The sequence below is a fragment of the Zalophus californianus genome, chromosome 6 (assembly GCF_009762305.2).
Source record: "Zalophus californianus isolate mZalCal1 chromosome 6, mZalCal1.pri.v2, whole genome shotgun sequence".
Classification (NCBI taxonomy): Eukaryota; Metazoa; Chordata; class Mammalia; order Carnivora; family Otariidae; genus Zalophus; species Zalophus californianus.
Genome location: NC_045600.1, coordinates 43,391,724 through 43,535,902, shown reverse-complemented (window position 1 = coordinate 43,535,902; position 144,179 = coordinate 43,391,724). Strand labels below are relative to the sequence as shown.

At 37.1% G+C, this 144,179-nt stretch overlaps 3 protein-coding genes across 11 annotated transcripts; 1 reads left to right on the top strand and 2 right to left on the bottom strand.

Annotated features, from left to right (window-relative positions):
* Nucleotides 1-7,382: 7,382 nt before the first annotated feature.
* LOC113908765 (ferritin light chain-like) lies at nt 7,383-7,754 on the bottom strand. Its single transcript, XM_035727888.1, has one exon. It carries the CDS (start codon nt 7,752-7,754, stop codon nt 7,383-7,385), a length of 372 nt encoding a protein of 123 aa, XP_035583781.1.
* An 18,735-nt stretch (nt 7,755-26,489) lies between these two features.
* KTN1 (kinectin 1) lies at nt 26,490-142,833 on the top strand. Of its 9 annotated transcripts, XM_027569164.2 has the most exons (45): nt 26,490-26,642; nt 63,209-63,761; nt 67,248-67,385; nt 68,800-68,970; nt 70,396-70,526; nt 76,108-76,224; nt 78,345-78,485; nt 89,569-89,675; nt 90,466-90,598; nt 91,943-92,030; nt 94,558-94,724; nt 95,149-95,217; nt 96,669-96,706; nt 97,389-97,479; nt 97,851-97,919; nt 98,434-98,471; nt 98,623-98,704; nt 99,516-99,584; nt 105,001-105,035; nt 105,439-105,529; nt 106,188-106,256; nt 106,873-106,910; nt 107,791-107,881; nt 108,049-108,117; nt 109,224-109,261; nt 110,047-110,137; nt 110,214-110,282; nt 110,747-110,784; nt 113,253-113,343; nt 115,508-115,576; nt 116,650-116,687; nt 118,742-118,832; nt 120,861-120,947; nt 124,263-124,352; nt 128,725-128,805; nt 129,594-129,683; nt 129,813-129,905; nt 130,879-130,950; nt 131,185-131,268; nt 131,428-131,511; nt 133,942-134,025; nt 135,697-135,789; nt 136,635-136,755; nt 137,183-137,257; nt 142,355-142,833. In XM_027569164.2, exons 2-44 carry the CDS (start codon nt 63,239-63,241, stop codon nt 137,218-137,220), a joined length of 4,107 nt encoding a protein of 1,368 aa, XP_027424965.1. In that variant the 5' UTR covers nt 26,490-26,642; nt 63,209-63,238; the 3' UTR covers nt 137,221-137,257; nt 142,355-142,833. The 9 variants fall into 9 exon arrangements, with proteins under 9 accessions (XP_027424965.1, XP_027424967.1, XP_027424969.1 ...); XM_027569166.2 differs by lacking the exon at nt 108,049-108,117; XM_027569168.2 differs by lacking the exon at nt 120,861-120,947.
* On the bottom strand, nt 37,495-38,462 carry LOC113908764 (ras-related protein Rab-13-like). The gene has a single exon (XM_027569173.2). It carries the CDS (start codon nt 38,292-38,294, stop codon nt 37,914-37,916), a length of 381 nt encoding a protein of 126 aa, XP_027424974.2. The 5' UTR covers nt 38,295-38,462; the 3' UTR covers nt 37,495-37,913.
* Nucleotides 142,834-144,179: the final 1,346 nt, after the last annotated feature.

Sequence of the window (144,179 nt, the reverse complement as noted above, 5' to 3'; positions counted from 1 at the left end):
TATGTGGGAGGCTGAATAACGACATGCCTGAGGATATCCGTGTCCTAAAACCTGGAACCTCTGAATGTTACCTCATACACAAAAAGAGACCTGCAGATATGATTAAGTGCCTTGAGATGGGGGGATTCACATGTGTCCTCACAAGAGAAAGGCAAAGGGAGATTCAACTCCAGATCAACACAAGAGGAAGCACTGCAACCCTAAAGCTGGAGACTGGAGTGATGTGGCCATAGACCAAGCTTTGCTGGCAGCCACCTGGGGCTGGAAGAGGCCAGGAAAGGCTTCTCCCCTGAAGCTTCCAAAGGCCCTGTCACCCCTTTGATTTAGGCCCAGTGATACTGATTTTAGGCTACTGGCCTCCAGAGCTATGAGAGAGTACATTGTTTCAAGCCACCAAGTCTGTGGTAATTTGTTATAGCAGCCAAAGGAAACTAATACCCCACACAATGGAATACTACTTAGTGATAACAAGGAATGAACTATTAATATACACAACAACGTGAATAAGTTTCAAATGCATTATGCTCAGGGGAAGAAACCACTCAGAAGGCTATATGATGTCATTTATATAACGTTTTCAAAAAGGCAACACTATAGGGACTGAGCAAAGCTCAGTAGTTGTCAGGGGTGGGGAGGGGTTGGTTGTAAAGGGGCAGCATAAAGGAGTTTTTTGGGATTATGGAACTGCTCTGAATCTTGACTGTGGTGGTTTGTCAAAACTCATAGAATTGTACACTAAAGAGAGTAAATTTTACTGTGCATGAATTCTAAAATAAAATTTGAAAAAGAATTCAAGCTTTAGCAGCTGGGAAAAATGTCAAAGTGCTAATTTTAAAGATCACATAACACAAGTCCCTGCCCTAAGAGGCACTGGTTTTCAGTTCAGACCTCAATCAGAAAATTTCTCTTTCCACTAAAGGAGACGTTAACCCTTTAGTAGCTGGCAGTCTGAGAACACAGAAGAGCAAAACTGAGATCATCTTCTTCAGGTGACTGACGAGAGAATGCAGGGAATTCATTCTAGAGGGAGGAGAAAGCTCCTCACCTGGAGAATAGAGGGAAGCAGCATTCCTAGGTAATAGAGGTCTGCATTTGTATGGCGTATTGGAGGGAACAAACTTCTTCAAGAGCTGTCCTTAAGGTGAATTTTAAAGAACCACATAAAAGAAAGACTGAGTCTTTCTGCAAAAGGCCCAAGATATGAGAAAGTGACACCATATTGGTGACCTGAGTGGGTCAAGACAGAAGAGGCACAGTAGAACTGGGGCACCTGGCGGGTGCAGTCAGTTAAGTGTCTGCCTTCAGCTCAGGTCATGATGCCAGGGTCCTGGGATCGAGTCCCACATCAAGCTCCTTCCCCATCAGAGAGTCTGCTTCTCCCTCTGCCTCTGCTGCTCCCCCTGCTCGTGCTCTCTCTCTTTCTCTCTCTCTCTCTCTGACAAATAAGTAAAATCTTAAAAAAAAATAAATGAATTTGAAGCTCCCTTTTAGGTATTGTTACCATACAGAGTTATTAATGAGAAGCAAGAAAATGTGGAAAGATGTTTACTAAAAATAATATGAGTTTTGAAACATTGTAAATTCTCCCTCTCTGTGGGGTCCAAAAACTTAAGCTATATAAAATGCAGAATTTTGTTATTCAGTCAATGAAATGACTGTGGGCAAGCAATGCAGACAGAACAGGGCAGCGGAGAGGTCTAGGAGCACAACTGTGCCATTTCATTCTAACCTAGTTCCTGCTGAAGCTTGATATCACCTGGTGGCAGTTTATTGACATTGCTGGAAATAATTCTGGGGCCTGTGGCTGCTGAGTCTTCTGGGACAGCAGCAAAGATTCTGGGAATCTCTGTTAGTTGGCAGTTATCTTCATGGCCTGCTCTAGAGAGACAGAGCCAAGAATATACTGTACACCCAGGGACTCACTTTCAACCTCTGTATTTCTTAAGGCTGGAATTGTCTGCCATTTCCCTGTCTGACCTAGTCCTCATTTCCATATTTCTCTGCAGAAGATAAGAATTTTAACTGGCCCCAGTTTGAGAAACAAGGTTTGAGGGATTGTGGAAGCCAATTGACAATTGCATTATGTTTGAATTCATCTCATTGCAGGATGTGTTATCACTGTTCTGTTTTGTTTTGTTTTACAGTAAATGGGATTAATTCATTATATTTGACAGCAACTAGAAAGCTGGCCAATTATCTGTTAAGCCAGTCCTAGTTGGTGAAGAAAAAAATGTTGTTATCTTAAAATGTGGTGAACTAAGCCCGCTTGCTTGCTTTCAGATCTGCTCCTCATACTTTTGCTCTACAGGCCTATGTCCTACGCCCTTGTATCAACTAGAGTCTAGCTAAGTTTGGCCAGTGGGAGGCAGAATAATGATCCTCCAAAGATGTCCATTCCTTAATCCCCAGAACCTGTGAAAATTTTAAAATGTGACATGGCAAAAGTGGCTTTGTAGATTTGATTAAGGTTATGGATCTGAGATAGGGAGATTGTCCTGGATTACCCAAGTGGACTCACTCTAATCATATGAGCCCTCAAAAAGAGAACCTTTGCTTACTGGGGATGGGAGAAATGAGTCAGAAGGGAAAGCCTGAGAGATTGAAGCATGAGAAAGACCTGATCTGCCATTGCTGGCTTCGAAGATAGAGGGAGAGGGCCATGACAAGGAATGTAGGCAGCCTCTAGAGGTTAAGAATCACCCCCGTTTGACACCCAGCAAGGAAACAGGGACATTAATCCTACACCCGCATGGAGTTGAATTCTGCCAAAAACATGAATGAGCATGGAAACAGATTCCTCTTCAGAACCTCCACAATCAACTGCACCTCTGCGGACCCCTTGACTTCAGCCTTGTGAGACTAAACAGAAGACCCAGCTGAGACACACTTCTTTGGACTTCTGACCTACAGAACTGGGGCTCCTGGGTTCTGTAATATCAGTTCAATATTACAGAACAAATGAAAAATATCAAACTAATGAAAAATATCAAAACTAATGAAAAATATCAAAGAAGAACTAAATAAAAGGAGATATTTCATGTTTGTGGATAGGAAAACTCAATATTGTCAAGAGGTTAATTCTTCCCAACTTGATCCATAGATTCAATGCAATTCCAATAAAAATCCCAGCAAGTTATTCATGGATATAGACAAGCTAATTGTAAAGTTTATATGCAGAGACAAAAGGCCCAGAATAGACAACACAATATTGGAAGAGAACAAAGATGAAGGACTGAAACTGCCCAACTTTAAGATTTATGATAAAGCTATAGTAATCAAGAGAGTATGTTGGTAAAAGAATAGACAAATAGGTGAATGGAACAGAAGAGAGAGCCCAGTAATAGGATCACGTAAATATAATCAATTGATCTTTGTCAAAGGAACAAAGGCAATACAATGGAGCAAAGATAGTCTTTTCAACAAATGATGCTAGTACAGCTAGACATATACATGCAAAATAAAAAAAAAGATTCTAGACACAGACCTTATATCCTTTACAAAAATTAACACAAAATGGATCAGACCTATATGTAAAATGCAAAGCTCTGAAATTCCTGCAAGATAACATAGGAGGAAAGCTAGATGACCTTAGGTCATGATACTTTTTAGATACAACACCAAAGGCATGATCCATGAAGGAAATAACTGATAAGCTGGACTTCATTAAAATTAAAAACTGTTCAGTGAAAGACACTGTCAAGAGAATGAGAAAACAAGCCACAAACTAGGAGAAAATATTTTCCCAAAAGATACATCGACAAAGGACTGTTATTCGCAATATACGAAGAACTCTTAAAACTCAACAAGAATACAAGCAATCCGATTTAAAAATGGACAAAAGGTCTTAACAGACATCTCACTAAAGAAGATAGGCAGTTGGTAACTAAGCACAAGAAAAGATGTTCAACATTGTATGTCATTAGAGAATTGGAAATTGAAATGAAATATGAATACATACCTATGACAATGGCCCAAATTCAAAACACTGACAACACTAAATGCTGGTGAGGATGTGGAGCAAAGGGAATTCCCATCCATTACTGGTAGGAATGCAAAATAATATAGACACTTTGGGAGACAGGTTGGCAGTTTCTTACAAAACTAAACATACTCTTTTACAATCCAACAATCGCACTCCTTGGTATTCACCCAAATGAATCGAACACTTATGTCTACACAAAAACTTGCACATGGGTGTTTATAGCAGTTTTATTCCTAATTGCTCAAACTTGGAAGCCACCAAGGTAGACAAATAAACTGGTACATACAGACAACTGGATATTATTCAGTGTTGAAAAGAAATGAGTTGTCAAGCCATGAAGAGTGATGGAGGAAAATTAAATGCATATTACTAAGTGAAAGAAGACACTCTGAAAAGGCTACATAATGTGTGATTCCAACTACATGACATTCTGGAGAAGACAAAACTATGGAGACAGTAAAATGATTAATGGTCACCAGGGATTAGGGGAGAGGGTCGGATAAATAGACCAAGCACAGAGGATTTTTAGGGCAGTGAAACTATTCTGTATGATATCACAATGGTAGATACACATCATCATACATTTGTCAAAAGCCATAAAATGCACAACATCAAGAGTGAATGTAATGTAAACTATAAACTTTGAGTGAAAATAATGTGTCAGTGTAGGTTTATCATTTGTAAAAAATGTACCACTGTGGTGAGGGTTTTTGAGAATGGGGGAGTTTGTGCATATGTGGAGGGGGCAGGAGGTTTATGGGAATTCTCTGTACTTTTGCTCAATTTTGTTGTGAACCTAAATAAAACTGCTCTAAAAAATAAAGTTTATTAATTTAAAAGATCCTCTATGCTATTTTAGTGAAGAGCCAGAGTAGGTGCTATCTTTGACAATTAGCTTTCTTTGCCAGTCTACCTGACACTCAGAGAAATTCATTCTGGAACCACAGTGGTGTTTGACCTTATTTGACTGGATACCAGATCAAATGTCTTAAGTGGCATCTTTTTCATGCATTCTTGAGAAACACATAAACTGAAAAATGGTTTGTTTTTTTTTTTTTGCCAAATCAAAGAGATAATGTACCCAACACGTACCCTTATCAATTTAACACAGGACTATTAATCCAACAATTCAACTTTCATTTAAAGAAATTCAACATAGGGCAACCCTCTTGGGTCCCCTCCCTCCTCGGGAGCTTTGTACTATCACTTTGATATTGCTCAATAAACCTTGCTTTGCTACCCACCACTCTGGTCTATCTCTTCATTCTTCAAAGCGGGGTGACCAAGAAATGTGGGCACCGACATAGAGAAAATTCTGTAACACCCATGCTTTAATAAGACTACCATTTTGCACCTAAATAAATAAATAATAAAGAAGTCCAACAGAGCATTGTTTAGAATAGTAAAAATAAAATACAATTTAAATGTTTACCAGCAGGCAATCAGTTATAAAAAACAAAGTGCATATATACTATCTAATAATGAAAAATGTTGATGCAGATCTATATTTATTGACAGGGAAAGATGCCCACAGCATTTATTGCAAGAAAATAGCAGGTTATAAAACCATATGCATATATGTGTGTGTTCCCACACAGTACCCCTAAGTGGTAGGTTTTGGAGTATATCAATTTATTGCTTATCAATTTATTGCTTTTTAGCTTCAAATTCATACTTCATTCCCCATTCTGCAAAAATGGAGATGGGCCCCTATATATTTTTCCTTTGCCAGCTGATACATATGTTAAACTTTACCAGTACAGGGAGCTTTCATTGTAGAAGGAAGGGAGTTTCCTCCCTCTGTCCAGTGTACTGCTTTGGCAGGTTCCTGCCTCCAGAAACTTCCCCGAACAGACATACCGAACCTCTCCAGTGGTTTTGCAATAGAATGCTTCCGGGGAGACACTTCCCTGTGATTAGCTCTCCCTAGAAAGCAGATTTTGAGCAAGTTTGGACCACACAGCAACACAGTAACTTCCCTGCTGTTCCCTGCTGACCCATGGCCATACCCTGCCCAACAAACCCTCTCCTCAGCTCTTGGTGGGGAGGGTCCTTGGACCCTCTATCTCAGACCTCGAGGTTGTGGTTGCCCCTCATACCTGCTCTTCTTATATTCTTTAGAGCTCTCTTTGTTTCCTACCAGCTGACTTCTTGTTACTCCAATCCCCCGCCATAGTTAGTAATTCTTTATATTAAACTTATCCTGCTCAAAAAACAAAACACAAAAAGCAAACCCTAGATAAAATTACTTATAACCATTTTCTTTCCGTGATAACTACCATTTACACCTTGATGTATATACTCTAAACCTTTTCTCTTGTATGAATGTGTATGCATGTATTATATGTGTATGTATATACATATAAAATACATATCTGTGTCCATATATAGTTTTTAAAACAAAAGATAAAGCACATTATACAGGTTATTTTGTTATTTTCTGTGTCAGTATTGACAATGGTTCCACTGGGGCATATATATATATATATATATATACACCTTAAATTGTTAATATTTCCCCCTCATCTGGGACATTTAGGCTCCTTTCCATCTTAAATTATTATGAACAGTGCTGCAATGAACATCCTTGTGTCAGATATCTCTTGTTTATTCTACCAGATCCACTTTCTACTCTTCTCCATCCTTTTCTCAGCTCTGCTCTCCTTTAGGGAGAACATTAACTGGTTCCTCTGCCCTCTGGTTTCCGGTGACGTCCTGCCAGCCATGCCAACCTCCTGCAGCAGATTGGAGACAAGGACAAGAGTGAGATCAGGGTATTAGTTCCTTGCTCCCTACTTGTGAGGTCTCCTAGAGCTGGCTGAAGGTCACTGTTGTCAAGGTGGCCAATCCTCTCTTCCCAGTTCGCAGAACCAGTCCTTCCCTTGTCCTTTTTCCTCTGGGCCTAGGGGTGGTGATGGCTCTGTGCCTCCACAAGCCCTTGGTACCTGCACCATCCCCTGTGGTTTTCCTACAACTCCTCCATTTCTTTGTAAATGAACCCCACGTGAATTATCCCAGTTTGAGTGTGCCAGTTGTTCTCTTACTAATACAACCTTTAAACCTAAATCTTTGTGTATATCTTTAATTATATTCCTCAAGTAAATTTCTAGATGGAGAATTTGCTAGGACATTGAGTGTGCCTGTTTGGTTTTTGTTTTGTTTTGTTTTCTGCGAAAAGCTTTATCATTTCCATTTGGTGCATGGCTTGGGAGAGGGCTCCAGGGTGGTTAAAAAGCTGCCTAGTGGCTGCAGGGAGAGACTCAGACAGAAGCCCTGGTGCCAGGGGTTGCCAGAGGGGCCCCTCAAAGGCTGCTGGGTTTCAGGGTTGTGCTTGAGGGTGAATCTTTGGATGAGATCCTCACCCAGTCCAGCCTGGGGGCAGCTAGGCTGCAGAGGTGAGTCAAGTGGTCCCCATCTTCTTGATGCACTTTACCGCCTCATCTAGGAAGTGGTTCTCCAGGAAGTCGCAGAGATGGGGGACTGCGAGGGCAGAACCCAGGGCATGCAGATCCAGAAGGGTCAGGTTCCGGTTCTTCTCCAGAACCAGGATGGCTTCTATGGCATCCAGGGCTTTACCCCACTCATCTTGGGAAGGTTTTGGGACAAGGACGAGGCTGCCGCACTGATTTGGCATCTTCAAGAGATGTTCAGCACCCTCAAGCTTCTCCTCAGCCAGCTCGAGGAAGAAGGAGCCCATGTCCTCCAGAGCCACCTCTTCACTGTCAAAATAGGAGCCCAGAGAGAGGTAGGGGTAGGAGGCCCGCAGATGCATATTGACCAGGTGGTTGACGGCAGCCTCCACCTGGGTGGAATCATTCTGATGAATCTGGGAGCTCGTGGCTGATCCATAATAAGGAGCTAAGCTCAAAATAGGGTGTTGGCTGGTCCCAGAGGCAGAGGTTGGCCAAGAAGATGGCTCCCAAGGTTGTGACTGGAGGAAAGGTCGGAGGTTGGTCAGAGGTTGGTAGAGGAGGCATCCCTGGGTTGTTCCATCCAAATACTGTTGAAGCAAAAGACAGATCGATGGGACCTCCCAGCACACTGCCTGAGTAAACCTGTTTTTAAGATGTGTGAAACATGTTTTAGTGTTCAGTTTAGATGGAAGGTTTCTAATCGTGGTGACGTAGGGGGTCACTCTCTAAAAAATATGTAATCTTAACTCTGGGTCCAACCAGATGAGAATATACATAAAGATTTAATAAGGATAAAGAAGTTGGTAAGGAATACAGCCTACCATTTAACCTGGTCCCTGAGAAGTTCTAGAGACCCCAAATCTTCCTGAGCTTTTTAATAAGCCCATTTTGTGAAGGAGTATTACTAGGATCCAGCTAGAAAGTGAACTAAAGAAAGAAATCCAATCAGTTGATATTGGTTTATTGAGTAGAATAAATAAGCTTTCCACATGTCAGTTGTTATCTGGGCTTCTGAGAGCTCATTCATCAAATTTCTAACATGGGTGACCAAAATTTGTCTTCATGTTTCATTGTGAGGCCCAATTCTCATGATAATGATTTCTTATACCTGAGCTTTTCTAAGATAATTTAAAACAGATGTGGCAGATATGACTTTTATAAACTCAGGAAGCACAAGAAATGTTGCACCTTTTCCAGGGTGAACCATATGAAACTGATGTTTCGTAAGTTAAAAATTGTCAAATATCAGCAATTTCAAATGCTTTACCGTAGTACTTTTCTCTAAATCCATTTAATTCTATTTTGCACCTTCATCTTGCCATATTGGCTAGAAAGATAACCTTAGCTGTTCGTAGGACTCCTCTACACCTACTCTTCATCTACCCCTGTCCTCTCTCCAACCTCCTCCCCTGCTTGAGAATATGTCAGAGTTTCTGGGTGAATAGGGAGTTGGGGGGGGAGGGGGAAAGCATCTGTTCAAGTCAATGCTGCGTCTTCCATGTTCTCTGTCTGCCTCTGTTCTTCCTAGGCTATTCTGGGAGCATGGGAATCGAGAAGCTGCCTGGGGATCTGTCTGCCGAGGCAAACCAGTCAGCAGTTTTTCTCTGAGGTCTTATTGTTCCCACAGATGCACAGCTGTGCGTGCAAAGGGGTTTCCAGATGATCACGCTGAGGCTTACCACAAAGGAAATGGATCACTGTCCACAGTACCTGGAACATCATAGGTACTCAGTAAATATTGACTGAAGGAATAAATAAATGATCTGAAGTTGTCAACCTAAGCAGACTAAGCAGAGTGAGCAGAAAAATAGCAATAGCAAACACTTACAGGATTCTTAATGTGACAGGCATTGTTCTAATCACTTTACGTAATTTAACTCTGTTCTTGCAATGACCCCAAGAACTAAGACTAAGTTCTACCGAGCAGAACTAAAGGACCTGCTCCAGGTTGTGGCCCACCTCCGTAGTGTGACTCAAAAGCCTATCTGCTTAAGTTCTAGTCCATGCTGCAGCCCATTCTAACTTTGGAGAGAAGGAGGTAGGCCTTTGATGTCCTCGGGTGTTTCGTTTGCTTCAACACAGATTTTGCTGGGGAGATTTCTCTCTGATACTTAAGATCACTAACAAATCCCAGGCAACATCCGGCTGGCAGCAGCCCACTGGCATCCCCATCTGGCCCACTCCGCAGGACTGGTCATGTGAGAGTGTCAACTAACAGCAACAACTGCTGGGTGATGAATGGCTAGAAGTAGGGCAGCTAGAAGCGTGACGGGGACGAAGAATGCAATCAGGAAATGCTGACCTGGAACTTGGAGAGGGGTAAGTCGCGCCGTGATGGATGGAGGGCGGCAACTGCACGTACAGCTTGCTGGCACACGTCATCCGAGAAGCGCTGCTTAATTTGAATTGAAACAGGCAGCTTGAGAGGCAAGCAGTGACAGAAGCCACAAACCAAAATACAAACCTCTCATTAATCTTTCCAACCACACTCACACTTTTGGGTAGTATTGTTGTTCAGCATCATTCTTCAATATGATAACAACAACAACAACAACAAAAACCATGACGCAGGGCGATGCACCCAGGGCCATGCACTATGAGACTTCTGAGGCAGAAACAGGCAGAAGAGCCTTCGAGCTGAGATCTAAAGGGCACATCTAAGCCGATCTCCAAACAAAGACTTCTGTTTAATTTTTGGCATGACAGTTCTAGAATGCACTGAGGTGCTTGTGCACAAGAGCAAAGTATGGTCGGTTCCCTTTATTTCACGCCTCAAAGTCAAGGGCTCCCTCTGTTATTTTTCCCCTTCCCCATTGTGGTCCTACCTCTTGCATCTCAGCCCAGGTCAGAGATCTGGGTGCCCCAGGTAGTGGGAGACTCCACCCAGCAGGAACATGATCACCCTGAGCAGTCAGTGTAATGTTGGGTCCATGCTGTGTGGGCTCCATGTTGTTCTGGAGGCACTTGCACCACTTACAAGAAGACACTTCATGTGTCTGTGACTTTTCATTAAGTCCTCAAATGAGACTTAAAATGGATGTTTAAAAATTAACCCCCTTTTGGGGCACCTGGGTGGCTCAGTCAGTTAAGCATCTGCCTTCAGCTCAGGTCATGATCCCGGGGTCTTGGGATCGAGCTCTGCATCGGGCTCCCTGCTCAGCAGGAAGTCTGCTTTTCCCTCTGCCTGCCACTCCTCCATGCTCGTGCTCTCTCTTTCTCTCACACTCTCTCTTTAAAATAAATAAAATCTTAAAAAAAATAATCCCCTTTCAGATACATGGTTTGCAAATATATTCTCCCATTCTGTAGGTTGCCTTTTCAGTCTATTGACTGCTTCCTTCGCTGTGCTGAACCTTTTCAGTTTGATGTAGTCCCACTTGTCTATTTCTGCTTTTGTTGCCTATGCTTTTGGTATGATATCCAAGAAGTTATTACCAAGACCAATGTCAAGGAGCTTTTCCCCTATACTTTTTTCTAGAAGTTTTCTAGTCTTAAATTTAAGTCTTTAACCCCCTCCCTCTTTTGGGGGGAGAGTCTGTGGGGGTGGGGAAGAAGGGCAGAGGGAAAGGGAGAGAGAATCTCAAGCAGAATCCTTGTCCAGTGTGGAGCCCAACATGGAGCTTGATCTCATGACCCTGAGATCATGACCTGAGCCAAAATCAAGAGTTGGACACTTAACTGACTGAGACACCCAGGCGTCCCAAGTCTTTAACCCATTTTGAGTTGATTTTTTTGTATGCTGTAAAGTAGGGATCCGATTTCATTTTTTTTTGCATGTGGATGTCCAATTTTCTCAGAACCGTTTATTGAAAAGATTGTCTTTTCTCTCTTGTGTATTCTCAGCATTCTTGTCAAAGATCATCTGATCATATGTGTGTGGGTTTGTTTTTGGGCTTTCTATTCCATTCCATTGGTCTATATGTCTGTCTTTATGCCATTACTATACTGTTTTAATTACTGTAGCCTTGTAATATGTTTTGAAATCAGGAGGATTTTTTTTAAGATTTTATTTATTTGAGAGACAGAGAGAGAGACCGCGCACAAGCAGGGGGAGGAGCAAAGAGAGAGGGATAAGCTCCCTGCTGAGCAGGGAACCTGACGAGGGGCTCCATCCCAGGACCCTTGAGATTATGATCTGAGCTGAAGATAGCTGCTTAATTGACTGAGCCACCCAGGCACCCTGAAATCAGGAAGTATTAATAACTTCATCTTTGTTCTTCTTTCTCAAGATTGCTTTGGCTATTTTGGGTCTTTTGTGGTTCCCTATGAATTTTAGGATAATTTTCTCTATTTCAGTAAAAAATGTCATTGAATTTTGATTGGGATAGCATTGACTCTGTAGATCTCTTAGGGTAGTACAAACTTTTTTTTTTTTTAGTACAAACGTGTTTAAAATATTAAGGCTTCTGACCATAGAACTCAACAGTAAAAAAACATGAATAAACTACATTAAAAATGGACAAAGACCTTAAATAGACATTTCTCCAAAGAAGATATCCAAATGGCCAACAGGTATATAAAAAGGTGCCCAGGGCTCCTGGCTGGCTCAGTGGGTAAAGTATGCAACTCTTGATTTCAGGGTCATGAGTTCAAACCCCAAGTTGGGTGTAGAGCTTACTTAAAAAAAAAAAAAGATGCTTAACATCAGTAATTATTAGGGAAGTACAAATCAAAACTACAAGGAAATACCACTTCACATCCATCAACAACTACAATAAAATAGATGTTTGTCTTTTTCTCTTAGAGTTGTAGGAATTCTTTACCTATTCCAGATACCAGTACTTTGTTGCATATATGTATTGCAAATTTTTCTCCCAGTTCTACCCTGCATTTCATTCTTTTAATGGTGTTTTTTTGACTAAGAGAAGGTCTTAATTTTAATTAAGCATAATTTTTATTATTTTGTTTTGTACTTTTACTTTTTTCTCTTATATTTTATACCTCAAGTTTATGAAGATATTCTACGTTTTCCTCTAAAAGCATTATTTTAGGGCGCCTGGGTGGCTCAGTTGGTTAAGCAACTGCCTTCGGCTCAGGTCATGATCCTGGAGTCCCAGGATCGAGTCCCACATCAGGCTCCCTGCTCAGCAGGGAGTCTGCTTCTCCCTCTGACCCTCCCCCCTCTCATGTGCTCTCTCTCTCTCTCTCATTCTCGCTCTCTCAGATAAATAAATAAAATCTTTAAAAAAAATAAAAAAAATAAAAGCATTATTTTACTTTTCATATTTAGGGCTATAATCCATTTCAAATTAATTTTTGGGTGTCTAATGTGAAAGAGGCATCACATTCTCCTTGTCCAATTGATCCACTACTATTTACTGAAAGGACAGAATGCACAAAATTTAAACTATGGATATTATGTGAGGAATGGAAGGCAGCAGTGTTCCTACACGAGAGAATGGAAGGCAGTGCTACAAGGAACAATATATTTAGGAATGAGTAAATAGGTCTGTTTGAGGTGGATAGCGAACTTTAACATCCATAGTATTACCTATTAAAAATACTGATTCCCGGATATGCAAACTGCCCCCCCCCCCCCCGCATTCAGATCAGGTCTGATGTGGATCACAAGTAATTTGTGGACTATGCTTTGAAATATGCTGGTAAAAGCATGCAGGTGCTGTATGTCTGTTTTTTTCAGATCATGCTGGTATAATTTAAAAACTTTGTGGAGTTCCTGAGTGTCAATTTATAATCCATTCCATCATATAGACGTCAGACTCACAATTCTCTTTGAAATAAGCTTTCCTCTGTCTCTGACTCCCTGTAAAACTGCTGTGGGATAATGGCCTTATATTCTTCTTAGAAGCCCCGTTGCTGAAACAGAGAAAGTCTGCCAGACATACTCTTAAAATCCTTAGAAGCCTTTCTGTCTGTCTGCAGGATCTATGAGGCACTGCCTTAAGTCTTCCTGACTTCTAAATAAAGGATCTTACAACTCTATCCTAGATTTGGTCTCTGCTCTGGAGCCCTTTGAGAATTGTTTGCCACGCACAGTACACTCCTACAGCTTGATGAGACCAGATTAACTACAGGGTTTATGAGAAGAAACCGGGAAAGAGTTGACAGATCATTCAAACCAGAAGCTGTTGTGTAAGGCTTCAGCTGCTGATTTGAACTCCTTTTAATCAAAACTTTCTTTTCTTTTTTTTAAAGATATTATTTATTTAATTAAGAGAGAGAAAGTGAGTGAGTGAGAGAGAGAGCGTGCACACGAGTGGGGAGAGGGGCAGAGGGAGAAGCAGACTCCCCCCTGAGCAGAGAGCCCGATGCGGGACTCAATCCCAGGACCCTAGGATCATGACCCGAGCGGAAGGCAGATGCTTAACCCACCGAGCCACCCAAGCACCTAAAATGTTTTTTTTCTTTCAGACATATCCATGATTTCTCTTTTCCCAATATTAAATAACTTTGACAAAAGTATTTATAGAACTCCTTAGTGGGGCATTCTTAATGCTTTGATCTGGGCTTTTTACTAATCTTGACATTGTATCCTCTACTGTCAGGCTAGGAGCTGAAAGGAGTTTGGTGTTGTTGACCCTCCTACTCTTGTCATCTTGGTTTTTTTCAATTTCCCGCACCAGCGGGAATTCACGTCTCCCATAACAGTCCCAAAGTGAGGAAATAAAGTAATAAAATAATGAATTTTAAAGTCAAAGAAGGAAAAACATGGTTTAAACAAATCCCTTTCTGTGGCTTTTAGCTGACAGTAGGAATGTCCTTTCTGGGTAATTTCATAGCAAGTGGACTCTGATAAACCCTTGCATGAATTTCTAAGCATGATGAATATTTCTTGGTCATTGTTTAAATTCAGTTTGTTGTTCCTGCAAATTCTGCTCTTCTTTATTGTTGTCACTGGAATATTAGAACTGATTCATAAGAACATAACACAAAACTAATGATCTATTTACCCCATTTTTTGGTGGAGAGTAGCACCAATGGAGTTTTTGTGGGAGGGTTTTGTTTTACCTTAGTTATTGCGGACCTGAATGAAATCCATCTTAATCTTGAGTTCTACTCTGTGATTGGTGCTATAAGCCAAGTCCATCTGCAAACAGATCTTTTGACAATCACTGATGTCATTACCCAGACACAATAGAAAATGACACTAATGTGCAATCCTTAGAAGACCAGGGTCCCTTGTCAACAAATCCCCATTGAGTAGTGATTTTTGATGAGATGCTAAAGAACACTGAGCTTTTTCTAGGTTTTGAAAGTCAGAGCTCACAAACATTTTACATGCAAAAAAATAAATTACTTACTGGATTAAATGTACAAGTATGATTTTTGGTCACTTAAGGAAATGAATGCTTTGTGAACATGACAAATCATAAACTGAAACAAAAAGAAAGAAGTTTAAATGACAGCGTTGTAAATGAACATGAAATGCTGGGTTTGGATGAGATGATTTCTATGGTTTTTCCAGATCTAACATAAATTTTCCCTAGTGCTGAAAAAATTAGATTTATGAGAATTCACCAAAAAAGATAATATCCATGCCCTAGAAAATATGGGAAAATATGAGTGAAGAGTGTAACTGAGCTGAAGCGTGTGACTTCCAAGGCTTTCTCTTCAACTTGCCAAGAAAGCATAACTCTGTCCTCAAAGGCATGTAAGCCACTGAAGATAACTGTGAGAAGTGAGCGAAAGAAGGGGCAAGCCAATGTTACCATCAAACATTTCTCCCTAGGATGCAAAATAAGTTTGGGTGTCATTAAAGATATATTTTGGGGGCACCTGGGTGACTCACTTAAGTGTCCAACTCTTGATCTCAGCTCAGGTCTTGATCTCAGGGCCATGAGTTCAAGCCCCACATTGGGCTCCATGCTGGGTACAGAGCCTATTTAAAAAAAAAAAAAAAACTATTTTGGGAGCGTAGTGATTGATTTAGCCTGATATAAACAAGATCCACCCTAAAGCAATTTTACTGAATGCCTTCAATGTCTCAAGGAAGTTATTTGGGTAACGAACTGCCCCAGTTTGTCTAGGACTGTGGAGTTTTCTGGAATGGGAGACTTTGATAAAGTTGGGAAAACCTCAGGCTATTTTGTACAAGCTGGTCACTGTAGTCGTAAGAGAACTAAGCAGAGGCCAGATACCCTTGGTACAGATCCATCACACAGTCAGTAGAGTATATCCCTCCTCTTGTTCAGTGGCTTGAGAAAACACAAAATGGCCTGACGGAAACCTCAATTTTCAGTTCAAACTGAACCATGTTATGTCTGCTGGGAGAAACCTTCCCCCTTTGGGAACTAAGACCTCTAAACCTGACGAGAGCAGAAGCAAAACTTTGTAAGTAGATGATGAGTTCTAATAACAAGAAAGGCTACTCTCCTGTCTTTCCCTTGGTTTCTGCACCTATATAATCTGTGGGGTAAAAAAAAAAAAGGAGCCATACATCTTGGTAGCTGATTTGGAGCATATACTGCGCTTTGTAGACGAGTACCCTCATGTTGCAAGGCATTGTCTTTGTCTCTCATTTGTCACCAAAACAGGGTCTTTGATAGCCATTCCAACCATTCTATAATGTCAGCCACTTCTAGCAAATCCCTTGGGTCTTAGCCCATTGCCTCACTCTTTTTGCTGTGAAATGAGTTCTTTTGTCAGAACAATATTGTGTGGGATTCTGTGACAGTGAATAAGCATTCAGTAAGTACACAGATGGTGGTGATGGCAGAAGCATTGCCTGCAGGGGAGGTAAATCCCCATCTAGAATGAGTGTCTATTCCAGTGAGGGCCAATCACTGCTCCCTTCATGATGGAAGGTGTTTAATAAAAATCAACCTGCTATCTGACGGCTGCTGTTCCACCCATGGTATGGTGCTGTGTACCAGGGTTCAGTGTAGTTTTCTGCTGGGTGGTAGGCTGGGCACTTAGCAGTGGTGGTAGCTAGATTAGTCTTGGTGAGAAGTCCACATGCTTGAACCCTTGCATAACCTCCATCCCTGCTTACTATGGCCATTTTATTCACGAGCTCATTTAATAAATTGCAGGGTGACCGAGGAAAGAGGTTGGCATAACCATACTGGCTCTTCTTGCTCCCCTGATTATAGAGAATGGCAATCTTATACCCTAGATGAGCATTCACATGGAAAAGAAATGTCCTTACATTCTATGTCAATTATTAAGTGGACATATCCACATGCTTCTTTCCCAAAACTCCTTGTTATCAGTTCTTCAATCTTGCCCTTCTAGGTCACTAACCTCCAGCCCATGAATCTGTGTAGACCTAAATATATAAGCATCTCTCCTTTCAGGCAAAGTGCACACCAAATGGATGGCTTGACTTTCTGCCCACTGGGAAGATTTATCCTCCCTATTGTCCTTCAGGGCCACCCTTGAATGGGATTATGATTCTGCAGCAGTTGACTTTCAGCTGGTGCCCACATATTGTGTAGTTGCATCTCTAAACCAGGCTCAAGTTTTTGCTTCCTTGATCAAGTGGAATTTTGTATGAGACCATAGGTGTGAGTGAAGGAGGAGTGGCTCTTGTGTAGATAGCACGTTTGTGTAACTCATTTGTGCTTTCAGAACCTGCTCAAGCTAGATCTTACATAAGCCATATCTTTTTGATGATGAACATCCTTTCCCACACCCAAAATGGGTTGATGGGTTGGATTACATCATTTATAATGGGCAGCTCAGGTCACCTGGTCACTTGGTGTCGTTTCATGGCTGGGTACTTGAACTCAATTAAGGCATAGTGGCATTCAGTATATCCCAAAACCTAGATGTTTGCACTCTGATTCTTCTATTGAGATTTGCTGGATGCCATATACAGTTTTCTCATCTCCTGTAGATACTTCCAGCATTACTGAATCTGCTGAGTCATAAGTTTCAAATGATGATAGGACACAAAAGCCCTGGACAGAGTTCTTTCTTGTTCTGGGCCCCACTCGAAGTTAGCAAACTAAATCACTCAGTAAATTAGTTAGAGTAGCAGACCCAAATGTGGTATCTATTGCCTCAGAGTCCAAAGATACCCATGATGGTTACTTTTGGGTATCAACTTGACTAAGCCACAGTATCCAAATATTTGGTCAAATATTATTCTAGATGATTCTATGAAAATAGTTTTTAGATGGAATTAACATACAAATCAGGAGATTTGGGGTAAAGCTGATTATCCTTCCCAGTGCGGTGAGCCTCACCTAATCAGTTGAAGGTCTTACTAGAGAAAGCCTGACCTCCCTGGAAGAAAAGAAATTCTGCCAGTAGACTACCTTGGGACTTGAACTGCAACATTGGCTCTTCTCTGAGTCTCCATCCTGCCTGCCCACCCGTAAGATTTTGGACTTGCCTGTTTCCAGAATCACATGAGTTAAGCAATCACCAATTCCTTAAAATAAATCTCTCTCTCTCTCTTTCTCTCTCTCAATATATATTATAACCTATTAGTTCTATTTCTCTGGAGAATGTGGACTAATACAGTTGCCTTTTCCTTAGTGGTAGGGGTTGCAAAAATGGACCAACTTGGCCCTTGCTTGGGAACACAGATTATAATATAAGACAAGGGAGGAACTGCAAAGTGAGAGAATAAAGGGACAAGGCTGGAACCCTGAGGGACAGCAACACAAAAGTGACAGAGAAGAGAAACTCAAGAGGAGATTGAGAAGGAGCTTCACACTACAGAGAAGGACAAGAGAAGACAGAAGAGCCATGTAGTTATGGTCCCTCTAGTCAAGGAAAGAGAAGCATTTCCAGAAGTAATCAGTGGTGTCAAGTGACAAAGAGGGGTTAGCAGTGGAGAGATCATTGATGACAAGTGTTTCAGAATCCAGCTGTGGTTGCCGGAGGAGGTTACGGTAGTATGAGGAATAAGTGAATGGGTAGTGAGTATACAGTCAAGTAAGTTGTCTCTTAACAAGCAATCAACCGGGCGCCTGGGTGGCTCAGATGGTTAAGCGTCTGCCTTCGGCTCAGGTCATGATCCCAGGGTCCTGGGATCGAGTCCCACATCGGGCTCCCTGCTCCTTGGGAGCCTGCTTCTCCCTCTGCTTCTCTCTCTCTCTCCTCCTCTGTCTCTCATGAATAAATAACTAAAATCTTAAAAAAAAAAAAAAAAAAACAAGCAATCAACCAACCAATCAAAAACCTGGCTTTGCAGGGGATGGGGTAGATGGGGTGGTCTAGAATTTGAAGGAACTCCTCCTCTCCCTCCATTTGAGTGGAGAGAGCCCTGAATGCATGAATGGCTGACAGAGAGGGAAAGAGTGAAGATACAGACAGAAAGCGTATTGCTGATTAAGTGAGGTCCCTGAGGAGGCCAGGAGGGCTGACATCCAGAGTTCTGTGTTATGAGAGTAGGCATCCAGAGGAATTATTCTATAGCCATCACAGAATGATGATTTGTTAATGGAGCTTACAATATGTTTTCTTTGTCTTGTAAATACAAAATTTCCAAAACAAGGGTGCCTGAGTGGCTCAGTCGGTTAAGCATCTGCCTTCAACTCAGGTCATGATCCTGGGGTCCTGGGATTGAGTCCCGCATTGTGCTTCTTGCTCAGTGAGGAGTCTGCTTCCCCCTTTCCCTCTGCCTCTCCCCCCTGAGCACTGCACACTTGGACACTTAACCACTGTGACAACCAGGTGCCCCTGGAGGACACAATTTTTTAGATGCACATTTTATATTTAAAAATCTAATGTGATGCTGTGCATGTTGCAAATATTGCTGATTTGGTTTGATTTGATCTGCCCTCCCCAGGTCACACTCTTAAGAATTATTTGGGCAGTAGTGGTGATGGTTTATGCTGAAATATTCATGTTCTCTTGCCTGACTTCTTAGGCCATGGTTCATCCCTGCAGCATGGCTGGTTAGGATGAAGCTTGTAGGCAATAGTGTGAAAGAGAGTTTTGTTTTGTTTTGTTTTTATGTGAGAGTAAGCAGCCTGCATATTGACCACATTTTTTTCTTTCGGCCTTATTGGATAACTAATACTAATGAACAGATCTAACCTACTAAACAAATAACACCCGTCCTGTGAAGACTCAAGAATGAAGAATTCATCTTCTTCGACCCTGAGCATTATTTAGGTGTCGGATTAATAAAGGTGCAGCATCCGCTATTAAAGAGTGCCATGAAAATGTTAAGAGAGGACCCCAAAAATGAGGCAAGAACTGGAAAGTAAGACAGGGTAGTAACTGGATTAGAGAAAGGAGAACATTGTGAGGGTGATTTTCCTAAACTCCTCAAGTACTTATAAAGAAATGAGACTATCACAGAAGGTGCAAGAAAAGGTTTAAAACCACACTGATTTTTGTCCTTACATTTTTCTGTTTTCTGCAAATTTTCTGTAACAACCATATGTTTCTTTTGGATTTTTTTCTTCAGCATTTTATTGTGGAAAACTTTCAAACACACAGAAAAGTTGAAAAACAGTGTAATGTACACCTGCATGCCTACCTCTTAGACTCAACAGTTGTTGACATTTTCTCATATTTCCTTTATCCATATATAGTTTTGGAGAATCATTTGAAAGTATGTTATAGACATCATGATTTTTCACCTAAATACTTCAACAGGTGTTTCTGGAAAGGGATCAGACATAGTTACTTATTGCAACCACATATATTGTTACACATGAGAAAATTAACAATAGTCCTCTAATATTATCCAATACTCAGTCCATATTCAGATAACCCCAAATTGTACCCCAAATGTCTTTCAATAATATTTTTTGTATGATGATCTGATCAAGGATAACTTATCACATTTCTTTGTTCTGTCTCTTTAATATATAGCAGTCCTGCCAACTTCCTGAGTTAAAGTCAGAAAAAATAGATGATAAACAGGACATTACCTAAAATTTTTGCATATGTTACTTCATTTGGCATTTACAATCATACTTATGATAAAAATGTGCACAGATTTTTAAAAACGGAAGAAATTTAAAAATGTTACCTCTTGAGGTAGGTCTATAGGTAATAAATTTTTTTACTTCTATTTATTTATTTTTCTTTGCCAAGTGTATTTTAACAACGAACGTGTAATTAAAAAGGTGTCCAAGATGGAGGTTAGACTAACAGAAGGATTACACAGTGCGGGGGGCGGGGGTGTGTGTGCAGGGGACACTAAACATTTTAACACTGAAGTGGCTGTTTGAGGAGCGATGTTGAATTATATGTAATGTTTTTAGAGATAAGAACGATTTCTACCTATCTGGGAGGGGTAGGAGTGGTTTGGCCTGAGGTGACAGGAGAGATGTCAGCTCTCTTTTTTTTGTGCTGTACAAGCAATTTATCCACTATCCTGTTGGCATGTCAAGGGTAGAGTGGAAAAAGCTTGGATTTGGGAGTTTCAGATTTAGCTTTGCCACTAACTAGCCATTTGGCCTAGGCAGGGTAGTTGACTTTCTGAGCCTACTTTCTCAACCATAAAATGGGCTTAATTACATCTCACTCAACTGTTGTTAGAAATAGCAATTATAAGCAGTATATAAAAAGTAGCTGATATTATAGTTATAATTCAGATATAATTTAAACAATACCTTATTTAATATTTATATTGAGTAAGAATCTGTCATAAGGTGGTTAGTCTATAATAACAGTTATATTATTATTGTGTTTCAAAATATTTAAAAATACATGATCTCAGTGCACTTGGCTGGCTTGGTCAGTAGAACATGTAACTCTTGATCTTGGGGTTGTGAGTTCAAGACCCAAGTTGGGTGTAGAGATTACTTAAAAAAAAAAAAACAAAACCCACATGATCTCATTTAATTCTCACACTAACTCTTAGAGCAAAGTACTCTTATCCTCTGTAATCAGTGAGGAAACGAAAACTCTGAGAGGTGAAGTGACTTGTCCTAAGTCACACAGCTAGAGAGCAAAATCAGGTTCTGTGACTGCAAATTCAATATTTAACAAAAATTCTTATAAGAAAGTATATAAAATCATGGAATCAACAATTAAAGAGGTTGGAGCGCCTGGGTGGCTCAGTCGTTAAGCGTCTGCCTTAGGCTCAGGTCAGGATCCCAGGGTCCTGGGATCGAGCCCCACATTGGGCTCCCTGCTCAGCGGGAAGCCTGCTTCTCCCTCTCCCACTCCCCCTACTCGTGTTCCCTCTCTCTTGCTGTGTCTCTCTCTGTCAAATAAATAAATAAAATCCTAAAAAAAATAATTAAAGAGGCTTTAAATTTAAAGGTTGTTTCTTCCAGTTACTATGTATACTTGGACAAAGTGTACATTTTTCAATACTGAATTCTTTTTTTACAATTTAAATTCAATTAGCCAACACATGGTACATCACTGGTTTCAGATGTAGTGTTCAACAATTCATCAGTTGTGTATAACATCCAGTGCTCATCATATCATGTGTTCTCCTTAATGCCCATTACCCAGTTACCCCATTTCCCCACCCAACTCCTCTTCAGCAACCCTCAGTTTGTTTCCAATAGTTAAGAGTCTCTCATGGTTTGTCTCCCTCTCTGATTTCTTCCCATTCAGTTTTCCCTCCCTTTCCTTATGGTCCTCTGCACTGTTTCTTATATTCCACATATGAGTGAAACCATATGATAATTGTCTTTCTCCAATTGACTTATTTTGCTTAGCATAATACCCTCCAGTTCTACCCACGTCGATGTAAATGTTAAATAGTCATCTTTTCTGATGGCTGAGTAATATTCCATTGTATATATATACCACATCTTCTTTATCCATTCTTCTGTCCATGGACATATCATCTCCTTCCATAGTTTGCCTATTGTGGACACTGCTGTTATATACATTGGGGTGCAGGTGCCCCTTTGTTTCACTACATCTGTATTTTTGGGGTAAATACCCAGTAGTGCAATTGCTAGGTTGTGGGGTAGCCCTATTTTTAACTTCTTGAGGAAACTCCATACTGTTTTCCAGAGTGGCTGCACCAGCTTGCATTCCCACTAACAGTGTAGGAGGGCTCCCCTTTCATCACATCCTTGCCAACATTTGTTGTTTCCTGTCTTGTTAATTTTAGCCATTCTGACTGGTGTGAAGTGGTATCTCATTGTGGTTTTGATTTGTATTTCCCTGATGACAAGTGATGTTGAGCATTTTTCATGTGTCTGCTGGCCATTTGTATGTCTTCTTTGGAGAAATGTCTGTGTCTTCTGCCCATTTTTTGACTGGATTATTTGTTTTTTGGGTGTTGAGTTGGATAAGTTCTTTGTAGATCTTGAATACTAGCCCTTTACCTGATATGTCATTTGCAAATATCTTCTCCCATTCTGTAGGTTGCCTTTTAGTTTTGTTGACTATTTCTTTTGCTGTGCAGAAGATTTTATCTTGATGAAGTCCCAATAGTTCATTTTTGCTTTTGTTTCCTTTGCCTTTGGAGACGTGTCTAGCAAGAAGTTGCTGTGGCTGAGGCCGAAGAGGTTGCTGCCTGTGTTCACCTCTAAGATTTTGATGGATTCCTGTCTCACATTTAGGTCTTTGATCCATTTTGAGTTTATCTTTGTGTATGGTGTAAGAGAATGGTCCAGTTTCATTTTTCTGCATGTGACTGTCCAATTTTCCCAGCACGATTTATTGAAGAGACTTTTCTTTTTCCATTTCAATACTCAATTCTGTTAGAGTTTATAGGACGGTGGCTGGTAGCCATTTTCATATTGCTGATTTAGTTGAATGTTGTATGTGTGCTCATTATTTATGCTAATGACAGAAAAGATATCATGAGTAAGTGAAACCTATATATAAATGAAAACTTATGTTTTAAATGTTTGTGTATCTAAGGGTTTATACCTTGGGAGTTAATATAGTGCAGTGGGACATGCATGAGAATTGGAGTCTGGGTTTAGGTGCTGGTTTTTGAGTTCTGTGTCCTTGAGCTAGTTACTCAGTGTAAGCCTCATACTATATTATAGGGTGGTTTTGGTAATTGTGTGAACTCGTGTACATTAAGTACCTTCACAGTGCATAGGCACAATCAATACTGGTTCGTCTTTCCTCATTTAATCCACCAGTTTTCAATCACTGGACAAGCCTTTGAAGATGCGAGACATGAAAGTGGCTTTAACATTAAATTATGCTACAAAGTAGTTTTACGTCACTACCCATTCCTGCCCAAGTTTCCCTTGAAAATCCCAGTGAAGTCTTGCGGTTGTATGGGTAAAGTCGGAACTCCCTTCTGCTTATATGAGACTCTAATATTTCTTGCAGCTACTTAGAAGTGGAAGAAAGATTGTTCTGCTTATCTATTATTGATTAACAAACCACTTAAAAATCATAAAAATTATATGGGGTCAGAAATTCAATTGGGCCTTGGCTGGGTGGATTCTTCCCCTTCATGTGGTATTAAGTAGGGCCACTGGTGCTATCTGGGGTTCTAGAAGACTTCATTCATATATCTGGCACAGTGGTAGGTACAGTTAGAAAGCTAGGCCCAGGTGGGTCTCTCTTCCTTCCCATGTAGTCTCAGGACCTCCCCACATGGTCTCTCCAGCAAGCTAGTTGGACTTCTCACATAGTAGCTCAAGGCTCTAAGATCAATGGTTCTAAGGGACAGGAAGTGGAGCTGCCTGTCTCTTAGAGCCTGGGCCCAGAACTTGGGATATTTACTTCTAACATATCCTATTGTTCACAGCAGTCACAGATCCTGCCCAGGTTCAAGAGTGGGGGACACAGACCCTACCTCTCCATGCAGAGTGGCAATAATTTGTCATGAGAGCACTTGAATACCATATGCCTGAAGCGACTACCTGTCAAAGAGGTACAATGCAGATTTCGAATAAGCACTGTTATATGCCAGATACTTCGTTGGAGTAGTTGATTACTTGTAGATCTGCAGCTGCAGATGTTCCTACGTACTTACACTTTTCATTACTTGGGAGGAGAAGGTATACCTGGAATCTGCCCTTTAGTTTTAGTTCTGTGAATCACTTCATTATACTTTCATCTCTGCCATCCCTGATCTGGTGGAGTAGGAGATGTAATCTGTTATTCACATATTACTCAGATCTCTACATAACTCACCACTTCTGGGAAATCTTCCCTAGCCAAAACAGGAATAGCCAGCTTTCTCTCTCTCCACTAGAGAGATGTGTACTGTCTTTAAAACTTTTCCAAAATTCAGAACAGAGAGAATTATTATCGGAAGGCACGCTCCAGTAAGTTGCACTTTGTTAAATTAAAAAAAAAGATGAGTACTCTTTAAGTAATAGTGTTACACTTAACAATTTTCAATCAAATTTAATTTCTTAGTTGTTACAGTTAAAGATACCTCAGATGCTAATCCTTTTTAGCAGGTTAGTTGCTGTCTCAGTAACTTTGGAAGGTAGTAAGCAGCAACCAAGATTAATTATATTTTAGGTTAATTATATGCGTTATAGGTAATTATACCATACTATATTTCAAAACTTAGAGGATAGGTCTTAATTCCTAATAGGGCTTACCATGCATAACAATTCTAGTTAGTCTTTTCGTTAAGATGTGAATAAATAGGAAGTTTATAAAAATGAAGCAACTAATCACTTTCCTTTTAAAAAGTCAAAGTTCAATCACCCAGAAAAAACAAAATAGCTGATACATTTATGCTTCTTTGTTTCAAACTGTGGAACACAAAAATAAGTGTGCTCTGACTGTAAAACTTAGTATATTCAGGGTAAACATGTCCCCAAACTCCACTTATTGTCTTATGTACAAATGTACTTAAATATTACTCTCTCTACAATGACACTGAGGTTTTACTGAAGTCAGGAAAATTACAGAAATTTTTATTCTAGCCTAAAACGTGCTTTAGTACTAACCAGAGGAAATTAGGTGGCTATTTGTAACCTAATCAAGAGTCCTTAAACTCCATTATACAAATGATGCACTTCCCCCTTTGTATTGGGTCTAATGGCTTCACTCTTCAATAAAGCTGGATCCTTTGGCACACACTCAGGACACAGCCAGTGGTTTAGAGATAGATTGCTTTGGGGGCATTGGAGCAGCTGAGAGACTGAGTTACCCTACTGAGAAAGGAAAAAGAGGACACTTCTGGAGTTAAAATAAGACAGAATGCATCTTTGGAAGATATAGTGGCTGGAGACTGGCAGAATTCTCAACATCTCAGGCTAACATGTACTTGTTCATTTTTCATTTGTATTTTGGAGGTGCTCAAGAAAGCTTAGGCAAAAATAATTAGAATTCAAATGTATAGTGCGTTTTTTAGCCAGCCCATATACAGGAAATTCTCTGTTGGTGTAGGAACTGTTCTGATGTTCATTCTTTAAAGATTGCTCCTATTCCCTCTTGGTCAGGATGTAGGGGGAGGAGTTAGTGAAGAGTCCCTAATTTTATTTATCTCGGTCCACACTCTAAAAGCGTTTAAATCATTTTGAGTTCCCACAACGTTTGAAGAGAGCTTGGGGTGTTTTGTGTATGTTCTGGGCAGTGCCTGGCATTTTGCAAGAGACTGATGAGCAGTAAGTAATGATAATCAGCACATCTCCTTTGCCAGTAGACCAGGAAGATCGCTGCTATCCTCTCAGCAAAGAGCAAACTAATAAGCAGGGATTCGGGCCAACCTCTCCTTTCCGCTGCAGCTTCTTGTTATTTACTCCGGCTTAATGAAAGGCCACCAGCTGTCAGACACAACAGCTTCATAATATTTGCATACAATTTGTTTGGGTCGGTTTTTAATTTCTCTCCCCGCTTGAAGCTGGGGTTACCCGAAGGAGAATTCAGAGAAACTCTGGAGACAGAGGAGCGGAAGATTTCGTTTTCCAGTGTTTTCTGGGAAGAAATTTGGGACGAACAGGGTGAAATCGGGTACCATTTGGTTAAGGTTTAAAAAAAAATCATCCAGTGTGGGGGGCCAGGTGGTTCTTCAGTGGGAGGGCCACGCAAGACGAAACCAGCTTTGGGAAAAGAAGGGAGAGAGAACGAGAGCAGGGCTAATGAATGAAGGGAATTCCGCTGAGCCGCCAAACCCTGTGCTCCCACCTCCCATCTAGCTTCGGGACGTTGCCTCGGGAGGAAAGCCCCGGAATCCCGAGCCAGCCCCACACTGGGGCTTACGGGAGCCCGCGGACGGGCGCGCGGGGGGCCGAGGCGGCGGGCGCCTGTCCCTTTAAGGGGCCGGTCCCCGGGCACCGCCGGCCCAGACGCCGGGACGTGCCGGGGGCCGCCCCGCCCCGAAGCCGCCCGTTTCCTGCCGGGCGGCGCGACGGCACCTGAGCAACTGCGGCGGCGGCGGCGGCGGCGGCGCCTCGGAGCGGGCGGCCCGGGCTGTAGTGCCCGTGCCGCCGCGTCCTCCCGGTCTCCTTCCCCGGCTGTGCAGGATAAGGGTGAGCAGGCTGCGCCGGGCCGGCCGCGGGGACCGCGGTGGGGGAGGACTGTGCCAGTCGCGGTGTCCCAGGGCGGGCGGGAGGGCCGCGCCGGACGGGGGGCGCGGCCCTGGGGCCCGGACATCGTCCGCTGGTTGTCGCCGCCCGCCGGCTAGGCCTCGGGCGCCGGGTCGCCACGGCGGGGCCCCCGCCTGAGCCGGGCCGCCGCGGCGGGCGGGCTCCTAGGGGCCGCTTGGCCTCGCCGCGCCGCCCAGGGCCCGACCCGGGCTTCGCCGCGACGCCTGCGAGCGCGTCCGGGGAGTTCCCTGGGGACGTCTCCCGGTGCGAGGTTGGCCGAAGAGGGCCCTGGGGTGACCGAGGCGCCTATTTTTAGCTGGGCCTGAAGGTCCCCAGGAGGAAGGCGGATTACCGCCTCCTCGGCCGATGGACAGAGGGAGCCCGTCTCCGGCGGCGTCCCTGGGCCGGAGCTGGGCCATGCTTACGCCATGCTGGAATTTCAGTTCTCGCTGTCCCTCCGGATACTTAGGGAACCGGCGCTGGCCCCCTTCCCAGTGCCCCCTCCCACCGCCGTGTGCGTGTCCCCGGGTCGCGGTGGGGGGCGGTTGGGGCTGGGAAAGCGGCGTGAGGGGAGTTTGGAAAAATGTGTGGACCGCCCTCGAGACGGGGGAAGTTATCCCTTCCTCTCCCCGAGGGGTGTGTCTTCCTTAGTGAGTCCCCCTCCCCCCTTCGGTTCCCAACAATGAGATTTTTGGCTTTGGGGAGCTCGGCCGAAAACCAAACCCGTAGACTAGAAAAGTCGTTCGGTAATCAGACACCTGGTGTGGGATGTGCAGCCCCGCACGTTTGTCGTGAAGGAGCATGTGTGCACCGGAGACGGGCAGCTCCCCACGCGGGGAGCGGTATCCTAACCTCGTACAGCTGCAGCTTGATGAGGTTAAAGAGCGGGCTGTTTAATTTTAGCCATTCCTTCTCCCGGAGGAAGGAGGAATCGAAATTCGTATTTGGGCCTGTATCAGAGAAGGATTCCTTAGCAGACATGTGAATATGCACTGCCCAAAGAGCTACCTATTTAAAGTTGTGGGGTTTTTTGAGATGCTTTGTGGAAAGTCCTGAAAATTTTAGACCCCCGTACCCTGCTATAGATAAATACCTTGGTGTGTACGAAACACTTTGAATTGCCGTAGGAATTGATTAAAAGTTCGAGTTCTTGCTAAATTAGGTTGCACTTGTTCTCTCTACCTCACCTAGCCGGCAACTGGCAACACTGTCTCCAGCTTGGCTAAAAGGGTTGTTAACAAGACTGGGATGATCTTCCCAAGAATAACGTTGAGTACTCTGGAGTTGATTTGTATTTGGGGTGGACGGGCATTGTTATATAGACTTTCATATTTACTGTGTTCTTATAAACAAGCTGCCCCCCTCTACCTTCAGCTTACGACTAACAAGAAATAGCTGGGCTTATTGTTTGTAGGTTCTAAGAAAGATTCATTCCCCTCTGTAACACTGAATTAGAAATGACTTTTCTAATTTTGCAGCTTGAGCAGTCATAACAGTTATCTGTCAGGTATGCTTGGAGAATGAGGTGTTCTGTTTACCTTTCTGAGACTCATACTGAAACTTAAAATATAAGAAAGCCTAATGAAAAATTTTCTTAAATGTATTAAGCACTTTAAAGTTATAAAGGATATTGAGTATTAACCTTTTGATGACTCAGGGTCAACATTTTTTTTGTGGAGAACCATGAATTTATGGTTTTGTTCCCAATTTAGTTTTTTCTGTATCATTCCTTAGCATCAGTGTCTCTTCTGCTTGATGATGTGTTTTCTTGGGTCTCACCCCAAGTCTCCTTCCAGTTTGTAGGCCTTAATCTACTTTCAGTAGGGAAAACATTTTAATAATTAGATGTTAAATAACAGTCAATATGGCTTTTCTAAAGGGCCAAAGAAGTGAAGGCTTTTTTGAGGCTTAACTTCTAAATGACTCATGTTAGATTGTTACTGTTATTGAAGTAAAAATTGAATTTTACTTGAAAAGATATGGAAGATGTATTTTTAATTGAATGGTTATTATAATTTTTGTATAGCAAAGAAAGTTTTAATCTAAAAGATCTCATAATACTTTGTAAAAATTTAAGTTGTTAGTAAACAATGTTTCCAGGGAAGGTTTTGGTTTTTTTTAGGGATCTGACCTCTAATATGTAATAAGAAATGTAGAGAGATCATGCTTTGCAGGAACATTCAAATATTTGAGGATAACATCTTATAAGCTGCTTGTTCTTGTACTGTTTATGTTTTTATTATTTTGAAGGTAATTCCAGAGTATACTTAGAGGTTAGAAGCAAGTAACTGGTTCTTTATAAATAACATTGATTACTCTTATGCATAAGTAGAGTTGGGTTTTATTGCTTTCTCTTTCAGTTTTTGTGAACATGATTTTGGATGTTCTGATCTTAAAAATGTAGTTTATATGCAAATCAAAGGGAAAACATTGGTTTAGATAAGAGTATAAGCTACTTTTTCTATAAACAGAATTAAATGGGAAAAATTTTAGGTACTATGATCTGAGGAGTTTGATTAACTTAACCTGCTGTATCTGAGCTCTAGAAAAAGAAAAGTAATGACAATTTATAATTGCATGCTGGGCTGTTCACTTGCTGTTTAAATATTTTTTGGTGTTTGAAAGAAAGAGCAGTGCAAACCATTTAGGTTCCCCCCCCCCGTAGTTTAGGCTTTAATGTTCGAAAGATAAAATAGGCAAAATGTACTTTTAGTACTAAGACTAGTTTTAGTAGAGACTCCGGTAGGAGATAGAGTATTCCTAGGAATTTAAGAACTGTTCCACTCCTTTTGAAAAAGTTGTGATTTAATATTTTACGTATCACATAACTACTACAAGTGGATTAAGAACTTTTAACTTAAATCTGGTTTCAGCAAAGTGATTTGTATACTAAGTAGAATTTAAATTAATTTGTTTATACTCCCCCCTCCTTCCAGGACATTGCTCTTTGGGTTTCACCCCTCACTAATTGCTTTGCTCTTTCTGCCTTGTGATTCATCCTCTACTCTTGAAGTAGAAGTGCTCAGTTCTTGCTTCACTTTTCTTTTTATACTCCCCTGGTGATCTCATCCAATGTCATAAATACCTATATGCTCATGGCTTCCATATTTATATATCCAGCCCAGGCTTTCCTTCTGTACTCTATACAACCTGTTCTGCATTTCCACTTGTAGGTGAAGTAGTCAAAGTGAACTTCCATTTTTCTCTTTAAAACTGCCTCAGGTGCAGTCTACTCCATCTCATTTGATGGCAGCTCCATCCAACATTCAGGCAAAAGAAAAGTTGGAGTCAGTCCTGACTTCTCTCTTTTATCTTTTACACTTGGCATTCTTGGCTCTATCTTATCTTGGAAATATATCCAGAATCAAGTCACTTCTTACCACCTCTATTGCTCGCTAGGTGGGCCCAAGCCATCTTATCTTTAGCATAGATTTTTGCGATTAGCCTCCTGGCTGGCCTTCCTGCTTCTTCACTAGCTCCCTGTGGTCTTTTTCAACTCAGCAAACAGATCCTATCACTTCTCAAAACACTGCAGTGACTTCTCTTGTGCAGAGTAAAGGCCAAAGTCCCTATGGCCTGCAGTACCTTACAGAATCTACTCTTCCCATTCTCTTTTAACTCACAAGTTAGCTACTACTCTGCTCCCTGCTTATTTCTCTCCAGCCCCACTTGCTGTCTGAAGGCCTTTAAATGACTGCTGTCCCTCCTTGGATCACGTTTTCCCTGAGATATCAGCATGGCCAACTCTCTAGTCTCCTTCAAATCTTTGTCCTTCAAATGTTTTTCAAAAGGTCTGTCTTACCGCTTTACTTAAAGCTGCACTCCCTTGGGGTGCCTGGGTGGCTCAGTCGGTTAAGAGTTCAACTCTTGGGGCACCTGGGTGGCTCAGTCCCTTAGGCGGCTGTCTACGGCTCAGGTCATGATCCTGGGTCCTGGGATCAAGCCCCGCATCGGGCTCCCAGCTCAGCGGAGAGCCTGCTTCTCCCATTCCCTCTGCCTGCTGCTTGGCCTACTTGTGCTCTCTATCTCTCTGTCAAATAAATAAAATCTTTAAAAAAAAGTTCAACTCTTGGTTTTGGCTCAGGTCCTCATCTCAGGGTGGTGATGCAGCCCCTAGTAGGCTCCAAACTCAGCTGGGGAGTCTGCTCGAGATTCTCTCTCCCTCTCTCCCGCTCCCTTTCTCTCTCAAATAAATAAATAAATGAATTTTAAGAAAAACATAAAGCTGCACTGCCCTACTTAATGAGTCTTGTATCCTGCTCTGTTTTCTCCACGGCATTTGCCACCTTCCAACATACTATATAATTTCCTTGTTGATTGTGTTCATTGTCTCTCCTCTCTGCCGCCAACACACACTATAATGTAACCTCTTTGTAGGCAGGACTTTTTGTCTGTTTTGTTTATTGATGGATCCTAAGGGTCTCAGGCAGGTATTCAATAAAGATTTATTAAATATCTGTTCATTATAAGTGAATTAAATCCTTATCCTGCAGTTTCTTACTGTGATGGATACCTCATTCTTGAACATACGGAGTTTTCAGTTTGCTCCTTTCCTAGGAACAGAGAACAGAAGAAAAGTTGCAGGAGGCCTTTGGGAACCCCTTTTTGGGAGGTAGTGATGTTAGAGTGTTGTGGAGATCATCTGGACCTTTCCTGTGCGATTAGGACCATTGGTTGGGTAACTTAAAAAGTTGGTTAAAACAAGAACTCAAATATCTGTGTACCTTAAGTGTTTTGTTTTAACTTAAAACATTTATTATTGTCTGTCTTTTTATTTGGATCAATCTCTTGTCTTTGAGTAGGGGTTACTGATCTCTTTTCTATAAATTATACCCTACAAGCATTGCCTGTGGTTTCTAGTATTGGTTTCTTTAAAACAGAATGAAAATGTAGGCACTGGGAAACTTTCCAAGTTAAAAATCATTCTAGATTTTCCATTCATTCATTAAGACCTTCCAAAGGATGTAACTTAGTTTTTATAGAAATAATAGCTTCTGTTTTTATTCTCCTGTTTAATGAATTTATAGAAATAAGTGAGTATATAGGAGAGTAGACTGCTCGCCAGAAATATTTAGCTTTCTGTAGACACTAGCCCATGTATTTTTACCAAGGGGAGAAATGTCATTTACTCCAGTGAGAGAGGTCCTTTAAGATAGCTTCCATATTGAATAGGTTTCATGGGGGCCATAGTATCCTAGCTGCCTACCATTACTGGAGGAAAACGTCCTTTATCCACATTTCTTTATTTTGATTGGTTAGTAACAGTTATGATTAGTTATCAGAACTTACATGATTCTCAGTAATTGTCTATCAAGAGACCTGATGTTATGCTACATTCTCACTGGAAAATGTGGGACAGTTATTACTTATTTTTGCACCTGAGTCATTTAAGTTGCCAGGGAAACAGTCTGGCCTGGTGTAATAAGCTGGAAGTCAGTGCTTAGGAGACCTACAGGTTTTGAACTTTAATAACTCCAAGATTTTATGCAAGTTTCTTTTTTCTCAGTACTTTATATAATGTATAGTGTAATAGAAAAAGCATGGTAGGGACTCTGAAGAGCTTAAGTTTGGTCTTGCTAGTTAGTACCACTTACTGTATGTGTGAACTTAACTATCTTACTTAACCTTAACCTGCCTAAGGCTCATTTGCCTTGCTTGTATTATCTTACTAGTTGCTACATAAGTGATAGCTACTTATTAGAGTGCTTATTTGCTGTAAGTCTCTGTAAACACTTTATGTACAGTACCATATATAATCCTTTCAAACAGTTTTATGAGAGGTACTATTTGGTGGAAACTAGGGAGACAGGTTAAATAATTTGTCAAAGAGCAGCAAGTAAGAGGAGGAACCTGAATGTGAACTGAGGTATTCTGACTCTAGAGTCCATCCTCACTCATTGAGCTGTTTAAGTATGTTTTCTATAAGCAAATAAAGGGGTGCCTGGCTGGCTCAGATGGTAGAGTGTGCCACTTTTGATCTTGGGGACGTGAGTTCAAGCCTCATGTTGGGTATAGAGATTACTTAAAAAAAATAAAAATAAGGCACTGTCCATGTGCAATTATCTATTTAGGTGTTAGAAAGCTACATTAATGTTATACAGATTTTTTTCTCCCAGTTAGAGGATTGACTCTTAACGTTAGTGACTTAAATTTGAGAACTTGCAATTTTTTGAGTGGAGAAAATAGTAAAAGCAACTTAAAATCAAATGCTATAAAATGTTTTATGTAGAAAATAGGTAGACTATGATCTTTCTAGATTTTAAGAAGTTTTTTCAGTTTCAATTCCTGTGAATGTATTATGAGTTACTGCCATGTGATCTTGTAGGCATTGCTTACTGGCTATATCAGAAAGGCCAACCTTTATCACCCTGCCTTTTTACTCTATTCTTTGTCCCTAGCCTTATTTTTCTTCATTGGTCAGTTACTACTACCTATCATTATAGTATATGCTTTTTTATATTGTTTGATAGCTGTCTCACCTATAAGAATATAAGCACTATGAAGTGGCAACTTTGTCTTGTTTACCACTGAACTATATCTCTGGTAGGTGGTCATTTCAATGAATGAATGAGTTGCTTAACTGAACATGATTAGGACTCAACTGAGCCTTCTGCTTATCATTTGTGCCAGTCTTCTCTGTTAGCAAGGCTAGTTGCTTTACATGAAATGCCATGCAAAATGAGACTTCCAGAATAAGGGTTTCAGGGTTACTCTTGGGAGCAGAATGGAAAGCTATTTAATACACGAATTTCGGAATTTGTGTATTAAATACACAAAAATTTATCTGTGCATAGTACCAGTTAACTTTGTTCATCAGTAATGTAAGTGTACTGAGTAAAATGTGTACATAATTTAGTGATTACATGTGTTTAGATCTAGTCTTTGAAGTAAACTTGAACAAGCTGAACTGTACATTGAAAGCTCCCAAGTGTTCTGAATGCTATGTTGCTGAACATTTAAAATGTTTCCTTACATTTTTAATATCCACACACAGGTTCAATTCATTTATGTTGCTTCTGACCCATACTTACTTAGTTTATTGGGAAGTAATGTTTATTTGAAATTTGCTCTGTAATTCTTTTACAGTTTTCATAACCTGAATGTCTGAGGTTGACTGACGGTTATGATTTCTGTGATGTGAATTTCTCAAGCTTGTCATATCATTTGGTACTCTTCATTTCTGGGTACAGTTTCAGATATAATACTTGTGGTTGGTACACTGTTCTGATGAATGGGAGTAATTTCTTAAGTCATTTTAAGTTTGACCTAGATGTTAACTGTAATTTTAAGTTTAAATTGGATCCTTTGTAAAAGTGACTTAGTTCTTTTGTTCCTTTGGTGGTTGGGGGTAGGGGAGGGCCCAAAAATTGCATTTAGTTTTAACCTGAACAAAATCTTTCTGAACTTGAAATTTTTGGAGCACTTTTCAAGTAAAATACACATTTAAGATTAGCCTTGGAATTATGTAAAATATAACCCATGCATTTACCTTGTCTGATAGGGGTAGGGGAGAAAAGAAATACTTTATAAATATAAAATAAATGTAAAATGAGCAAGGCTGAATTCTTGTCTGCTTGTCTAGCATTATTTATCTGGCATAAGTTGAATAATTATATTCCATATTCTTTCAGTTTTATTTAAGCAAAACGTCCCAGTAGCATTTAAAATAACATACTACTTTTTAAAAAGATTTTATTTATTTATTTATTTGTTTGTTTGTTTAGTAATCTCCACACCCAACGTGGGGCTTGAACTCACAACCCCAAGATTAAAGAGTCAATCACTTCACCAACTGAGCCAGCCAGGTGCCCCTAAAATAACACACTATTTTTGTGGAAGGAGTTTTAGTTATTACTTTTGAGTTACTTTACCTGATTTCTTAAGGTAGCTTTCTGCTAGGTCAAGAAAATCCTGGGTATTTTTGGTAAAGATTTTAGAAATTTCTTATTTTATATTTTGAAGTATTTGCTTTTATTTTTGGGGGGCAGAATTTGTTTCAAAGTATAACTTTCTAGAGGTATTCAGCACTGTCATAATTATATTGTATAAATTTAAGAAGCGGGGAAGTATATGCCTGTTTGCTTGTTAGTTTTAAATTTACGTTTACCTCTTTGTACTTGTCATCTTTTTATTTTATTGAAAATTGAAACAAATATTGAGGGGCTCCTGGGTGGCTCAGTCAGTTGAGTGTCTGCCTTTAGCTCAGGTCATGATCCCAGCATTCTGGTTTTGAGCCCCGTATCTGGCTCCCTGCTCAGCAAGGAGTCCGCTTCTTTCCACCCCCCTTCCCTACCGCTCCTCCTACTTGTGCGGGCTCTCTCTCTCTCAGATAAAACAAATACTGAATGATTCATGTGTACAAGAGAATATAGAATGTGTCTGTACAATTTAAAGATTAAATGTAAAAGAAATACCCTTCTACCAAGTACCTGTGTACCTTTCATTCAACTTTATTTAAAATTTTTTTCTTTTAAAATTAACTACATAAAAATAGTGTATAAGATACATGTAAGATAAAGAGTAAGGATATAGTGAACAGCCTTGTACCTAATCCCCAGTTCAAGAACATTATCCTAACTTTTAATTTTAATTTCTTTATGTGCTCTTCCCCCCCACAGAAGTAACCATTATATTTGCTTTTTTTGTAGTTTTGCCACATATATTTATATACCTAAAATATTTTTTTCTGTTTGTTTTTGAACTTTTTGTATTTTTTTTGAACTTTATAAATGAGATCCTTCTGTATGAGTTTATTTGCAACTTTTTACCCTCAGCTTTATGGTCCTGATATTCTTTCACCATGTTATATATAGCTCAAATTCATTCACTTTCACTGCTGCATGGAATTTCGTTGTATGAATATTTTTCACTTTATTACCTGTTCATGGGCATTTAGGTTGTTTCCACTTTTCTTTTGCTATTATAAAAAATGATGCTGTGAGCACCCTGCATAGGTCTATGGGTACACTTGCATACATAAGTGTCTCCAGGATAGTGTTTTAAAAAACATTTGTTACTACTTACTGTAATAAGTTTTACATTATGAGACTCAGTACATTATCAGATGTGCCACATCTATAACAAAAAAAATTTGTTAAATACCTATGTGGTGCTAGTCCATTTCATTAAAAATAAGAATAGTGATTAAGACCCACTAAGTTGATTTTTGCTACCCACTAATGAGCTGAGATTTGCAGTTTGAGCATATTGTTTTGGAGCTCCTGTTCACACTAGGAGTGGGATTGCTGAATTGTAGGAGGGGTGCATTTTCAGCTTTATTAGGTAGTACCAAAACGTTTTCCAGTGTAGTTGTATCAGTTTATTCCCCTCACTAATATATACATGTGATGGCTCACATTCTTGCCTATACTTGATAATTGGCAAATACTAAAGTAAGATACCCTAATGAAATGATACCTTGTAGGTTTGCATTTCTGCTTTCTGAGAGGAAATATCTTTTCTAATGGTTGCTGGCCATTTTTTCCCCTTTTTTCTGGAATGATTGTTTATTTTTGTGTTGGGTTGTTTTTCTTTTTGATTAAGAGGAGTTCTGTATATGTTCTGAATATTCTTTGCTGATTAGTATCACAAATGTCTTCTCCCATCTTGTGGCTTCTTTTTTTGTGTGTGTTTGTCTTCTTATATATTGTCTTAGTAAAAGTTAAAAATTTTAATTTAATTGAATTTATCCCTGTTTTCCTTTTACGATTTATACTTTGTGTCTTCAGGAATCCTTCCCTACTTCAAGGTTCTAAAGATACTCTTACATGTTCTTTTATGTTGCCTTTCAAATTCTTTGCCTGGAATTGACTTTTGTTTTTTCTCTTTTATGCTACTGTTTTCTTTTCCCTAAAATTTTACTGCTTAGTATTTGCTTGTTTTTTTAAGGCTAAAATGTGTGAATTTACTAGATGCTTTGAAATAAGTCTTTGAGTTACTAGTTTTTTTTTTAAAGATTTGATTTATTTGACAGAGAGAGAGCACGAGAGAGGGAACACAAGCAGGGGGAGTAGGAGAGGGAGAAGCAGGCTTCCCACTGAGCAGGGAGCCCGTTGCGGGGCTCGATCCCAGGACTCTGGGATCATGACCTGAGCCCAAGGCAGATGCTTAACGACTGAGCCACCCAGGCGCCCAAGTTACTAGTTTTTATGCACTGTCCACAGCTTGCTTTTATAGAGTTGTAAGAAAATAATTATGTAAGAATGTTAAAGTATGGATAAAGTTTAAGGTGTAGCCAGCTTTGAAGTCTCCATTCATCCCATGTGACTTTTTAAGAGATTTGTAAACATTTTAGTGATGCCAGTGTTTGCATGTGGTTTCCTTAAGTTATGGACATTTGTTGTGAAGCAGTCTGGTTAATTACTTCCTTAAGTAGCAGCTCTTTGTGCTTGATGTTTTGCAATTTCACCACAGTGCATTGTGTGGGCAAACTTCTGTATATCCGACTAGTACTAAGAGAATACATACACTGTGAGGAATCTGATCTTTCTTCAAGTTAGGAAAATTCTCAGCTCTTTAAATATGACTTCTATTATTTTCATTTTTCTTTTGAAAGACCTAAGTTGGGGTCTTTGTATCTTAATTGTTCTTTCAGTTTTTTTCTCTTTATTTTTCTATGCCTCATACTAGATTTCAGTACTGTGTAGCAGTTTACCAATACTACTCTACTCAGACTTTATTTTGTCTGTAGTTTTCATTTCTGAGATTTGGGAGTTGCTTTTTCATATAGACCTGTCTATTTCATTTCTTTCTGTTTTTGTTCTGTAATCTTTTTGCTACTTTTTTTTCCCCAATAACAACGAATCAACTGTTTATTTACATTTATGTCTGCCCTAAAAGCCCAGGGAAGGTCTGACACCCAGGGCCCGTTCTTTCCTTCTCCCGTCTTTTCCTGCCCCCTCATCTCCTTTCATTCCCTCGCCTCTCTCTCCTCTTTGCCTCTCCTTCCCTCTCTAGTCTACCTACTTTCCTTCTCTTGCCTTCCCATGTTCTTCTCCATTTGCTCCCTACTCTTCCACCATCTACCTACCTCTAGCCCCTCCAAGTCCCACCTGCTGTTTCTCCCCTGCCCACCCACAGCCCTGCCTCCCTCAGGTTCAGCCTCCAGGCCTAGGGTCCTCAGCCGAGGGAGCACTTGCTGGTGTTGTTCTTGTCACAAGCTTTCAGGTCAGTGCCAGGGGGCTTGTGGCTGTTTCCCGGTCTCCGGCCTCCTGACTAGAGCAAGATGTCCTGGGCCAGGGAACTGAAAGCCTCATCCACATTTGTGCTGGATTTGGCACTTGTCTCAAAGAATCGGATCCCATGCTCCCGAGCCAGCTTGACAGCCTGCTCCTTCTGCACCTTCCTCTTAGCCTCCACGTCGCACTTGTTCCCCAGCAGCAGGCGTTCTACCCCAGCAGAGGCGTTCTCTTTGATGCTTTTCATCCAGTTCTGAATATTCTCGAAGGATTTCTCATCTGTGATGTCATATACTAGGATAATGCCCATGGCTCCACGGTAATAGGCAGTAGTTACCGTCTTGAATCGCTTTTGGCCGGCTGTATCCCAGACCTGCAATTTGATCTTCTTCCCCTCTACATCCACAGTGCGGATCATGAAGTCAATTCCAATGGTGGAGATGTAGGTGTTGTTGAAGCTGTCCTCTGCAAAGCGAATGATCAGACAAGTCTTGCCCACCCCCGAGTCCCCGATGAGCAGCAACTTGAAGAGGTGGTCGTAGGCTTTGGCTATGGCGGACACTGGGGAGCCAGGGAAGGCGTCGGTGGGCGGGACCGCAGGGCTGGCAGACGGAGCGGCCCGGAGCCCAGGCCAGGAAGTTTTCCTCCCTCTCCGCCCAGGCTCCGGGAAAGAGGGGAGGTGGCCTTGCCGTGGGCCCCACCCCCTGGCCGCCCGCCCCTGCCCCCGGGACGGCTGGGCACCTCCCGCTCGCTCGCAATCCGCGACAGGGTGGCTGTGGAGAAGGGGGAGCCGCTGCCAGCCACACGGCCCACCGACGGGGGCGCCTCAGAATCTGGGGGATGCAGGCTGAAGGCGGGGCTGGCACTGGGGGCTCACCACAACGGGGGCTCTGAGCCAAGGGACACCAGGTCCACTCAAGGGTGGACGCCTTTGGGGCATTTCTGGGCTCCGGGGTTCCCAGCCCTCAGATCCGGCCCAGCTCCCTGGGAACGCGGCCGGACCTCTTTTTGCTACTTTAAAAAAGGAGTCTCTTACCTCTCTGACATCTTCAACATATTCAAATTTAAAAATCTTTGTGAAGACTATTTTGTAAAACTAATATCATTTGGTGTTAATTTTTTTATTAGTTCCCCCCATCATTTCTTCCATTTTTGGTTTGTTAGGCTGAGTGGAGATTTTTTAAAACTTTTTTTCCATCACTGCTAACCCCTTGTGCCCCTCGTTCAAGTTACTTAGTTTCTACCAGGCCCACTGTGCCTCTAGACACGGTAAAAAAAAAAAAACAAAGTGGATAGATGTTTTTAATATGCAATCGTGCTAAGAAGGAGATGATTATATATATTGCTCTTTTTTTTAATTTTTAAATTTTTTTAAAGATTTTATTTATTTGACAGAGACACAGAGAGGGAGGGAACACAAGCAGGGGGAGTGGGAGAGGGAGAAGCAGGCTTCCCGCTGAGTGAAGCTTGATCCCAGGACCCTGGGATCATGACCTGAGCCAAAGGCAGACGCTTAACAACTGAGCCACCCAGGCACCCCTATATATTGCTCTTATTAAAAGTAGAATGAAGTCTGAAAAATGATGGCTCCTTATGGGGGAGAGAAGCATAGTGTAGAAAAGCACACGGGTATAATCTATGCTTTGAATTTTCCTTTTTCTGAAGACTTTAGAGCCATTTAAATATTTTACATAATTATTAAACAAAAATTTAAAAATCCCTAAGAATCAAAAGTAAAATGAAACCACTGAATCTTACTTGTATTCACTTGGTGGACACCAGAGTGACCTATGCCACGTGATTTTAAAACATGGTAACTTGACTGTATATCCCAATTAGAATATACCCTAGGAAGAGAGCGGAGGAGGGATGGCAAAAAAGGAAAACAAATCTTCAACTATTATAATCATAAGTTTGGTAGTAATGTGTACATTGTTTTTTTTTTTCCCAAAGATTTTTATTTATTTATTGAGAGAGAATGGTAGAGAGCATGAGAGGGAAGAAGGTCAGAGGGAGAAGCAGACTCCCCGCTGAGCAGGGAGCCCGATGGGGGACTCGATCCTGGGACTCCAGGATCATGACCTGAGCCGAAGGCAGTCTCTTAACCAACTGAGCCACCCAGGCACCCAATGTGTACATTGTTATTCCAGTACTGAGTAATGTGTGCATTGTGGGCCAAATGAAATGAGTGATTACGTTGGTATTATTGAAAACTGAGATTTTTAGCATTGTTGAAAACATGTAGTGTTAAGGTCAGTGAAATTAAGTAAAAATCCCATAGTACTAAATTTGTATGAGTCATGCCATAATTTAGCTTATTTAAAATGTATGTGAAAATTTTCTGGCGCAAAAGACCTAGAAACAATGATCAACCCAGTAGCAGAAAAACACTCCTGGTTCCTATATTGTGGTCTTTAAATACCTTTCACAGTAAAAGTAAACTAGTGCTTAGAATGAGCATTTTCTAAGACAGGAATTGTATGAGACAAACCTACAAATTAATGATTAATTTCTGTGTTACGATATTACTACAAGGTTAGAAACAACACACATTTAAAACAACACACATTTATTATACTATTGTTTCTGTGGGTCAGGAGTTTGCTTAACTGGGTCCTCTGCTTAACTGGGTTTACAGTGTTTAACAGAGCTGCTATTACCGTGTTGACCAAGGCTGGGGCCCCATCTGAAGCTTAGCTGGGGGAAAGAGCTGCTTCCAAGTTCATGTGGTTGTTGGTAGCTTTCGGATCCTTGAAGGTTGCTCAAGTGAAAGCCTCAGTTTCTTGCTGGTTGTTGTCTAGGACGCCGTTCTTACCTCCTTGCCATATGGCCCTCTCCATATGCAGCTTACAACATGGCAGCTTGCTTTTTCAAAGCCATTAAGGGAGAGAAAGCATGTCCTAGTAACATGGGTTACATTCTTAGGTAATGTAACCATGTATATGTAATCACTTAGATCCTGTCACCTGTGCCCTACTTTATTGATTAGAAGCAAGTCACAGGTCTCACTCACACTTAATAGGAGGAGATTGCACAAGGGTGAGAACACCATGAGGCAGGGGCCAGGGGACCACTCTAGAATCTGTTTGCCACAGCCTAGAACGTTTCTGAAGTACTAGGCCCAAAACTATGAGGGTAGTGTCAAAACAACCCAGGAGCCATCCTGAATAATATCCCATTGGCCAAAATGGGGAGAATTTGAACATCAATAGATAGTAATTAATGAATTGAGACTAATCAAATGTTTAACGTGTGAATTCAAGATACTAAAACATTAAAAAAAAAACCCTTTAATTAGTTGCTATTGGACCAGTTTATTATTTTGACAACTGGTGAATAAAGAAAAATAAACATTTGTCCTACTCGTATAATTTGTGTCTCAGGGTAACCAAGTAGGTCAGGAGAGAAATTTCTATAGATGTATTCTACCTAATCAAGAAAGAATAATAGTGGGGCGCCTGGGTGGCTCAGTCGTTAAGCATCTGCCTTCAGCTCAGGTCGTGATCCCAGGGTCCTGGGATCGAGTCCCACATCGGGCTCCCTGCTCAGCAGGAAGCCTGCTTCTCCCTCTCCCACTCCCCCTGCTTGTGTTCCCTCTCTCACTCTCTCTCTGTCAAATAAATAAATAAAATCTTTAAAAAAAAAAAGAAAGAATAATAGAATACCGCCATTTTGTATTTCTTAATAATGTCTAGGCAAAGATCACCAGTAACTGCTATTGTCACTACAAAGGGGGAGACATCTGGACAGTAGATACATACATTTAGGAGTATGCTGTGCTACCTGTGCCATAGTCATAATCCTGAATCTGATGTAGCCTTTATTTTTTTTAAAGATCTGTTTATTTGAGATAGAGCAGAGAAGAGAAGGAGCAGAGAGAGAGAGAAAATCAGACTCGTACGCTGAGCACAGAGCCTGATGCGGGGCTCGAGCTCATGACCCTGAGATCAGGGCTTGAGCTGAAGCCAAGAGTCTGTTGCTTAACCAAGTGCGCCACCCAAGTGCCCCCTGATGTAGCCTTTAAATTTACAAATTTATAGGAAATGAAAGGACAAAAAACTTGTTAAATACTTTGAAGATGCCATCAACAGAATTCATACTGGGAATCCCTACAGGACCAACTGGTTTTTCCAACCCCAAATTCTAAGAATGATAAACTGAATAATAAAAAGAAACCAAGATGATAAATGAATCAGTCAACAAAGAATAACTGAAAAGATATTTACAAAGCAGTTGGATTGATGTGAATACTGGCTTCATACTTGATACTAAGGAGTTGTTAATTTAAAATTTGCTGTAAGACTAGATGTTTTGTCCTTTTTCCTCTCCAGGTTCAGAGCTTTTATAAAGCTGTAACTCTAGGTAATAGGTTTGCAGCCTGATTATTTTTCATCTCCTTTCTCTTCCTCTCCTCTCCTCCCCACTTTCTCCTCCTCCTCCCTGTCCCCACAACCTGTGGAAATCCTATTCCCATTCCTACCCCTTGGTGCCAAGTAGTGAATCTGGTTCAGTTCTGTTACTGTTATCTGTAGGAGCTGAATTTCTGACCTTTTGCCTACTGTAGAGCCAGTATCTGGTCGTCATCTCCATTCTTTCTTTCCTACACTGCATTTAGGTATTGGTTACTGTTTTGAATTTTTACTGTTTCTGACTCAGGTAGAGGTTATTTTAGTTTTGAGTTCAGCCATATCTTTGTTAATCTCTTTTTATGTTTTATCTATCATTTTAAATGTTTGGAATAGAACCATCCTTATTGGAAATCTTCATCTTCATTTTTACCTATTATGATCCTAATTTTTTTGATGCTCAGTTCACAGTATCCTGACTGCTCTAGTTCTGTTATCTGTTCTCTTCCTTTGTGCAACTCTGCCTTTTTTTAATCTTGTTGGGTGTTTTTCAACTCTATAGAACAAATCTGATTTTAGTATCACACTAATTTGTTATGATTGCAATCAGTTAAAATCCATAAGCCTTGAAGTGTGTGATTCTTGTTCCTGCTAGTTGATACCACTCGTCCTGTGCTGCTTTAGTCTATTTTGGAGTGTAGGTATCCTTTGCTAGTCTAACTGAGGCTCTATAATTTTTTCTTTTTCAAGGTAGAACTGGTATCCCTTGCTGTCTAAACTCTTGTTTGTTGCCTCAAACTCAGAATCAAATGTATGTATCCTTTAATGTCTTGAATTCATTCTTGAAAACCCTGCTGTTAATAAGTGAAAAGCCATTACATGAAAACATATTTCCATTAATTAAAAAAAAAATTTTTTTAAAGATTTTATTTGAGAGAGAGAGCACAAGTGGTGGGCAGAGGCAGAGCCAGAGAGGGGTGTTGGGGAGAGGGAGAGCTGGGGAGAGTAGGAGTGGGAGAGGGAGGGACAGCAGAGAGCCTATTGCAGGACTTGATCCCAGGACCCAGGATCATGACCTGAGCTGAAGGTAGACACTTAACCGACTGAGCCACCTAGGCGCCTCTCCGTTAATTTTAATGGGAAATTATGCTGTTTTCTGTTGCAACTGACCAACTTCACACATAAGAAAATATTAATTTAGCAGTGAAGATGAGTGTATGTAAATGTAAACAAATTGAAAATAAATATACTTTGAATGTGAAGTGTAATTGATAAAAGTATATTGTACTTGCCAAAAGTGGAAGAGAAAACTTGGTGGTGGTGGTTGGTGGGGTGTTTACTCTTTGGAAAGTTTATTCGTTTTGTACCATTTTCTTCACTTATGTCAGCCTTTTTGATGCTCAAGATTATCTTGCATTTTTTTTTAAGATTTTATTTATTTATTTGACAGAGACAGCGAGAGAGGGAACACAAGCAGCAGGCAGAGGGAGAGGGAGAAGCAGGCTTCCTGCTGAGCAGGGAGCCCTGTGCTGGGCTCGATCTCAGGACCCTGAGATCATGACCTGAGCCTAAGGCAGATGCTTAACAAGGGTTATCTTGCATTTTATCTGCACTTAAAAGTCAAATTATGGCACAGATAAGCACCTTTGGGGGAAGAAAGGCCAAACAGAAGTCCTTTAAACTGTGGAAATAGAACACAGGCAGAAAAGACTGAAGAATTGTAGATGATAGCTCTGCATTCCTCTTGATATGTATACAAAGCAAAATGTTCTGGGTTCATCCAATTGTGTGTAGTACATGGATACCTATATATAACTGGAAATCATTATGTTGCATAAGTTTTTGAGTGTGTCTTTAGCTGAAATCATAATGTTAAAATATCATTATAAAATGTGTGTGTTTTAGGTGAACAATCACTAATACCAAAAAAAAAAAAAAAAAGAAAAACCATTGTTAGAAAAGGAACTGAAAGTGTTTGGTGGCAAAGGATAAAAAGTCTTTTTTTTTTTTAATTAAGATTTATTTATTTTAGAGAGCAAGTGAGCAGGGGGTGGGGGTGCAGAGGGGGAGAGAGAGAGAGAATCTCAAGCAGGCTTCCTGCTGAGCATGGAGCCTGATGCCAGCTGGACCAACCTCACCACGATGAGGTCATGACCTGAGCAGAAATCAAGAGTTGGATGCTTAACCAGCTGAGCCACCTAGGCATCCCTAAAAATCTTTTATGAAATATTATTTAGTTGGTTTATCCTTTGTTTTCCTCTTTTGAGATATTCTTATGTTCACATCATTATAAACTGGCAAGTCTTATTATCCAAGAAATTGATTATAATGTTAGTAAGTTCACACAAAGAACGGACTCTTTTGATACCTGATTAAGACACTTTCTAAACCATTAATTGGCAACTTTGGGATATGATCATTTAACCTTTTAACATTTAACTGATTTATACTACTATTCAGCCATGTTCAGTATTTATCTATTTTGTCTCCAAGGGTAGCTTGTCTACTTTATCAACTGTTCTGCTAAAATCAGACATCTATAATGTGTATTGGGTTTTCCTGATTTAATAAGCATTTTGTGTATATAAAAAAAGGGGCATTGGAATGACTTGTTTATAGTGAATGACTTTTTATACATGTAAATTTTTTAGTGATACTGTCTGGATTTATCCACAATGAATTTACCAATTTTAGTTTCACTACTTCCTGCTATTTTCAGTACAAGACAGCTTTTACTTTTTTTTTTTAACTCTTCAGGTATCTTCTAATAAAACAAATCTTTCATGGATCTTGAAATGTAGGATTGTGGCAGCTGTGTACTGTCTTTTGAAGGCAGTATCTACCTTTGCATGGTTGTTGTGTAAACATGGTTTCTAAGCACAGTCTACAGAACAGGATAGCCATAGGATAGGAGTCTCTTCTTGTGGCTAGATTTTGTTTATTTTTTCCAGCATTATGGAGATGTAATTGACATCATGTTATGTAAATTTAAGGTGTACAGTGTAATGATTGGATATATATATATTTTGTCAAATGGTTACCACAATAAGGTTAGTAAACATATACATCACCTCATATAGTTTTTTTGTGTGTGTGTGGTGAGAACTTTTAAGATTTACTGTGTTAGCAACTTTCAAGTATGTAATAGAGTATTGTTAACTCTAGTCACCATGTTGTATATTAGATCTCCAACTTGGAAGCTTCTATGCTTTGACCATCTTCACCAGTTCTCCCGCCCTCTCTTTGTAAACACCAATCTACTTTCTGTGTCTTCGAGTTTGGATTTTTTTTTTTTTAGATTCCACATATAGGTGAGATGTTAATAGTATTTGTCTTTCTTTGTCTCCCTTATTTCACTTAGCGTAATGCCCTCAAGGTCCATCCATGTTGTTGCAAATGGTAGGATTTCCTTATGTTTTGTGGCTGAATAATATTCCTCTTTGTGTGTGTTTGTGTGTGTGTGTGTGTGTGTGTGTGTGTACATTTTCTCTATCCATTCATCTGTCAACAGACATTTAGGTTGTTTCCATATCTTGGCTATTGTAAATAATGCAGCAATGAACATGGCAGTGTAGATATCTCTTTGAGGTGGTGATTTCATTTCCATTGGATATACACCCAGAAGTGTTCGAGGAACTTCTTTATTTTCCACACTGGCTGTACCAGTTTACATTCCCACCAACAGTGCATGAAGTATTCTTTTCATGTCCTCGCCAGCACTTGTTATCTGGTCTTTTTGATAATAGCCATCCTGACAGGTGTAAGGTGATACACCATTGTGGTTTTGATTTTCATTTTCCTAATGAGTAGTGATATTGAGCACCTTTTCATGTGTCTGTTGGCCATTTGTATCTTCTTTGGAAAAATGTCCATTCAGATCCTTTGCCCATTTTTTAAATCATTTTTTTTGGTCATTGTTTTTTTTTTTGTTTGTTTTTTTGCGCTACTGAGTTGTTATAAAGTATGGATATTAACCCCTTACCTGATATATAGTTTACAAATATTTTTGTCCCATTCTGTAGGTGGCTTTTTCATTTTGCTGATGGTTTCTTTTTGCTGTGCAGAAGTTTTTTAGTTTGATGTAGTCATTGCGTTGGTTGCTTGTGCTTTTGGTGTCCTGTCCAAATATCACTGTCAACACCAATGTCAAGGAGCTTTGTCCTTATGTTTTTTTCTATGAGTTTTACATTTAAATCTTTAATTCATTAATTTTTGTGAGTGTTGTAATATCGGGGTTCAGTTTCATTCTTTTACATGTGAATATCCAGTTTTCTCTGCCCTATTTATTGAAGAGACCATCTTTTCCTGATTGAATATTCTTAGCGCCCTTGTCAAATACTAGGTGACCAGATATGTGTGAGCTCATATCTGGTGTCTTGATTCTGTGTCTGTTTTGCTTCATGTGTCTGTTTTTATTCTACTACCACACTGTTTTGATTACTGTAGATTTGGAGTATAGTTTGAATTCAGGAAGTATGATGCCTCCAGCTTTGTTCTTTCTCAAGATTGCTTTGGCTATTTAGAGTCTTTTGTGGTTCCATATGAAATTTAGGATTGTTTTTTTTTTCTATTTTATAAGATGTGCCATTAGAATTTTGATAGAGGTTACATTTAGTCTATAGCTGTAAGGCTTAGGGCAGTATGGACATTTTTTTTAAATTTTTTAAAAGATTTTATTTAACCGACCGAGCGAGCGCACACGTGCGCACAAGCAGGGAGAGCAGCAGGCAAAGGGAGAGGGAGAAGCAGCCTCCCTGCTGAGCAAGGAGCCCTATGCAGCTTGATCCCAGGACCTTAGGATCATGCCTGAGCTGAAGGCAGACGCTTAACTAACCAACTGAGCCACCCAGGCGCCCCCAGTATGGGCATTTTAATAATAGATATCTTTGCGTTTATCTGTATCTTTTTCAATTCTTTCGTTGTCTTACACCTTTCAGTGTACATATCTTTCAATTCCTGGTTATGTTTATTCAGTAGTGTTTCCGGTGCTATTATGAATGGGATTGTTTTCTTGTGGCTATATTTTAGATTTCTGATATCATCTTTGAAGTTCTTAAATATTTCTCTTGTCTGGAAGGAAGTCTTGGTAATCACAATTTTGAAGGTTCACTGTATTCAAAGCTTCGATTATGTTAACTAGATAACTTGTAAAGCAACTTTGAGTGTGGCAGTTCAGTTGGTGAAATCTCAGAGACTTGACTTTTTCTTGGAAATTGTTCTTAGTAAGGTAACTTTTCTCACTGTTTTTTGTGTAGGTTACTTATTGGGAGTCAAAAGAATAGCATCAACAGCAAAACAAAACAACAACAAAAAACCCCCCAAAAACAAAACTTGGGTTTTCTTTGGCTGTTGTAGGTTTAAATATGTGTTAAAATGTAAAAGTTGCACTTCCAGTTTATGGTAGTTTTAGCTGGACTTTTTAATTTTTAACTTTCTGTTATATATTCCTTTGCAGCTTCAAGAACATTATAATGAAGTCCATATTATAAAAGGTCCTTGATTTTTGTTTTTCAGAGTACTGTCCTGAACACAGGATTAATGTGTATTATATTTATGAAGGTTTATTTTGAAAGAAAATCCAAAGGGAGGGACTCATAAGGACTACCTGTATAAAGTTATTTATGTTTTGAAATTATTTGTGTCATGAAGTAAACCTTTTCTTTCCAGATTTATGCTGGTTGCCTTTTAGTCATTTACTGTTTGACAGGGCTATGCGTTGAGCACCATGTTGGGCTTACAAACACTAGGTGGGAGAGAACGCACAGATCAGTAGGAATGTCACTCATTTGGTGTGTTAAACTTTCAAAAATATAAAGTAAACCTTGTAGTGAGTAAGTAAAAATCTTAAGTGAATGTTTTTTTAAACTGTAGTTCTCAAGGTACAGTTTTAGAGAAAGGTGCCTATATAAGATTGTGAATGTAAAAGCAAATGCTGCTTCAGTTCAGTGAATTGGAATGGGAAAATATTCTTAATTTTTTAAAGATTGTTTAACTTCAGTGTAGGTTAATAATTATGTAAGTGATGTTCCAAAAAATATGAAAATGAAAACATATAAGTAGTTGCCTTGCCCTTTCTTAGTTCCATCAATTTATATGTGTTTGCAGTTTGGATATGTGTAAGATTTTGCTATTCACAGTTTTGCTGTTTGTGTAGACTTTATATCTTTACTTTCTCTTAAGCGGAAGAGGTAGGAATTTGTGGAGTGACATTAAAAAATTGAAATACAGACTGTGGAAGTATAGAAATTGAAATATAGACTGAAGAATAGATTATATTGTCTTAGAAAAAATAATCAGGCTTTTACTGTTTGGTGCACTTGGTTGTAAAATACTGTAAAGTTTTGTTCTAATTTTATATGGTTTTGTATTTGGAAGCTCTGAACACTTTAACTGAGGGGCCAGAAAGAGAAAGTTGTTTGCTAGCACTTTCTCCCTGGCTTCCTGAGAAGTCCCTGATTAATGTAATCCCTAATGTAATGAAAGAGTTTTGTAATATTCTCAATCATATTCTGATAGGAAGTATTGATCATTTTAAAAACTACCTTTTGGATTATTAAATTTCACATCAGGTATTTTTAATTGTTTGCTAACATTGCAGTCAGTTTTGTTTGTACACATAGTTGACAGTTTTTTCTGCTTCTGAAAAGTAGATACTCCATTGTTTAGCTGGATCTGGAATTCTGTGTTAATGGTAATTTTTTCTATGAAGATTTTAATCCATTATTCTTTGGCTTCTGTTGCCGAGTAATATGTAAGTATAATTTAATCTCTTTATAGATTTAAGACCATTGCATCTTTTGTTATATTGTTTTCCTATGTCTATATTTAAATATATTTATTCTTTTAGATTTTATTGCCCTTCTAGAATTGGAAGGTTCTTATCTTTCAATAGTTTTTGAAAATTCTCAGTTATTATCTCATCAGATACTACCTTTCTTGGTTCTTTTCTCTCCTTGAATTCCCATTTGACCTTCTGAACCTTTTCTCATTCTTTCCTTCATGTCTGTTAGTTTTTCTTTCGTGTTTTCTCTAATGTATTCTTTTGTGCTGCATTGTCAGTTTTGATCAGATCTTTCTGTTTTATAATTCTTTAGTTATCATTATCAGTCTATTTAGTTTTAAAAGTCTGTGTGTCTGTATGTGTATGTTTGTAAGGATGCTCACACACAATTTCTTCAATTCTTTCTAATCTCTCTGGTCTTTGTTAGGAGTTTTTAATTCTTTTTCTTGTATGTGATTTCTTTTATGCTTCTACCAAATGAAAGTTTTTTTTTTTATACTTACATTATTCTATTTGGAATTCTTGGAGATATAATCCCTGTTTGTAAGTTCTCCTTCAGCAGGATGTGTAAATACTGTACTGTGCAGACTTGACTGGGTAGAAGGAATTTTTTTCCAGAGGATTTCAGGACGTTGGCACCATTTTTGTGTTATTTTTGATTGTGAAGGGGTGGGAGTGTGCTGGGCTGGCAGAGACTGTGGATCCAAATCTCAGAACCCATGGTTATAAAATCTTTATGAACTTTGTTCGCTTTTGAATGGTAGGAAAAGTGGGACAAGCTTTCTCTTTTCCTTGTGTAAATATGGGAATTTCTTCCTCTTAATTTAGCCTTTGCTGACTGTGGAACCCTTGAAAGTCTCAGTTTTAATACCTATCTCACTTCCACTTCCCCAACTGCAGCTCAGTGTTTTCTGTCTTTGCCTCAAATGTCCATTAACACTTTCATTTCCTATTTGGTTTTCCCCCTTCCTTAAGATTTCCCTTAAGTACCAGAAGACTTGCCTGTTTTAGAGCAAAACAATTTTTTGTTATATTTAATTGGAAGAGTTTTCACTCATAATGCTAGACATGGATTCCTCAGTTTGGTTTTTAAGTCATAATTTAACTCATAATTTAAAAAACAATTAAATTATGTTATAAAAGTAATGTGTGCATGATGGGAAAATGTAAACATTCTGGAGGATAAAAAGCGAAAAGTTAACAAGAAAAGTACCCACAAATTACCATAGAGTTAATGGTTTCTGATGTGTCCTAGGAGTTTTCTGAGCATGTATGAGCATGACTCTGTCAGGTAAAAGGTAATTTTCTCTCTATACCACTCTGCAACTTACTCTTGTGTGTTTGATTTATGTACAATATTTGTACATAATTAATGTCTTACCATATTACATGTGAAACTTTACAGGCTTATTTAGTCATTTCCCTAATGCTGGACATACAGTTCTTTTTAGTTTTTACAGAGTTACATTGCTAAGTGAACACTCTTGGGTATATTTTCATACTTGTGTGATTGTATCTATAGAATATGGATATCTAGTAGTTTTTCTAGAGAAGGAATTTTCTCTGTCAAAGAGTATTCTCTATTTTTATACTGTATGATTTTTCCAAATTTCTCTCTAAGGAGATTGCACTATTTATAATCAAATTAACACTAAATGAGAATACTGGTTTTCATACTTCCTGGCCCATGCCTAATTTTTTTAGGCAGCTTTATCAAGGTATAACTCACACACAATAAACTGCAAATATTTAAAGTGTACAATATGATAAATTTTGACATGTACATTCCTGAAACCACCACAGTCATGATAATGAACATATATGCATCACCTCCAAAATTTCCTTGTACCGCTTTGTGATTCCTCATTTTCACATTTTCCTGCCCTGCCAACTTAGGTAGAAATTTGCATTTCCTTACTGTGACTGAGGTTGCATTTTTATTTTTATATTTATTTATTTTTAAAGATTTTATTTATTTATTGGACAGAGACACAGCGAGAGAGGGAACGCAAGCAGGGGGAGTGGGAGAGGGAGAAGCAGGCTTCCTGCGGAGCAGGGAGCCCGATGCGGGGCTGGATCCCAGAACCCTGGGATTATGACCTGAGCTGAAGGCAGATGCCCAATGACTGAGCCACCCAGGTGCCCCGAGGTTGCATTTTTAAAAAATACATTTATTGTATATCTTTTTTTCCCTTGAGAACCTTCTAAACATGTCCTTTGGGTTTATCTTTTTCTCACATTTTAAGTGGTATTTGTAAGTGAAGGCAGTCAGACCTTGGTCATTTTTTGGGATTTAGTCACTTTTCTTTTGCTGTAAAAGTCTTTAATGTTTTCTAGTCCGATTTCTCAGTCTCCTCCTTTATGGTGCTTGGTTTTACTTGAGACAAAGAAAAGCCTTTTTCAAAACAGGATTATTTAATTTATTTGTGTATTTATGTATTTATAAAGATTTTATTTATTTGACAGAGAGAGAGACAGTGAGAGAGGGAACACAAGCAAGGGTGGGAGTGGGAGAGGGAGAAACAGGCTTCCCGTGGAGCAGGGAGCCCGATGTGGGGCTCGATCACAGGACCCTGGGATCATGACCAGAACAGAAGGCAGACGCTTAATGACCGAGCCACCCAGGTGCCCCCAAACAGGATTATTTTAAAATGCAAAGATACACACTTGTGTCTTCTAGTTCTTCATGGTTTAACTTTTTATCCTTTAAAACTTTGATCCATATATTATTGAGGTGTAGGGGTTTAGTTTCCCCTGAAAATGGCTGTCAGATTTGTCAGTATTGCTTATTAAATAACCTATATTTTCTGTGTATTGATTTGAAATGGCCCGTCGATTATATACTAAAGTTTTCATATGTATTTGGTCTGTTTCTTCTGTGTTTATTTGGCTGTTCTTGGGTAAGTTTTAAAAGTTCTTGTTTCCTAAGTGAAGCTTTTTCAATAGTTTCCTCAGTCTTTTTGGATAGTGGATAGTATTTGACATTCTTGTCTCATCATTTGCATTTCATGTTTGGTTTGTGAAATGATGTTTTTTAGTATTATGTCTTTCCTGGGAATAGGCAAGAATAAATATAACATTTTACCATTTTAGTATTTTCATTGTTGAGTGACCTAAAGTGGTGAACAAAACAGGCTGATAAAATAACTCTTAGGTGCAACTTTAACACTCTAGTCAGGCTTTCCTAAGGGATGACATGTTTTGAAGTAGGTTTTCTGTTTAGTGGTAAATTGAATTGATACCAGACATCAGTTATTAGAACTACTTTTTGGTAGTGGGATTGGATAACCTATATGGTGAGGTTAGGCAGGAGTAGGACCATGGGAAGACGTTATAGGGAGATAAGATTTTGGATCAAAACTAGGAAAAATGTTTTAGCAGCTTTCTAAAGCCATAAAAGGGGCTTATGGAAAGTGCTTATCCCAGGTTTTCAGAGACTCACTGACCATTCAGCTGGGTCCAATCTGAATGGCTAACTAGATGGCTTTTTCTAACCCCAAAATCTTGTGAAAAAGTGAAGGTAGGTCTAGACTGTAGATGGTAGGGGAAGGAAGTCTTCTGTATATGGTATAGCTGTTTTACAGTTACATTATTGATATGAATTTTATGTCCTAATGTTAATTTTTGAGCAGTTTTGATGATTTATGTTCTTGTCTTTGGAAACTGTATTGATTTTAAATACTGAGTATTTAGGGGCACCTGGGTGGCTCAGTTGGTTGAGTGTCTGACTCTTGATCTCAGCTCAAGTCTTGATCTTGGGGTTGTGAGTTCAATCCCTGCATTGGGTTCCATGCTGGGCGTGGAGCCTACTTGAAATACTGTGTATTTAAAGTGTGCTTTTGGTATTAAAATTTTTGGTTTATTTATCAAAAGTTAGATTTCTTTACAGAATAAACTTTTAACCAGATTACCACCTATGGAGGTGTTATGCAATGTTGTTTCCTAAGAAAAAGAAGGACTAGTTTGGGCTTGATGGTTAAGCAGAAGTCTGAAAGATACTGGCTTAACGTTCAGCACCTACCAGCTATGCAGATCCTTTTTATTTTCTTGAAGAAGCTGTTCAGACTGATTTATCTATTCTTGTATTAAAGAAAAAGAAGGAAGTTTGGCTAAATAAAATACAGAAGTTTCATCATATATTGTGACATGATACCTAATGGAGAAATTAACTGTTATTACTCATCTCTGGCATTAGTTGGATTTGTTTCAGATTGGAGTAGCAGTACTTTAGAATGGGAATTGCTTGAAATAAGAGGTATGTTAATAAGGTCTGAGTCACAGAAATAACTGTGTGTTGCAGTTTAAAAGGAGAAATTGCACCACAGCTTTGAGATTTCAGTGTAGTCTATAAAGTTAATTTTAGAAAAGCTGTTGTAAATGGAATTCCCATGTCAGGCAACTCAGTGTTTCATTTATTAGATTATCTTTTAGTTACTTTGAATTTTTTTCCTCTTATTTTAAAAGATAAATTTATAGTTTTACTGTGGACTCTGGGGCCATTATGCTTTTGGTGTAGCAACTGACTAGAGAATGGAAATTTAGATGAGTTTTTATATTTTGATGGCCGTTTCAGGAAGTGGCTAATGGCTTCGGTTTTTCTCATTGGTGTCTTTTTCTTATTGATGTGTAGAATCAAGTTTTTAAAAATTCTTACTGCAGATGTAATACACTTGTAAACTTTAAACCATGTACAACTCTACAAAATAAGGTCTTTTTTTCTTAGTACTTTATACATTTTCTTAATGTTTAAAACTTTAATCTGATGTCTTCATTTGTTGTAAATGATCGAGCCTTTCCTTTATTGACTTGAAATAACATACAGTGAACTAAATATTTATCTGTTTGGTTCTGTTTTAGATTTTGAGTTCTGTTATTGTCCTTTTATCTATATCACACTGCAGTATATTGCTGCCTCCCTTTAATTGTTAGACTGTCTCTTATGTCATAGAATTCTGTGACTGTGTACATGGAGAGTTAGGAGAAGGGGGACTAGCTGTAGGAATGGTACTTGAGCTGGAAGAGTAGAACCACATGGAGACTCGGGTTTGGTTTTTATGCTCTGATTTATTGATACTCTGTGCTTAACTTCCTCAGCAAGATCATGAATTCATTTAAAGTCAGCAAATCAATTTGTGCAACACTGCTAAAGCATCCTGCATTCTCCATTCACATTTTAAAATTTAACTGGACAATTTATAAAGAATAAAAAATTAACAATATAATTATAGTGTGTTCAATAGGACCTCCAATACCATCATTTTTACCCTTACTCTGGACTAATAATTGTTTACCATTAAGAAAATGGTAGCATTGAGGAAGAGAGTTTTCACAAACTTCTATATCATACCTACCCCCTTGCTTGTGTCGGTGCCTATATACTCTTCCTTCTGTTTTTACAGAAGTCTGTGCTTCCACCTAAGGCCACTCTCTCTACTTGTACACCAAATCCTGTTCTTGCCCTTTGAAAACATTGCCCTTCATTCTCCTGCATCATCTATCTTTCCCTTTCTACTGCATCATCTTTGTCAGCATATTAACATGCTGTAATTTCTTCTATTTTTAAAAATCAAACCCTCAAGCTCATATTTCCTTCTAGCTTCCATTTCATTTTTCTCATCTCTTCATAGAAACTCCTCCGAAGAGTTGTTCACACTTGCTGGCATCCTTCTCACTTTTGGGTTCATTTCAGTCAGGTTTTGATCACTACTCTACTGCTTTAGCCAAAATCACCACTGATGTCTGTGTTGCTAAATCCAACAGTCACTTTCTAGTTTTCATGGTACTTTATTACCAACGCCATGTGATAAATTTGATCCATTTCTCCTTCTTCATACACTGTACATTTAGCCACCAGGGTAGCATGCTCTTCTTGATTTTCGTTAATTGGCTTTAGGTATAATTCATGTGCTGAATACTCCGAAATTCGTGTCTCCAGCTTGCATGTCTCACCTGTCACTCTTTTGTTTAACTGTCTCCTGGACATCTCCACCTATTTAAAACCTATCTCCTGTTCTCCAACTCCAATCATGTCCTTTCCACATTTCCCTCATCTCAGTAAAGGGCAATTCTGTTGTTTTTGGCGCAGTCTGAAATCTTTGGAGTTGACTTTATCTTTGCTTGTTCTCTCACACCCCACATTTTAGTCCTCAGCAGATCATCTTGTTTCTACCTTCAAAATGTATATAATTTGACAACTTCTTAATACCCCCCCCACCATGCCACCAACTTGCTCTAATCAGTCATCTCTTGCTTTGGTTATTTCATTCGTCTCTTAACAGTTTCCCCTGTTTTTAGCTTCCCCTACATCTTTTTCTACTCAGAACCTTCCACAAGTTTCCTATATTACTCGGAGTCCAAGCCATAGTCCTTACAGTTGCCTTTAAGAAACTACATGATCTGTTCAGTGCCCCTGCCACCTTCAAATGATCTCTTTAACTTCCATCTTCTACTTTTATCTTGTTTATTATACTTGAATTACACTGTCCTTACTGTTCTTGCTCGAATATGCCATGTACTTTCCTGTCTCCTTCACTGTAAATTAATTGCTGGCCTGTCTTCCCTTTAGTATAATTAGATGGCCATAAAAGGGCAGGAATTGTGGCTTTTTTTTATTCAGAAAACCCTAGAAAACAGTGCTGACATATAATTGGTGCTGAGTAACTGTATGAATGAATGACAGCCTATTGTGGAAGACTGTAGTTAAAAAGATATTTTCATAGGTATGATTTGAACTGGGATTTGAAGGATAAGTGAAGATTTCATACAAAGGACAAGGCGAAGTTTTTTAGATTTGATAGTAGGGAGGAGGTGAGATAGAAATTTTTTTGAAAAATGACGTTTTGGTTTCTTGATTTAGAACCTGTGGTAGCTTCTTAACTGCTGATTTTGTCTCAATTGACTGCTGATCTTCTCTAGCTGGTTGTGCTTTATAAATTCTTCAAAATCATATCTAAAACTCCGAGACATGAATCTCGATCTTGGCAAGTGATTTTATCATTTATGGACTCTTCCAAGCTAGAAATGAAGAGTATGTTAGTCTCCTCCCTCACTTTCACTGTGCTTTAAGAGTTGCCTTGTCCCTGTTAGTTGTTCCACCCAAGTGTCCCTGTCTGCATTGACTTAATTTGGCTTAGTGAAATAGTAATTTTAATTGACTTCCTTGTATTTATGTTTTATGTATCTATTGGATTTAAAACTTTAATTATATTTTTATTTGTAGATGTTCTAGTTGATTCATATCTACCCAGTTACTTTTGATAGTTTCAGTTCTTTGCTTATTTTCCCAATTCCCTCTTATTTATGTGTATATGTTGTAATCTATTGGTTCCAGTATCTTACATTTTTAGGGATCTAATTCCTTACTTTGTTTTTGTTGCCTGTTCCTCAGGGTGGCTTATCTTGTGTTCTGTCATTTTGGATTATGAACTCTTATCTGGATGACGGTCTTTGGGTATCTTGAGGAGCCTTGCTTGAGAGAGCATTCTACCAGAGAGGGTGTGCATTTACTTTTGGCCACAGGCACTGTGGGCACCACCATCTTGGGGCCACTTAAATTTTTTGGCTTGGTATTCCAAGATCATGTGGGTTTTTTGGACCTTAAGAGCTTTGTAAGAAAAGACCCCTGGAGCCAAGGCAGAATAGAGACCAAAAGTCAAGACTCTCAATTTCATTTTAGTGCTTTATTATACTGCTATTCATTGGTCTTAAAATTTATTTTGGCTTAGGATATATCTGGACCGTAACATGCATACTGTATTTGAAGGTTAGCAACAACACAATGCCTACTCTTAAATTTTAGCGCAAAGAGTTCAGAAAATATTATAGATACTTCTGTTGTAGAATGGAAATCTGATTAAATGATGCTTGTCCACCAATAATGGACTTTTTATCACTGTACTTTCCATAAGCCATTTTTCATAAAAAGATTAACTTGTTTATTATACTTGAATTTAAAAAACATAAGATGTTATCATGGATTTAAAGGAAGGGAAACATGGTCTGAGTAGTGGCATGTTTGGAATGCAGATTATTTAGATTCAGTGCGATTAGGTTACGGATAGATCTCATTTTTACATATGAACAGTATTTTTACAAAGAACTGTAATAAGAGCTTTCAGTTTAGGCTTCACAGCTACTTACAGAATTGTAGGTATGTTGTATATTGAATAAAGCTCCTGTAAGCTACTCTCAGTGTCTCTACATATTTTAAAGATGTGTTCATTTAGTTGTCCAGACAGTATTGATTTATATAGGAACTTTTATGAAATTTAGTATTCCTGGGTTGAAAACTACCTTTCCCTCAATTGATTGCTTTTTTACAAATATGCCTGTTTAGTAGTATGTTTGGTGTACATCAGTGGAAAAAAATTGACTTTCAGTTTGTTTGGATTTTAGTCTAAATTTTGTTATATTTTTCCTAATAGTTATTTTGTCTCAATTGAGTCATCCCAGTTAACATAATTTTATCAATTTTATCAACTTATCAACAGAAGAATTGATAAAATTAGGGTTTTTTTGCATGCTCTTTGCTTTAAATCTTTTTAGCTTAAAGAAAATGATGGCAGAAATGAGTAACTGAAATGCTATGGTAGGAAGAAATCTTAAATTTATTTGAAGTTCAATAGTATACTTATCAAATTATTTTAGTTTTCCCTTAGAGCATGTAACCAGTTCCTTTTTATTTGTGTTTACTTAAACCTTTAAGAGTGTAGTGTGCATTCAGGATGGTTATTTAAATTTCTGTTTTAATGTAGCAGAATTTAAAAAGTTGAACAGTTATGAGGCCTTAGAGGCAGTTGAAAATCCACGTTTAACCTGACTGCTCCAAAATTTTAACTACTAATAGCCTATTGTTGACTGGGAGTCTTCCTGATAACAGTTAACATATTTCGTGTAATATATGATTATATATTGTATTCTTACAGTAAAGTAAGCTGGAGAAAAGAAAATACTAAGATAATCATAAGGGAGAGAAAATACATTTACAGCACTGTGTTATATTTATCGATAGTGAAAGTTTATGTATTGAAAAATTGCTTGTAAGTGGACCTACACAGTTGAAACCTGTGTTGTTCGAGGGTCATCTGTACATTAAAAATATTTGTAATCTCTAAAAAATGATTCTCATTTTTCTGTATAATCTCAGGTTATATCTATATGTATATAATTGTGCTCGACATAATTTTTAGCTTTTTGTTATTGTAATGTATTTTGCTGCATTACACTGTCTTAATTATTTTAAATGGTGTGATTTTTAAAAAAAGATTTATTTTAGAGAGAGTGAGGGCAAGAACGCTAGGGGGAGGGGCAGAGGGAGAGGAAGGGAGAGTCTCAAGCCGACTCCAAGCTCAGAGCCGGGCTCGATCTCACCACCCCGAGATCATGACCTGAGCAGAAACAAGAGTCTGATGCTCAATGGACTGTGCCACCCAGGCGTCCCAAACTGTGTGATGTTTAAATGTGTGATGTTTCTGTAGATGTCCCACACTTAGATAATTTCATTGCTTTACCATTATAAACAGTGAATCTATTATTATGTATATAGTTTTATCCTTTTTGATTAAGCGGTTTGGTTGAAATTGTAATAATTGCTCTTAGATTTTATTTTTATGTAATTTAAAATTTTAGGTTTTACATTATTAATATAAAAAGGTTGTTGGGTCTTCTGAGAAGTTTACAAGATTTAACTGAGTAAGCAGCTCAATTTTTGTATGAACAAATTAAGTTATAAGAAGACCAGTAAATGGAATCTTAAAATTATTTGATTAGCATTCATAATACATACACAGAATCATACATACGCAGATGAAACAGAATTTTATATATTACTTCTCCATTCTGTTAACTTTCTAAAAAAATTTTTAGGTTCTTTATTGGTACAGCTGGGATGAAAACTCTCATCTCTTTTTCTAGAGCAGGATTTTTAAATGTGGGATTCATGTATACCCTTTAGGGAGTCCAGAAACCTTCTGTACACTAGCATGTTATACTTTTCTTTTTTTTTTTTAGATTTTACTTATTTGTCAGAGAGAGAGAGAGCACACGCAGGGGGAGTGGCAGGCAGAGGGGGAAGCAGGCTCCCTGTGGAGCAAGAAGCCTGATGCAGAACTCGATCCCAGAACCCTGGGATCATGACCTGAGATGAAGGCAGACGCATAACCAACTGAGCCACCCAGATGTCTCTACATTTTTGTTTTGAGGAAGTGGATTGGTCTTTGATCAGTTTTTTTTGAAGGATTTAGGTCTGAATAAAATATTAAAGCCACTGGTATGGAATATGGTTTGAGAATAGTTTGAGCTCCATTTCTTATGATCCCATGGATATCTCATTCCTGGTTTACTTGTCCACCACTGGCTGTTAATTACATTCAGATTGGAATCTGTTAAGGCTAAGGTATGATTAGGTTCAAAGTTCATTAATATTACAAAGGGAATAATGGGAGAAATTATTAATGTTGGTGAATTTTGTTGTCATCTCAAAACCTGAGTTGCTACTTGTCTCTCCATGTTTTATCAACTCAACAAATGTTACATTGAGTTGCATATTGTGGACTGAGAAAATTTTAGCAACTTGATTCCTATCATCCTGAGCTAGATTAACTTTGTCTCAACTTCTCCTACCCCTTCCTTTTATTTTTCCATTGTCTTCCCCTGCCCCCACCTAAAATCTCTTCCTGCCTTTGCTCTTTGTATTTTTCTGGATTTCATTCCCAGTGAAATGAAATGTTGGCTCTTTTCTGTCCTTAAATTACTTTTTTTTTTTAAAGATTTATTTATTTGAAAGAGAGAGTGTGTGGGTGCATGCACTTTAGGGAGGGGAGGGAGAGGATCTCATGCAGAGTCCCTGCTGAGCACAGAGCCCTGTGCTGCTTGATCTCATGACCCTGAGATCATGACCTGAGCCAAATCCAAGAGTCACTCAACTGAGTCACCCAGGCGCCCCTCTCCTTATATTACTCTTCTGCCCCTGTATATAATGTAAAGTTTCTTATTATTTTTATTTTTTATTAGTTTATGATTGATATTATAGTACTCATTTGCCATTATTTATTTATTTATTTAGTAAAGATTTTATTTATTTGACAGAGAGAGACACAGGTAGAGAGGGAACACAAGCAGGGGGAGTGGGACAGGGAGAAGCAGGCTTCCCTCTGAGCAGGGAGCCCAATGCGGGGCTTGATCCCAGGATCTTGGGATCATGACCTGAGCTGAAGGCAGACGCTTAATGACTGAGCCACCCAGGCGCCCCTGCCATTTTTTTAAAAAAGCAAAGAATTAAACATTTTTATGAATTTCTTTTGAACAAAAAAGTATAAAACTATTAAAATAGTAAGGCAGGTGAGACTATACCCATGATTCTGGCACAACTCTTTAAAAAATCATCTTGATGTATCCTATTATACATAAAATGTCTTGATCATACAAGTAAAATTATGATTTTGACTGTTTAGCTTTATTGAATTGAATTTGACAAAAATCTTGTTTTAAGTATTATAGTTTTAATAACAATATTTTATTGAGTTGATATTTGCTAATTGAACCCATTCTGATGTTGGATATTTTATGTCTCTCAGTTTTTTGTATTATGTGTAATGTTGCTGTGAACATCTTTATATGTGCTTTTCTTTGCAAATGTCTTGGGTTAAAGAATCAGGATTATTGGATTAAAGAAAGGCAAGCATTTTCTTGACTTCTAAATTTGTCTCAGTGTTCTGGTTAAGCTCCTGTAGATGTGGAAAGCAAGTTCAAGAGAAGGTGAATTGAATTGGCTGGAGGGAATCTACCGAAAATCCAAAATGGGAACCTTGATTCTTCCAGGCTTATATGGGACCTGGAAAAGGAAATCAGAAAATCATCAGAACATTTGAGGAATATGTGTTTCAGAGTTCTTGTGGTCTCATGGCTTCTCTTTTCCTTGAACGTATGCTTCTTGCTCTGCTTGCTTTCCTAAGACCTAGGCTGCACGTGGCTGCAGTTTGCTGTTCATCAAGGTCATTCTGACTTTGACTTGACCTTTTTTGTTTCATCATCTGTGGCTGCTGCTAAGTGCCTCTGCATCTTTTCTTCCCCAAATTAAAAATCGGAGTACTGACTTGTCCTTTTTCTCCCCTCAACTCCCCAGCTAAGTTGGACAGGCTGTGTGTAGCCTCTGGGTGGTAATGTTCAACAAGAAAAAAATAGAACATGGTCTCTGCTCCTTGAAAGCATTTCTGGTTGACCAGTAACACTTAGAGACACAGTAAAATATTTCTAATCAATTAAAGACCTGGAGAGTTCATGAATTATCAGGGAAGAACAATTCTGTATAAAGTTTCTTTTAGTATTTTGTTAGCGTGTGATTCCTGTTCCCCTTCAACTTGTTAAAACCTTGTCTAAGTAAGTCTAGGGTTGTGTTAATACCATTAAAAATTGCTTATGGAAGTATGAAATGTTAACAAATGCTATTTTTTTAATTGGATTTGGTTAGATTTGATTGTAGATTTGATTTATTTATTTAACAGAGCACACAAACAGGGGGAGCAGCAAGCAGAGGGAGAAGCAGGCTTCCCACTAAGCAAGGAGCCTGATGCGGGACTCGATCCCAGGACCCCGAGATCATGACCCGAGTCAAAGGCAGGGTCAGGCTTAACCAACTGAGCTACCCAGGCATCCCTACAAATGCTGTTTTAATCATAAAGATCAAGAGTGTGCCTAATAAACAGTTTTGTTTTCAGGTTCCATTTCTGGCTATTTTCAGACTTCCGGTCATTGCTGGTGTAACTTGAAAAAAGTATACCCCACATTTTAAAATAAGATATAAGCAAGTTGAAAGACAAACTAAATAATTTGCTTAAGTTTATTATGTTATCAATATAAGATTTCTAGGTCTGTCTTTCTTGGCAGTTAATGGAGACCACTGTGAATAGCTCTATTTTGTCTTGGAAAATTGGAGTCCTATTAAAATGGTTCTGGTGAAGTCTTATATTCATTAAACTCAGATTTATTCAATTTTAAAGCTGATGTTTTTTAAGGTCTCTAAAATAATTCTTAGAATGATTCCTCTGTTTAGGTGGAATTTTGTTTCTCTAATCATTAACTATTTTTGAGACTTCAGATGGATAATTTAAAAACTTAAAATTCTCAGATTCATTTATTTATACATTAAAAGTCCAATGCTGAATTTAAGTAGCTTTATCTTAAGCATGTCCATGAGCTTAATTTCATCTGCATTCAATACCTTGCCTTTTTCCACAATAAATTTGATAAGAGTTACAAGATTATAAACCATACTTATGTGGCTTATACATATTTATAGGAATAAGGATATCTAGAGTCCAAACATCAGAATCATTCTTCCTTTGAGGTTTAATTTTAGCTGTAATTACCCTTCAGATGAGGGATTGTAGTGTCTATATTCAAGGCAGATCTGGATAATCACAGCATACCTTTATTTTCTGTAACTTTTGGGTTAATCTAAAAGTAGGACTTACTCTATTGATGAGGCAAGGCCTCCTTTATCTTTTAGCATTTGGGAAAGATTAGGATGGCCAGCTTTGTTTTTTTCAGTATATACTTTGCAGTAAGGAGTACCATGAAAAAAAAAAGAAAATCATCTAATTTATAATTTATATTGATACCAACTGATACAGCCTAACATTTTGATTTTGACTTTATTATATTTCTGTATTTGTGATGTATCCCATTATATCATGAGGCTGTTAATCCCAGAAATGAATGTGCTAGGAGTTTGTGAATGGGCTTAAGGCTCTAAATGAAGGAATGAATCACCTTCCCCCCCCCAATTAAAAGTATGATACTTTTAATGAATACCCAGTGTTTCAGTAATAGTTAATGCCTCTATTTCCACATATAGTTCTATTAATTAACGTGTAGTACAAGGAAAAAAGCTAAATACTAATAAAATGTCAAAAGTTGATATTTGGGGAAAAAAGTAATGGATGTCTAGGTGTTTTCCTCCCATGAGGATCTTTTCACATGATTTAAAAATAGAAGGATGTGTTACACTCTTTTTAGTTATTGCCACACATTTCTCTTTCATAATGTATTTGAATTGTAGATGGCAAAATAATTGTGTGATTTAAGTGAATAACCTGCTTAGATTTGTACATCAAGTTAGATATGAAATACTACTTGAAAGAGCAGAAATTTGTGTGTTTAATTTTACAATACTGACTCAAGGTTTTCTCCCCGCCCCCCCCCATTTAGGTTTTATAGGATCACATTAACAAAAGCACCATGGAGTTTTATGAGTCAACATATTTTATTGTCCTTATTCCTTCAGTAGTTATTACAGTAATTTTCCTCTTCTTCTGGCTTTTCATGAAAGAAACATTATATGATGAAGTTCTTGCAAAGCAGAAAAGAGAACAAAAGCTTATTCCTACCAAAACAGATAAAAAGAAGGCAGAAAAGAAAAAGAATAAAAAGAAAGAAATCCAGAATGGGAACCTCCATGAATCTGATTCTGAGAGTGTACCCCGGGACTTTAAATTATCTGATGCCTTGGCTGTAGAAGATGAGCAAGTTGTACCTGTTCCACTGAATGTGGTTGAAACTTCAAGTAGTGTCAGAGAAAGAAAGAAGAAAGAAAAGAAACACAAGCCTGTAGTAGAAGAACAGGTCACCAAAGAAAGTGATGTGTCAAAGATTCCAGGCAAAAAAGTGGAACCTGTCCCAGTTACTAAACAGCCCACCCCCCCCTCCGAAGCAGCTGCCTCAAAGAAGAAACCAGGACAGAAGAAGTCTAAAAATGGAAGCGGTATTGTAATCTATTCAACTATATTGTATGATTGTGTTTGCTTTAATAACTTTAGAGCTTAAAATTTAGATAGCTTGTTAGGTGTATACACTATATTAAATACTAAGTTAGAAACCAAGAACATTGTCATTTCTACTGTATGTTTGCTTTCATTAACGTTAATTGCTGATAAAATAATTAGTATTGATCATAAAACAGCATTTAAAACTAAACTTTATATTAGAAATATAGAAAAGACATTAAATGGAAATATATAAAATCCATCTGTTTTACTAAAACCACTAAGGATGTGTAAATATTAACAGTTAGAAACTTAATTTATTTCAACCGATACTTTCTAATCAGTGTGACAGGAATTAAAGATGAAAAGATAAATTAGATACCATTTTTTGCCTTTGATTAATTTTGCAAACATTTATCATGTAGCTTTCTTTTTTTTACTAGGTATTATACTAGGTACTAGTACTACAAAGATGAAAATAGTGCATTTTTAAGCTGTAGACACATGAACATAGTTTTCATAAAATGTCTATTTCAATATATGTATATATATTTTTAATTAAGTAGTCTCCATGCCCATCATGGGGCTTGAAGTCAAGACCCTGAGGTCAAGAGTCGCAATTGAGCCACCAGGTGCCCCTCTTATAAGATGTTTAGAATGATGATCTTAGAATGTTTAAACCAATGTAGTAGTTCTAAGGCGGATCACTTAGAGGACGTAGTCCCTGAAATTAATCTTAGAGGCTACATAAATACTAGCTAGTTTTTTGGGTGGTAAGGGAGGGTGGGATAGGGTATTCCAGGGAGAGGGGTTAATAGATATAATGGAGGGATACCTGGGTGTCTCAGTGGGTTGAGCGTCTGACTCTTGATGTCAGCTCAGGTCTTGATCTCAGGGTTGTGAGTTTGAGTCCACACTGGGCTCCACGGCTGGCTGTGGAGCCTACTTAAAAAACAAGACAAAAGAAACAGATGTAATGGAAAGCACATAAGAAGTGGTGTCATGATGTGTGAAACTGCAAACAGTTTGTATGAAAGGACTTGTGTTTACCATTAAGTTGTTTGTGTGTCTTTTGGAGTGTTAAATTAGTTATCTTGGATCTTAGATATTTGTTTGCCAGCTATGATCAAGGCATGGTACTAGAGAAATAAGAGTAAGCACCTCTATTCTCCACCTTAGTGGGGGAGAAGGACATGTAAGCCAGTAATAAAATGTAACTTGCATAAGAGATGTATGAAGTATGGAAGAAATGCAAGAAGCCTAAATGACTACTACTTATGGGGACCAGGGATGAAGAGCTTTACAGGGAGGCAGTGGCTGAGGTCTTCCAGAATGAATCACTTCACCCAAGCAACTAGTGGATCTCATTCCATACTGGCAGAATATCATGTGGAAAGGCACAAAGAAGAATATAGTGTATTGTTGAGCCATGAAATGTGAGGTTGGGAGTGGTAGGACATAAAGATGAAAAGATGTGCAGGGGCTAGATCATGATGGTTTTTGTATATAGTGTTAAGGAGTTGGGATGCTATAGTTTAGCCATTGTTGAAGATTTTCAAGCAGGTCAGTTTACATGGTCACATTTATATTTTTGAACTGTATCTTTGGCAGAACTTGAGGACAAGGTTTATGGGGCAATGTTTGATGTAGATAGACTAGTTAAGAGGTTATTTTTCAAAATTAAATTGGAGGATTGAACTATGGTGGTGGCAGAAGAAATAAAAAATAGATTAGAAGGTTGCCTGGCTGGCTCAGTCGGTAGAGCATCCAACTCCTGATCTCAGGGTCCTGCGTCCAAGCCCCACATTGGGTATGGAAACTACTTTGGGGAAAAAAAAAAAAGAAAGGTCTACAAAGTAAAAACGACATAACTAATCTTATTAGATAAGGTATGGTGGATTAGGAGAACGCAGGATCGAAGCTAATTACCGAGTTCTAAGTTTTTCAGGGTTGGCATACTAAAATCTTTGAGCCAAATCTGGCCTGCTTCCTGTTTTTTGTGGCCCATGAGCCAAGAATAGTTGTTATATTTTAAATGATTTGAAAAAAATTCAAAGAAGAATAATATTTTACTAAATGTAGAAATTATATGAAATTCAAACCTCTTTGTCCATAAATAACGTTTTTTTGAGTGCAGCTACACTCATTCATTAACCTGTGTCTATGGCTGGCTTTCATACTGCCAACAACAGATGAATAGTTTTGACAGAGTCTGCGTGGTCTACAGAACCTAACCTATGTAATGTTTGGCCCTTTACAGAAAAAGTTTGCCAACCCCTGATTGGTAGATGGTTGGTAGCACTAAGATTGGGAATATTGGAGAGAGAGTGGATGTATATGGAGAGGAGAATGCATTCAGGTTGTTTCAGGTTCCTATGGGGGGCCACTTATATAGGGAGCAATTTAGGATGCAATAGGATATGTAAGTGCAGAGAGGTAAGGCTAGAATATAAATTCAGAAGCCTTAAGCATGACAGTAGTAATTGAAGTTATGAGTGTAGATAAGAGCATCCAAGGAAATTATTTAAATTAAAGACTCTACCATGAGGAATGCCAGCATATGAGGTATTCTGTAGGAATAGCTCACAAAAGAGCCTGAAAAGGAATATTTCAAGTGTAAGAAAGAATTTTGGGAGCTGATAGAGAATTTTCAATTTTATTTATTTCATTGTAAAATAAACAATAACCACAATTTACCATTTTAACCGCTTTTAAGTATATAGTTCTGTGGCATTAAGTACATTTAGATTCTTGTGCGACCATCAACACCAAGTTGTCTCAATAACTTTTTCATCTTTCCCAACAGAAACTCTGTACCCATTAACCAGTAATTCCCCCTCCCCCAACCCCTAGCAAGCACGATTCTGCTTTCTGTTTCTATGAATTTGACTACTCTAGGTACTTCATATAAGTGAAATCATACATTATTTCTCCTTTTGTGACTGTCTTATTTCACTTATGAAGAGGAGAGAATTTTAGGAGGTAGAGATCCAGTAGTATGGAATGCAAAATAGAAGTTAAAGAAGAATTAAAGGATATTGGTAGAACATAGCATTTGGGACACTAGGTTGCTGTGTAAATCCTTTCATGAATATAATGGAGGAGATAAAAATCAGGTATCACTTAGTTGAGAAATGATTGGTAGAAAAGGAAGTACAGATCATTCTTTTGTCAATATAAGAAGGAAATGGGTGTAGGAAGCTAGGAATTACAGTGGTGGGAAGGGTTTTATTTTTTAAGATGGTAGAGATTTGAGAATTCCCATAGGCTATGTAGATTAAGAGTAGCTGAGAAATGGGATGTAAAAGAAGGAGCAAGTACTTAGAAATCTTGATGAAGTTAAAAACAGGTGTAACAGAGTAAGAAAGTGGAATGGTGCTTTTAGAGAGTTTAAAAATTTGAAGGTAAAGCATTCTGGGAATTATTCATTAGTAATTGAATCTTCTGCTTTGTTTGATATGACTTTTCATTTATTTTCAATAAAGATGATCAGGATAAAAAGGTGGAAACTCTTCTGGCACCTTCAAAAAAGCAAGAATCATTACCCCTCCATCAAGAAACTAAACAAGAAAGTGGATCAGGAAAGAAGAAAGTTTCTTCAAAGAAGCAAAAGGCAGAAAACGGTGAAATGTCTAGATACGTATTTTATAAATACTAATTCTAGATATGTATTTTAAACATACTAATACTAGGACAAGGGCCCTAGAGACCTCATATTCTTTAATTCCCAGCTTAATGTATACTATAACTGTAACAACTGTTAATGCTAATACAAGTCCAGGGATATCTTGAGCCTTGGGGTTTCGTAGTGCTTTGACAGATGGCCATGGTCTAAGTTTGTGATGAAGTTTATCTGAAATTTAAAAGGGACAAAGCATTTATTAAATATTCTCATTCTTAACTGAGTTTTGGAAGTAATGTAAATAGCACACAAATTATAGAAGAAAAGTATTCCTGAAACATTTGTACTTTTAAATATCACTTAAAGATTTTGTTGAAGGACATTGGCTAGATCTGTCATTACCCTATATTCCCAATTATTTCCTAAACATAGTTTGCATGTATATATCAGAAGCATCCAGTTAACAGTGATGAGCAATTTTTATATGTTCAGAATTGTCTAGGGAAAGCAGTTATGAAATGAATGTAGATTAAATGGTGATATTCAAATAATATTGGGCTGTGGTATCAACTAGTGCTAGAAAATAGTACAATTGGAAAGGGAAAAGATGAAATTCTGTTATTTGTATTAAAATTATGACATATCAAGGAACTTAGTATAGAAAAATATTACCCACAAATATTTGATGATCTTAAATATTTATTAAAATTTTAAATAAAAAACTGTAAGTCCCCAAAAGTTTTTTTAAAAAGGAAGAGAGATTTCCGTATGTGTGTGGAAATTTATGTCTCGTCAGCAGACATCAGACTTTAGTGTTCAAACTCTTAAAGTTCTTCCAATTAAAATTGGGAACAAAGTGTAAGGAGGCTTCCTACCTCCACTCTTAATGTTGTTTTGCAAATTTTAACCATCTTAGTAAGATGTGCCATGGAAGTTACAGGCATAACTTTTAGAAATGAGATGATATCTGCAAGGAACAAAGACTGATTTTTGTACCTAGAAAGTGACTCAATTAAAAACTAGCATTTGCAGTAAGAATTCAGTAAAGTACCAGCATAAATACAGATTAATAGTTTTTCTTGGGCACCAATTAAATGTGAATGGATTTTTAGTTAAAACAGGAAGAAAATGACTAAAATGTAAAGGATATAGAAGAAATCTTCAGATACTGTTAAAGAGGAGATAGGCCAACACACTTTTAAATGATTTACTGTAAAATACTATTGAACCTAGTACTGCTTTAATTAGAGTGGTTTGACTTGTTAAGTGATAAAATAGGAATTTAAAGCCAAGTTGGTGTTTGATATTTGAAAATAACTGCATTTATCATTAAATTTAAATGTGTGTGCTTGTTATTAATTACTCCATTATATAAAGCCCTGAGTAATTATAATTTTGTTGAATTTAAATTGCAGTCTTGGTAGATGAACCCCTTATTCATGCAACTACTTATATTCCTTTGATGGATAATGCTGATTCAAATCCTGTGTTGGATAAGAGAGAGGTTATTGATCTAATTAAACCTGACCAAGTAGAAGGAATCCAGAAAACGGGGGCTAAAAAATTGAAGACTGAAACTGACAAAGGTAACACATGGCATGCAACGGTTTGTTGTATTGAAGAAACACATTTTTGAGTTCTGGTGGAGACGAGTAAATTTTGTCAGAGAAACAATGAGTTGTAAAAGAATAATAGAATCTTTGTAGTGAAAGGTTTATTGGTAGTTTTCTAGTCCAGTCTGCTAAGTTCTGTAGAGCTGGACCCTTGAATTTGACTTGCCCAAGAGCTCACCGTTATTTTGCTGTCTGGTGATTTTTCTTTTTTTTCTCTTTGACTGCTGTCTCTTGTGAGGTTTCTATGCTAATTCACAACCACCTTTTATTATTACTTTTTTTTTTTAAGAGCAGCGGTAGCTTCACAGCATAATTGAGTGGGAAGTACAGAGAATTCCCATATACCCCTTGTCCTCATGCATGCACACATCTGATTTTTTAAACTGACATGTTACTGAACTGTTAGACTTCTTTGGGTCTATTGGATTGCAGTAACTTTTTAAGAAGAAGTTTGTGCTTGATATTAGGAAGCCCCCCGGGGAAATTGGGTGAATCGGGATGCTTGATGCATGGATTTTTTAAATTTCTATTTATTTATTTATTTTTTAAAAGATTTTATTTATTTGAGAGAGAGACACACAGCGAGAGAGGGAGCACAAGCAGGGGGAGTGGGAGAGGGAGAAGCAGGCTTCCCGCTGAGCAGGGAGCCCGATGCAGGGCTCCATTGCAGGACCCTGGGATCATGACCTGAGCCGAAGGTAGACGCTTAATGACTGAGCCACCCAGGCACCCCGATGCATGGATTTTTTTTTGTGTCAAGATTGTATTTATTTGATATTTATGAAATCAGATTTCCTTTTTATAATTATCTTTTTGCTTATTTTTTCATCTGTAAAATTTGATTTATATGTCATGAGTATTAAGGTTAAATGAGAAGATTTGTGACCATATCTGGTATAGATACTAGCATTCTAGACATTTGAATGTTTTTAAAGTGAGGACATACTGGCACTTTAAAGTATTCCACAATTTGACCAAATTTTTAGTTAATGTAATTATTCCATAATATATTAAAGATGATGAACACTTTTTCTCTCTTGACTGGAACATTTTTGTTGTTTGACCTGAAATGTAAATCTGTTTTCTCCTGGTTATTGACTTTCTGGGTCAAGAATTCTTTTTTAAAGATTTTATTTATTTATTTGACAGAGAGAGAGAGAGACAGTGAGAGGAAACACAAGCAGGGGGAGTGGGAGAGGGAGAAGCAGGCTTCCCGCGGAGCAAAGAGCCCGCTGTGGGGCTTGATTCCAGGACCCTGGGATCATGACCTGAGCCGAAGGCAGATGCTTAACGACTGAGCCACCCAGGCGCCCCTGGGTCAAGAATTCTTGATGCTTACCTTTGCTGAAGTTATTACTTGTGTTTCTTAAATGCCAACTCTTTATTTTTTTTTTAAAGAAAATGCTGAAGTGAAATTTAAAGATTTTCTTCTGTCCTTGAAGACTATGATATTTTCTGAAGATGAGGCCCTTTGTGTTGTAGACCTGCTAAAGGAGAAGTCTGGTGTGATACAGGATGCTTTAAAGAGGGTAAGCATGTTTTTGATTATGGGCATATTTGGGAACAGTGATTAAAAGTTCATCAAACAAGGAGCGCCTGAGTGTCTCAGCTGGTTAGGTGTCCAACTCTTGATTTTGGCTCAGGTCATGATCTTGGGGTTGTGAGATCAAGCCACATGTCAGGCCCCATGCTGGGCATGGAGCTTGCTTGAGAGTCTCTCTCCCTGTACCCCTCCTTCCCTGCCCGCACTCTCAAAAAAAAAAGAAAAAAGTTCACTGAACAAGATTTTTGCTAGAGGAATAAAATCACATTCCCATTATTCATACTCCAAAGTACATAGTCACATTTAATTCTGGAATGGCTTCAGAAGTTATTTCTTATATTCATACTAATCAGTACACTTATTTAGTCAGGTGTCTGAGTCATCTGATATTTTGAGAAAAGTGAAGTGCTTGTAATAAGTAAGATGATTTATAGGACATTGGGCACTTAACCTAGCTTTGCTCTGCTTGGAAGTATTGAAGGCAAAGTCAGGTGATTTCTGGATAGACCATATGGAATGTTTCTGTGACTCAATATAGCACACTTCAAAGAACCTGGGAATCTGTGTGTGTGTGTGTGTGTGTGTGTGTGTGTGAGAGAGAGAGAGAGAGAGAGATCATCCTTCTAAAATAAGTGATTTGGATGGTAGAGTTAATTGCTATGACTGACTAAAATTTGTAAAAAAAACCAAACAAAACAAAAAACTCAAAACAAAAACAAACAAAATACCACCCCCTCACCCCCAGAACAAAAGACAGTCCATGGAGTTAAAATGTAATTTCTCATGGGTCATGCTCACTATATAATCATGTGTAGTATGTCATACTGGGAAAAGTGACAAGTTTTCAGATGTTACTTGTGTGTGATAAGATGACATGGTATCTGGTATTCAATATTAGATGCTGGACTTAACTGTTGTTATTCTAAACACACACATATACACACTAATATGCACACACCTAACCACTTACCTGCTTTAAAACCGTGAGTGGCTTCCATTTTTTCTTTAGTCCAAGCCATCCCCCTCACCTGATTACCTTCAGTAGTCTCCTACTTGATGTGTCTGTATCATTTCCTCATATAAGGCTAATTGAATTCCCAGTCTAAAATGTTCATCTGCTATTCTTTCTCTTAACTATCTGGACTTTTTTGTCATAGCATTTATCATAGCATATTAAGTCTGTCTATACTTCTGAGGATCTATTGACAATGTGTTTTACAGCTCTGGCATTTTATAATGTAGTATGCTTGTTGGACGGTCTCCACATGGTGCCAGCAATGGCCCAGAGTAAACAGGGTATTCCAGGGTTAATCAGGGTACGTGTGGTAACTGCGTGTGACTTTGGATACAAAATCAGATTATTCTGTTGCAAGAAGCTTTCTTGAAATTCTTAATTGAAGAATTTGCCCTTTGGTTTACTTTAATTGGGTAAGTATATCTTAAAAGGGTTCTTAGTTATTTGTGGGGATAAGGGAAAAGCCTCCAGTTGAAGTTACTGTGCCTAATGTTTGAAATTACTGCTTTTTAAAATTGAAAACAATTGCTTTTAAGTATTCTCCTCTGAAGATGTTGGTGGTGATTTATGGGTGCAAGAGTAATTATTTTATTGTCTGAGGGATAGCTTTGAACTCTAGAGACTAGGTGGTAAATGAACCTCCCCTTGATAGCTGTTTTAGGCAGGCCAAGGAGGAAGTCGGGTATTCTTAAAGATAGTGTTTTGAAATAGAGTATTTTGCAACTTCACATTTTTCCACATCTTTGGAACTGGGCTTTCTTTTAAGATTTTATTGTTCTGGGTTTCTCATGGAGTGGTTCTGTTCTCATCTGCAGGGACTCAGTACCTTTGGTAGGTCCTCTGTATCTGCAAAAGTAAGTTTAGTTTCCCCTTTTCCTGTCATAGAAACTGTCTTGGTCAGACCTTTTAATAGATGGCAAGGTTCCAGGTATAAATAAATCCCCACAGCTAATAAGGCTTGCTCCAGGTCAGGGTGAAGGTAAGTGCAGGAGCACCAGCACAGGCTGGAGATAGAGGCGTTAGAGGACTTGCTGACTAGTTAGATATGGTAGCTGGAGAAGAGTCTACAATGAATGCTTGTTTGTGCTCTTGAGTAACTGGATAGATTATGGTGACAGCAGTATTTATGAACACTTTGCTGAGGAGGAGAGAGTAGAGGATTGTGAAAATTTTTAGGAGGTTGTTTTAGGCATCCTTTGGATCATTTAAGTGGGTATGTTCATTTCACAATTGAATATATATTTCTCTGGAGTTGAAAACAGATCACTTAGGGTGTGACTTAGGAAAGTAATCTGCTATCACCAATAATACACGTGGTAAATGTGTATTAGACCAGAGAGGATGTAGGGAGTGCTAGGAAAGTTCAAGAATGAGCCCTGAGAAACACCAACATTTAAAGGGCGGGGAAAGCCACCACAAAAGGAGGTGAAATGAAAAGGAGGACCAACACCAGGAGACAGTGGAATCACAGAGGCTTAAGGAGGGTAGAGAGTTCACGGGTGAGGGGAAAAGGCAACAGTGACATGCTTTAGAGAGATCAAGGAGGATTAGGATGGAAAAATTGGATTTGATATCCCCAGTGAAAGCAGTTTCATTGGAGTATTGGACTGTAAGTAAGTATTGAATAAATAGGAAAGGTGACAGTGTGTCCAGTTTGAATAACCTTAGATGGGAAAAGGAGAATAAACGCTAAAGGGGTTGCGGACTTGAAGAGGAGATTTTATGTTGTGTGCATGTGTGCATGCATGTGCCTTTATCTTTAAACTACAAGCCATTTGTGTTTTATATTAGACCTAGGTTAATATACTGGGTTCTAGAGTCAGATTTCCTGGATTCAAATCTGAGTTCTGCCACATTGAGATTTATTTGGCCTTAGGTAAGTGACTTAACCCCGGTGCCTCAGTTTCCTTATTTCCCAAATGGGAATGATAATCAGGTTTTGAAAGTTAAATGAAATAATATATAGTAGGTGCTCAGAGTTCCCAGCATACAGTAATTGCTCAAAAATGTTAACTGTTAATGTAATTATTAGTAAGAATATATTTGATATTTTAGTTGATTATTAATTTCTTAGTGTTGGCCTTTAAATATACTTGCCTCAATTATATGATTTTTTTTCAACTTTAAATTATTAACTCGACTCTGTGCTATGTAACAGGAGGAAGTCTGCCTACTTAAATTTTTTCCTACACTTTCTCCTTTTTGCCTCTCAATTTTTGTTAATTATAGCATTTGTTTATCAGATACTTGGAATATTTAATATTTGTTTTGTGACTGTAATTTTCATGTTTGTTTTAGTCATAATTTTACAGGTTAATGGTGGGTTTAAAGCTTGATAACCATTCTTTTGCCATAGTCTCTGTATTCATCTCTTGGTTGGCTAAAGTTATTTTTCCTGGAATTTCTTCAAGAAGGGCTTATAGGAACTATATTTCCTTAAAATGCTTTTTTGTTGTCATTATATTTGAATGATAATTTGGTGGGGTATAATATTTCTGGGTTGCACTTTCTTGAGACTTTTTCATGCTTGCTTTACCATTCCCTACTCATATAGCTGGATAGAGATTTGAGACCACACTGAATTTTGCACTCTTTTCATGTATTTTTGTCAGACTACACTCTCAGAATAAAAACATCCTTTGGGCAATCTACCCAAGTATTTATTATTTATTGGACTTTTCCAGTGTCCACCCTACTGTACAAACATCAAGGGATTCAGCTTCTTTTAAGTTCAGTAAATTTAATACGGTTTTGGCCTTGACTCCTGTGTCCTCCCTCAGTATTTCTTTGGATAAAGCATGTCTTTTCAATCATGAGATTTGTCCTTTAGCATAATTGAAATAATGGGTATCGATTAAGCATATACTAAATCTTTGCCTATTGTCTTTATCTTTCACATTTTAATCCTAAAAAAAAAAAAAAAAGCTTTTGGTTTATTTCTCTTTCTTAATTACTTTTCTCCATCCTGGACTCTGTCTCTTACTGTAGTTCAGCAGTGTGTCTTTTTCTGTTCTCTGCTTCTAACTGGGTTGTATTTCTGAGGTGGTGTTACTTTTACTTCCACTTCAGGTTTTGCCAGCTCATATTTCATCTCCTTCTCTGATCTTTTCTTTGAGCTTATCTTTTCTCCTGAGTTCTGTTCTTTGCTCTTGTTTTTCCAGAAATGACTGCCGTAAGATTTTTAAAAATCATGGCGATATTTTTTAACAGTTTTGTCTGTTGTTTTACAATCCTTTTTTGGTGATTTTTCTTCGCTTGTCATTTATTTTTGTTATTTTCCTTCCTTTTTTCATGTGTCTTGCATAGACCCTGTTTTCTTTTTTTTTTCCCCCAAAGATTTTATTTATTTATTTGACAAAGAGGGAGTACAGAGGGAGAGGGAGAAGCAGGCCCCCTGCTGAGCAGGGAGCCCAATGTGGGGCTGGATCCCCGGACCCTGGGATCATGACCTGAGCTAAAGGCAGGCGCTTACCCGATAGAGCCACCCAGGGACCACGACCCTGTTTTCTCTTTAATCAGCACTCTTTTAGCGAGGGTGGTGTTCCTCTTGGATCAACTCTGTGCCTGGAGATTGATAATGAAAGGATCAAGGCTAACTGCTGTTTCCCTCAAGCTGTGTGTGAGAAGTTCTTTTAGCCTTTCCATCTTCCCAGATAAAAGACTTCACTATTATGGGGCACCTGGGTGGCTCAGTCGGTTAAATGCCTGCGTTCAACTCAGGTCATGATCCCAGGGTCCTGGGATCAAGTCCTGAATCAGGCTCCCTGCTCAGTGGGGACTCTGCTTCTCGCTCTCCCTCTGCTGCTTCCCTTGCTTGTGCTCTCTCGCTCTATCTCTCTCTGCCAAATAAATAAATAAATAAAATCTTAAAAAAAAAAAAGACTTCACTATGGAGTCTCACTATAGAGAATTTCTCTCGATTCTTCCTAACTAGTTGCTCTGTAAAGTTTGTATGATTTCTTCCTTCTTGGTTCTTGAGCTTTCCTTCCAAGAAGATTCCTACCTTCTGTCTTTGTTCTTGATGTCAAGTGGAAGATTGTTGGTTTTTCCTTTCAGGATATGCCGGTTAATTTCAGAGAACTAGGCACCAGGGTACTTCTATAATCTAGTATATTTTGACAGGGTTGTCAAGCACTTGTATTTGATCTCCACTACTTTTGGCAGCCTTTTCTGATGTTATGTTTTGATATTACAGATGATTATTTCATTTTGGTTGTTTGCATTTTGGTTTCATATTCCTCTTTTGATCTTTTAGGAGGAGGAGAAGGAGATTGCTATCTTGACTCTGGGTTTAAAACTGGAGTCTTAGAATTCTTTGTAAACTTATTTATTGGTTGATTATGTATCCTATTGTATGCATCAGAATATAGAATGATACAGTGACTTTCACGAATGATATTTCACTGACTAGTACTTGGCCATGATTCTACTTTATATATATAATTGTGAACTCTGCATTGGTAAGAACACTTGATATTAGATATTTCATTTTCATAATTTTCATTAGCTCATGTTAACTCTTACTAATTCTGTATTGATTTCCCAATTGTAGTCAAGTAAAGGAGAATTGACTGCACTTGTACATCAGCTTCAAGAAAAAGACAAGTTACTTGCTGCTGTGAAGGAAGATGCTGCTGCTATTAAGGATCGGTGTAAGCAGTTAACTCAGGTGAAGACATTCTTGTATTTAAGGGATATGTGTTCTGAATCAGAAGCAGTGAAGGATTTCAGAAATTGTCTGTAATTACAGATTTAATTATTTGTATAGCAAATATATACCCAGTAAAAGTCACTCTCTTATAGAATTGTGGTGGTGGTGTCTCACTTTTTCATGTTATAGCCTACAGTTGAATTACAGTTGAATTTAAAATAACAGTGCTCCTAAATATATTAATTTCAAATAACAGAAGCATTTAGGCATTGGGGGCATGTTTCACTTGGATCTGACCTAGAATTAGTCTCTAAGGAAGCACAGAACTAGGTATGATCTTGTTAAATCCACTAAGATAAAGGTGGAACTCTTAATAGGTAATTTTATTTATAAAGGATCTTGTGATATTTATAATTTTTAATCAATGAAGTTCTTCAAACCCCAGAAATTTTACTCTGAGAGGTAAAAACAAACAAAAAACCTTTAAAAAATTATGTAAAAATCATGTTAAATGATAAAAATTTCTAATTAGAAAATAAATCAGTCCTGGGGATATAATGTACAGCATGGTAACTATAGTTAGTAATACTGTGTTATATATTTGAAAGTTGCTAAGATAGTATATCTTAAAAGTTCTCATCATGAGAAAAAAAAAATTGTAACTATAGTGGTGATGTTAACTAGACTTATGGTGATCATTTTGCAATATATAGAAATATCCAGCCATGTTGTATACCTGAAACTTATATAATGTTCTGTGTCAGTTATATCTCCAAAAAAAATTATGTAGACTGAGAACATAATTGAAATTCTATAGAAAATGTGGTCTTATTCCTTCTGAGGTACTTGTTTCTCCTTTTAGGAATTAAATACAGTAAATGAGGGTTTTTTTTTTTTATCATTCATGAAGCTACTTGATGACATTATGCAGATGGCCTCATTTGAATATAAAACCTTTTATGTGAATTTGAAGTAAAAGTTAATGGAAAAACTTGGTCAGATTAAGATTAATCAAAGTTGTTACTAAAATAAGCATGTTGCCTTACGATTACACACTTTAATATAGTTTTATGTGACTATGGTTTTCTGACTATAATTTTAAAAATTAAAAAGGTATCCACTACGTAGTAATTCATTGAGCTATATACTTAAGATGTGTGTACTTCTTCCTAAGTGTATTATATACATCAGTATAACACTTTGCAGATGGAAGTAAACTCTTATGGGAGGAAACCATCAAGTACATAAAAGTTATAAATTTGGGGGTACCTCGGTGGCTCATTCAGTTAAGCGTCTGACTCTTGATTTCGTCTCAGGTCATGATCTCAGAGTTGTGAGACTGAGTGTTGTGTCCCACGCTGGATGTGGAGCCTACTTAAGATTCTCTTTCTCCGTCTTGCTCTGCCCCATTCCCAGCCCCCAGCCCCCGCATGTGTGCATATACTCATTTAAAAAAAAAGTTTTAAGTTTTTTCAGTGTCTTAGATGAGGGGGTATAAACTGATCATGCCTGCAGATAACTTTAAAGTTGGTTGGCTCTCTTTTACTTCGATAATATTTGCTCTAGGAGTTCATGATAGTTGCAATATAAAATGAAATCACCCTTTTAAGATTTGACTTGGGAAGATAATAAAACTTGGAGTTCTGATTTTTTACTTTCCTTATTCCAGTTTTCCATTCTGCTATGACATGTCTTTTTCTTTTCTCTCAGGGAAGAGACTTCTTTTTTTCTCTGTTAGGTTATTTTTTTAGGCCTTTTCTAAACCCTAAAAGAGAGCTAGTACCTGCAAATAATAGAAAACTAATTGTTTTGCCTTAAAACTATTCTTTCTTATAATCAAGTTAGACTGTAGGATTTATTCTAGGTTCAGCTCTTTAACTCAGACCAGAAAGTGCATTTGGAATAAGAATAAACAGAACAGCAAAGTGTTTATGAAAGTAATTGGTGCAGGTGGATGCAGGTAAGATGCAGGGACAATTTCTTTTTTAAACCTTTGACCTCAAGGATGTACTTATTTCAGAGTTCATGATTGTCTTACATCATTTTTACTGATGCTAAAAAATGTTTTTTTATTATAATCTTATGGTACTTTTTTTTTAATAAGTTTTCATAATTTTTTTTCTGGTTTATTCTTCTAGGAAATGATGTCAGAGAAAGAAAGAAGCAACGTGGTTATAGCAAGGATGAAAGATCGGATTGGAACATTAGAAAAGGAACATAATGTATTTCAAAACAAAATCCATGTTAGTTATCAAGAGACTCAGCAGATGCAGATGAAGGTATCTTTTTATTTTTTGAAAACAAAATGAAATTTTGCATTCATTAATTAGCAGACTTTAAGTGCCTAATATGTGCAAGGCTGTGTGCTGGGCGACGGTACATTGGCTAAACTGGCTCCCTGTCTGTAAGTAAGCACCTTTTCGAGGGGGGGATGATGCAGAGCCTGGAAGCTGACAAGTAAAGACTCCATTACAATATAGTAGTCCTGCCTTATCCCCGTTTCACTTTCGGTGGTTTCAGTTATCCATGGTCAGCTGTGGCCTGGAAGCAGATGATTCTTCTGACATATTGTCAGAAGGTCAGTAGTACCCTAACACTGTGTCACAGTGCCTATGTCATTACCTCCCATCTCATCGCATAGGCATTTATTATCTCGCATCATCACAAGAAGGGTGAATTCAGTATAATACATTTAGAGAGAGAAATCACCTTCATGTAACTTTGATGACAGTATATTGTTATAGATTCTATTTTTAGTTATTAATCTCTTAACTGTGTCTAATTTTATAAATTAAATTTTGTGATATGTATGTATGTACGTATGTATAGGGAAAAGACATAGTATACCCATGGTTTAGTACTCTGCAGTTTCAGGCATCTACTTGGGGGTCTTCCAAGGTATTACTACCTGTGGATAAGGGGGGATTACTGTAGAGGTAACCAGTGGGTGCTTTGGAACCATTGGGTTGGGGAGTAGGGAAGATGAGGATTATAGGGAAGTCTTGTTAGAAATGATATGCGAGCTGTGTTGAATGTTTTAAAACAATTAGGCATTATCAGGTAAAAGAGTGAAGAAATGGGTACTGGGTTATTACTTGGTGTGATTCCTTAGTCCCATCCCTAGAGGTGATTATTGTTCAGTGGGTCTATTTTGGGGCCCAGGATATAGCTTTTCAGTGAGTGCATCCCAGGTGTTTCTGATAGAGATTGCCCAGTGAGACAGGAGTCCACTCCTATGGACTCAGGGCTAGAATGAGGAAAAGATCTAGAGATGTAAATAGAGGCCCTGTCTTAAAGGCCCTTATATACCTGAAGACTGGGGAGCCATTAAAGGAGTTAAGCAACTCAGCAGTGTGATTAGTGTTTTTAGTTATTACTCTGGTAGCAGTGTGGAGAGTGGAACAAGATGATTGCAAGGCTTTTGCAGGAATCCAAGTCCAAGAACAAGGGCCTAAAATCAGATGTTGACAGTGAGGGGTTGAGTTTGAGTGATACAGAAGAGTTAGTAGATGGGGGTTGGTGATGGAGTGGAGGAGAGAGCAAGAGAGAGCTGACAATGAAGGCTGACTTCTAAGGTTTTGGCCTAAGTGACCTGTCTCTTGGCTTACTTTTACCTCTCTTTCAGTGTTTCAGAAGGTTCAGTTCTTACTGTCTTTTCTACATACTACTTGTTTTCATGATTCCAGTTAAGTCTGAACCAGTGGTTGGTTGGTTGGTTCTCTTTCTCTAAGATTGAAATAGCATTTTTATCATTGATGAAGAGGCTGTTGAAGAACATGGTTTGGGACGGCTTACCTAGTGGGTGTCTAATATTCCCCCTATTTGAGCTTTCTGGGCCAGTGATTTTTGTTTTTATTTTATTTTTTATTATGTTAGCATATGTTACATTGTTAGTTTTTTTTAAATTTTTTATTGTTATGTTAATCACCATACATTACATCACTAGTTTTTGATGTAGTGTTCCATGATTCATTGTTTGTGCATAACACCCAGCGCTCCACGCAGAATGTGCCCTCTTTAATACCCATCACCAGGCTAACCCATCCCCCATCCCCCTCCCCTCTAGAACCCTCAGTTTGTTTTTCAGAGTCCATCGTCTCTCATGGTTCGTCTCCCCCTCCGACTTACTCCTCTTCATTCTTCCCCTCCTGCAATCTTCTTCTTTTTTTTTTTTCTTAACATATATTGCATTATTTGTTTCAGAGGTACAGATTTGTGATTCAACAGTCTTGTTGAATTCACAGCGCTCACGATAGCACATACCCTCCCCAATGTCTATCACCCAGCCACTCCATCCCTCCCACCCCCCCACCACTCCAGCAACCCTAAGTTTGTTTCCTGAGATTAAGAATTCCTCATATCAGTGAGGCCATATGACACATGTCTTTCTCTGATTGACTTCTTTCACTCAGCATAACACCCTCCAGTTCCATCCACGTCGTTGCAAATGGCAAGATCTCATTCCTTTTGATGGCTGCATATATTCCATTGTGTATATATACCACTTCTTCTTTATCCATTCATCTGTCGATGGACATCTTGGCTCTTTCCACAGTTTGGCTATTGTGGATATTGCTGCTATAAACATTGGGGTGCACGTACCCCTTCGGATCCCTACATTTGTATCTTTGTGGTAAATACCCAGTAGTGCAATTGCTGGATCGTATGGTAGCTCTATTTTCAACTGTTTGAGGAACCTCCATACTGTTTTCCAGAGTGGCTGCACCAGCTTGCATTCCCACCGACAGTGTAGGAGGGTTCCCCTTTCTCCGCATCCCCGCCAACATCTGTCGTTTCCTGACTTGTTAATTTTAGCCATTCTGACTGGTGTGAGGTGGTATCTCATTGAGGTTTTGATTTGGATTTCCCTGATGCCGAGCGATGTTGAGCACTTTTTCATGTGTCTGTTGGCCATTTGGATGTCTTCTCTGGAAAAATGTCTGTTCATGTCTTCTGCCCATTTCTTGATTGGATTATTTGTTCTTTGGGTGTTGAGTTTGATAAGTTCTTTATAGATTTTGGATACTAGCCCTTTATCTGATACGTCATTTGCAAATATTTTCTCCCATTCTGTCAGTTATCTTTTGGTTTTGTGGACTGTTTCTTTTGCTGTGCAAAAGCTTTTTATTTTGATGAAATCCCAATAGTTCATTTTTGCCCTTGCTTCCCTTGCCTTTGGCGATGTTTCTAGGAAGAAGTTGCTGCGGCTGAGGTCGAAGAGGTTGCTGCCTGTGTTCTCCTTTAGGATTTTGATGGACTCCTGTCTCACGTTTAGGTCTTTCAACCATTTGGAGTCTATTTTTGTGTGTGGTGTAAGGAAATGGTCCCGTTTCATTCTTCTGCATGTCGCTGTCCAATTTTCCCAACACCATGTGTTGAAGAGACTGTCTTTTTTCCATTGGACATTCTTTCCTGCTTTGTCAAAGATGAGTTGACCATAGAGTTGAGGGTCCATTTCTGGGCTCTCTATTCTGTTCCATTGATCGATGTGTATGTTTTTGTGCCAGTACCATACTGTCTTGATGATGACAGCTTTGTAATAGAGCTGGAAGTCCGGAATTGTGATGCCACCAGCTTTGCTTTTCTTTTTCAATATTCCTCTGGCTGTTTGGGGTCTCTTCTGGTTCCATACAAATTTTAGGATAATTTGTTCCATTTCTTTGAAAAAAGTGGATGGCATTTTGATGGGGATTGAATGTGTAGATTGCTCTAGGTAGCATTGACATCTTCACAATGTTTGTTCTTCCAGTCCATGAGCATGGAATGTTTTTCCATTTCTTTGTGTCTTCAGTTTCTTTCATGAGTATTTTATAGTTTTCTGAGTACAGATCCTTTGCCTCTTTGGTTAGATTTATTCCTAGGTATCTTATAGTTTTGGGTGCAGTTGTAAATGGGATCGACTCCTTGATTTGTCTCTCCTCTGTCTTGTTGGTGTATAGGAATGCCACTGATTTCTGTGCATTGATTTTATATCCTGCTACTTTACTGAATTTCTGTATGAGTTCTAGCAGTTTTGGGGTGGAGTCTTTTGGGTTTTCCACATACAGTATCATATCATCTGCAAAGAGTGAGAGTTTGACTTCCTCTTTTCCGATTTGGATGCCTTTGATTTCTTTTTGTTGTCTGATTGCTGTGGCTAGGACCTCTAATACTATGTTGAATAGCAGTGGTGATAGTGGACATCCCTGCCGCGTTCCTGACCTTAGGGGAAAAGCTCTCAGCTTTTCCCCATTGAGAATGATATTCGCTGTGGGTTTTTCATAGATGGCTTTTATGATCTTGAGGTATGTACCTCCTATCCCTATACTCTGAAGAGTTTTCGGATTGTCAGATGCTTTTTCTGCATCTGTTGAGAGGATCATATGATTCTTGTTCTTTCTTTTGTTAATGAATTGTATCACGTTGATTGATTTGCGGATGTTGAACCAACCTTGCAGCCTGGGATAAATCCCACTTGGTCATGGTGAATAATCCTTTTAATGTACTGTTGGATCCTATTGGCTAGTATTTTGGTGAGAATTTTTGCATCCATGTTCATCAAGGATATTGGTCTGTAATTCTCCTTTTTGATGGGGTCTTTGTCTGGTTTGGGGATCAAGGTAATGGTGGCCTCATAAAATGAGTTTGGAAGTTTTCCTTCCATTTCTAGTTTTTGGAACAGTTTCAGGAGAATAGGTATTAATTCTTCTTTAAATGTTTGGTAGAATTCCCCTGGGAAGCCATCTGGCCCTGGGCTTTTGTTTGTTGGGAGATTTTTGATGACTGCTTCAATTTCCTTAGTGGTTATAGGTCTGTTCAGGTTTTCTATTTCTTCCTGGTTCAATTTTGGTAGTTGATACATCTCTAGCAATGCACGCATTTCTTCCAGGTTATCTAATTGGTGGCATAGAGTTGCTCATAATATGTTCTTATAATTGTTTGTATTTCTTTGGTGTTGGTTGTGATCTCTGCTCTTTCATTCATGATTTTGTTGATTTGGGTCATTTCTCTTTTCTTTTGGATAAGTCTGGCCAGGGGTTTATCAATCTTGCTAATTCTTTCAAAAGAACCAGCTTCTAGTTTTGTTGATCTGTTCTACTGTTCTTTTGGTTTCTATTTCATTGATTTCTCCTCTTAATTATGTCTCTTCTCCTGCTGGGTTTAGGCTTTATTTGCTGTTCTTTCTCTAGCTTCTTTACATGTAGGGTTAGGTTGTGTATTTGAGACCTTTCTTGTTTCTTGAGAAAGGCTTGTATTGCTATATACTTTCCTCTCAGGACTGCCTTTGCTCTATCCCAAAGATTTTGAACAGTTGTGTTTTCATTTTCATTGGTTTCCATGAATTTTTTTAATTCTTCTTTAATTTCCTGGTTGACCCATTCATTCTTTAGTAGGATGCTCTTTAGCCTCCATGTATTTGAGTTCTTTCCGACTTTCCTCTTGGGATTGAGTTCTAGTTTCAAAGCATTGTGGTTTGAAAATATGCAGGGAATGATCCCAATCTTTTGGTACTGGTTGAGAACTGATTTGTGACCCTAGGATGTGATCTATTCTGGAGAATGTTTCATGGGCACTAGAGAAGAATGTGTATTCCGTTGCTTTGGGATGGAATGTTCTGAATATGTCTGTGAAGTCCATTTGGTCCAGTGTGTCATTTAAAGTCTTTATTTCCTTGTTGATCTTTTGCTTAGATGATCTGTCCATTTCTGTGAGGGGGGTGTTAAAGTCCCCCACTATTACTGTATTGTTGTCAATGTGTTTCTTTGCTTTTGTTATTAATTGCCTTATATAATTGGCTGCTCCCATGTTCGGGGCATAGATATTTACAATTGTTAGATCTTCTTGTTGGATAGACCCTTTAAGTGGGATATAGTGTCCTTCCTCATCTCTTATTACAGTCTTTGTTTTAAAATCTAATTTGTCTGATAGAAGGATTGCCACCCCAGCTTTCTTTTGGTGTCCATTAGCATGGTAAATGGTCTTCCACCCCCCCACTTTCAATCTGGGGGTGTCTTTGGGTCTAAAATGAGTCTCTTGCAGACAGCATATTAATGGGTCTTGTTTTTTAATCCAATCTGATAGCCTGTGTCTTTTGATTGGGGCATTTAGCCCATTTACATTCAGGGTAACTATTGAAAGATATGAATTTAGTGCCATTGTATTGCCTGTAAGGTGACTGTTACTGTATATTGTCTGTTTTCCTTTCGATCTATGCTGCTTTTAGGCTCTCTCTTTGCTTAGAGGACCCCTTTCAATATTTCTTGGAGGGCTGGTTTTGTGTTTGCAAATTCCTTTAGTTTTTGTTTGTCGTGGAAGCTTTTTATCTCTCCTTCTATTTTCAGTGACAGCCTAGCTGGATATAGTATTCTTGGCTGCATATTTTTCTCGTTTAGTGCTCTGAAGATATCATGCCAGCCCTTTCTGGCCTGCCAGGTCTGTGTGGATAGGTCTGTTGCCAGTCTAATGTTTCTACCATTGTAGGTTACATATCTCTTCTCCCGAGCTGCTTTCAGGATTTTCTCTTTTTCTCTGAGACTCGTAAGTTTTACTATGAGATGTCGGGGTGTTGACCTATTTTTATTGATTTTGAGAGGGGTTCTCTGTGCCTCCTGGATTTTGATGCCTGTTTCCTTCCCCACATTAGGGAAGTTCTCTGCTATAATTTGCTCCAATATACCTTCTGCCCCCTCTCCCTTTCTTCTTCTTCTGGGACCCCAATTATTCTAATGTTGTTTCGTCTTATGGTATCGCTTATCTCTCGAATTCTGCCCTTGTGATCCTGTAGTTGTTTATCTCTCTCTTTCTCAGCCTCTTTATTTTCCATCATTTGGTCTTCTGTATCACTGATTCTCTCTTCTGCCTCATTTATCCTAGCAGTTAGTGCCCCCATTTTTGGTTGCAGCTCATTAATAGCCTTTTTGATTTCGACTTGGTTAGATTTTAGTTCTTTTATTTCTCCAGAAAGGGTTTCTCTAATAACTTCCACGCTTTTTTCAAGCCCAGCTAGTATCTTTAAAGTCATGATTCTGAACTCTAGGTCCAACATCACACTAATGTCCGTATTGAGTAGGTACCTGGCAGAGGGTACTACCTCTTGTTCTTTTTGCTGAGGTGATTTCTTTCGTCTTGTCATTTTGTCCAGAGGAGAATAGATATGAATGAGAGAACAAAATGCTAACAGGGTAAAAACGTCCCCAGCAAATATACTCTATACAAATCAGAAAAGACCTGAAACCAGGGGAAAGGAAAGGGTAAGAAAGAAAAAAAAAAAAAAAGAAAAAGATAAAAACAAACAAAAACAGAACAAAACAAAAACAGAATATGTTCAAATATGATCAGGCTAGTGCATAGATCAGTGCCACACACTAGATTTTGGGTATATTTTGGTCTGTTAGAAGAAAGTGCCTCCTAAAATTTTAAAGGAAGAAAGACTTATATATGTACAAAATAAGGGTTGATACAATGAAGGGATGGCAGATGACTGTAAAGATGAAAATTATAAAAGATTTTATAAAAGGACTTGATAAGATAAGAAGTTGTTTTTAAAAAGAAAGAAGAAGATTTTAAAAGGAAAAAGAAAAAAAAAGGGAGAGAATGTGATCAGGCAGGAGACTAGAACAAAGCCATACACTAGTGATTTAGGGTATATTTTGATCTGTTAGAAGAAACTGTATCTCAAAATTTTAAAGAGAGAACAACTTATATATATATATCTGCCAAAAATAAGGGTAACTACTATGAAGGGATAAAATATGACTCTAAAAATGAAAAATAAAAAATGTTTTTTTTAAAAAAGGGATTGATAAGATGTTGGTTGAAAAAGGGAAAAAGAAAAATTCAAAAAAAAAAGTTAAAAAAAAATTAACTTTGAAAAAGTAATGAATCATGGTAAAAAAGCCATGAATTTTATGTGGAGTATTCCCCTAGCGCTGGAGTTCTCCCGTTCTCCTTGATCGGTAAACTTGGTCTTGGATGGCTGTTCGTGCTGATCTTCTGGGGCAGGGGCCTGTTGCCGGTTCCCAAATTTCTTTGCCGGAGGCAGAATTGCCCCGCCCTTGTCTGTCAGGGCTAAGCAAGCTGCTCGGGTTTGCTCTCAGGAGCTTTTGTTCCCTGCAAGCTCTTGGTACAGCTTTGGAGGACCAGAGTGAAAATGGCGGCCTCCCAATCTCCGCCCGGAGGAGCTGAGAACTCGGGGCCCTGCTCCTCAGTGCGCCCCCAGAGAAAAACAGTCACTCCCGTCTCCCCGGTCTCCTTCCACACTCTGTGCTCACCCGGCCTCTGACCGAGTGTTTATATCTCTGGCACCCGACCCTGTGTGGAGTCTCCAAACACAGCAGATCCCTGCGATGCGCTCCCGCGCTGCTCCTCTCCAGGGAGGAAGGGGAGTCTCCCTGGATCTGCCGCTTGTTGGGTCCCTGCTGGAGGAGCAGTGGCCCGACTGGGCCGCGGATCACAGTTTATGGCAACCCCGAGCTGAGAGCCCGCGCCTTGGCTCCGTCTCTGCAGCCGGCTTCCCCGCTCCAATACCTGGGAGCTCTGCCGCACTCAGGCACCCCCAGTCTCTCTGTGACCCCGAGGGTCCTGAGACCACACTGTCCCGCGAGGGTTCCACCCCCTGCTTAGCCACTGGAGCGACATCCCTCAGCAGAGCCGACTTACTAAAAGTTCTGATTTTGTGCTCCATGCCTCTATCACTTGCCAGAAGCGGCCGACGGAGGCTCCCTCCCCCGCCTTCTGTCCTCCTGAATATCGCCTCGGGTTCACTTCTCTGCACGTCCTACCTTCCAGTAAGTGGTCGCTTTTCTGTTCAGAGAGTTGTTGCTAATTCTTTTCTTAGATCTCCTGTTGAGTTCCTAGGTGTTCAGAATGGTTTGATCCCTATTCAGCTGAATTCCTGAGACCAGACGAAATCCAGGTCTCCGGCTCCTTCGCCATCTTGCTCCCAAGCTGTTACATCCTTAGTTTTTGATGTAGTGTTCCATCAGTCCTTGTTTGCATATAACACCCAGTGCTCCATTTTAGTACGTGCCCTCCTTAGTACCCATCACTGGGCTAACCCATTCCCCCAGCCCCTCCCCTCTAAAACCCTCAGTTTGTTCCTCAGAGTCCGTAGTCTCTCATGGTTTGTCTCCCTCTCCCATTTCCCCTCTTCATTTTTCCCTTCCTACTATCTTGTTTTTTTTTTTTTTAAAACATATATTATTTGTTTCAGAGGTACAGATCTGTGATTCAACAGTCTTGCACAATTCACAGCGCTCACCATAGCACATACCCTCCCCAAAGTCTATCACCCAGCCACCCCGTCCCTCCCACCCCCCACCACTCCAGCAACCTCAGTTTGTTTCCTAAGATTAAGAATTCCTCATCAGTGAGATCATAGGATGCTTGTCTTCCTCTGATTGACTTATTTCGCTTAGCATAATACCCTTTAGTTCCATCCACATCGTTGCAAATGGCAAGAGTTCCTTTTTTTGATGGCTGCATAATATTCCATTGTATATATACACCACCTCTTCTTTATCCATTCATCTGTTGATGGACATCTATGCTCTTTCCATAGTTTGGCTATTGTGGACATTGCTGTTATAAACATTGGGGTTCACGTACTCCTTTAGATCACTACATTTGTATCTTTGGCGTAAATACTCAGTAGTGCAATTGCTGGGCCGTAGGGTAGCTCTATTTTCAACTTTTTGAGGAACCTCCATACTGTTTTCCAGAGTGGCTGCACCAGCTTCATTCCCACCAACAGTGTAGGAGGGTTCACCTTTCTCCACATCCTTGCCAACATCTGTCGTTTCCTGACTTGTTACTTTTAGCCATTCTGACTGGTGTGAGGTGGTATCTTATTGGGGTTGGTTTGGATTTCCGTGATGCCAAGTGATGTTGAGCACTTTTTCATGTGTCTTTTGGCCATTTGGATGTCTTCTTTGGAAAAATGTCTGTTCATGTCTTCCTGGGCCAGTGATTTTTTGAATTATTTCCATTGCTAGCTGATGCTTTAATTTGGAAGCTCTCGTCATCACCTCGAATTTAACATATTCTAAAATCAAACTCTTGCTTTTGATTAAGTTCTTATTTTCCTACATCTGAGGCATTATTATCCTTTTGCTTGAATCCTTTGCCTTCTCTCTCTTGCTCAGTTTACAGTTTTTTTCTGAAATCTTTTAAGATATTTTATTTCAGGGTATTCTTGCTTTCAGTTCTTAGACATCACCTTAGTTTATTATTTCATACTGGCATAATTATAGTGGTTTTTCAGTCTCTCATTTCCATTCTACCATGTTAATAGTATCAGATATTTGTTTCTAAGATATTATTTTGATCACATTGCTAGTCTCATGCTGAAAAATTTTAAATTCTTCTTCACTGCTATCAAAGTCCCAGTGTTTTCCACAGAAAAACACTAATAGCAAAGAAGAAGTGAATGAATCTGTTGTCAGGTTCTTACAGTTTCCACTGCTTTGTGCTTTCATTTGACCCAATCCTCTATCTTTCCAACCCCCAGCCATTTGATATATTTTTTCCCATTAATAAATGGATTATTGAAGAACTGATTTTCCTAGTCTCAAGTGATTTTTTTTTCTTTTCCTTAATTGCTTCTTACTGTTAATTTGGAAATTAGTCAAGTATTTGTAGTACTCTTATTGAGGGTGGAAAGTGATTTATTTTTTCTTTTTCTTTTATAGAAGCCAGGATATAGGTTCTATGTGATTTGTTCTCTGAAAAATAGATATATATACTTTAATTTCTCTCAATTGAATAGGTTTCCTTAAAATTATTAAGCTTATTTCACATTCTAAAATAAGACCTATCCTTATGGGAATATGAGATTCAGTATTCTTTCTCTTGGTTCTGTAATTCTGAGATAAGAAATAAAAGGCCAGAATATTTTAGTGAGTAGGTTTTTGCGTGATGTATTTGCCATCTATTTGGTTATAGTTCAATTTGTAACTTAATATAAATGTGTTAAACATATTTTCAGTTTTTAAACTTTTGATTACTAAAATCTTTCATTGAAAACTGCTGACATGAAATTGGTACAGGATCAAGATAGGGTTATTCTATAGGAGTCTGTTGGATAGGAAAGAATTTCTTTTATTTCTAAAACAGCATTTCTGTTTGTATTTATTTTACCTTTCCAGTATCATAGCAGCTAGTATCTACTTGCATTCTTGAATGTTGTGGCAGCTTGTATTTACTTTGCATTCACCACAATCAAAATGTAATTCATCCTTTAAATTTGTTTATATTTATTTGAGAAAGATGGTCCAAACTTCATTCTTTTCATTCTTTTTACATTCTCATTATAATAAAGTTTCTTTTAAGTTCGTTTTGGCAGTCTTTGTTTCTAAAAATCTTATGTTTGTAAAATACTTTTAGTTCCAGCAAGTTCGTGAGCAGATGGAGGCAGAGATAGCTCACTTGAAGCAGGAGAATGGCATACTGAGAGATGCTGTCAGCAACACTACAAACCAGCTAGAAAACAAGTATGTTTCCAAATGCTTTATTTTCAATTGAATGGCAGAATATTTTCATTGAATGGTGGAATATTTTCTTGGACCATCAAAATGGTGTTTGATAATGATTGGTTAGACTTCTGTGTTTTACATTTGTTTCTAAAAAACAATTTTCTTGCTATGTGAAGAACTCTTCAGCTAAACTCTGTGATAAATACTAGTGCCAGCAGTGCAACATTGTCTACACATCGATGAAACTGAATATTTAAGTTTTAAAACATCTATCCCCTTTAACAGTAGCTCTTAACTTCATTATTCTGAAGGGCATCTGGCATGTTCATTAAAAAAAGCATATTCTTGAGTCCTACCCATAAAAGATTATGATTCAGTGGCTCTGAGGTGGAACCCAGGAATCTGCATATTAATACATATTCCTTGTGATAGTGATGAAATTGACTCTGGGCTTTCCTTTGAGAAACTGCCTTAGAGAAGTGTTAGTCGCATGCTTACAAGAATAAACGCTCTGACTGATTTTAATAGATTTTCAGAACACCAGTTTGAGCGTGACACTGTTGACCTTTGCTCATGAGTGTGTGGCCATCCATTTTTCTTGATTATGGTGATTTTAGAATTTGTGTAATTGTTACCAAAATGATTCAGAGATTATAGTCAACCATACTTCATTATTAGTAGTCACTTAAAACTTTTTTTTTCGCTTGGCTGTAAGTGGAATTGCTCAGAAAAACAAATATCAAATATGTTTTGTTCTTTTTATGTGTTTGTAATAATAGAAGGTTCCTAATCCAGTTACTGTTTTCAGGCAGTCTGCTGAACTAAATAAACTACGCCAGGATTATGCTAGGTTGGTTAATGAGCTAACCGAGAAAACAGGAAAGCTACAGCAAGAGGAAGTCCAAAAGAAGAATGCTGAACAAGCAGTTACTCAGTTGAAGGTGATCTATTCCCATCTTTATTTATCATTTCATAAATAACGTAGATATTCAATTCAGGGACCTAAATATGTATGTAGGTTTGAGAAATGTAGTTTGAGGCTTAAAGGAATCTGTAGTCTAAGTGTTCTGCCTGTGTAGAAGCATGTGCAGTAATGAGAGAATTGAATATAGGCTTGAGTCTGAAGTTAAAGACTGAAGATAGGAAAAATGAAATTTGCTGATTGACAGATACAAACAGAATTTCTTCTTTGGGCGGTTAGGGTTCACGTGCATGAGGCAAAAATCAAGTGGTAAAAATTACCTTTAATATTATTAATCATCCATAACTTGGATTTTTTAGTAAGTTCAGTAGAGCATATTTTTCTTCCAGCATTGGAATAGATGATTTTCCTTTGCTTTAGCACAAGACCAGGAAATGCTCCAGTTGTTTTCACTTGAGCCATAATATTAAAAAAAATCAGTTTCTGTAGATACCAGAATGGTACTTAGTACCGTGAGAAGCTCCTGCTGAGAAGTGATGCATGGGATTGCTCAGGCTACAGAGGAATAGATTTGTTTCTTTTGTACCTTATAGCATATGCACATTGAGTAGAATGGTGAATAGAATTGTCCTTTTCTCCTTTTCCTGGGGAGAGGATTTATTGAACATATAGTTCAATTTGTGTAAGTCCAGTGTATTAGATTCCTTCCTGGGTCATTGGTAGAATCATACCTAATACCACTTCCAGAGTGGTAGGGATTAAAAGGAGAAGGGATTAAAAGGACTTTGAGAATAATTGAATGTGGAAAATAGTGTAATTTGTTTCCTTGAAGTTTTTATGGGTCCCTGTGGGAGATTGATATAATTGTCCTTTTATTCAAAATTTATCTTGCTGGTGTGTTTATTGCTGGCACTTAGAAATATGGAAGTTCCATATGGATATGGATAAACAGATAAATTATACTAAAGACCATAGTCATCATTGAAGTGTTGTGCTCTATCTCAAAATTTGAATTTTAGGTTCCTACTGGGATTTAGCAGTAAAGATACCATCCTGTCTTTTGAAAGCCTATCAGCTGAAGAAAATAAAAATGGAAAACAGATCATAACTAAATAGGTCAGATATATACATAGTAGTAGCTATAGTGATCTACCTGCACAAATACTTGGTTTTTGTAAATCCTGCATTTTGGAGGGTAGAATGACTGTGGCTGATATCTTTGTATAAGTCTGGGCATATATGCATATTTTATTAATGTAGGAGGCTGTTGGAATAAGCAGTTTTATGACAAGAGTAAAGAGGATGCCCTTTTTTTTTTTTTTTCCCTGAAATCCTGTGATTGTGCTGACTTAACCTTTTCCAGGTTCAACTACAAGAAGCAGAGAGAAGGTGGGAAGAAGTCCAGAGCTATATCAGGAAGAGAACAGCAGAGCATGAGGCAGCACAGCAGGGTAAGGGGAGAGGTATTCATGTAAATTTAGTATATAGTCCTGGGTTAAATTTTCTCCCCTCTCTATATATGAAGAAAGTATGATTTGACCTTTTTGTTTAGGCCAATAAAAATAGCTTTTGCACTTTCGGAGTACCTTTATTTTTTTAAGATTTCTTAGAATTTCTAAAATAAATTCTCTACTAGCTTTATCCTGAAGCATTAAGTTCCAGATAAAATTATAGTTTATAATAGGGTAATAGGAACCTAGTTTGTGTGTTTCATTTCTGTAGTTATTTCCTCTGGTTCCTTGATTACCTCTTTATTTTTTGTTTGTAAGGGAGGACTCACTTTCTGTATTGTGAAGAGAAAGTAAGAGTGATACCATTTCAAATAGTTGACTTAAAACAGTCTACTTAAATGCTAAGTTTCATTACTTATACTTAATTTGATGAATCCATCTGGGAGATAATGGAGCTTGTATTGTATGTATTATTTGTCTCCATTACTCCTTTTCTCTGTAAGAGTCAGTGTAGTAAATTATAGTTCCAAACAGGATAGATCATAAAATTTTGGCTTTTTAGACCCTTGGTTCCCTCTGATTCCCCATGCCTGCCATCCCTCCAGTCCTGTATTTCCTTTTGGTTCCATATTTAAATATACCCAAGATACTTAAAGGTCTTTTTCTTTATACATAAAGTTTATGTCTATGTTAAGATACATTAGCTTATTTTTTAAAGTTACATTTTTTATTTCATCAATGAAGCACATAAGAATTTTGACAAAAGAATTGAGCTATAAACTATATTTCTCTATAAACTATGTAACTGTAAACCATAAAACCTCACTCTCAACAGAAGCAGTCATTTTGCTTTTGGTATTCTCCATCATATTTCTAAATACACATACTATTTGTACACATATTGCTATCTCTTAATAGGTATCTGTTGACTTTTATTTCAGGAAATGAGGTCTTAACTCCCACACCATTCCTCCCACCTTCCCCTCATTCTACCAATATGGTTACGCATACTTCTTGATCATGTCAGTATTCGTTGTTGACATCATTATGACAGTGAAACTCAGTCCTGAGCCAAGAGAAATATTAAAACTGCAGTTCTTCTCATGAACAATGTTGTTTAATTTCTTGAGCTAATTACTGCTTTATGTTTTTAAGTTGTTTGATCCTTATTTTATGATTTAAAATTTTACCTGTGGTTAAACTCTTACCCTCTCTCCTCTGCCCACCTCTCAACATATGAGGTAATGGAGAATCTTTTCAGTTTTTCTTTCTGGAGTCTTCTGTCTTCCTGTTTCAGGACTTGTGTATTTTCTAGGTTGGCTCCATAGCTGTCTTCCTGAGACTACCAGTGTTCTGGATACCGTGTTACCACCATCTTTCTTGCTTTCCTCCCTCATTTAGTCACATATCTTTTAGTCCCATGAGAGTATGCCTTTAAGTACATTGGTTAAGGCTTTGCATATCTGAAAATGTTTTTATTTTTTCTACCTTCATGCTTGATTGGTAGTTTGGCTGGATGGAGAGTTCTAGGTTATAAATAATTTTTCCCACAGAAGTTTGAAGGCATTAATTCAGTGTTTTAACTTTCACTATTGCTGGTAAAGAAATAATTATGCTCTTCTGAGTTTTAACCCTGGATATGACCATTATGTTTAATTATAAGGAGTTCTTTTTTGAGTTGGGTTTCATTCTGTTATTAGTGTCTTGTTATGGCAGTAACATCTTAAAATATGCACACACACACATTTTCTCCTTTTCCCTATATTTGCCTCTCTTCCTTGGTGGTGGTGGTGTTAGTGGTGGACTTGTTTGTTTTATGGAGCCAAGAGGTAGCTCTCATGATACCTAGTATCTCCATTTCCTGAGCCTTTCCAGATTTCCTGAACACCTTCCCCTTCCAAGTTAGTGATTATCTATCTCTCCGTTCATTTTATCTTAATTTCTGGATTTGGAGTTAGTTTCTGATTGCATCAAAGATAGTTTGTGTTTGTTTCTCATTTTCTTTGTTGTTTTGGGGTCATTGGTAAGAAGAGAAGCAGACAGAAAAGTTGTACTTCATTCTACACCAGGACATTTGTCAGCCATCAGCATCTTTCTCTGTTTTCCAAGTAGGAAAGTATAGGGAATTTATAAGAGATTCACTCGATAACTCACTAAAGTGTCTTTGGGGAAATAAAGAATGCTTTCAAGAAATGATACAATAGTTTTAAACATCCATGTACCATTCACTTAACACATTTTTGAGTATGTACTGTGTACCAAGCCTTGGACACTGCTCTGGATATAGAGAAGAGGCAATTCTGTTTTCAGAAAGCTTACTTCCTGGGCGAAGAGAAGAATTAGTACAGTGTGGCAGGTTCTATGATAAAGGTAAGCCTAGAATACACAGGGGAGCCATGTGCAGGAGGGGAAGAAGAGGAGAGATTCAAGGAGTTTTTTTCTGGAGGAGATAATGCCTGTGCTAAAGATGAATGGTAGTAACCAGGCAAAGGAAGAGAACTTTGTAAAATGCTATGTTTTGTTACAGATTTACAGAGCAAATTTGTGGCCAAAGAAAATGAAGTACAGAGTCTGCATAGTAAGCTCACAGATACCTTGGTATCAAAACAACAGTTGGAGCAAAGACTAATGCAGTTAATGGAATCAGAGCAAAAAAGGGTGACCAAAGAAGAGTCTTTACAAATGCAAGTTCAGGTATCTAATTCTCTCTCCCTTTTTGAAAAATAAAAGCAGGCGGTGGCTGGATGTGTCTCTCTAGAAGAGAGCGGGTAGTCTACCTTATCTTAATTGTGGAGTGGTGATGAATAATTATAACTTAATTTTTGAGCAGTTGTCACAATATGGTGTGTTTGAATATGTGCTTAAAGATGTCCTCACAGTCTTAAATTCTTTGTGTTAGATTAGGGGCAACACAACTTACTCTTAATTTTTACCTTCTACAACAACTCTAAAAATAGAGTCCCTAGTCATTGTTGTTTAAATTATGGCTTTGGAATCTAAGAATGCCTTTTTAAAGATAAACAGAAGTTTGTACCTCATTTTGTTCATGTACATTGGTATATTTGTTAACAGCACACTTTCCCCCCCCCCCCTCCTTTTTGGTTGTTACTTATGAAAGGATATTTTGGAGCAGAACGAGGCTTTGAAAGCTCAAATTCAACAATTCCATTCCCAGATAGCAGCCCAGGTAATTGTGCTTTCATATTGCTTGTCATTTCTAATATATATTATAATAATATAATATAAAATATATATAATTTAATAATGACATTATATAACATAATATAATATAATATTCCTAGCCATTAAATTAATCACCTGAATGCCTGTTGAATGCCAAGCACTGGATTAGTAGTTGGGAAACTGGTCCATGAATCAACAGTGATGATCCTGATAGCGGAGCACTCTGATAATTATGTATAGTGCTGTGGGAAAACACCAAGAAAAAAATCCAAATCCAACTAATGGCGAGTTTCTACCATAGAAGGAAGAAATGTGCATAATCTTGACACAGAACAGAAGAAATTGGCCAAATGGTGTTAGGAATAGTGGTTTATATATTAAAAATGCTTACTAAATACTGACTAACCATAAGGGAAAACTTTATATACACTCAGGTGGTAGCAGTATGTTAATAATGTAATACTATATGTTAATACATAATCTCAGATTATGTAGGCAAAAAGATCATTTTAAAACTTCTGTTCAGTGAGTGGGGCACCTTCCAGAGTTTTCAAGTTGTATTGTTAGACCTGTTATTCTTTGGCAATATTGCTGTGCAACATAGATATAGTCTAAAGTGTATATATCTATAATACAACATTAAGAAAGAAAAAAACCTTGTAAGTACTTATTTCTGTGATATACATACTGTTTGTTTCAATTTCAGCTCCTCAACTTTAAAATTCTAAAAATTGTAGAAAAAGTACCAGCTTTTTCTATGTTAAAAAGTAATTTTAACATTAACTTGTTTTTAAGGTTCAGGCAATTTCAAACTCCCAAAACTATGAGATTGCACATATTTTTTTCTAGTATGTTTTCTTTGTAGAAACTATAGTCTAAAATGAATTGTGTAAGAACTTTTTACTATAGAAGAGGATGTTTGTATGTCAGTGTACATATATATATGATCAACTCCAAAGTGAATTGAAATCTTAAGTTAGCTGAGAAGGTAGCTCTAGAAAATTTACCAGGAATTAAATACTTAGAGAATGCTATAAGTATGTTTTTGAAAAGTAAAGATGAGCATGGTTATTACCAAATGACTTAATTGTTTTATTGTACCCATGAACTGTATGATTTTATTATTGGAAGTTGTTCCTAAGATAAAGATGAAACATGGCCTTTGTAGGTGTTTTTCCTGTATATTTGGTACTTGTTAGTTGTATAATTTCCAGGCCTGGCGATTTGTTTTCATTTGAACTGTCTTATGCTATGTAATTCCCTAATACTGGTTGTTGGTGATCAAAGTTGCTTTCAGAATAATAGCTACTATTTACTGAACAGTCATCATGGGCCAAATACTGCCTTAACAATTTTTTATACATTAATTTAATTTTTAAAGCTCTGTTTGATTATTGTACAACTTTTAGACTTTTTCTTAAATGCTTTTATGTTGACACTGTTTTTCTTTCTTAGACCTCCGCTTCAGTTCTAGCAGAAGAGTTACATAAAGTGTAAGCCTGCCTTTCTACACTTCTCTTGTAATTGCTTAGTCACCACTAAATGATACCTGTTCCATCAACACTTATGATTTACTTTATATTCTGACTTGTTCAGAAAATACTCTTAACTAGATCTGGAGCAACTTTTGCTCTCCTCCCTCCCTCAGTGAGTTGAGTTCCTAAACATTGCACATTTTGTGTTTTTATGTCTTCATCATAAAAAGAGTTGGGGAACCTTTTTGTATTTGGGGTTTAGTAGTGGAAGAGAGAATTGTAGTTTGAGATTAATGGAAGTAAGTTAGTTTTTGTGCCTAGTAAGTAGTTTTACCTACTTTGTATTTTAACTGTATGGTGGTATACCCAAAACAAGGTTCTGTTTTTAGTATATTTTTTAATTTGCATAGACAGGGCTCACTTGAGTTCAGAAGACCTAAAATCTGGCTTTGGCATTACCAGGTTTGTGAGCTTAAAATAATTACTTCTTTTTACCTCAAGTTTTAAAAAAGGGGTATGTATCTTAGGGAGTTGTAGTAATGTATGTGATAGATATTACTAAACTGAAAGGAGCTACAGAAATGGAGGGTGCAGATGCATGAGAAACTACTTAAGCATGAGCATATTTAAGGCTTTTAATCCTTTGATTTGTGACTTGACTTCAAAATGTTTATATGTAAAAATGTATTTCCTGTTAAAGGATTGCTGAAAAGGATAAGCAGATAAAACAGACTGAAGATTCTTTAGCAAATGAACATGATCACTTAACAAGTAAAGAGGAGGAACTTAAGGTACAGTAATCCTGATAAATGGCAACAGTATTTTATAAGCTTTGAATTACCCTAATGTGGTAATCAGTATGACCATCTATGAAGAATGGAAAATACTCTAAAGTCATTTGAAAAGTGTCTACTCTTTATTAAACTATAAAATCCTCTTTAGCCTTCCAAGAAGAGAAGTTCAGAGGGCTTTTCTCACATGATGTCATTCACAGTAATTTGGGAAATATGTTAAATAACAGGAATTGATGATTTCCTTTTCCTATTTAAGAAATTGTGATTTGAGGCCTTCGCTTTGAGACCTTTACTTAGGTAGAAGAGATGCTTTACCAATTTTAAAGTCAGTTATATTAAATATTTTTAATATTTCCTTCTTATTCTAGGATATACAGAATATGAATTTCTTATTAAAAGCCGAAGTGCAAAAGTTACAGGCCCTGGCAAATGAACAGGTAGATCTTTATTGCTGTTGAGCATTTACTTTCAGAATTTGACCTTGTCTATACTTACTATTGCAAGCCCTAATTTCATTCATATACATAGTAAATATAATGGTTACTTGTGTTTGGCTGCATGGCATATTGTTGAAAGCCTCTTCTATTTCACCATAACACTCAAAACCCACCTACATGGTACTACTTTCATGTTGAAACTCATGTTTGATCAAATGAATTGATCACATTTAAGATCTCAGAAGAATCCATGAAAACATTGTTAATGTGCTGATTTGTTTTAGCCTTCTGCTATTTAATCAAAAAAGGATATACTTTTATTTGGATAAAATTTGACCAGTGAGAAGTCCAAATTATTGGACAGCAAAATGTATTACGGAAATGTGTAGATATTGCTTTAACTTTTACTTCAAATATATGGAAATACAGCTTTTCGGTATATAAAAATAAGGGAAAGAATAGTTTGGAGTGCTTCCTAAGGAATGGTTTAATTCTCATCCCATTCCAAACACAGGCTGCTGCTGCACATGAACTGGAAAAGATGCAAAAAAGGTGAGTAAAGCATTGCTGTACATGGAGCCATTTGTACATTTATATTCAGGTATAATTGCAGAAGTTATTGGTACTCATAACTGATAGTTGTGCATATAATTTGTGTAAACCTTTGAATATGAATTGTTTTAATTGATTTTTTTTCTCATAGTATTCATGTTAAGGATGATCAAATAAGATTGCTTGAAGAACAGCTACAGTGTGAAATTTCAAACAAAATGGAAGACTTTAAGGTTTGTGATTAAGCTTGTCAACTGAGCTTAGAACAACCTTCTATAGTTTTCAGTTGAAATGAGTCTAGAAATACTAGTTTTTTATATGAAATCACCCTGAAGCAATGTTTCTATCGTTTATTTGGGGCTTATACAGACAGTGAATGTTATCATAAACTTTTTGCCTAGATTATCTTATCTGTTCTTATAATAGAATTTTGATACTTGTTTTGCTTCAGTCTTTGCTCTGCTGTAGTTTCCAGTTGGTAGTTTGTGATGGTTTTAACTGCCTCCATTGTCGGTGCAGTGCTAGCTTCTGGTCACGGCTGCTCAGCCTGAGTATTGGAAAGCAGTGTTATTGCTGGGGTGCATCTTCTCATGTGTATGAGATTTGCATTCTTCTTCTTCTTCTTCTTTTTTTTGCTTTTATTTAATAAGAATCCTGTAAATATTCACTTAAGAAAACAGAATTTCCCAGAATTCATTGGCACAAGTGGTTTCAGTTCTTTGAAATACACGTGAAACACTATTTTGGGATAAAGCACATGACTGAATTGGGGGGCTTAGTCAAAACTTGTTTTAGAGGTCATTGTACATGTAGTTTATACTAGTACTGTATTTCTATATTTTGGAAATATATTCACTGAAAATGAAAAGTGAAACCACATGAGATTAGCATTGTTATATCAGTATATAATTCACCTGTCACTTTAAGAATACTTAAAGGGATAATATGGGTTTGAATTGGGGGAATTTTTTTTTTTAACCTATTCAAATGATTGCTTTGTTATCTTTTCTTAATAAAACAGTAAATTGAGATTTCTTTTTTCAGATTCTAAATGACCAAAACAAAGCATTACAGTTAGAAGTTCAGAAGCTACAAACTCTTGTTTCTGAACAGGTAAGGCTTTTCATGCATTACAAGGCAGAAATATCTAATATTAAAAAGATCTGGTTCTTCTTAAATATTAACCAACTCATTCATTTTGAGGAGTTTTTCCGAAGTATGGATGTATCTTTTCATTGCATCTGTTCATCTTGTGCTTATCAAGTGTCTAAGGAAAATATTTTTTCTTCCCTGAGGGGAAGCTAATGCTAACTTCCTTTTTATAAGCACTTAAAAAAAAAGTGCAATAGAATACATAAAAAGCATTTAAGTCATTTTGATACATTTGGCTCTCAGGATAAAAATCTTTCACTTTTGGAGCCTTTTTTCTAAGGCAACATGGTTTCTTAAAAAAGAGTGGGTTTGAAACCTGCTACCAGCACTTAAAAGCAGAGTGATGTTGATCAGATTGCTTAACCTTTCTGAGACCTTTCATTCCAAATCTTTCACACTGAGATTTTATTTACATCATAAGCTTGTTAGATTTAAATGGGGAAGTTTATGTGTAGTGCTTAGCCTAGTGATTGGCATTAAGCAGGCATCTTAAACCTTAATTCCTTTCCCTTGAAATATTTATTTTTTCATCTCCTCCCTACCCCCTACTGTCATCGGACTCTTCTGTATTTATAGCAAGCCATCAAAAGTATAGCAGCCTTAGTAAGCATGGCTTCATAAACTAGAGCCCCAGGCAGTGTACATCCTTTGGCTGTTCCTAAGAGTTGCCTTCAGCCTTTTCTCCTACAGAGCTCTTCAGATTCCAGTGTTTAAAAATATTCTAGAAACTCTTGATATTAGATGACACATTAAAATAGAAGCTTTGAATGTTTTTCTAATAGTGTTAAATTTGGGAGCTTGTATTAGAAGCTGAAATGTAAATTACTGCAAATGATAGCACTTCTTTTCACAGATGCATGCTTTATTTTTTATTTTAAAATTCACATTGTGCAGGTATTGAATTGGTGTAAAGTAGCTGTGCCAAATACTGTGGAAGTATTTGTTAACATCTGTTTAAGAAATGTACTTATTCTCCTTCCCCTCTTGAATATGTTAGTGCCTTGTGTATTCTTTATTACTTTGTATATAGTTTACCCTTGCAAACAAAAGGCACTAGAGGAGATAATGCTAAACTGATGATATTTAGTGCAGTGCGGGGACATGACTTCATGCCACTGTAATCCTAAAATAATTTTTTAAGTCTTATTCTCGTTTCTCTTTGTTGTGGTATGGCTTATAAAATACATTTCATCAATTGTAAGAATTCTCCCCCTCAATTTATCATCTCTGAAGTCTGGATGTGTCTTAGAGTCTCTGGTTACAGTTTAGCTGTATTTTAGTAGCTACATAAAATACCAGGCGTGAGGGCGCCTGGGTGGCTCAGTTGGTTGAGTAACTGCCTTCGGCTCAGGTCATGATCCTGGAGTCCCAGGATCGAGTCCCGCGTTGGGCTCCCTGCTCAGCAGTGAGTCTGCTTCTCCCCGGACCCTCCCCCCTCTCATGGTCTCTCTATCTCATTCTCTCTCTCAAATAAATAAATAGAATCTTTAAAAAAAAAATACCAGGTGTGAGATGCAACATTAATGACTTCGAAGAGGTAAAACGTGATTGATAATTTTTGGTTGTGTTATTTCTTACCCAGAAAAGCAGAATGTTAAGTTGTGAGTTGGTTATAGAGATTCTGGAACACTTATTTCCGTGTATAAGGTTTTAAATACTTCCTTAAATTAACTTCACGGGAGTTAAAACAAATGCCTAGAAATGTATGACTCTGTCCTGGAATTCCAGTGTTAAAGGTGCTGGTAACTCTTACATGTAAAGAAAACAGGAATCTTTGCAAATCTTTTAACTTTTAGAATCTTTTAATCTTTTAGTTCTGTACTAAAAATGTATTCTCCATCATTAGACAAGAACAAAACCACTAGCCTTACATTTTTCTTTTCCTTAAAGAGAATATGATGACTTAAGAATTGCCATTCTAATATCTTAGGTAAAATTCCCCATATGTGTGGAAGTTAATATTAAAAAGAAAATCCCCTAATTTCTACCTTAACTGAATCAGCCTTCTATCTACTACTAAGGTTTCCATGTACTTTTAGATATTCTGTTAAAATAACAACTTTTTTCATGAGATAGGTTTTGTTTTAATGAAGAATAGTTTTAGGAAGTTTAATGAACAGTCCACAAAACAAAATTTTATAGCCACATTTTTTAAATTTATTTAAAAGAATTTGATTAGGGAAAAGTTACTTTGTGGTACTAATTTAAGATTTGCTCTTTGGTAATTCTTAGAATTTTTCTTGTTCTTAAAGCTCTCTCTTTTAAAAATAGCTTAGAAAGCATGTAACTATGATGGTGTGTTTTGGTTATAGTTGTGACTTAGCTCTCTCGTCTTGGCCGACCAAAGAACCATCTCTTTGGCTTCTTCTCTGGTCATTTTTATTGCTATCACTAGTGAAAGAAGAGATGAAGATTAGTATAATCTTAATTTTTTCGATTTCCACCTTTCTTTAACCCCTTCCTATCCAGCAGTCAGAATTCTAAGTGACAGTTGAGACATGAACAGTTTAGTTACATAAAAAAAAAAATCAGTCTTTTTGCTCCATGGATTTTTATCTGGGAGGAAAAGATTGAGCTTATTGAAACAGAAACCAGTGATGGTGCCAAGTTGTTGTTTCTTTAGGTGTAGGAAGCAGAAAGACAACAAATACCAGGTAAGATAACCTGTTTATACATTAAAGAAGGGAAGGCTCCATGTGGATATAAGCCTGTATGATAATCCCAATGATGCAAATAAATCAGTTACTAGTATCTCATTTATTCAAAATAAAATAAAACTTCTGGGGAGGCAGGGTTCTGAGTTATCCCCCCCTTTTTTTTTAATAGCAAAGGAGCAGCATTTTTATTCTTACTGTAGTAGATTTTTATTGAGTAAAAACTATAGGAGTAGGAAATTTTTTCTCTTTGCCCTGTTGCCTGTTTGCCTGTTTGTGTTTTATTGCAGAAGAATTTATTATTTATTATTGTATAAAATGTAGTTTTGGAAATTGGGGAGAACAAAATTGGATTGGGTTAGGCCAATATATAAAGTGAAAAAGGTTGGATGGTTGCTCAGCTGGTCACTTTTCTGCAATTGAGTATTTGATAAGCTGATGAGCAACAGTACATGTTAAACTAACTTTGTTAAAGGAAATTAATTTCATTACATGTTTACATGTTTATGAATTGAGTATATGCTAGATGCTGTGCTCCATGCTGAAGCTACAGAGATGAATGAGACTTGGTTCCTGCCTTCAGGAATATGGCTTCTAGTGTGAAGATAGATATGTAACACAGAAAAGTATGATGAATAAAATTTTTGAACTGTGGTACAGCATTAGAGGAAGAGATAATGAATTCTATCTGAAGGACAGTGAGGGTGAAGAGGTACCACAGAGAAGGGCCTGCCAAACTTGCCCAACAGCTAAAGGGAAATCCAGGCTGAGGGAATAGTGTTAAAAGTCATAGCGGTGTGTGGCCAGACTGGTGTATTCAGAGTTAGTTGGCATGTTGTAGAAGTGCAAAGTATGCAGTGTAAGGAGTAGAGAAAGATTGGCTAAGGCGTGATCATGAAGGACTTTTTGTATGCTGTGTATGGACCATGAACTTGATCTAGCATGTTGGTAAATCCCTGAAAGATATTGCAAGGATGAATAAGTGTTTTGTCAGCATTTTAGATCACTCTGGTAACAATGAGGTATTTGAATTTGTGTGAGGGAGAAGTGTGTAGGATTAAAGGTATAATACAATAAGTGATTAAGGTGCAGATAACTTGGACTTAATAGTGTTGTCTTTTTTTAATTGAGATGTAATTGACATAAAACATTAGTTTCAGATGGGCTTATATGTAGATAATGTGAAATGATCACAACAAGTCTAGTTAATAGTTAACATCACCATACACAGCCACAAATTTTTTTTAAATCTTTTTTTTTTTTTTAAAGAGATAGTGTGTGTGTTAGCTGGGAGGGAGTGGGGAGAGGTGGTGGGGGAGGGACAGAGGGAGAGGGAGAATCCCAAGCAGGCTCCACACCCAGCGTGAAGCCGCGATGCAGGGCTCAGTCTCTCGACCGAGATCATGATCTCATCTGGAATTAAGAGTCCAATGCTTAACTGACTGAGCCACCCAACTGCGCCTGTTCAATCTTATGTGAGATGGCCATCATCAAAAATAAAGATGGACAAAAACCCATCTGGTGAAAGATTTATAAACTTCTTGCATGATTTATTTTCATAGTTTATAAACCTGACTTAATATACTTTTGACAACTCCGTCTCCTTTCTGGTGATAGGGAAATTTTTCCCATTGGGAAGTTCTTCCTGTATCCCTCACAGAATATTCCTTATAGGCAACAGTCAGAGAGAAGAATGGTGTGGTACTGTGATATTTGAGATGAATGAAGCCGAGGGCCTAACGTAAGGCATTGAAGAGAAGGGGGTTAATTTTAGAAATATGTAAGAAGTGGAGTCTTAGGACTTGGATTTGGCAATGGAAAAATTAATAGTATTTGTGAAAATGGTTATAATAAAATTGGGGGGAGAGTAAGAAACTAGCACAATTAGGAGTACAGGTAGGGAATGGGATGGGCAGAAAAAATGTTCAAAGCAAAACACCTGAAGCCTGTTTTGGTAGGCTGCTTAGCTGCCTGAAGGCTTGGGAATGCTAAGGAGGAAGCCCCTCTTCTGGATACAAAATAAATTATAGCAGTGGGGACTTTTGTGTTTCTGGGGAGATGCTAGAAGGGAAGTGGTTAGAAGTAGGGGTCAGCTTACATGTCATGTTTTAATGCCTTGTAAGGCATTAAATTCTCCTTGTAAGGAGAATATATTCATGTGTTGCTCCTGCAATTTATAATCAGTTTTAAAACATTCTATATATTGGTCTAGGTGGTGGTCACATAATATCTACATGTTAAAAATTAATTGCTTTGTATACAGGATTTTTGCACTTGCCCATATAAATGTTATACCTTAGTTTTTAAAAAGTCAAAAAATCAATTTAGAAGAAGAAAGAACAAAGTCTCCTTCCTCGTCTTCAAGGCTTTAGAGCCTTGGATTTTTCATATTTGAAGAATGGAATTGACATAGAATTAAGGCACATTCTCTTCTTTATTCTTAAGATTTTCTTTTATGGCAATTAAAAACTAACTCATTTTGCTAGCTCATAGTATACTTTGTCTTTTTTTGTGTCTTTTGTGTAGCTGCTTCTCTTCTGTCTTGTGTTTTCTGAATTAAATAATTCTTTAATTATTAGCAGTCTTCCAAGTGTAGAGCACCTTCTTAAATTTTGGATCTAATTTAAACAAGTTTCATAGAATTGTATTTTTAAACTAGTTTTGCCTCATGCAAACTTAGTAAAATTAAACTTTTTTCCTTTTTTGGGTGATTTTTATTTTAGCCTAATAAAGATGTTGTGGAACAAATGGAAAAATGGTAAGACTTTTTCTTATTATATTTTAATGACTCATTTCTACCAAATTTGAGGTAACAGAATTATTAACTATATTAATCTAGATTCTTAAAGTGCTCTTTGTACTTCATAATGGAAGAAGGTAGTATGCTGTTGATTGGTTTGATTTGGGATTACATTAGGTTTGTGGTGTTAGGTGTGGCAATGATTTTATTTATTTAGGCTAGCCTAAATAAGCATGTATTACTTGAACACATTTTACTTGTAAAGAAGTACATTTAGACCATGATCAAAGATCCTCAGAAACCTCCCTAGAATTAAGTTTATAAGAAATGAGGGACACAGGAGTTGATTGATAGAAAATATTTAGCAGTGATAGCATTTACCTTGAAAAATAGTTAATATGTTTTAAATTTATGATTTCAGTATTCAAGAAAAAGATGAGAAGTTGAAGACTGTAGAAGAACTACTTGAAACTGGACTTATTCAAGTGGCCACAAAAGAGGAGGAACTGAATGTAAAACATTTTTGTACATTTGTTTTCCTTGTGGTTTGTCCGTGAACATGAAGGGGATTACTGTAATTTAAGATTTTTCCCATAACTTTTTAAAACTTATCCACATTTAATGAATATATGATACCTTTTTTCCATTAAATTTAACATTTTATTAGGAATACAAAAATGCATAGTTGATTGTAGCATTCATTGTCTTAATGAAATAGATACTTTTTTTTTTTTTGGTTTGTAAAAAGCTTCCGCACCTCCACCATGCCCAGATGATAACTAACAGACTTCATAAGTTCATGAAATAGTATTGGAGGTCAGGGAAGGGAGAGACTCCAGTTCTGTTTTGTGATTATCATTAGTCCTAACTAACTTGATTAGGACAGGGTTGCTGGCAGAAATGTTTAAAGATGTATTTGAGTTTAGGGGGAGAAATGACTTTACAAGTGGTATACTCTGTGCTCTTGAGGTTGTGGAAACATAAGTAAAAATACTTGGGATAAATGAATTAAATGGCTATCTCTAGAAGTTACAGAATTGTAGACGTGTGACAAGGGCCTTCCAGAGAGGGAAAGAAGCAGCTAAAGAAAAATGAGAAATTAGGATATTTTGAAGATAGCTAATTTTTTAGAAAGTAAAAGTGTATTGTGCTTCTGTATCTTTGAAAAAGGCAATAAGAACAGAAAATTCATCTCTGACGAAAGAAGTTCAAGACTTAAAGGCTAAGCAAAATGATCAGGTAATATATTCAGTAGATCCTGCAACTATTCTCTTTTAAACAATGCACAAACCTGTTATGTTCATATACAGCAGGTCTGTTGTTTATTTCCTTTCACCAGTGTGGAATTTGTCAATCATAGTTTTAATCTGTGAATGATCAGGGACTTGATTAACAGTACTAGAAGCTGCAATTTATTGAATGATAGCTGTATGCTAGCCACTGGGTAGAGTACTTTAGATAGGATGTCATTGCTGCTTACTGAAGTGATAAAAGTTTTGAGTGTACAAATATAAAGAAAGACTCTAAATAGCAGTAGAAAAAGCTATCTGAAATAGGCAATTTCCTAGTTGTATTTTCTTCTTATCTGGTTAGAATTATTAATTGTAACATGTATGTATTGATTTTTCTTTTGGCCTACACTTAACCATCAGTAGCCTTAAAGCTACTTTCAGAGTACTTTTAATTTTCATAATTATAGCATTAAAAAAAAAACCTAGAAAGAATCAATTCCTGGGTTTACTGTTCTCATTTGGATTTTGGTATAGTGGAAAATTTAAGGATAATATACTCCTCTATTTCTGAATTCATTTATATTTTGAGCAAATTACTAAGTAGGATACTTTCCTATTTCCAGGTTTCTTTTGCATCTCTAGTTGAAGAACTTAAGAAAGTGTAAGTAATGACATTTTTAAACTGGTCTTTCTCTTTTGGTCCATTTTCTTAGTGCTCATAAATCTTGTTCTGTGCAATTTAGACAGCTGTATGTTAGTTTAACCTTCACTCTAGATTTTTTACTGATGGATTAAGGGAATTTAGCTGTGCTTTCCTAGTGCAGTGTGATTGCTAAAACATCTATTTCTATAATTGATTCCATTCATTTTCTTAACTTATGGCATCACGTTGTTAATTTTGTTTCTGCAGTAAGAACTATTGAAAAAAACAACCAGGTTATACTGGATATAGAGAACATGTATCCTCTTCTTGAACTCTGTAAATTTGATGCCATAATTGTGTATACGTTCTGCCACTGCTTTCAGAACTCTGGAAGCCAGTATTGTTGAGAGAAACTTGATTCTTCCCAGTATTCTTCAGGGTGCAAGCCTTAACATTCTCTGTGCACTTTTGAAGCAGGTCACCTGCTTCTCTGTGTGTATCAGCCTTACCCAGCTGGTATTTACTGATTAATTCTCATTTAGGAATACCCCCCTTTTTTTCTTAAAGAGGGGGTGGGCAGGGGCAAAGGGAGAGGGAGGGAGAATCTTAAGCAGGCTCCACACTTAGTGCTGAGCCCGACACTGGGCTTGATCTCAGCATACTGAGATCATGACCCGAACCAAAATCAAGAGTGGTATGCTCAACCGACTGAGCCACCCAGGCACCCCTCTAGGAAGACTTTAAGGATTTTTTTCCCTTCTTATCTGCAAGATATGTTGCTCTTTTACTTAAAATGGGAAGAGTTGATTTGGATGACCCCTGTTGGTGCTGTTTTTTTATGTCTTGGTGGATCTTGATGATTTCTGTTAAAGTTCAATACTGCATTTCTTCATCTAAGGATTCATGAAAAGGATGGAAAGATCAAGTCTGTGGAAGAGCTTCTGGAAGCAGAAGTTCTCAAAGTTGCTAATAAGGAGAAAACTATTCAGGTATTGGGAGAGAAAACTGTGTTGGGTGTTTTTTTTTGTTTTTTTTTTTTGTTTGTTTATCAACTTTAGTGAATATCATTTAATTTCATGTGTTTGTCTGTACATTGCATTTTATGTCAATTTCTGTGTTTCCATTGTCCAATCCTGTCTGTTTTGTCATTGTCAAGGATTTGAAACAGGAAATAGAGGCTCTAAAAGAAGAAATAGGAAATATCCAGCTTGAAAAGGCTCAACAGGTAAAAATCCCAGAGCCATAGCATGACAGATTTCTTAGTGTATGTGTATTTATGAGCTATTTGGTTTTTTTTCTTGTTACTCAGAAAAAACTTTTAGTAGTATGCTGTAAGTATTTTGGGTTATGTACTTTTATTTATTTATTTATTTATTTATTTATTTATTTATTTTTGCTTGATTTGAGAAAGTGTTCTTGATATTTTATTCAATATATTTTTTAACTTTTAAAAATTCTTTTCTAGAAAGTTTTCTGTATTAATGTTTCATTTTAGTTTGCCAACTTAAACACCAAACAGTTTGGTAAATCTTTTTTTAACCTTTTTTTTTAATTGCATGGATTAAAATGTTTTGTTATAGACTATGTATTGCTCAACCTTTGCTTAGAGAACAAAGTACAAACTTTGTTGGGGGATTTCAGAGGTAGCCGAGATTACTGGGCATAGATGGGTTTTGGTGAATTTAATCTGATAAAGCTTCACTGAAAAAGGAGTGAGATTGCATGGAAGTGAGGATTCATCCATTCATCCAAAGTTATTCAACAGTATTTCCTGAGTTCATTCTACTTGTGAAAGCACTGTGTTAATGATTTAAGATCATGTGTTGAAAGAAACAGTGTGGTATTATGAAAAGATCACAGTTCTCTAATATAGACTGAGAGGTTAGGAGAATCTGAGGAACTGACATTTAAGCCAAAATCTGAAGGAACTATGAGAAGACAGTGGTAGATAAAAGTTGCTGTTGAATTACTGTGTATGGTAAAAAAAAAAAAAGAGCACAATGTTGAGTACTGTTGAGTAGATAGATGGCTTTGAAGACTGGAAAGAAGAGCTCTGATACAGTAGAGAGGTATATGTACAGTTAATACTCTAATTTTCACAACTTTAGAATTATCACATTATTTAGACTTATTCATATTTTTGATTTGTTATTCTTACTGTCATTTGAATCAAGAGAAGGCAGAATCCAAACACCTCTCATTTTGGCATGAATAACTCAGCTAAGATCTTTGTAATTTGAAGTGTACACTTTTAAAGTTTATCATAAAGCTAAAGGTCAATTAAATGAATTATAAAATTGCTTTTTTTCTGCTTTTTTCTTTGTATTTCAGTTATCTATTACTTCTCAAATTCAGGAGCTTCAGAACTTGTAAGTACCATTTCTCTCGTTTCCCTTTAATATCTCTTTTCCACAAATTAAATACAAGTATGTACAAGTCAAATACAAATCAAGTACCGTTATAATGAAAACATAGTTTCTTTTTATTTAATTTCGAGTAGTATTTTTAGGAATATGAAATTGTATCTCAAAAAGTTATGGTTTTAAGTTTTTCATTAGAATTTAACTTAAGCTTTTTGATGGGAATGGGGATAGAGTGGAAAGTCTTATTTTTCATAATTTATAATCTGAATATGACCTCAGACTGAGATGTTGCTCTTTGCCCATTTTAATAGCCACTGTGAAACTGACTATATATTTCATAGCCAAACCAGAGGTAATAAGCGATCTAAATTTGCTGGTATTGATTTAAACAGGATAATATGGGGTGAGAGTAGGGCTACCCTAATTTATTCAATATCTGGATCTGCAGTGATAGATGGAACTCTTTTCTTTAATCATCCTATACCTTTTTTTTTTTTTTAAGATTTTATTTGAGAAAGAGCACACAGAAAGAGAAAACACAAGATGAGCAGGGGGAGGGGCAGAGGAAGAGAGAGAAGCAGACTCCCCTTGGGGCTAGATCCCAGGAGCCTGGGATCATGACCTGAGCTGAAGGCAGGCACTTATCTGATTGAGCCACCCAGGCACCCCAATCGTCCTATACTTCTTAATTTATTATCTGCAACCTAAAATCTACTTCTCCAGTCGCCAGTAATTTTGGTTGTATAGTTCTGTAATATTTTCACTGATAGTTCTTATTAACTTATTTTCAGATTAAAAGGAAAGGAGGAACGGTTGAATACCATGAAGACTGTTTTAGAAGAGAAGGAGAAAGACCTAGCTAATCGAGGGAGATGGTTACAGGTGAGAAGTTAAAAACAAAAGTAAACACCTTTTTTATACTTGAATATCAATTCAATTCATACCAATTCTTTTTCAGGATCTTCAAGAAGAAAATGAATCTTTAAAAGCTCATCTTCAGGAGGTAGCACAACGTAACTTGAAAGAGGTATAGTATAAACAGATTACCAGCATATTACATAAAAAATGAGGAGTTTCTTTTTTACCATGCTAGAAAATAAAGAAGTTAGTATCTTCTCTGAGTTTACTTGCCATAAAAATTATTGTACCATAGTTGTGTTGTTGATAAAATAAGTTAAATTTTATCTTTGTGAAGTCTTTTGCCTGATTTGTCAACCTAAGCCTAAAAACATTTCCTGTCCTTTTTCAGATTGACTCTTAAACTTAAGTATGTGTGTTTAAATGGTATATTAATCTGTAATCCTTTAAGAAATGGATATAAAAAATTCAGTTAAATAAAGTTCATTCTATCTTTGTTTTATAAATGGCCTAATTTTAACATATAATTATGTTTTTATTTTATTGGTGTTTTGTATATGGTATACGTACTTTGTAGTTTGTAGTACCTGATCTTTTTGATGTTAGAATTAAAAATGTGAATCTGTTTCTTAGGCATGTTCTGCATCACGATTTGAAGAACTTGAGACTGTGTAAGTATAATTTTAGCTAGCATTTTAAAAGAGGAACTTCTCATTATTTTGCAGAATGTACTTGAATATCAGGGTGAGTTTCTTCTTAGTCATTTCTTTTTTTTTTTTTTTAAAGATTTTATTTATTTATTTGAGAGAGAGAGAGAATGAGAGATAGAAAGCATGAGAGGGAAGAGGGTCAGATGGAGAAGCAGACTCCCTGCTGAGCAGGGAGCCCGATGCAGGACTCGATCCCGGGACTCCAGGATCATGACCTGAGCCGAAGGCAGTCGCTTAACCAACTGAGCCACCCAGGCGCCCTCTTCTTAGTCATTTCTTATTAAATTAGGAAAAAGTCCAGAGGCAAATAAGCTAGTAAGTTTCTTTTGGTATAATGAAAGAGTCTCTTTCAGTGCTTTCAGATACCTGGGGACTTTATCCTTTCCAAGCCGTTCAAACCCATCAACCAGAAGATAATCATAGTTATAACTTTGATGAAGATTATTGAATCTCTAAGAAAGTAACTTGATTATTGAGGAGAGTGCTATCTGTTGTCATACCAGTTACTGTGCTAACGAGTAAAAATAATTGAGTCTGATCAACATAGGAGGTATCGGTCTTAATAGATGTTCATCCTAGAAAATTTTTGTCTTAAAAAGTCTGTTCTCTTAATTTAAGCTAACTAAATCAGTTCACAGTGGTGAGAAGGATATCTGGACTTCATCTATTTGGCATGCTATAGAATTATTTTTCAGAGATTCTGCTGTGATACCATCAATCTTTATGGATGTTTAAGAAGTAATGCTTTGAAACTGTGTCTTTAAAAGTAAGACATTGAGCATATTAGGTCATTGTCTTTATGAAGACAAAGGAGATGTCTCTAGTCTTGACACTAAAATTCTCATTTGTACAGCTAATTGTTTACCATGGGGGCATTGTATAATTATCAAGGTATTTTGTTTCATTTACTATAGCTTAGAGACACATTTCTGGCCCATTTGTAGCAGGTATATAATTCATTAAAGTATGTTATTTTAAATCTATTTCTGCATCACAGTTTTCTTTTTTAAAAAAGGTAATAGGGGCCCTTGGGTGGCGCAGTGGATTAAGTGTCTGCCTTCAACTCAGGTCATGATCTCAGGGTCCTGGGTTGGAGCCCAGGCTTGACCCTCTCCCTCTCTCCCTCCCCCGCTGCTTGTGTGCTCTCTGTATCAAATAAATAAAATCTTTTGAAAAAAAAAAAAAAGAATTTGGTGGGGGGAGCAATTTTAGGTTTACAGAAAATTGAGAGAAAAGTACAGAGTTCCTGTTTTCCCCCACCCCCACCCTGTTTCTCTTGTTATTATCTTGCATTAGTATGGTACCTTTATTACAATTGATGAACCAGTGTCTAAATATTGTTAGTAACTAAAGTCCGTAGTTTCCATTAGGGTTCACTCTTCTGTGGGTTTTGAGGAATGTATAATAACATGTATCCATCATTACAGTATCATACAAAATAGTTTCACTGTCCTAAAAATCTCCTCGCTCTACCTATTCATCCCTTCCTTCTTCCAGCCGCCACCCCCACCACCCCCAATCTCCGGCTACCACTGATCTCCATAATTACTGTCTCCATAATTTTGTCTTTTCCAGAATGTCTTATAGTTGAAGTCCTACAGAATGTAGGTTTTCAGAATGGCTTCTTTCACTTAACAATATGTATTTAAGTTTTGCTGGGGTTTCCCCCCCAACTTGTGTGTGTGTGTGTGTGTGTGTGTGTGTGTGTGTGTGTGTGTGTGTGTGTGTGTGTGTGTGTGTGTGTGTATGCGTGTGTGTATGCGTGTGTGTATGCGTGTGTGTGTGTATGCATGCTTCTTTGTCATTTTTCATATAGACCTATAAACATTTTGAAGTTCTTTCTACATTAAGGTGGGATAAAAATAACTTTCAATTCAGCAGAGATACTGAGTATATCTGTTTTGTGCCCTGTGGCACGGCCATACTGAAATGGCTAATGCCTTGAGGAAATAGATAAACAGATCATTTTAATAATGTTGAGTGTTATGCTAAAGCTCTGTTGTTTAGGATGACAAGGGCATTGGGATTCACATGAGATAGATAAAGACTTAAATCTGTTGGGTAGGGAGAACCAGATTAATTTATATGTAGCATCGCTTTATAAAGGCTTGGGCATATTATAAGTTCTTGGGTCAACTAATTATGGCTTTTTTTTTATTTTAGATTTTAGATTTTCTTCCTAGATAAAGCCATACTTAAGAAATGTTAACTATGAAATAAACCGCAGCAGTTTTATGATGTACTTTGAGTTGAGTGATTCTGGAAATAATGTTTTTTTTAAAACAAATTTATAAGTTGGTGTAATCTGGGAAGAAAGAGCTTTTAGACTTTGTTTCTGCTATCTGTTTTTCCTTGGGGGTGATATTGAAGTCTGGTTGTTTGTTCTTTTTTGTGTATAACTAAATATAAGGTCTTTATAAAAATTCTAGGTTGAAAGAAAAGGAAAATGAAATGAAGAGAATAGAAACTATACTAAAAGAGAGGGAGAGTGATCTTTCTAGCAAAACAAAGCTGTTACAGGTGAATATATTTAGTTAAAATTAATTATTGTGTGAATTATTGTCTTTGCATATTTTAAACAATTTTAACTACCACAAAAGAAAATAGGATAGAGACTCTTTCCTCCTAGCCAGATACTGGGTCTCATTCTTCAGAAAACTATCAATTATTTGTGTATCTTTTGAGGAAAGTGCCCATTCATAAAATATGTTGTGTGTATTTATTTTAAACACACTGTATTTAACTATACACACGTTTGTATTTGCTTTTTCTCCCTCAATTATTAATGTTTTTTAGATCTTTCCACATAAGCACATTTCTGTCTTCAACTTTTAATGGCTTTGTGGTATTCTGTTGTAGCATCTACCATCATTTATATTAACCAGTCCTGGTTTATGGCTGCCTAGACTATTTAGAGTTGTGCTTCCTATTACAACAGTGAATATCCTTGTGTGTGCATTTTCAATACTTTTGCTAGTATATCTGTATTTAAAATTCCAGGAAGTGAAATTTTGGGTCAAAGCTTTATGCAGTTTCTTTTTCTTTTTGAAAAGAGGTAGTTAAAATTGAAAATCCATATCTCCTCATCTCCGTGTTGTTAATATTGAAAATACTTACAGAACATTAATTTGAAATGATAGCAAAATTTAGATAGCTGCAGTCTCCAACCACTCTTGCTCACATTTCTGGCTCCAGGTGTTAGTTCTGTTACATTCTCTTTCTCTGCCAAGTGGATTCATTTTTAATATTGTTAGATAATGTCAAATCACCCTCCAAAAGTGTTTTAACAAATTTACACCAGTAGAGGGCCATTTCCTTTTCATTCTCTCCCAACACTGACAAAGATGAAAATATTTGGTATTATGATTGAAAGATGGTTGGATTGTTTTAATTTGCATTGATTGTGAGAGAAGTTAAGTACTTCATTTGTCTATTAATTGGCGTTTAATTTTTCCCACATTTTTTTTCTGGGTTGACTTTTTCTTACCAAATTATTTTTTTTTTTACATAATAAGAGAAATTAACCTTTTGTCACATAAGAAGTGACTTGTTTTCTTAAATTTTTCTTTTTATTTCATTTGTGTTTTTCCTCCCTGCTTTTGGAAGTTTGAAACTGTTATGTACTCAAATATAAGTAATTTCCTGAGAAGTCTTGGAATGAAAGGTATCTCTTACTCTATGATTATAAAAATATTTTCACGTTTTGATATGTTTATAATTTGCTTTTTTGTTTGATGTCTTATTCATATGTAATTTAGTAAGTTATGAGAATAACATTTTAACCTTGGGGGGGGAAAAGGTTATCCACATTATTAAAGAATCCATTACTACTTTACTGCAGTGGTTCTGCTCTCCAGGGGACAATGTCTGGAGACATATTTGGTTGTCACAGCAGGTGGAGGGGTGCTAGTGCATATAGAGGTTGGAGGCCATCGATACTACTAAACATGCTAGAGTGTACAGGACAGTCCTGTTAACAGAGAAATATTCAGCCCAAAATGTCACTTAGAACTTGCCCTGCTGAGCTGAAACCTCACCCTATACTAAATTCTTAGAGGTATTTGGATTTGTTTCTGGATTCTGTTTTCTTCCATTGAGACATACTCCCAGATTGGTACTGAATAATTTATTCTAATTTATTTATTTATTTATATATATTTAACATATAATGTATTATTTGTTTCAGGGGTACAGGTCTGTGATTCATCAGTCTTACACAATTCACAGTGCTGACGATAGCACATACCCTCCCCAGTGTCTATCACCCAGCCACCCCATCCCTCCCACCCCCCTCCACTCCAGCAACCCTCAGTTTGTTTCCTGAGGTTAAGAGTCTCTTATGGTTTGTCTCCCTCTCTGGTTTCATCTTGTTTGATTTTTCCCTCCCTTCCCCTATGATCCTCTGTCTTGTTTCTCAGATTCCTCATATCAGTGAGATGATATGATAATTGTCTTTCTCTGATTGACTTATTTTGCTTAGCATAATACTCTCTAGTTCTATCTACCTCTCGTTGCAAATGACAAGATTAATTTACACTGTGTTTTAATATAGGGCTTATTACTTTTAAAATGATCACTTTAAAAAAACTATTTTAGAATTTCCCTGGTTTGTATGCTATATTTCAAAATTTATATGGAAAATAATCTCTGTGCAGGTATTCATGTTTAATTTTTGTTTAAATAGGAAGTACAGGATGAAAACAAAATGTTCAAATCTGAAATCGAGCAACTTAAGCAACAGAACTACCAACAGGTAAGTACTATTAGGTAGCTTGCCTTTCATTTATGTCGTAAAAGTTATATAACCCATGACTGTCTGTAAGTATTTTAACCATTTTGCCTTTTTCTGGAGACTTAAAGTATCTTGTTTTATTTATAAGTATTTAGAAGATGTCCTTAAAAAAAAAAAAAAGTAATTTGCTATGCCATATCCAAGATAAAGTAATCTATAATTTATAAGGTATATGCAAATAATATTACTATCTATATTCCAGCTCTTTTATATATCTGTGTTTTCACATCCTCCAGAATGCTTTTCTTATTAGCAAGTCAGTTAAAATCCTATAGAGGTCAGTTTAAATGTAGGTGTATACCATATTTCCCACCACACCCCCGCCTCAAATTTAGTAATTGGAGAGAAACTTGGAAATGTATAATGTTATGAATAATAGTTGACCACTATTTAAAATACTTTTTCAAGGTATAATTCTGCTTGGTAAAAATAGAATGGAAATGTATAATTTTTTTTTAAGATGTTACCAAAATATGGTTTGATTTTTCTGAAAATATGTAAGCTAGAGAGTATTATGAGGGGCCAAAGAATGTGTTCTTCTCAACAAGAAGGTTATAATATAGTAGTTCAGTTTGGGAGATTGTAGTCATTAAGGAATGTAAATACTATATGTGAAGGTCTGTGTACTTATACATATTATGTAAAATTTCTGTTTACATGCAAGTTAACTTTTCTTAGTCTTTTTTCTTTTGATTTCATCTTATGGTATTTTTTTTGGCTTTTGGAAGCTTAATATAGTCAAATAAGAATTGTATAGTAGGAAGATTTAGGGCATTAACTCAGTGCTTTACACATAGTAGGAAATTGATAAAATACTTGTTTATGAAGAGTTTATGTAGTGGCAAGGAAGATTTGATTTAGTACTCAGTACATTTTATAAATTTATACATATTTTTATTAAAATTACTTGGTGACAGGCATACAGAATATGCAGTATTTTTACCTTTGTTAATTTATATCTGAGGAAGAGCTTAATTTTTTGTAGTCTTGTAGAAATAACTTTGTTTTGAAATTACATTTAACTCTTTTAATAGGCATCATCCTTTCCCTCACATGAAGAACTATTACAAGTGTAAGTAATAATTGTGATTCACAGTTTGGAAAGTGGTAATCGTTTTTATGTGCTAAACAGTTCTCAGATAAGAATTTAACTTCTAACGGCACCTAATTTTTCTAATTCTATATTGATTTCTTGAACTATAGGTCACTGGCATTTAGCTGTGCCCTTGGCCAAACTGCTGTACATTTTTATGGTATTTGGAGTTTGTTGAGGGAGATCTTGAGGTTTTTAGGACTTTAGAAAACAAAGTTAAAATATATATTTAAGGCTTTACTTATTTACCTTAAATTATCTGGTATCATTGTGGAATTGAATGATGCAAATAAGTTTCTGCTTCTGCATTAAAAAACAAATCTCAATCTTTCTGGTTGCTTTTTTAAAAAATTTTATTATCTTTTTGTTTTGTTTTTAAGAGAGAGCTGAGAAACAGGATAGGGACAGAGGGAGAGGGAGTGGGAATCCCAAGCAGTCTCCATGTCCAGCCCCATGCACAGTCTCACGGCCCTGAGATCGTGACCTCAGCTGAAATCAAGAGTCAGACGCTTAACTGACTGAGCCAACCAGGCGATCCTATGGTCGCTTTCTTTTAAAGAGACTTTTTAATTTTTTGGTGCAGATTTATTTATTTTAGAGAAAGCTCGAAAAAGAGGAGGGGCATAGAAGGAGAAAAGCAGAGACTCCCTGCTGAGCAGGGAGCCTGACGTGGGTCTCGATCTCATGACCCTGAGATTATGACCAGGGCCGAAACCCAGAGTTGGATGCTTAATTGACTGAGCCACCCAGGTGCCCCTTAAGGAGACATTTTTTTTACTGAAGCATTTTTCTTTCATTGTTGGCTTGTATTTTTCTCTAAGAGGGTATATTTAAGGTCCTTTCAGCTAAGTTGGTTATGTTTGAACATTCTAGATGTCAACCACATTAAGTGTATTAGGTGATAAAAAGTAAATATTCTCGGGGCGCCTGGGTGGCTCAGTCGGTTAAGTGTCTGCCTTCGGCTCAGGTCATGATCCCAGGATCCTGGGATCGAGCCCCGCATCGGGCTCTCTGCTCAGCGGGGAGTCTGCTTCTCCCTCTGACCCTCTTCCCTCTCGTGCTCTCTTATCTCTCATTCTCTCTCTCCAAATAAATAAATAAGATCTTTAAAAAAAAAAAAAAAGTATTCCTTTATCTTGACTCGTTTACAAGGTTGTTGGTTTACTAGTTTAGAATTATTTACTGGTAAATTGAGTCTGGAGTTTGTACAGAGCAAAGGTCAGCAAACTTTTTCTGTAAATGGCCTGTAGTGAATATTTTAGGTTTTGTGGGCCAGAGAGTTCTGTTTTGTATCCCCCCGCTTCTTTCCCCCAGTTCTTTAAAAGCATAAAATCAACTCTTGGCTTGAGGGCCAGACCAAAAAAGACTGTGGTTTGGGCCCAGAGCGCTAATTTGCCAACCTCTTATATATAAGCCTTATTCTTAAGAGCTATTTGTAATTTAACTTTCTACCCAACCTGCTCTCAACTATAACAGAATTGAATTGTGAATCTTTGCCATTGCTTTCTGCATTTCTGGGAATTAACTAATGCATTAGAATTAGAAAAACCTGAAACCTGAGAATGTTATGAAAATGATACCTCCCTCACATTAATATTATACTTTTGTTGTGGGTTAGCCATTTAAAGGAAGTCATAACTGATTTCATTACCTTTTGGGAAAAATATTGAAGGGAATATGTCTACATCCGTTTTCACTCTTCTGAAAGTAGCTACTTCCCTGCCACAGATAAAAATAGAAACAACTATAAACTGCAGCAGTTCATATATTCATGAACTGCTTCTTAAGGGGATGATTTCTCTTGAGCACAAATATCAGCATGCCATATTGTAAAAGTCATTTTTGAAAATAAGAATGCATCACAAAATAGGTTTTCTGTGGTGACAGTTAATAGCTAAGCTTAAAAGAGTTTGCCTTTTAAGTTAATACATTTTGCAAAGCATCATCTACTTGCTGTTTTTATTTTGTAGTAATAAATACCATGTTCACTGTTTACCTAAAATGTTGCTATGTGTATTCATGTTCTGGTTTAGAATTTCAGAAAGAGAGAAAGAAATAACTGTTCTTCAGAATGAGTTAGATTCTTTGAAGGAGGCTGTTGAACACCAGAGGAAGAAAAACAATGTAAGCAAATCTTTGTCAGAATAAAGCTTTTCTTTTTATTACTTCACTGAAATGAAGTATGCTTCACCATTTTTAAAAAATTTACTTTTGTAGTTTTCTTAATATTTCTAAGAAAGTACTATTTTGTGTGTACCTTTTTTGAGAGAATTATTAGAGTAATTTTATTGGAGAACAGATATTAATGAATAAATGAAAAGACTAATTTGTATACTTCTATCATTTTAGATATTGAAACTATAATTATTAAAGGTTCAGATTTTTAATTTTTTAAAAATACAACTGACTTTCTGTTGAACTTTTATTTGAAAAAATTATTTTTTCATCTCAGTACTTTAAAATCAGTGGCATCTCCTTTTAATTTGACTGGGCTAGCCTTTTTGTAAATTAAAAGTAACCCACTATTGAAACCTAGTATTTTTAGTAATTAGTCTTTTCAGAGCCTTCTGGAACCTCCTCTTTTAAACTAACAGATGGTTCAAATTTTTGGTAATTTAAGCATGTTAGGGACCTCAGAACATTTATACTAGAATGGGAAGAGATAGTGCCCTAAGAAATTTAAGTCCTAATACTTTTACTGAATAGACAGATCGTGAATTTAGGTGATTTCCTCGAATTCTCTCTGACCAGAGGGTGATACCTGTAAGTAGAATCCAAACATTCTTGTTAGAGAAGGAATTTTTGCACATAAAAGTATGATTGCTAAGACTTGAGCAAGGTAAAAATGTTACTGAAATCTCTTAAGGGTATATTGGTAGGAAATTGATATGTGTTTTCTAATGAAAGTTTAATTTTTCAAAGTTTGCATTAATTTGTTAATTTAACAAGTTGACATGCACTTGCACCCCTGAGTTTGTCAAAATTAGGTATGTGAATTGCCCTTTGTATGTTTGTGTAACGTTCCTAACAGCATCGCTTGGCACAAAACCCGAGGCGAACCTGCTAACATGTTCACTGTGTTTTATTACCTGGATTCTGAGATGTGGAGGCCATAGTGAAATGAGTCTAACACTGCAGCATTGCTGCAGGCACTGGAGTGTGTGAAAAGAGCCAGCCGATTGCGGCGTCAGTCCATTCTAGTTCGGCCCCTACCCTGGCTGTGTATATTTGGCCAGATTTCTTAACCTACCCCAGCTGTGGTTTCCCCATCTATAAAATGGGAGTAAACACCTCTTAGGGTTTTTGGGAAGATTAATGAGAATTTATGGGAAGCACCAAGTTCAGTGTTGGGCACATAAGTAGGCATTCAGGAAATGGTGATTATTGGCTTTTTATTTGTTTTTAATTTACTCTTTAGATTTCTAAATCTGAAGAAAGACAAATATAGCAGATTGTCCTTACTGGTATTTGCTAATGAAATGCTGTTAAAATAGATCTTTCAGTTTCCAATGACTTCTGTTTCTCTTCCAAGAGAATGTGGTTTTTAGCTTTCCAGCCTCCCTGTTTTCAGCCTCGATCAAGTAGCTCATACATTCATGTCAGGTTGCTTTATGGCATACACATTTGACCATGCCAAAAGAGATGGGCAGGCACAGGGAGTGACTCTGTTATTCCTAGGTAGACTCGAAATGCGTTAATTCCATAAAACCTATGTAGAGGAAAAAATGTGACGCTGCAGTGGAAAGTCTGAGTGATAATGGGCCTTGATTAAGAATCACATGTAAAGCTTTTTGCAGTACTTGTGTATTTGCCCTGTCCTTAATCCCCTAATATTTGGTGTACCTGAAATCATATTTTTATCTTGGTTTGTGTTTACTTTTGAATGCTTTCTTCTTTGTCACATGTGCACAGTAATTACTCTATAGCTGGCATATCTGGTGTGTATACTAAAACATGGGAAGTGGGCATCTTTATTTTCTCATTCAGACTTCTAAACATTGCTTTTTATTTTTTTGCTAATATACATATTTCCCATTGAAATAATTTTGCAGTAACCAGCATTTAAATGCAGTGCAAAATACTGATGAAGTAAAAAAGCAAAAATCTTTCAATAATGGATAAACTGAAATCATTCTTTCTAAAAATGATTAGGACCTTCGGGAGAAAAACTGGGAAGCAATGGAAGCATTGGCATCAACTGAAAAAATGCTGCAGGACAAAGTGAACAAGACTTCCAAGGTTGTAATGCTAACTCCTAGAAGCAATCCACTGAACAGAGAAAATCTGCAGCTTGTCTTAAAATCAGACTAAAGCATTTAATTTTACTGCAATTTAAATATAAAATCTCCTTATCATCCACATTTATCATCTCTGTCATCTCTGCTTTTTCATCTACTCTTTGAAGCTTTAATTTTGAACATGCAGTTTGTTATGATTACCTGATTGTTTGAGCTTTGGTGATTACTGCTTTAAGTTGAAGAATCTCAGGAGACCTATGCTACCCGTGTAAGCTCTTGTCACTGTACGCCTTGTGGGTTTGTTAAGGGCACTTTGGTAAAAACCCTGGCCCCCAAAAATCAACTGAATTAACAAATGCATTTGAATACCTAGATGTACACGAACTCCCCTAGGTTCTTTGGGGCACACCAAGATGACTCATACAAGGTAGAAAATGATCAAAGTGTTAAGTACAGGGAAGGGAAGGGATCAATTCTGGGTGGTTCCTTAGAAGAGGTAGAGTTAAAATTAAACTTTAGGTTTTGAAGTGGCTGGACAGTAATGAGGCCTGTGTTACGTTTAGTATGGAATATTAATAGAAGGGATAATTCTCTTGACCTGAGTATTGAGTATGTAAAGTACTCCTGAAACATACATATAGCTCCCTCTGTCTTCAAAACAATAGAAGATACTCTCCATGAGTTCAAGTTGTTCATGGGTTAGAAGACTTAATGACTTATAATTGAGAAGAGTTGTTTTTAAAGATGGAGACAAACGAATGTGCTGGTTCAGTCAAGCATTTTGAAAATTTCTACCAAGAATAAATGTGAATGGGAGTATTGAATTTTGTAGATGGGTTAATAAAGTTAATTATGTGATTTAGTTGAGTATTCTATAAGTATTTTGTGGACGATGGTAATCTGTTGAATTTTAAATGTAGGTCTTAATGACATTTGAAGGACTTTTTTAAGTAGAATAGTTTCTATAAGGTTTTTTTAATCAAATAAATGTCATTATTTTTCCTCTAGTGTAATAGATTTATATTTACTTCTGAACCTATTCACCTGCCTTAATTTTCACTAAAACCTAAATTTGAGACAGGTGGCAGATATTGGGACTAGAGAAATCTAGGCCAGGGAAAAGAATAAATGAGGCCAGGTAGGTAGAACATTATTGTTTTATTGTGAGTGGTTGCAGTCAGTTCCATTAGCAGGGGGGTTCTGGTGTAGTTTCTGGTTGTTTCTGTTATCTTGTTTTTCACTGTTAACACCTGCCTTTGTAGCTTTTATTTTGTTCATGAGACTGCATTAAATGTGAATCCCTTACTTAATATCATGCCATTCTGGCAAGAAATTATAGGCACCTGTTCTAGGCATTCTTGCAAATTGTTTCCAAAAGAGAACTAGAATTTATCCATGTTTCGTCATATGCTTGGCGATGAGTATAAAAATTGACCCTTATTTCAAAACTCAACACCAAGTGCATGGTGGCTTCTTGCATAGCTAATGATCTACAGAGAATTTACAGTCTTTCTCTATTTTAATGGAATTTAGACTGTTTTCAGATAGGCTAGGGGTAAAGTGATGTTGATAGACTCAGAACCGTAAGTTATGCTGGAAGGAGAAAGAACTATGTAGAACTCCTTTAGTGTTTTAGATGATAGAAATAAGTAACAATAACTTTATCTAAAATGTAAGAGAGGGTGATACACTGCTTTTTCAAGATTATCTTTAAAGTAGTAAGTACTCTTGAGCTACTATAAATGATAGGTTCACATGAAAGATACTTCATAAATATTACACTTAGATAAAAATAGCAGTTTTTAATATTAGATCTTTTCCAGGTATTAAAGTGGAATGGAAAGTGCTATCCACAACCAAACTACCAAACTAGATGGAAACTTTTTAGCAAAATTAGTACAAATCAAAATTAACTTCTCATTTTTCTGCCTCTTGTTATAAATTAGACACATTTCTTTTACTTAGATTCTTTTTCCCTTGGAAAGTTTCCAAAAAACTTCGTTGCACAGTGCTCTCTTCCTGTTTTTCTTTAGTGATTGTTCTTCCACTTTCTATGGTCAGATGATAAAAATGACCTCTTAATTGTGAATTAATTCTGAATTAGCAGTTAATCATTTTCCTTGAATGAATGTATCTTATGCAGTTAGGTGTATTTCTGAAAAATAGTGGACTTCATTGAATCACTGAAAATACTCCATTAAAACATCTAGTAAAATACTGCCACTAATCTTGAATAAAGTTTTTTTTTGTGTGTTCAGAATGTGATTAATCTCTAGCTTTTTATTGTGTAATTTTAGATTTTCATGTTTAGATTTTCTAAATTGATGTGTATGCATCTTAAATCAGTAATGGATTTCAAAAGTCACATTTAAATGGTGCGGGAAAGATAAGGTTGAGATGTTGCTAGCTCGCTTGCCTTCTTGTCACCTGTTGAACTTCACAAGTGTTTTTTTCTTGGCTTGGTTTAGATGTGCAGTTTTTGGGTGTCATTTTTTTTTAATTTTGTAGAGGTAGTTGGACTATTAGATTTTTATTTTGCGTGTGATGAAGTCATTACCCTAATTTTGACAAACCATGATTTTGAGTTAATAATTGATATCCATTATAGTTGGTTTTAAAATCACCAAATTTAGACATGCATTTGTAATACCTTTAAATTTACAGCTGACAAGAGTCCCTATAAGTGTCAGAATTAGTCTTCTTGATGCTTGGTATTGGTGAATTAATTGCCATCAGTTTTTCCTCTTTCTTTCCTCTTTTTCTCATATGTACCACCCATCAAATTTTGATGGCCTTTTTATTTTTTTTCTTTGTAATGTCACTTGACCTTGAAGCTGGAAATGTGAAAGTTGCCATTTTAATCCCATGGTGTTACAGTCAATCAGTGATGCATTTTTTTTTATAGAGAGAGATTTGCCAGCCAGTAAGCTTCAGTTATGTTGCCTAGGTAGATGTTTTTTTGCATGTAGTTTAAGTTTTAGCTTAGGAAGTGTATTTTTAATTTTTTTGTTCTTGTTTGTTTTTTGCATTGTTTCTAGAAGGGCAAATCACTTGATTTCTAACAGCAAGGAAAATGTCCGTATTATCAGATACTGCCTTGGCTTAATTTCAGACATTATTTAGGATGCTTTAGAGATTTTGCAGATTTTTTCTTATGGAAGCATTTTAACATTTTCAAAATAAGAAGTTTTAGCTTTTGTCAGTATTAAGATGAATTTTTAAAATACTGTGACTTTTTCCTCCCTTAGAGCTTGAAAGACTTTTTTTTTTAATTCTACAATCTTGTAAGTTTGACTTGGTTCATCTTCTGCTTTAGGAAAGACAACAACATGTGGAAGCAATTGAATTAGAAGCTAAAGAAGTTCTCAAAAAATTATTTCCAAAGGTGTCTGTTCCTTCTAATTTGGTAAGATTGATTAATTATTTCTCTAAACAAGTCCTCTTTACCATTACTTAAGGAAGTTGTGAATAAGCATTTACGTTCTACACTTGGTTTAGAAGTACGTCTATTCCTTAATCTTTTCTATTGTTAATATGGGGTGCTTTTGAGTAGGTAAGATAAATAACTTGGTTCAAAACTCATTTCTGTTTATTCAACTGATACTTTTGTTGTATGCTATAAATTTTACATAAATATATATTTACATAACAATTTACATAATATAAATATAAAATTATTTAGAGGATCATAAACATTTGGGAAAGGAATATTAATGTTTAATAGACCAGTTATGTTTTTAATAGCTTTACTCAAAACAGTGTAATTTTGTTATTTTAATTTCATGTATTTATATATTTATTTTTAAGTGGGCTCCACACTGGGCATGGAGCCCAACATGGGGCTCAAACTCAACGATGGTGAGATCAAGACCTGAGCTGAGTTCAAGAGTTGGACACTTAACTGACTGAGCCACCCAGGCGCCCCAAATAAGAGCTTAATTTTTAAATGATTGCATCTAGTTTTAGGAACAGACACTTCATTTTTTAATTAAATGTGTTTAATACTTTGAACCAGGCTTCTTTCATTTCAAAGCTCAAGATTTTGGTCACCTGTTAACTTTAAGAAAAGCCTTGAAGATAATACAGAACAGCTTGCTTTACTTCAGTGAGAGAGAAAAGTTGCTTTGATTCAGAGAATTATTATAGTGAATATTTGAGGGCAGAGAAAGCCAGTGAGAGTACATGTAGTTTCCTAAAATGGTGTTGTAGGGTCTTTCTTTAAAATTTTATTTTAATGGTAAATTGTATAAACACTCAGAAGTAGAGAGAATAGTATAATGAGCCTGCAGTACATAGTCTTGTTTTACCACTTCCTAGATTATTTTGAAGGAAGTCAAACATCAGAGCATTTCATCTGTAATTATTTTAGTATGTATTTTAAAAGATAAGGATTCCTTTAAAAATTACATTAAAAATCCTTAATTTCATACATTTTGTCAGTGCATTTCTCCCTTTTGTTATATAAATTTTCAGTTTTAATGAAATAACAACCACTTACTGTAGTTTGTTGTAATCAGGACCTAAGTAAGGTCAGTATGTGCTTGGTTTAAGCGGTCTCTTAGATCCTTTTGATTCCATGGCTCCCTCCTGTATGTCAGCAACACCCTCCTCTCCTCCCCCCCCCCTTTTTTTTGGAGAGGGAGAGAATGAATTTAAACAGTCTCCATACCCAGCGCAGAGCCCAGTGTGATGCTGAATCTCGTGACCCTGAGATCATGACCTGAGTTGAAATCAAGTCAGATGCTTAACCAACAGTGCCACCCAGCCTACCCCCCCTTTTTTAAACCTAATGGTTTCGTAAGAAATTTCCCAGTGTGGATTTAACTAACTGCATCCCTGTAGTGTCAGTGTGTTCTCTGTACCTTTTATATCCCATAAATTGGTAGTCAGTAGAGGCCTAATGAGATTCAGGTTCAGTACTTTAGAGGTAGGATGGAGTGGGGCAAGACTTCTTCGTGGCAGTGTTGTGCACTTCTATCATGAGGTCTGTAAATGTCTGCTTGTCTTTCTTTGGCCCATTGGAACTTATTTAGGCTGGCTATCAAATCCTTTTTGACACAGCACTGCTAAACTCTCCCACTTTCTTTGCTTTGTGGTATAACAAGATGTTTTTGATTTATCATTTACGTTTTCTGCTCCAAACTTGGAATCAGCTGTTTCTCCAAGGAGCTCTTGGCCGTTCTTTCTATGGGTGCTAGGTGTGGTATAAGTAAACTTAATAGTCTGTTTTATGTGTAGTCTGAGTTTAGCTGTTGCTGTCAGACTGTATCTACATACAGTCTACATTTAACTTGTACAAGAAGCAACAATTCTTTTGTTTCCTTTGTAACTGTTGCAGATACATTCAGGTTTGATCGCTATAGTAAATATCTACCTCTATGGGTTCAACTGACGAGACAACTTGTACTGGACAGACTTAAGGATACACTGTGAGGTCTAGTGTGGTCTTACATGAAGCCTAGAAAAAGGGGTTGCTATTTATTTCATATTTTTTCTTTTGTGGCTATGACCTGTTTTTATTTCTTTATTCCTACTTTATAATTTTATTAATGGAAATAAAATTGGGGGATTTATCTATTTGGCAGTATTGAGCCGAGAGAGTTAGTGATTATAATATCTATTCTTTACAGATTGTGTAAAATCTGGGCACCTGGGTGGCTCAGTTGTTAAGCGTTTGCCTTTGGCTCAGGACCTTGGGATCGAGTCCTACATCGGGCTCCCTGCTGCCTCTCCCTCTCCCACTCCCCCTGTGTGTGTTCCCTCTCTCTCTGTCTCTCTCTCTAATAAATAAAATCTTTAAATAAAAAAAATTGTGTAAAATCACCAGCATGAAAAATTCTTCTTAATGTAACAGACTCATTCTTAATGGCAATATTACCCTCAACAGTCGTATAGTTTTTGGCACTATAAATATTTATAGTCACCATAAGACTTGGATGATGATATTTGGCTTTTCATCCACTTGTTAAAAGTTGAATATTTCAAAAAAAAATTGAATATTTCTGCAGGTAGTCTGTTATTTGAGAAGTTTATTAACTCTAAAATGTAGCAATTTTAGATTTTTGAAAATGTGAAGGATAGGATAATCCATTTAATTTACAATAATAAAACAATGTTTTTAAGTTAATATAGTCAGTAGATATAAAAGGAATTTTATACATGAAGTAAAATCTTTTTACTGTTTTCTTTTGCTTTTCTGCTAAGCAAATCAGTATAGGAGAGATCTAAACTATATGACCCAGAGGAATGTTTCCAAAATTTAAGCAACTAAATCATCTTTTCAGCTGACTTTTAACTTTTATTGAATTCTGGTATTTGAAGCTAAGTAGGATTTTAATAGTATACGTTTAGTCTTGGATCAAATTTATAATGTGAGAATGTAATTTTTTGGGGTGCCTGGGTGGGGCAGTCATTAGGTGTCTGACTCTTGGTTTGGGCTCAGGTCAGGATCTCAGGGACGTGAGAACAAGCGCTGCATTGGGCTCTGCACTGAGTGTGGAGTCTGCTTAAGACTCTCTCCCTCTGCTCTCCACACCCCACGTGCTTGCTCGCTCACTGGCTCTCTCACTCTCTCAAAAATTAATTAATTTTAAAAAAATGGGCTTTTTTGACCAATTGGTAGTATGGGGTATTATACTATGGGGTGATCTCAGCATCCAGCTGTATTTTTTATTCTTACTTGATGGAGTATAGAGAATCCTGATTCAGCCATATACTTAAAGCTTAAAGTTTGAGCAGTTAATAGAAATTTCATGTGTTCTTTTTTCTTGGAGTAAACTAAACCAAAGAGTTTAAATCAAATTTCCTCTTATTCTCTTTTAAGTATCTAACAAATACTCTATCAGAGTTTAAAATTTGGACAAGGAGCATCAAAAATGTAGCATAATTTATTCTAAAATCTAGAATGACTAAAACAAAAATATATATATGTATGCCTTGTGTTTGCATCAGCTAACCTGTCAGCACAAACAGTTTTTGTTGGTTTTATTTATTTATTATTTTTTTAAGATTTTATTTATTTGAGAGAGATAGCAAGAGAGAGCACGAGCAGGGGTAGGGGTGAGGAGAGGGAGAAGCAGACTCCCTGCCGAGCAGAGAGCCTGACGTGGGGCTCAATCTCAGGACCCCAGGATCATGACCTGAGCCAAAGACAGTTGCTTAACTGACTGAGCCACCCAGGTGCCCCTTTGTTGGTTTTAAATAAGTAAATGTTTATATATTCTTACCACTTCTCATTATGATTTTAAAAACACTTCATTATATGTATTTCAAATTATTTTCGGAATCCCTGGAACACCTTTATAGTGTTCGAAATTCTCTGAATAAAGTATTTTCATTTGAACTTTTTAGTTTATGAACTCAGAATACTTAGTTTTTGAGAAATGGTTTACCTGAGAAAAGTTTTGAAATGAATTTATTTTCAGTTTTCTCTGTTTTAAAGATTAAATGTACTTGTTCTGGCACTAGTAAGTGGTAGAGGCTGGAATTAAGTGAGCCCAGATCTCTGTGTATAAGTCCAGAGTTCAATTGCAGATATCCTTGGTCAAGGTAAATAAGATGTGATTTTGGTGGTAATACAGAGGTGTATTTTCAGTGTATATTTTCAAGGCTGAGGTAGGTACAATATATGCAGCAGTTACGTTCTTTGAAATTTCCAGAGAGGTGATGTTTGTCTGTAGGCTTTTTTCATAGTCATCTAATTTGGTTGTTTCAGATGCTTTACCTATTTCATTTAGATATTTTTGGAAATTGGTTATTTTGACTTTTCTTTTTTACAGAGTTATAGTGAATGGTTGCGTGGATTTGAAAAGAAGGCAAAAGAATGTGTGGCTGAAACTTCAGGTTCAGAGGAGGTTAAGGTCAGTTCAAGAAATGAAGTATCTGTGTTGTAACCAGACATGGAAGAAAGAAGTAAATCAGAATTGTCTTTAAGAGCTTGGAAAGATAAAGTACATATTATGAGTAGAATAATAATGACCTTTTGAGAAAGTGTAAGAAGTTGATTTCATTTTGCATAAGTTTTGATAGAAATGTTACAAGTCTTCATTTCATTTGATAAGCATACAAAGCTAATGTTTGCTGTTTCTTTAACTCTGTATTGTAATCATTTCTAAAACTGTATATTTAACTATCTCTTACTCTCTTTTTAGCCTGGGTTTAAAAGGTAAAGATCAGTTGAGGTAGGTAGGTAGAAACTGACTGGTTTGCTAAAGTATCCCCAGATACCTCATTAAGAGTGTTCAGAATCTAGATGTGTTTTTATCTTTGCTGAAATTTGGAAGATTTTTTTGTATCTCAAGTGGCATGAATAAAATCCTCTTTTCCATGTGTGTGTAGCATAGGTGTTGTGACTTGACTTCACATGTGGTTCTGCTTTGATTTTACCATCCTGCTAAAGAGTAGTAAGCCTATTTATTATAAATTGTGTAATATATTTTGTAGTAATCAGACTCAGGAAGTTTTATTAGTAAAGACCAAAAGACCAAAAAGGTCATTGAACTTGATTGCTGCTTAAGAAGGTTGAAATGTAGTGTCTCACTATAAAACAGAAACCATTTGTCATAATATAGCATTAAATATTGCAACAAATTTGAAGCACAGAAAACTGGTAAAACTAGAGAATTTTTCTTTATTTCATTCTTCGTAGGTTCTAGAGCACAAGTTGAAAGAAGCTGATGAAATGCACACATTGTTACAGCTCGAGTGTGAAAAATATAAATCCGTCCTAGCAGAAACAGTAGGAAATGATTTTTAATCTACATTTTGGTTTTATTCTTAAATTATTAACTTATTCCTTAGTGGCTTAAATAGTTTATCTCGTCATTAGAACATGAATTTTTCAAAACAACTATACTTTTGCCCGTAGGAAGGAATTTTACAGAAGCTACAGAGAAGTGTGGAGCAAGAAGAAAATAAATGGAAAGTTAAGGTTGATGAATCACAGAAGACTATTAAACAGGTATCTAAAAAAGCATAGAGCAAGTAGTTCTGAAGAGTGTGGGCCCTGGATCCAGCAGCATCGGGAACCTGGAAACTTGTTAGAAATGCTCGTTCTTGGTCCCCACCCAAGATTTTCTGAATCTGAAACTCTGTGGGAACAGCAGTCTGTGTTTTAAAGAGCTTCCACAACTGATTCTAATGCCCACCCGAGTTTGAGAATCAGTAGTTTAGGGTGTGATTTAAGGTCGTGATCTAGAATGTAAAATGCTTTGGAAGTTGTAGAACTACTGTGTGATAAAATAAGGCAAAGAATTTGGGGTTCAGAGCAAGCTTTGCAATGTTGATATGTGACCCATGATATAGTATTCAAGAAAAAGTTAATGAGTCCTTCTGTTCATGTGATCTGAATGTTCTTGGGCAGTCCTAATTTTTCTCCCATTTACTTGGCTGTGGTAAAGAGTGTCATCTGTGTGGTAGTCATCTTTGTATGGTGACAAATGGTAACTAGACTTACTGTGGGGATCATTTTGTAATGTATGAAAGTATAGAATCACTATAATGTACTCCTGAAACTAACAGGATATGATATGCCAATTATACTTTAATAAAAATATAATAAAGGGAAAGTAAAGAGTGTCCTCTGTTGCTCACTTGTTTTCCTGGGCCAACCTGTGCAGAATTTAGCATTGCTGGTGGTATTCTATGTTAATGCATTTGGGGATTAAATACAGCCAGTTAGTAGTTGGTGGTTAAGAAAAAAAAAAAAAAAGCACTTCTAGCTGGGCCTTAATATAATATCATGCCAATGGGATAGGTTTTGACGACAATTTAAATCAAGTTAAATGTCTTGCTTTCATTTTCAGGGTCTTTTGAAACTCAGTGTGGTTTTAAAATGAGATGCATTTCAAAACCTCTGAAGAGTCTGATTAAAATTCTACAAGATAGAAGCTCTGTATTGATTTACTTGGTCATATAATTGTTTCACATTTCAGATGCAGTTGTCATTCACATCTTCAGAACAAGAGCTAGAGCAATTAAGAAGAGAAAATAAAGACATTGAAAATGTATGTTATTTCATCGCTTGACTTACAACCTGTGGACTCATTTTTAGCATTAAGCATTGTCTTAAGATCTGTGTTTTAAGATTTCTTTAATGATGCACTTGTTACGCTTATCTTCGGTAGTGTTTGAGACGATACTGTGTTATATTTTTAAGTGTAATAACTTTCCATTGTTGGGGAGCATCATGAAGGGAATTCTTAAATGTGTTAACTTTTCCTTCTTTGTTGCATTGCTAGCTGAGAAGAGAACGAGAGCATTTGGAAATGGAACTAGAGAAGGCAGAAATTGAACGATCTACCTATGTTACAGAAGTCAGAGAGGTACTTAGAATTTTTTTGACTTTGCTTCTCAGTTTAAATTAAGTTTATAATAATGATAAAATATTTCAGTACAAGTTGTTTGTGGCAGAGCTTCCAAGTAGCGTACAAAACATGGGATATCATAAGGAGATCAATCTTAAACTCTAAACTTCATTGCAGCTGAAAGATCTGTTGACTGAATTGCAGAAAAAACTTGATGATTCATATTCTGAAGCAGTAAGACAGAATGAAGAGCTAAATTTGGTAAGAAGCTTGTTCTCCACTGGGTATCAAGTAGGCTCTGAAAACACTTGTGTTGACATGTGGAGAAACCATCCAAACCTTTTCTCCTTGCTAACATCTTTAGCTTGGCATTTTTGTAAGTTTAAGATAATCTTTGTATTCTGATGACTCCTAAGATGATCTTTCTTTTCTTGACTAAGATGATCCTTCTTTTCTTAGCTCCTAACAATGGCATGTTTGGCTTGCAACTCTTTTCCAGAAAGAAATTCATGTTTTATAAAACCTAATTCCTTGGACAGCATTATTTTTAGTGAATAAAGAAGTGAAACAAATAGATAAAGATTGCCTAAATTGTGAAGACTCTCTTCTCAGAGTTATGATAGTTAACTGGACCTCTTATTTTCTAACCTGGAAGAAAATTATTGAAGGTTGAAGATGCGTATTCCTCATTCAACGGCAATAATTCATTCCAGCTTCTTAATTTAACTGGTCTTTCTATAGATTATAGATAACAAAAAGCTTGTGAAATTCTTTCTCATCAGCATAACATTTAGAACATAGTAATTCTAAAACTTATAACTAAGGTTAGCTAAATGCCTTATAATGACATAGAGTACCCTGTATTCCCATTCTTAAAATTTCTGGAAATTTACACTCCTCCTGGCAAGTTTAGCTGTTAGATAAATATGACTAGCTCATTGTATGTTTCAAGCAATCATTTTGTCTTTCTATGACTGAAAAATTGTTACAACACATGACTAAATTGAAAGTATCTGAATAAACTCTAGGAAGATTATAGTTAGTTTTCTCCTTACCCCAAGTTAACCCTGCCTAGTTTGGAACTTTCTTAGTACTGCTGTGTGTACTAAGAAAGAAAACTTCTTAACTCATTCATTTGTAGTTGGTCTTCTGTATATTACGGCAGTGATTTATGGGAATGAGTTTTCAAGGTAGGGCTCTTTGAAAAGTACACATAGAGCCCCCCCTCTTATTTTTGAAATAAAATTTTGGTTTTACTTATCTTCATTTTATTTAATTGAATCATTGCCACTGCAATGTGTGACTAGTTTTATTATACGTATGCTTATATATTGCACACATCAGGACTGTGATTAGGCCGTAGCTATAAGCTATAAGCCTTACCCTGTAATGTGTTTTTAAAAAGTCATTTTTAACTCCATTTGTTGGAGATTTTACTTTTAACTTTGGTGCTTGGTCAAAGCTGACCCCAGTGGTAGCATCAGACCCATAGGATTATGGTTGAGTTCAGCCTAATGTTCTCTTTGTATTTTTGCCTCTTTACTTCTGTTAAGGGGCCATTTTAAATGGTATTTGTTTCTTATTTTTGCCTTGAATTTGTAATCTTTGTTTTAGTCTTTCTGTTTGTTTGCTCAGGATAACTGTTGCCACATTTTAAGATAAAATAATTTTGTTTGCTTATATAATACATTGTATGTTTGGGGGTCAAAGGAATAATTCTCTGATGTACTAAAGAGAGTTAAGTGAAAGAACAAAAACTGAAGCATTTGGGTATTTAGATAGAGTTCCCCAAATAAAATTTCCAAATGGAATGTCCCTCACTAATTCCTTCTCCAGTTTGAAAGGTTAGTATCTTATATCTCTCGAAGGTTAGTATCTTATATCTCTCCCTTTTGGATCTCCAGAAACTGTTTGGGATGGTATGCCTGTCGGTGTGAGGCAAAATCAATTAACTTGATGAATTTAATAAGAAAGTTATTGTCAGTGTAGTCCATTTCCCTCATTCATATTTAATTGGAGCATTTATCACGAGAAGAGGCATTATATATTGGCACTAGAGCTTATAGAACTTTATAACTGGACAAATTGGTTCTTGAGAATTGTATCTTAAGATATCGCTTTAACATAACATGATAAAATAAAAAAAAAACTGCTTTTTGTATAATTAGGCCCTTGTGGTCTTGCACTGATCTCTTTAGTGATGTTTTAAAGGATGATCAACATTTAAATTTTTGAAGTTTCATTTTACTGGATTGTAATCTTCCATTTAATGTCTTAAAATATTACACAATTGACTGTTAACTGTATAAGTCAGAAGACCTTAAAAAACTAAATAGTAAAATTTCTGGCTACTTGCCTTTTAATTTAAAATATGAATGAAGTACTTTATGAATAGTGAATAGTAATACTTTTAAAAGGCACTTTACTGGAATGTGATGGTTTTATTTTTACATTTACAGTTTTCTACTCTGAACCCTCGTTTGTTTCTATAGCTTTTCTTATATTTAGCTTTCCAGATGGGAACCTCCATTGCTTAGCTTTTCTATACATCTGGTGCAGCATATTGGCTAATCCACTGTGCATAATAACTGTTAGCAATCCCATTCTTTCTCATTCATTCTTCTAGAGGTCTCAGCACAATCAAAGAAGGATGCAAATTAAGTTAATTGTGGTGTTCCTTTATTTTTACAGTTAAAGACACAGTTAAATGAAACACTCACAAAGCTTAGAACTGAACAAAGTGAAAGACAGAAGGTAGCTGGTGACTTGCATAAGGTAAGACACTGCTTGTCTTGAAGATGCCATATCATCATGCTATGTTGTGCCTTGAATCTTAAGTAAACATACTGCAAATTCTGGATTTTTTTTTTTTTTGCATATTAATGTGTTTATAAATTTAAGATGTTTGTTCTACAATTGCATTTTTTGAACTAAACTTTTTGGCTTGTTTTTCAATTGTTCTTAATTTGCTTCATTATTTCAACACATTTATATAAGTAATTGCTTTATAAAGTATAGATTAAGTTTTAAATGCAATTGAAGGTACTCTCTTTTAAAAATTTGGTTACATCCATGTATTGTTTTGTTGGGCTTTTCTTATGTAGTTGCTTACAAAGTATGTTTCTTTTGATTTTTATAGATTCAAAATGTGTAGACCTCTGATGTTTCAGAAATTTGTTCCTTTCATTTATTTCTTTGTGGAAATATACTTTCTTAATCTCATATATGGGGAGTTTTTAAGATTACATTTCTTACTCTCTACATTAGGATGGCAAGTTATTTGTAATTCTGTTTTTAGATAGTTTCAATAGTGCAAGTCACATATGCTTATCAAAGCTGCTTTAGAGCTATGATTGTGTTTGTGGGAGTCATTAGCAAAACAGTCGCTTTTTTAAAAGTTGAAAGAAATATTTTTGTTTTGTATGATACAGCTTCTAATTGTTACGTAAAAGTCTAGGAATCCATTAAGAGTACGTTTAGCATGATGAAAAAATAAGTGTAGGAATCCAGAATTGCTTCAAATTATTTTGGCGTTACTGTTAACCAGTAGATAAAATGTGAACTCAGGATGTTTGTTTCAGAACTCAGGATGTTTGTTTCAGAAGTAGGTTCATGATACATTGTCAAGGATGAGCAATCTGACTTACTTTGATAGGTGATTTTAATTTTTGACCTCTTGATCAAAATATAAAACATGCAGTTCCATGTCTCAGGTATTAAGGATATTAAACAGGTGCTCAAAGATATGGATGTACCATGTTATTTATGATTGCTAATGCAACAGTAGAAGACAGTGACTGCCCCTTATCTGTAGACCAGAAATACTGTGCAACACTTGATTAGAAATGTACATAAATATTTATTGATATAAAAAGTTAACAAAATACTTTGTAAAACAAGCAAGTATAAAATAGGTATGTTAAAAGCCCATTTATATGAATTTTTCTGCCCAAATTTTCTGCTAGCACTTGTATGTATATAAGAGGGATCTGGACAAGAGGGTCAGAGCAAAGCCACTATTTAGGATTTGTGGGGCATATATGGTTTCTCTCACATACCCTTCTTTGTGTGTTTAACACAACCCTTTAAAAATGTAAAAATCCCTCTTAGCTTGTGAGCTATACAAAAACAGGCTGTGGCCACATTTGGCTGATGCGTGATCTAGACTAATGTTAACCTAAATATCAACTGTGGCTATTTCTTCTTTTAATTTCTTTATACGTTTTTCTCTGTTGTTTGAACTTTTTAAAACAGCATATGTTTTTATAATCTGGTCAAGGAGGAAACTTTTAATTTTGGAGGAAAAAACTGAATAGATTGGCTTTCCATTGTATTTTGAGATGAGCTTTAATCTTGTAAAAAATATGTAAGAAAATCACTTTTTTTTTTTTCCCTCGTAATACTCCATTGTAGTATTTAGAGGCTACCATGTTGCTTTCCTTACAGGCTCAACAGTCGCTGGATCTTATCCAGTCAAAAATCGTAAAAGCTGCTGGAGACACTACTGTTATTGAGAATAGTGATGTTTCCCCAGAAATGGTATGCATTTTCTTTTACCCCACATCTCTAGCTAATTACCTTGTAAATTACATGAAGAATAAAAATGTGCTAGATCTGTTTCTGACTAAAAAATAATGCCTTTGTAATGTACTTCCATCAGTTATGTTGCATTCTTACTGAAGGTCATCTTTTCTTCCAGATATTTTATCTCTGAAATGCACTGTTTTTATTAATGTTTGTTTTCACTTTAGCTTGTAAGATAGTACATTAATTGTAATGTTTGTGTTGGAAGTATTACGGTATATTGCTGAAGAATGTGGACTTTGTTAGACTGCCTGTGCTTGAATCCTGACTCTGCTACTTAGTAGCTGTGTGACTCTGGACAGCTTTCTGTAGCCTCTCTGTGCTTTGGTTGCCCCATCTGTGAAAGGCACTGATAATAGTACCAATCCTGTAAGGATTGTTGATGGGAATAAATGAGTTACTATCTAAAACACTTAGAATAGTGCGTAGCACTTAAAATAGTGCTGCCTAGCACTTCGGGCTCAAGATATGTGAACTTTTACTGTTACAAATGTGCTCTCCTTTGGTGTCTGGCAGATTTTTTTTTTTCTCAAAGGAGAAATGGATTTACAACTACTAAATCAGGGTCTAGATTTTTGCCTTTGTTGGCCTAGTGACATAATATAGCTTTCTTTGGTGCAACCTAATTTGCATCACTAGATAGCAAATACTGTTTCTGTATGTGGTTTTTGTTAATTTTTATGTCATTTTCAAGATTTTTCATGTTTGTATTTAAAACAATAAAATACTTTCTGTTTTAGGTTGCAAATGCCTTTTCCTCATGTTTGGAGTTTTTTTTATCGCTTTCCTCTTCTTTTTAGGAGTCTTCTGAGAAGGAGACAATGTCTGTAAGTCTAAATCAGACTGTCACCCAGTTACAGCAGTTGCTTCAGGCAGTAAACCAACAGCTCACAAAGGAGAAAGAACACTACCAGGTATTAGGTAAGAATAACTGAAGTACTGTTGTCTGTTTATGGCTGGTTGACAGAGTGTGTGTGAGTGTATTTGTAGTGGGGGTTTACCAGGACTGTGGGAGCTCCCATTCCCCTCCTGGAAGTAGTCCCTCTTTCTTTCTCTCAGCACCTGCAGATGACAGCTTTAGCTTTCTTGGAGTTTTATTTCCATTTCTTTCATATTTTGGTCTTGCAGCTTGGAGGGGGGAAAACCTTTTGTTTTTGCCTCCTTTGACCTTCTTAAAAAACAGACTCTCTTGTGACTTGTTTACCTAGGTTTTGTTGCATAATATGGGCAACTACCTCTTTAGTTGATCCTGATCTTAGTTCGGGTAAAGTGTCTGTGTGATTTTTTCTTTTTTTTTTCGTAATGACTTGGCAAAATAAAATGACTGTAATGTTTTTACTGATGGTAGATGCTGAATTGAAAATCAAGTCATCACAATTTCTTTAAATTGGAAACTGAGTTTTTACTTAAGTCTGCTTATAAGGTAATCAAAGAAATCCTATTTTTTAACTCCTAAAGTGAGAGTCTTAATTGAAGATAAATAAACCTATCATTAACCAAACCATATTATGAAATTTTATTGCCCTCCAGATATATTAGGTGTCCTGGAAAAGTTGGATGGATTGCCATTTTGGTTATAGGGGCATTCTATCTCACTTTTATAGAATGATTGTCATCTCGTCTGCCTTAGCATAAACTCTCCTTTAAAATGCTATTCAGGTCAGTTAGCTCCACAAGATTTTGTAGACAAAGCCAGCTCATTCTATTAACCTGTCCGCAAAAATAATTATACCTTAATCTTTTATCCTTGGTAAGCTAACCTCTCCATTGCCTGTAGTTAAACTTCTGCCACATTACTTCCCTTCTCTAAATTAGAAAATAATCTGCTTCCTGCATCACTGGTAACTCTCTTTTCCATGTCTTCAGCCTTACTCTCTTCCCTGCACATGCTCCTTCTGTTCAGTCTTGAAAACCTGCTCTAATGTCTTATTTTAACCTTTCTTCAGGTTACCACCTTAATTTTTTTTTTCTTAAGATTTCATTTATTTATTTTGACAGAGAGATAACGAGAGAGGGAACACAAGCAGGGGGGGAATGGAAGAGGGAGAAGCAGGCTTCCTGATGAGCAGAGAGCCAGCCCGATGCGGGGCTCGATCCCAGGACCCTGGGATCATGACCTGAGCCGAAGGCAGACGCTTAACGACTGAGCCACCCAGGCACCCCTCACCTTAATTTTTTTTTACATCACTGTTTAACAGAGATTCTTAAAATAAACTATTCTCATAATATCTACTTCTTTAATTGCTATTAACAGCTCCATGTACTCTAGAATGCCATTCCAATGAAAACTTTTTTGCTGAGGTCATTAGTGATTTCCTGATACGGAAAGTATAAGAAAGTATAAATTTCCAGTATAAGAGACTGAAAGTAGTTATGAAATATGCTAAATAGGCTGAAGTCAGTCCATAGGCCTTGGTGTGATAAGGAAAGTGCTTCATTTCTGAGAGCCTAAAAAATTGTAAGATTACTTATTACCCCATGCCTTTCAACCTTGTCGGTAATATGTCTCCAGCATCTCATAGGTGTTCTTTAATAATTCTTTTTCTTCCCAAACACGTGTCTGCTCATATTAAGTCTTAGGAACCTATTTCCACATTGGTCGTTTTCCTATTAAATTTGAGACTTATACTGATTATTGGTAGTATAACACTTTTATTTTTCAGATTTTTTCTTCCTGATTTATGAAATTGTAGCAACTTGTTAAGTATGTATATCCTGGCAACACAGCTAAAACTGAACTGTTGTTTGGCAGGCAGCTCCCCTAAGTGATAACTCTTTGGTCAGCTAATGAATGTAAGTCCAAGTTTGGCAGGTGAAAAGGTGGTTGAGCATCAGCAGTGCAATGTGAAGGGCAGAATGGGTTGGATAGAATGGATTGTCTGAAGACAGGGTCTACTAGGCACTTGAGAACTCTTTCTTCTATAGGTTCTACCCGGCATTGGCAGTGGTAACCCCTCCCTACAGATTCCTTGGTTCCCACAGCCTTCTTTGTTTTGTTTTGGCTTTTTTTTAAAGATTTTATTTATTTATTTGAGAGAGAGTGAGAGAGAGCATGAGAGGAGAGGGTCAGAAGGAGAAGCAGACTCCCTTCTGAGCAGGGAGCCCGATGTGGGACTTGATCCAGGGACTCTGGGATCATGACCTGAGCTGAAGGCAGTTGCTTAACCAACTCAGCCACCCAGGTGCCCCCACAGCCTTCTTTGTACCCTTTAAATGTTTGTTACCCGGAGCCTGCTTCTCCCTCTCCCTCTGCCTGCCACTCCCCCTGCTTGTGCTCTCTGACAAAAAGTAAATAAAATCTTTAAAAAAAAAAAAAATAGGGGCACCTGGGTGGCTCAGATGGTTAAGCAACTGCCTTCGGCTCAGGTCATGATCCCGGAGTCCTGGGATCGAGTCCCACATCAGGCTCCCTGCTCAGCAGGAAGTCTGCTTCTCCCTCTGACCCTCTTCCCTCTCATGCTCTCTATCTCTCATTCTCTCTCTCTCAAATAAATAAAATCTTAAAATAAATTTTTGTTACCCAGTTTTGAACTTCAGCCATCATTTTTGCTTGATACATTCTCTGTCTTGTGAATTCATTTATTTATTTCTTTTTAGGGGGGTGGGGTGGTGGGAAGGGACAGAGCGGGGAGGGAGAGCAAGAATCTTAAGCAGGCCCAATGCCCATTGCGGAACCTGACACAGGGCTCCATCTCACGACCCTGAGATCACGACCTGAGCTGAAATCAAGAGTCTGATACTCAACAACCTGAGTCAACCAGGCACCCCTCTTGTGAATTTTTTTTTTTTTTTTTAAAGATTTTATTTATTCATTTGAGAGAAAGAGAGAATGAGAGATAGAGAGCACGAGAGGGAAGAGGGTCAGAGGGAGAAGCAGACTCCCTGCTGAGCAGGGAGCCCGATGCAGGACTCGATCCCGGGACTCCAGGATCATGACCTGAGCTGAAGGCAGTCGCTTAACCAGCTGAGCCACCCAGGCACCCTCTTGTGAATTCTTTTAAAACTAGTACCTGTATTGGATGAGAAAAACAAACAAACAAAAAAAACCTACTACTACCGAATGATTAAATTGGAAATATAGCTGGTTTAATCATCGAAATGTGGGTAATAGGCTAATATCTGATGTCAGGAAACTTACTTCTTTTTAGTATATACCACAAATACATATGAATTGCTTAAAATAATGCTATACATATTTGATAAGGGAAAAAGTTTTTGAAAGGCAAAAATGGGATGATGATATGCAGTTATTTAGTTTTCTAAATCCTAATATTCATTACTTAGCATTTCTCTGAGCTGTAGGGGGTATATGTATTGATCTTATATCCTTAATTTGTAAGACCTTAACCTTTCTTTTCTTTTGGAAGTCTTCCTATCCATCTCTTATCCCTCCACCCCAAAAAAAGAAGATTGTCACCTCTTCCCTTCCTTTGTATGAATTAAGATACTTTTTTCTTTTTTTTAAGCTTTGGACTAACAACACTAGTACTTGATAGTATGCTTTTTTTTGTTCCCAGATATCTATTTTTCCTTACGTTTCTTTCATATTTGCTTGTCTTCTAAGTGTTCAAACTGTATGTCTGACCATATCAGAAGATTTCATTATTCCATTCTGTTTGGGCTGCTATAACAAAAATGCCATAGACTGGGTGGCTTAAATAACATTTATTTCTGACAGTCCGTGCATGGCAGAAGGGGCAAGGGAGCTCTCTGGGCTCCCTTTTAGAAGGACACTAGTCCCATTCATGATGGTGGAGTCTTCCAAAGGCCCCACTTCCAAATGCCATTACACTGAGGGGTTAGAATTTCAGTATATGAATTGGGGTGGGCACAAACATTCAGACCATAACACTCAGGTTCTCTTCCCTTGGAACCAGTTTATGGAATCCTATGGAGGGAAGAGGTTTATTTTAACAGCACTTTATGAGTATCCCACTAAGCTTGAGCAGGCTTCTGACTTGTGGTCATTTGCTTAATCTTCACAACAACCCAGGGCAGTGGGTAGGTAGGTGGTATTATTTGGTTTTTTATTCCATTTTACAACAGACCCACAGAGGTTCTATAGTTTGCCCAAGGTCATGCAACTAGTAACTGGGTGGATTTAAATTGTGGTGGTCTTTGCCCAACGCCTGCACTCTTAATCAGTACTTTTGTTCTCTAATTCAGGCATTCTGTGCCCTGACCTCTTTTTCTTGCTTTTTTTTTCCTCCTCATTCTGTCTAATCCTTTGTTGCCAGCCTCTTAACCGTTTGTTTTGTCAAGTCTGACTGTGTCCTAAAGTTGGTATTTTGTCAGTAGTGAGTTGGAGAGGCTCTTAATGTTATCCAGAAAAAATTGAGGTGAAGTTTTGTGTATGTGTTTTGTATGTATTTGCTCTCCCTATTCCATGTGACCAATAGATTTTTTTTATGATGTTGTCCCTCGTTTCTGAAAGATGTTCTTTTATAGCGGTACTGAAGTATAAGGATTAGTGTTCCAGATAAAAACTAGCTTTTATTTCTACACTTTACACTTGGCTATCACGTAGCTCAGGCTTTCATTTTCGGTGGTGTGTTTACATAGCACTCAATAGCGTCCTGTACCAGTGGGCTGTGTACACTTTCTGATCCACCGTTAATCTTATTCTTAATTAGAGAACATGATAGCCAGTGATAACTTGGCTTTTTCCACTTTCTCATTCTTTTCTTCTCGACTTTTTATTTTGAAAAAGTTCACACATAAAAGTTGAAAGAATAGTGCAACACTCGCACATCCTTCACCTGCTTCATCTCTTTCCATGTATATATGTATTTGGTTAATGTCAAACCGTTTGAAAGTGACTTTCAGATACGACATTTTATCCTTAAGCACTTGGGAATGCATCTCTGAAGAACAAAAGCATTCTCTTACAAATCCATAGAACCACTATCACATCTAAACAAAACCAGTAGTTACATAAAATTATCTATTATTAAACCCATGTTCAAGTTCCCCAGGTATACCGCAAGTATTTTTTAGCTATTTTTCCAAACCAGGATCCAGTCAGAATTTATATGTTGCATTTGGTTAAGTCTTTTTTTAGTCTCTCTAATGACTTTTGAAGTTTAATTTCTTATAGTCATTTTATCTGACTTGGAAAGCTTCCCATGACCTCAGAAAATTTCTGTCTGAAACTTTATTCATGGGGGAGAGTTGTAAATTTCAGTGCTACTCACTTTATTAGCTTTATATTTTCTTGAGAAGAACTAATAAAAATGGATTCCCAATGTTCTCTTAAATTTTCTAATAGTATTTTTAAATCCCCACATTATTCTGTTTGGTTTGAGGTTTTCACTCATATTTTTAAATCCACCTCAAAAGCTTCTGAATCCTGTGATTTCTCTCTTGTTTTTGATTACCATTAGTATAATTGCTTTGATCCTAGTTGAAAGAGCCATGCTAGATCAAATAGAATATGTATTTTTGGTGTTTGACAAATGTCTTCTGATTGCCTTTTGTTTCTTGTTTTAAAATGAATTTCTTTCTTTCTGATCTTTTACAGAGTGAAGTAACTGGGAAACTGTTCATTCAAGGATAACAGAAGGCATTGTATTATATTTTGCCAAATTAAAGCCTTATTTATGTTTTCACCCTTTCTACTTTGTCAGAAACACTGAACAGAGTTTTGTCTTTTCTAATCCTTGTTAGACTACTGATTTAAAGAGAGAAAAAAAAAAAGCCAACTCTGTAGACACCTTCAGAGTTTAGTTTTATAATAAAAACTGTTTGAATAATTAGACCTTTACATTCCTGAAGATAAAATAAACATGTAATCTTTTATCTTATTTTGCTCAATAAAATTGTTCAGAAGATCAAAAGTGGTAAAGACAATATAAAATTTAACATTTTAATACTGATGTTGTACACTGTTTTACTTAACATTTTGGGGAGTAACTGCCTCTGACTTCAAGAAAACACTTTTTTGTTGCTAATGTAATCCGTTTTTTGTAATGGCGTCAGCAAATAAAGGGATGCTTATTATTCAAACTTGCTCTAATTTTCATTGCGCTTTAACAGATCTCATTAGCCATACAGATCAACATAATTTAGAACACAGTGATTAATTGCAGCTCTTGGACAAGGTAAGATAGGCATTGTTGTTCTAGAGCTTCTGTAAGGGGGGTTCTGGGTCATGTGCTGTGCACTTTGTGCAGCAGTGCTGTGCGCCACAGAAAGGGGGAGGCAGGAATCCAGTATTCAGACCCACTACTCCAGCTTCAGGTGGAAGGGCTCTGCTTTTACACTTACTGTTCTTAACTAATGATAGTGTCCTTGTCAGGCACTGTGTTACACAGTTTGCACGTTATTTTTTGTTGAAGAGAGTTTTTTTCTTCATTTTATTTTTATTTTTTTAATTTTATTTTATTATGTTAATCACCATACATTACCTCATTAGTTTTTGATGTAGTGATCCATGATTCATTGTTGCATATAACACCCAGTGTTCCATGCAGTATGTGCCCTCTTTAATACCCATCACCAGGCTAACCCATTCCCCCACCCCCCTCCCCTCTAGAACCCTCAGTTTGTTTTTCAGAGTCCATTGTCTCTCATGGTTCGTCTCCCCCTCCGATTTCCCCCCCCTTCATTCTTCCCCTCTTACTATCTTCTTCTTCTTTTTTTTTTTAACATATAATGTATTACTTGTTTCAGAGGTACAGGTCTGTGATTCAACAGTCTTGCACAATTCACAGCGCTCACCATAGCACATACCCTCCCCAATGTCCATCACCCAACCACCCCATCCCTCTCACCCCCCACCACTCCAGTAACTCTCAGATTGTTTCCTGAGATTAAGAATTCCTTTTAATAATTTGATTATTATTTAATTAACCACTGAAAGCTGTCTTGTGCCATTGAATATAAAAGTGCCTGTTAGGCCATAGTGTGGTCTCCTTGCTATTTCAGTAATGCTTCTGCTTAAAATAGCTCTCTTCTCTTGGATATCAGTCCTGGCTTGCTTCTTCACCATCTTGAAATCTGTTAGAATGTCCTCTTTCTCATCAGGTCTTTCTTGACCATCCAGTATCCCCCTCTGCCTCCCTATCGACCTACCTATTTTTGTTATAATGTCTATAGCCTCCAGTATATACTTGGTCACACCTCTTCCTCCCACCAGGAAGTAGCTCCATGAGGGCAGGAATCCTCTCTTCTATTCTTTGCTTTTTCCCCAGTCCCGAGCAAGTGCCTGACACTTGTGCTCAGGTACTGAAAGGAATGAATGGATAAAATTCATTTTTGTAGTTTGAGAATTATCTGAAGTGGTGCCGTTTCATATCATCCCGTGTACAACCAGATAGTATTTCTTATTTATTATTTTTTAAAGA

Bases quoted from the DNA above. Each gene is read 5' to 3' on its own strand.
- LOC113908765 (XM_035727888.1), bottom strand. From the start codon at position 7,754: ATGCATCTGCGGGCCTCCTACCCCTACCTCTCTCTGGGCTCCTATTTT.
- KTN1 (XM_027569164.2), top strand. From the start codon at position 63,239: ATGGAGTTTTATGAGTCAACATATTTTATTGTCCTTATTCCTTCAGTA. The intron at 99,585-105,000 runs GTAAGGCTTTTC...TTTTTATTTTAG, and splicing joins AAACTCTTGTTTCTGAACAG to CCTAATAAAGATGTTGTGGA. The intron at 129,906-130,878 runs GTATCTAAAAAA...TTCACATTTCAG, and splicing joins CACAGAAGACTATTAAACAG to ATGCAGTTGTCATTCACATC.
- LOC113908764 (XM_027569173.2), bottom strand. From the start codon at position 38,294: ATGATCCGCACTGTGGATGTAGAGGGGAAGAAGATCAAATTGCAGGTC.